Source organism: Halichoeres trimaculatus, unplaced genomic scaffold, assembly GCF_033239565.1.
Source record: "Halichoeres trimaculatus isolate MK-OKI-2021-1 unplaced genomic scaffold, fHalTri1.1 fHalTri1_scaffold_19, whole genome shotgun sequence".
NCBI lineage: Eukaryota > Metazoa > Chordata > Actinopteri > Labriformes > Labridae > Halichoeres > Halichoeres trimaculatus.
In genome coordinates this window covers 18,254,774-18,398,518 of record NW_027437197.1, presented here as the reverse complement: position 1 = coordinate 18,398,518, position 143,745 = coordinate 18,254,774, and the positions used below count along the sequence as shown (strand labels likewise).

Sequence of the window (143,745 nt, the reverse complement as noted above, 5' to 3'; positions counted from 1 at the left end):
AATTTGACTGTGCACTCTGGGGTAGGGTGTCTGTGTGGTTTCAGGTGAGCTGGAAGGTGATGTGGTGGAAGACTTTGTCACCTTTGACATGAAATCTGAGCTTGGACTTTCTGTTCTTCTGGAAGCTTTTAACTGCAACAGTTTTACTAATTTATGATTTAACATTCTAATTGTCCTGCAGCCTTGACGATACCAAAAGATGATTTTGCCCCCTCAGAGGGAGAGTGATGTTTGTAAGCTATGCTAATGGAGCAGGCCTCATGCCCCCGCAGCAGGGAGAGCAGTGGTAATGTCAGGAGGAGATAAGCAAATTGCATCTGCATCATATTGACTCGTCAAGGTTAAGCAGTGAGAGCAGGGGGAGGAGTAAGAGCTCTAAAAACTCTCCATCCTTCCTCGCTTCCTTTACGACTTAAAATATGAGTTGGAAGCCGGATCGTGGCTGGAAAAGTGAGCAAGAGAAAGGGGGTGGCTTATTTAACCTCCAAAGACAAGAGTCACTGTTGAAATAGCGATCACACAGAGCGAACAACAGGCTCACATTAGTGCAGGGAGGGTTTGGCTCTCTGCTCTCGTTTACGCTGATTTGATTTAGCTCCACAGGATCTAATTAAGCTCAGAGTCAAACCTCTTTGGAGTTTCAGCAGCCATATTCCGAATGCCAGGCTTTGAGAAATGGCCACGAGCGATCAAAACCTGTGCATGTGTTTTTTTACGAACACGCATCACAGAGGAAGAATAATGGCTGTCAATGGGACAAAAATGATAATAAAACATGACGATCATTATGCGTAAGGGGGACGTGTAAATTTTGATGACAGCGAATGCCATGTGTGTTAAAAACAATAACCAAACAGTAACTATTACAGCTGTGCCAAGTTGTCTTGCACAAAAGAAGAAAATTGTTGTGGAAAAAAAAAAAACCTTCACCAGCTCTGCCTGAGGTTGATCCCATGGTGATTGTCACAGAGCTCTAATTAGCTGGAGCAGTTTTGCTTGAATTCGGTGTATAATCCCCTGGATGGAGTGCAGTCAGCATCTTTTCCTTTTCCTAAAAGCACGAGAGGTGCAGTATCATCAACTCCATCTTTGCTCCAACACTGCCTCTGGATGATTTAATAAGGTTAAAAGACTAGTCAGCAATTACCCCCCGCTCAGAGGAGGAAAACTCTGAAACACAATCGCATTACAGCTGTAGACAAATGCCAGACGCTACAAACACAAGGAAAACAGCCAACTTTTCCTTTCCCTTTTCAAAAAACACTAATTAACTTCTCTTTTTGTGAGAAACTTCTTCTAAATTTTGATCTTCTGTGTGTCTTTGTGCCTGTTCCAGAGCTTTGTAATGGTCCAGGTTGAGGCAGTCCAGAGAGTGTCATAGAGTGACATTTACTGCCTCTGCTGTGGGGAAACAGGGTAAGCAGAGCACACCATCTACAAAGTAGTCCCCTTTGACACCAGCACTCTACAAATCAGGGCTGAAGGGCAGGCCAGGACGGGTTTGGGGGGGGCGCTGACACACAGAGGTCCTTTAGAGTACCAGCGTGGCCCAGGAATGTGGCAGAGCGAGCAGACGTCTGGGATTTGTCTGGCACCGTGTTTGATTTTTACTAACCTCAACATGAGACGACTCAAGGAGAGAGAAGTGTCTGGTCATGGCCTGTCCCGCTAAACTGACTCCATACCTGCTTTCTAGTGATAACAATTTAACCTTGAGAGCTGCTCGTGGGGGGTTTCCTCTGGATTGAAATTAGTCCTCCTTGTTGCAGTTATTAGATAATACTTCCTGTATTAGTGATAGGCGGCAGATTTACAGCTCTCTGTGGTGGGCAACTCACTTTAACATGAGCAGCGTTAACTCTGCTCATTAAACAGAGGATGTCATCACTCCACGCCACCACTGGATCTTACATGTCACACATATCCTCCATAGGCCAGCCTCTGTCCACCCTCCGTCCACAACATCCTCTAAATCTGTCATTGCCGCCTGAACCAGGGTCCCGCAATTTGACCACACCGCCCATACACGCAGCTCCATACGTGCATGTGGCGGACACATGTGTAGGGAGATACACAGGTGTTTGTGAGGACGGATGTGTGGGACAGCGGCATGGCCGTCCACATTGGGAGAGGTGTAGGCTCATTACAGACCTGGCTGTGTGTGTGTGTGTGTGTGTGTGTGTGTGTGTGTGTGTGTGTGTGTGTGTGTGTGTGTGTGTGTACTCAGAGCAGATAAGCAGAACAGGACAAGATAAGAGGGAGAGGCCGGCTGCAGCAAAGTGCAGCCTGATATCCTGATGCTACGACCAGATGAAACGCCACGCAACCTCACCCTGATCCTTTCCTCTGTTGTTCACCAAAGAAAGTACGTTTTCAACTAACAAGCCACCGTTTAACAAAAATCAATGCAGGGATTCTTTTGCAGGTGAAGCGGCAGGTGTTCCTCTCCAAGTAATTACTATGAAAAAAATAATCAAATTTAAAAAGTTACACAAAAATGTGCCTTGTTTTCTAATTTAAACATTATGATTATGCATAATTATATATTTCTATTAAAACAGTTTAGTACTCTACAAATATGTAGTCATGCACATGTCAAAGTCACACTCTGAAGATGCTCCTCAGTCTTTATGTTCTAAATATTTGCATGAGAAAAGAGTAAGGGTCTTTCAGATCAGGTTTGAACCTCATGCCAAAGGCTCCCTCCAAAGTTCTGACGAAGCATTGCATGCAATCCATTCATCAAAGCATCCACAAGGCTTTTGATAAATTAAAATCTGCCTGTGACTGATAAAATATATAAAATCATCCTGCATTTAACAAGTTTCTGATTGAGAGAAAAAAAACTGTTTCAACAAAGATAAACGTCAATACCATTAAAAAAAATAAAGTGAAAATTGGAGTCTTCCTTTGCAGTTTGCTTGAGCCCATGCAAACATTTAAGACTTTAGGATTTTTTTATTTTCTAATTTGCTCACTGGGAGTTGTTTGCAAATAGTAGCCACCAGAGAGGCTACCCAAATTACCGAAAAAGCACATTTCTGCTATCTTTATCCCTTGATTAGTGTTTTACTTCCTGAGATAAAGTCCTCGTGTGTTTTATGAGATGAAAACTGATCTCTATAAAGACCAAAATATGCATTAAATTGCACTGATAGTGATCATTTCTATAACTGGATAAAAGCCCGTTGAGGATTTGCTTAGGTCTTCTTGCAAAATGACCTGTGCCAGCACCGGCTATTATACTACATTAGTCACTGACTCCTGGGACCTCGCAGGCCTCACGCTTATTCTTCTTTAAATGGAATATCATCTTATACAAAACACTGCAGAAATGTGCTTATTTGACTGTCTGTGCGCTTTGAAATATGTTTCCATGTGTCTGTATAGCTATTCTTACTTTTTATGCTTTATAAGTCCATACGTGGGGTTATTTGTGTGTGTTTAAGTGTGTGTCTGTGTGTGTAAACCAATATTGGATCAGCAGGTGTGGAGGTCATAACTCAGCTGCCCCTTAGTGATGCAGATAGTGTTTACTGTATCCAAGTGGTGCCATTAGACATCATGTCTGCACAAATTTAGCCGTTGCCTCTCTTCCCATAGATTGCTCCTCTCATCATCAACAGAGCAATCATTCTCAGTGAGAGTAAAGCACAGGGGAGAGGAGAGGAGCCAGCCCGCCAAGATGGATGTGTGTTATTGTTTGTGGGATGACAGTGTGTTTCAATCAGCTCCTCTGTGCTCTAATCCCAGGTAGAGCTCTTGAAGTGCTGAGTCAGTTACTGCCTCATCGATCCATCACCGTGGGTTAGTAGTGGGCAGGTGTACTACCCGGCTCCCAGGAGAGTGAGGAAACACCTGCCCCGCACTGCTTGGGACTTCATCATCCCGCCATTCCTTTGTCTCGCTCTACCGGGAGCTCAACGTCGGGGCCTCAGAAAAACTGTTAAAGCAGCACTTTTGTGGTCGTTTGTTGCCCGTACACAAAAATTAGAAGACGGGGAGACAAGGTTTTCCCTCGCCTCTCACACCAACCCCACCTCCTTTGGTTTCCTCACCCAGGAAGAGAGGACACACTCTGAATGGACCGCACACAACACAACAGCCACCACAGCCTCACAGCGTTTAATAGAGAGCAGCCACGCAGGGTGAAGCACCAAAACGCAGTCCCCAAATCTTCATTTTATTAGACAATCTAAAATGAATACTCTTTTACAATAGCCGTAGAGGAGGGTGACTTTGTAAGTATATCGAGGGAAAGCGTGGTGGTTATTATTACATTTGAGAGCACGGGGTGAGAGTCTATGTTTCTCCTGCTGCAGGCAGTCAATTAGTGCCAGAGGGAAACACAGCACTCCTCTGTTGCTCTCCGCCAAGGAGCTGTAAATAAAGGTTTTTATTACACCCCGCTATCTGCGTCTCTTCTCTGGACATCAATAGGCCGATGCTTTGGACTGTTTCTGGGTTTAATCACCCCTCCCCTCTCTGTTTCACACTTGAAGCAGGAACCAAGGCCAGAGTCAAAGGCTTAAAAAGCTAAAAACAGCAAACACAGCTTTGGACTGGGGACTTTTCTTTTTCCTTTACACCACATCACACAGACACCTTGAATCCTGTTAACGCATCAGTTATTCCAAAAAGACTTAAACAACTAAACACTTAATGTCTCCCACAGAGCATCAGGAGAATGTTTATCTTTCCATTTTCAGGAGATAGAGAAAATTCTTCAAGACTCTTCTGATCTGCACAATTAAAGATACAAGGAACTTTCTTTCTATCAGTTCAGGAAGTCTCACAGACACAAAGCATTTTGTTTTCTGTTATTTAAAGACAATAACATATGAGAAACATAGTACAAATTCAGCTTAACCTGCACGTTTTGATATATTTTTCTTCAATTAATACATTTTTTCACCTCCATATTTCATCACTGGACACTATTAGCCATCTTATTAGAATAAATATCTGCTTTTGGGCTCTGAAAACCATTAATAACAAAATTCAGAAAGCATTGATTTGCTGTTCATTATTTAGTCTGACAACACAGCTAAGATACTTGTGTAAAGGTGTAAAGAATACAAACACCTCAGGTAAACAAATATCTATTTTCCTCTAGATATTGGGTTGTTCTGTTATTCTTTTTTGTTTTATGTCAAAAAAAAGTCTTTATGGCGTATGATCGTATCAATCTTTCTTGTTGTGCTTGATAAAAAAAACCCCCACATAAAATGTATTTGATGAATCCACAGCAGTGAAATGTCTGTGTGTGCTTCAGCTCTCACTGCAGATCCAGACACATTTCAGTGACAGAAAGCAGAAAACTCAAGGCCACTGTACCCAACTTTAGCTCCTGTAAATTGAATGCTGATTCTATTTATATTTGGTGTGATTTACACCCAATTTCCTCCATGCAAGTGAACAGGAAACAGATGCGGGGGAATTGTTCTTTCCCTAAATTCCTCAGAGAGAGATTCTCGTCAACACCGACGTGTGAGATTGGCTTTGTACTTGCATGCGAAAAGGTAGTAGACAGTGACTAAATTGACTCCCTGGTTTCCCTGCTCCGAATCTCCATTTCCTCACTGTTTCCACTTGCGTATGTCCGTCTGCATACACACACAAAAAAAAGCCCAGGTTAATGCAAGCAGGTTTCCCTAATGGAGGAATGGAGCCAAGTCTATGCTTTCTCAGGACAAGGTCAACCTTAATGGCCAGAAAGCACAGACGGTCAGGGTTAAAGTGTGAGAGGGGAGAGAGATTTGCTGGACATTAAAAAAAGGGGGGAATACATCTGCTGCAAACTAAGGATATAAAACTTTGAGTGACTCATCAGTCCTCCTAATAAACTTTGTCTGTGCTATGCCAAATCTAATAGCCAAATAATAAAAATGTGTTCCACATAATTACATTAATTAGGGGAAACAAATACGATTAAGATTTGGAGATGATTGCAGATAATCAAGTAGGGAGACATGTGACACAGGGGAAAAATAATAATTTAGTGCTGAGGAATATTGCTTGACATTTACAAGGTGATGTGATTTCAAAATAAGACGCCCATCTTTTCATGGACCATGGTGCCATCTAGAGGACGCAGAAAAAACGGGACAGATGAACAGTTGAGGTCGATGATACTGGAGGAGCTCTCATTTGCTTTGTGCACATTAAAACCCTGCATTAGAGAATTCATAGTGGGATTCCTCTTATAACACTAAAAATGGATTAAGTGAAAAGGGTATCCTGCAGATTCTATGTCAATCCTTCACACAGGGATTCTTTCAGTGCATTACTATGACATAGTGCCATCTACTGTTCATTTTATCCTTTGTAACAGTATTTAAAAACACTACCTGAGACACAATCCTACAGATATAATCAAATTAAAGTGATGCAAAGGTCATAATTACACAATTTGATAAGTGAGCATGCATGCACATGTGCCTTTGTGCCACCTGATAAGAATAAAAAGGGGGAAAGGTTACATTCATGTCATCCCTCACCACACAGATGATTTGCAGCCCCCTGGCTCCACCCTCACAAAGATTTACTGTACATGAAATTTTTGCTGACATGGTCTTCTCTCCGGCCGCTGCATCTCAGATATATGGGGAACCATAATTTGGAGGTGTAAAAATGGGTATAAAAGCTGTATTAATTATTTAATCGTGCTTCTAAGTGCTGCCTTTTAGTCCACACCACCATGTCATCCCCCTCTATTTCAGTGTCCGTTATATCACTCATTTGTCACAGAAAAATTACAATCAAGATTGGGATTGTGTAGTTTCATGGTAAATCAGAGAAGACCGAGACCTTTTTATGAGAGACTTTATGAATTTTTTACCCCATTTGATGTAAATGAGTTACTAATTGCATGTAAATCTCAGCTCTGCAACACAGGAAGTTACTGGTAGCATACAAAGCAGTGAGGATTCAATCAGAAGCTTGTACTCTTGCAGGTTAAGAGGACAAAGCAGACACACACACACATACAAGCGCAGAGGATAGAGAAGTCCCTGGCAGGTAGCAGTGTGTGGGACCTGTGATATATCTCTGTGTCAGGGGGCAGTTAGGTACAAAGACTGAGGGGTGTGATCAACAACCAAACAAACATGTTGTCCAGGCGTCGGGGCGAGGAGGTGTACACAGAGCATCCATCAAACCGCAGCTGTGAGAGGCTGATACTGTACGGTTCACATTCGACCCAGCTCCTCCCTGGGAATCTGAGATGTACTCTTCAATTATGAGATTATTTATCAGGCCTGGAGCGGTGATTGCTGAGTATTTGTGCATGGTGGGCAAAGGTCAGAGTGGGATGTGATAATGCTCAACATGTAACAAACTACAAAGTGCAACAACACCGAATGGCAAACTTTGCACATTCTTATTCCCAAGGGGTGTTTGCTAACAAGTGCAGGACTACAAAATGTATACAAATCATAATACGATCATTTACAATGTAGTTTGCATAATACAGGTCTTCATCTACTGACAGTAATTTGTTAAATGAGAGCTCTCTTAGCACTTGGTAACACACTGTGATTATATTCATGCAAGAATCAGGCAGTAACACACAAACATTGTGTTTCTGATCTATAACCACGGAAACATCACAAATACAACTGAGAGCAGAGGAAGTAATCAGGCCCACGACTACTGCAGAGATACCACTACCACATCTTTAACAAAGTACATTAAGATAATAAGCATGTTTCATTGTCATCATTATTGATACACCAACATTAGTGCAGTCTTTTGTTTTGCTTTCGCAGAGTATCTCAGAGTATATTAGCTGTTAGCTTGGTTGCCTTATAGCCAGGCAATGAATTTTCAATACATATAATGTATATAATTTGGATTTTTAACATTTCATTTGAGATGTAGTGATTGGAAGTTGGTAATATTATGACTGAAAAATCGAAAAACATCAGATTGGTGTTTGAAAAATAGAGATTTGAAAGTTTTGCAGGGCTGCATAAACTCAAGACAAAATCTCATACCCTAAGATATAAAGTTAGCCATAAAAAGGGGGAAAATTGTGGCTATTTTACTTTTTTTTTTGCCAATGCACTCCAAATGTATCAGCCTTTACTTCAGTCACGTTGGTCATTCAATAAGTAATAACGTCACCTCCTGCTATAAGGGACAGCTTTTTGTAGCATAAGCTGTTTTATAAATGTTGGTAGTTTTTCATAAAGATGAGTATTTTACAGCATTTACTCTCAATTTATAAAAGAAATTACAGGATGGATGCAGGGAAAAAAAAGCTCTTGAGTAGAAACATTTTTGTGAATGGATAGTCTGAACAACTTTAAACATAATACAAAAAGCAAATACTGTAACCACAGCAGAATCAAAGGCGCCAAACACTGACTGTCTGAAGAATTTGAACTATGGACGGATCATAAATACTCATCATTAATAGTGCCAGAAAAACATTACCCTTTTTATTGGGGCTGTATTTTCCTCACACACTACAATAAAGTTAATGACAGACATTGTCTAAACCATAAAACAGTCATATATTTGGAGATGCTGGTCAGCTTCAACAAGGCTCAGTAGCATCTGGCTCATAGATCATACTCACCCAATCAAGTATTCCTGTCAAAGAGATCTGTCTTGTTATATTTTTATCCATGCTATGAAGCCATATCGCCCGAGAAATTGCTGCTTAATCAGAAATGTTATATGAATATAGACTGCACTGAGTGGATTTGTTAAAGAAATGATTAAGAGACTATCCTATATTTTACCATGCATCTGCTCTCACCTTCAGACTCCACAGTTGACAGTACTAAAGCAAACACAGTATCTTTTTAAATGTCTTTCTACAAAGTATTTCACGCATGGTTGCATATTTCCTGTCTTAGGTGTGTTTTATTATACTTTTGAGTCTTTATCATCCGTTTTGTGATAGTCGCAAGCCTTATCTCAAGCATAAATAATTATTATTTTATGGACACAGGAGTAACCCTGATTTTTTTTAATTGCACTCCCTCTCAGTGAAAATCAGTGCTCATACTCTGTTTTGCATATCCAAAGAAAATGCACCATATGTTTCTCCCCAAAACATTAAGAAGTCAAAACTTTATAGAACAAATCATGCTTGTTGGGTTCTCATCGGTGGCCATAATAATAAATAAACTTGCACAGTAGCATTTCCCATTGCAGTCAGTCACCTAAGTCCAAAAGGAGCAAATCTTAATGAAATTCACAGTTATTTCCACAGTCTGGGATTTTTTATTCCTTTTTTACCATTCTAACTTTCATTGTGGCTTCCTAACATGCATTTAATAACAAATTTGATTAAGATAGATAAATAAAAACTTGGAAAAGGGCACACCCAACTCTCAATGAAGAATGAGAAACAACCGTGGCTTACCTTGTAGCACATGAAAGAGTAACATATTGCTTGCTGGACAAATTTGACCAATATATGCTCACATGGGGACTTTACAAAACTCGGCTGACTTTATCTGCAGCTTAGAGGTCAATTCTACCGCTAGATTCACTCTACTCAAGAGAATGACAGATATTTAGTCTAGGGGTAAACCGTTTGTTACTCTGTTTCTTTGTTTAATATTGCCTTCGTCTATGCTACCTCTTTTTTACAATATCTATAAAAACTTTTGAACTCAAAATACTTTGAAACTAGTATTGTTTGAGCAAAAGAACAAAGGTTGCTCAAAAAGTAATGTAAGCCTTTGTTCTTTCACATAATATAGATGATTAGTAGGCGCACAGTAGGTCTGGAATAACGAATTTCTCCTTAAAAAGGTTAATTCTGTCGAGTACAGTTTTATAGGCCAATGTCATTGCATGTATCGCAATAGATGAATCTGTTTTATGTTAAACAAAGCCTTACTGTTCCTTTTTTAAGGCGTTTATTATGTAGCAGGGTTACATTTCTTCACACCAGAAGATACCATTGTGGTATCATTGGTGGTTATCTTTTTTTTTAATCTTTGAATTCTAACTTGGGCTTTATCTTTTACAATTATATTCATGATGTCTGAAGCTGTGCAAGTGAACCATCCACAAGAGTGTCTTAACCAGCAGGTGGCGCAGTATCCTTTACTTATTACACGAAGCCAAGCATAAAATATTACATTTTATACCATAAAACATTTGAGAAGAGTAACGTCATCCTTTTGTTTTATCATAACGAGAAGCAATGGTGATTATAAGCCTTGACAGACTCAAGAAGACAGTGTAGTAACGCCAACACACCAGTGACATCCCCGTCACGTGACGTGCTCAGTTGTACGCCCGTGGACATCTGCAAAATGGAGGTAGGCACTCTGAAATGTATCAAATTAAATACGGTGATACGTGAAATGCAACATAGTTGCAATCTCATGTTGATAAAGGTTTATTAAATAGAGAAGACCGCACTGTGTTGTGTAGTAATGTGTTGCTTTTCTGTGGCTCATCATCCAGCGCTGTTTGCACAGGCACATACTGCAGCCTGGCTAATGGTGGTCAATACGATAAAAGGCTAACTTTTAGCATAGCACAGCCTTTTTGAATTGTTTCACGCTTGAGTTAATGTTAACTTGAATGCAAATTATAATGTTATCCGTAATAAACAGCCTCTTCAAGATGTTTTAAATCCGTAACACCATTAAAGCAAGGCACAAACTGCGGCGTTGCAGGTGTATGTAAGCGCTAGCCGCTAAAGCTAACGGTAGGCCTCGACCTGTCGCCTCAGTCTGTCAAATATCTACAAAGATACGACTATCAATATAATTCTTTCTCAGTTCATTTAGTGCATTGTCTTATTATCTTATCCATTTTAATGCACAGTTTCGTTTTACCAGGTAAAATGTTATTTTTACAAGGAGTCTGTTATTACGTTCTGACCGAGCTTGTCAGTGAGGTTTAGTTACAGATATTTGTGTAACAAGGCAAGATAAGTTAATTTTTATGGCACAGGGGAGTGAGAGCAATTCAAAGTGTTCTTAGGAGTGAAAACAAAATAGTGACAGCAGTTGCATTTTAAGAAAGCAAACAAGCATTAAAACATCTAATATGATACTAATGAAAAGTAATTGTTTGCATCTATCAGAGGGCAGAGTAAGCAGAATTAAAGAGGAATGTTTTTAGTCTGGACACAAAGGTGCACAGAGTTGAAGCTTGTTTGACATTGTCCGTGAGCTGCAGCTGTATTTGTGAAATTTCTTTTACAGCTGCAGTAATAATTGATTTCTTGGTATCTTTTTACAGGACCATGACCATGACCATGGCTCCAAAGAGCCCGAGCAGCTTCGAAAACTATTCATTGGGGGTTTGAGCTTTGAAACTACAGAGGAGAGTTTGCGGGCCCATTTTGAACAATGGGGCACTCTCACGGATTGTGTGGTGTGTGTCTTTCTAACCAATGGTCTTATAGAGTAATAATAAATAAATATGAAACTGGTTAGATATATAATGTACTGTATCATTTCATTGTTTCCAGGTAATGAGGGACCCCAACAGCAAGCGATCAAGGGGGTTTGGCTTTGTAACATACTCATCTGTAGGGGAAGTTGATGAGGCCATGAAATCAAGGCCTCACAAGGTAGACGGGCGAGTTGTTGAGCCGAAGAGGGCTGTGTCCAGAGAGGTAAACAAATCCCAGACCAGATGGCATATCCTACTGCAGTGTTATTGTTTGGTGTAAGCACAGTGATGTGTTCTGTTTCAGGACTCTAGTAAACCAGGCGCCCATCTAACAGTGAAGAAGATCTTTGTTGGTGGAATCAAAGAGGACACTGAGGAGTACCACATTAGGGAGTATTTCGAGAAATATGGAAAGATTGAATGCATTGACATCATGCAAGAGCGCTCCACCGGGAAGAAGAGAGGATTCTGCTTTGTGTCCTTTGATGACCACGATACCGTCGACAAAATTGTCGGTATGTGAACATGCAGACTTTCCGACTTAATCCTGTTGCTAATAAACATCAAGAAACAATTTGATTAATATCAATTTCTGTCCTGTTTTCCTTCCAGCCCAGAAATTCCACACTATCAACTTCCACAATTGTGAGGTCAGGAAAGCTCTCTCTAAACAGGAAATGAGTGCTATGTCCACCAGCAGGGGTAAGTACACCATCTCATGTAGAAAAAGTAGTACTTTTGTGCCATAGTCATACACTCTGTGCAACATCTAGGTCATAATTGTCTTAAACATCTGTTTCATGACATCTCTCTGCACTTTAGGCAGGGGGGGAGGATCTGGAAACTTCATGGGGAGGGGTGGTAATTTTGGAGGTGGTGGCAACTATGGCCGTGGTGAGATGTTTTTTATATTGTATACAAATTTAACATGTAAGAATAGTTTTTATGGGATTCATATAAAAGATTTAAAACTGTTGTATCTGTCTCACTTTTATTTTATTTTATTTGTTCAGAGGTATCAGAAACATTGTTTATCAGATGACACGTTCTCTTTACTGCACTGGTAAGCAAATACATTCAGTTTAATCTAATAATATGGCACCTTTGTTTTTCTAGGTGGCTACGGCGGAGGACGAGGTGGTTATGGGGATGATTTCGACAATGGTGAGCTGTTCTTAAATATATATAACAGTTTGCCACCACTAGTCACATGGGCTACTCCTGCGGCCATGTCATGGGTTTATTATTCCTGCTAGCTTGAACAACAACAGTTTTTGTGTCTTTAGAAAATGCCTTACAACTGTGCTACAAATACGGTTATGTAAGGTTGCCCCATTTTTCCCCTTTCACAGGTCCAGGAGGTAACTATGGTGGAGGACCAGGTTACGGAGGAGGCAGAGGTGGGGGCTATGGAGGTGGTGGTCCAGGGTATGGGAACCAGGGTGGGGGATTTGGTGGCAGCTGTGATGGAGGATATGGAGGAAATGGTGGAGGTAACAACTTTAGTGACTGCAGATATAAAAAGTCAAGTGTTAAAAGTCAAGCATTGAAAAGTTTGAGACACCTGAAATCAAGGCTTGGCTTAAAACCCACCCTAATGTCTCCAGGATATGGTGGGGGTGGAAATTACAACGACTTTGGAAATTATGGTGGACAGCAGTCCAACTTTGGGCCCATGAAGGGAAACAACTATGGTGGCAGAAACTCAGGGGGACCCTATGGCGGTAAGTTGTAGCCTCCAATGAAAGAAAGTGTTAAAAAATGATGAATCAAATGAAATAATGCACTGATATCTTTGACAGGAGGTGGATACAACTCTGGAGGAGGTGGTGGCGGCGGAGGAGGCTACGGCTCTCGACGATATTAAAAATTTCATGTTTTGGTAAGTTGCGTTCAGTTTTCCACCACCCTCAGAGCACAGTACAGAGTGAGCTCATGAAAGTGCAGAATAACTATTTGTTCTATCCTGTATCCATTCAACAGGCTTCAGTTCTTAGCAGCAGAGGCGAGGAGGTGAGCAAAGGAGTTGTCAGGAAAGCTGCAGGTTACTTTGAGGCAGTCATCTGAAAGCATTAGAGGAACACACGAGTCAGACTTTTACTGCAGCTAAATGGAAGAAGGACTGTAAACACAAGACATGAGTGCAGATGATACCCTTCCCTAATTGTGATAGATGTTTCCCTTTGAAGAAAAATTTCCTTTTGTGCGTCTGAAGTGTGTGTATTGTGCCTATGGTATCAGGGGTAAAGAGTAAATTGTTTTTTTTTTTATCTTAAGTCAGTTCTTAATATGTTTATTTTTCTTTTTTATATGGGTTAGTTTTGTGCTGGTCAATTAATATTTTGTCTTTTAACCCAGCTGTGTCATATAGGATAGTTACATCAGGCCCTCGGATGAACTAGAGTTACACATTTTTTTCTTTTTTGACATTATTATGATTGCTCAACTGCAAGTGTCAAATGTACTATGATTTTGTATGTTAAGCACAGTATGTAAATCCTTCATAGTACCAGTGTGAAAAGCTATAAGCCGCCTGGATAAAGAATTTAGGGAATCCCTCACTCTTCTTGTTCCCAGAAAAACAAACTCTAGATTGTTCCGAATATTTTGATTAGTCGAAAAAGACCGAATAAAATTGTGTAGTAAAGTAACATGAAGTTCAGTGCATCATTGGGTCAGAAAGAGATGAAATGAGTTATTTATTTATTCATTTATTTATTTATCTGTTGCCTGCTTTTTGTGAATGTGGAGTTAAGTAAATGACATAGTCCAAATTTTGGTCCTTATGGAGAATTTTAACATATCCTTGAGTGGAAATAGTGCATACACTTTACTCCTACCATTACAAGGGAGTTTTGTGTAGTCCTAGGCACAGGCCGAAACACCACATATGCCAGTTTTGAGCATTTAGGATTATTTCAGCCACAAGTTCCTGCAGTTTGGCCCTCAGCATCGCTAGTGTGGAAGATTGCAGATGACTGTCAGACAGGACGTCTTCAGCCCCAGCACAGTGGACCAGTCAGCATTTTGAGAGAGAAGGGAGAAGGCAGCAACGAGCACAACGCCATTGGAAGGAAGCTTGCAGTGTCGTTCCTGGTAGTGAGCGTCTATCTCTCTTTTCAAGGCTAGCTATACCCTCCAGCAGCTGGTGCTAGCGAAGAAAGACTAGTTCCTGGACACACTGGATACCCTGTTGAGTCAGAGATACTGCAGTTTTACCCGCAGATGCTAGATTTCAGACATTAACGAGGAAAGGGAGTGAGTATTTCACTGACAGCTGACTTGAGAAGATGGAGCAGGTAAGAGTAACCACTTTGCTTGATTTGCAGATGTGGAAAGAGGCATTCTCTTCTTGCTGAAAATCTGTAAAGACCTGATAACATGGAAGGTTCTGGATGGGTAAGACTTTTTCAAAATATTATACAAGGCTGCTTGTATTGTTAATCTAAAAGTGCACATGGTGATTATAGAAGATTCGTAGGTTCTTCAGAAGGTAAACCACTTCAACTTCAATTCACCTGAGTGTTTAGTACTCTGCGTCTTGAGGTGAAACATGTTGGGATATGTCACTTTTTACTACCTGTTGATGCACATGATTACCAGTCTGATCAAAGTGGGAACTAATCAGTCTTCAGTGAGAAAGTGAAGTGTGTAAGAGATGATTTAAACTATATTTAAAACATGTTTTTGTTTACACAATTCAGCTGGGTGACACTTTTTATGATTAAGTTTAGTTTGACAATGCCACCACTTCAAATGTGACCTTAATTTTTAAATAAAGTAGTGTTCTTATACAACAGATAATATCTAAAAATGGACAAAAGCCCAAAGTGCTTTAAAAGTTGAATTTGCAGCGGCATATCTGTTTTGGACTGTAAACAAGTCTGCAAGTTTTAGATGCTAATGCTAAGCTATCACTTAGCTCTTGAAGTTCTGAAATACATAAAGACTTGCTGGAAGTTTATTTTTTTATTATTATTACTTTTTATTTTTGAAAATTAGTCATTTAATGAGTAATAGTGTTAAATTTACACATGGTGTAGAAAAAGCTAGCGACTAGCAGCTCTGGAAGGGCAATTTCAAAGCCATGAATCAGGTAGCTACTAACATTCCTCAAAATGAAATGTACATTTTTTCCCAAAAAATATTTTATGTGACTGGCGGCCAAATGACAATAAGGAAAGTAAAGGCAATCTGACACATACAGAGCCACAAGTCAAACCCACTGACAAACCAATAGTGAGTCATACTAATGACTATATTTGGCGACGCTTTCCGTGAGTTGTCAACACGTATCATCTTTGACTGGAAAACCAAGAACTGACTTCAGAAGAAGCCTTCTAAGGAAAATTTTATTCTCACACCAAACTGTTACATTTCTTGTAGCTTGTAATAATTGTAACCAAGGATGAGTAAGTAATTTAATACATTAAGGTAGAACACAAACAGTACACACCTTCAGTATAAAGTTGAGAAATTACTCCAAGGCAAACAATGCAAGCTCTTATTCTTCCTTCAGATGAAGGATAGTGTTTCTACAGAGGAATGTGGATTGACCAACCTTGATATAAAAAAAAAAGGTCTGCTGGGTTGAAAGCACTCTAGTATTACCGAGCTATGCTGGCCACAAAGTGAATTTGTGTAAATGTATAATGTGACTTGTGCTCTTTAATAAAAACATTTCTCATGACTTGATTGGTCTATTTCTGAGAGGATAATTTGTGAAGTTGGAAATGTCTTTAATGTAAACAGCCCTCCATGTTAAAAGGTTTGTGTTTAATCTGTTTGATTCAGAGACCTCTTTGAGTGTTGCCTCTTTCTCTCCTCAGTGTAGTCTGCCATGAGAGCAGAAAACCGGCTCTGTGATCAAAGGCAGTGTTTGTATGTGAACGTGCAGATGGAGCACATACTCATTGCGTAGGGCTTTACTTTTTGTATATGCTTGCCTACTGGACCATTGTGGCGTTGTCATGCATGGTTTATACTGAGCATACTCCACAATTGTACTCTTTGTTGTGTAATATAATGAGTGCTGTGGGTGGGGTTTTCTTTTGCGACTGGAGGTTTACAGTATTAAAAGATTTGGGTTACTATACAAACAAGTGTGGTCCAATAAAAGACAAGCAGATTATAGAACGGTTAAGCCAATAACCCTCTTGTTTCGGTACAATATTCCTTTCATTTGCTCCTTTCAAGGCGCTTTCGCGTCAAGAACTGACTTGAACATGTGGTAGGTTATGTAATCGTTCCTTCGACTATACATCCATCTGGCATCAATCTGTTGCAGACCAGAGTACACCACATAATGTTCTGTTCTCAGAAAACAGGAGGCTGCATGTCTATACTTCGAATACTTTATTTAAAAGCAGAGAAGTCAAGATTTAAAAAAGAACTTGGGCAGCAAATCATACAGGGAAGTTATAAAATATGAGTAATAATGATTGAAACAATTGTTAAAATACAGAAATATGGTATATACAATATATATATATTTATATTTACACACATACAGTAACAGTGTCATCAATCTCAATAGCAAGTGATGTTTATATTTACAAACAATATTGTTTAAAGAATCTGTGACGATATCAGAGTACAAAAGTAAAATATCAAAAATATTACATTCAAAAGAAGTGCGCAAAAACTATACAATAGTTCTGCTAAGCGAGTAATGCTATAAAGCTGAGCGACTACAAAGTTATTGCATAGTATTACTATGAGTATGCAGTACCATTCTATTAAGGAGAAAAGAGTTTATCTTCACTCTTGATGAAAGTCTTTTTAACACGAGGAACGAGGAAGATGCTGCCGTTTGTGGACTGTTGGAGGGAGTAGTCAGACGGGGAGTATGAATCCCCCTTCTCATCTCTCAGCAGGCTGAAGACCTCCAGGTACAAGCTGTTGAGTTGCTGCTTCATTTCCTTCAGGTCTGCAGCGTTCTGGCTCTTCTCACTCAGCAGACGCTCCTTCTCCTCCTTCAGTGAGTCCAGGTCACCCTCCAGACCCACTATGTTCTCCATCTTGCGCTTGCGGCAGTTCTGGGCAGCTACTTTGTTCTTGCCGCGGCGGCGTATGTCTCGGACGAGAGCCAGCTGAGCCTCGTTCAACTGGTGCTTTGACATCAACTCATTGAAATCATCAACAGGCAGATTAATAATCATGGATACAGTGAAGGGGATTTTGAGGGCCTTGGCCCTCTGCTCGTCTCTGGAGAGACGCACATCCGATCGTTTTTTCACTTTGTCTTTAGTGAAGGGAGCGCTATTGTGGCTGCTCTCCTCTGCTGGATCTGTTTTGTGGTGTTTGGGTTTCTTCTCCTGCTGATGCTGTGACTGTCCTGTTGCAGCAGATTCAGAGAGTGGTGACTGCAGGTCGTCGGGTTGGAAGTTAATTGAGAACATCTCTGAATAGTCAGATTCTGCACTTCCAGGGTTATGATCCATCTCCTCCATATCTGAATCACTGTACAGAAAGGAGCCGTCTCCATAAACAGACTTGCCGGGTGAATATGAGTTTGGGCTTGTGTTTGAAGAGATTCCTGAATCTGAGTCCGGCAACTCTGCCGTCAAATTTTGTTTGCCTCTCTCGTATGCATCTCCAGGTGAGAGGCTGTACAGGTCCATTGGTGTCAGTGGAGGCTTGTTTTGAGTATCTGACATGGGGTTCATTTCATTTCCTTCCAGGCCACGCTGAACACTGCTCTCTTCCAAGATAGGGTTGGGGTAAAATATGTCACAGAAACTCTCTGTACTGAAGTTAGTATTTAACTCTGGAGCTTCTGCTTTCATCTGGCTGAGAGAGTCTGGTTGAGCCATACTTGGAACAGAGCTATCAAAAGTATTCAGGTACTCTGCTGGACAAACATTGACGCTGTTCGTCTTCACCTCTGTGAGATTCGTCATGGGGTAAAAAGCAAAGTTTGGATTCTGTATGTCTGGGCTGTTTGGAAGAGGGTACGTGGTGGTCTCCAGTGTGTCCTCCATTTGCATATTGAGGCATTGCTAAAAAATAAAAAGAGAGATATGTTAAAACAGATGCAGCAGATTCTGATCTTTATCAAAACTTTCTGTTTTTTTTGTGTTTTTAGTTAAACAACCACATAAGATGAAGTATAAACTGATGGTAGCATCCAAAACCAAATTTGAGGCACATTGTGATTCATGTCAAACTTGGGCAGCTTATTGACACTTTCAAAATGGTTATATCCAAATGGCATGCTCCTGGTTAGGAAACCCAAATGTTAAGTTGACAGTTACAGAATAAAAGAAATTCTTCTTTCTCCGGTTGAACAGAAGAAAGTATGTCCTTATCTGTGGTTGTCACAGAACAGGTTTGTGTTTGTGATGCCCGTATGTTTGGAAACAGTTGTTCCAACTCGATGATACTCAATGGAAAATGCTGGTAGTACGTGGTAGCATCCTGTCTCTTTAAGGACTACATGTCCAGTTGTTGAAATAGCTCATATCACTTCAGCCAATTTCCTAGCTTGCTAATGCTATAAATTTTTACCTTCGCTAAGTAGCTTAAAGAACTCTGAGAAGTATGAGTCTTATCTGAAGCCTGTCAGGGCAACTAATGACGCCCTGCTTAATGTTAAACTGTTTGGTTAGGCTACAGGTCCAGTCCACATTGACACAGAGTGAAAGTTCAAGGCTACAAATGCTACACAGCTCCACCCATCAAAGAATGCAAATATCAGCTGGCGTGGAACAAAACTGATAAGGCAGTGACAGAAAACTATGTACAAATGTCTACCTGCTGCCATAAGCAAAGGATTTGAGATAGCCACACCCTCGCTCAACGAGATTTCTTCTTAATCAGTTGGATTAAGTAGTTGGCTATTAATCATAAAAACTGAATCACATCGTGAATAATAACCTCTCTAACTCTCTGACAAAGTCTCAACAACGAAGCTCGCTCAGAAAATGAGACGGGTGTATCGGCCTCACATGCAGGAGACCCCGTTCTCATAAAGCAAACAAAAAGGTGTTTGTCCCTTTAATGCCGGGCTCCTGACGTTGATGCATTCTTTGGGTATTTGTTCCAACAAATACCAGCGCAGACCGCTGTGCCACTGAGGCGTTACAGTTCACCTATAATACCTGCAGCTCAGGGAGGGACAAAAGCTCCATCCAGGCCTGCTCCAGATCTGGGGACAGCCTCTGCTGAGGTGCTGGTGGTGGCGGTGGAGGGGAGAGAGTGGTGGGTGCAAGAGCCGGCTGCTCGGGGGACATCATGGGTGCTGAAACAACAACTGTGTCCAAGCAAACTGAAGAGTTCTGTAAAGCAAATGAGAATATGGTGGTTTGTGTTGAGCTAAAAGGCACGTTAAACTGCAAGCTGTGTTGTCACATGTGTGGTAATGATTTAATGTTCTTACCTCAGCTTCCTCTACAGGAAACGTCTCTGCCAGCAGCTGCAAGCACTCATCAAACGACATAGCATCCCCGGTGTCCTCTGTGAAGCTGACATTCTGCAAGAAAAGGTTCAAAAACGTCTTTAACATGACCAGCTAGTAGCACCTGTTTCGATATGGCTTCTTTTAAAAACGGCATTTCACATTAACATCGCTCAGCTCTCCGTGGAGCCATTTCGAAGGCACAATACACCAATGCAAAACTACAGACCCACCTGTGTGTCTGTAATTACACAGAAAGAGGTGGTTACCTAGCTACGACAAAGCCGCAGCCAATCGAAAGGTGTGGGAGTGGTCCTCCTCTGACATGAGTAATGATGGCCACGTGCACATACCTGTGTAACCTCCAGAGGCGTGACAGTCGTCTGCAGTGGGGCGCTGGTCGGCGGGCATGGTATGTACTCTCCCGTCTCCTCGTCGAGCTGTAGCTGTGCCAGCAGGGCCTTCTCCTGCTTGCGTAGCTGATCCAGCCTCTTCTCCTCCTCCAGCTCTCTCTGCCGCTGCAGCTCATGTTCCTTCTGACGGTGGTTGTAGTCAAACACCTCACGCCTGGCACCCAGATCGATGTCCTGCTTCCACAGTATGTCAATCAGGTTCATGTCCTGGAAAGACAACAGCAGATCAGTTTAGGGAGGTGTGAGCTGTGCTCATGCTTGTCCTGCAGTGAGTGAGGGAGCAGTGTTACAGTAAAGGAAGAGTGTCCCTGCTGTGAAGCGTGGCTGCTGCACCCGCCACACCCTGTCCCTCTCTATCTGCTCGCCGACAGCAACACTGGCACTAATGTCAAGAGGGAGAAGGGACATGAATAATTCATGGCCCTCTCTTTTTCGTGTTGGCACCATGCTCCAGCATGAGACACATATCAAGTTGATAGTCTTTCGACAGGTAGCGATCATTACCCATATAATTACATGGAGGTGTGAGTTTGTTTTTCTCAGCCAAACTGACGAATGAGCCGGCTCTCAAGCCAAGTTCATGCACAGGTGACCTTTTCTTTTTGCAAAGCCCCAAAAAAGAAAGTGTAGCTGATATAACTTTTTATCTACAGGGCTGTAAAATGAATCCAAACAGTAATGAAGTCTAAAAAGTAAAACTGTAGATCTGACTCTGTGGAATCACATGATCTGATCACATTGCCTTGTCTTCAAATAAATAACTTACAAAAGACAAACAGTCTTGGCATAATACGTCGCATTCTTGCTGAAATAACTTCTTGAACTATTTACTCTGTATAGCTGAGTCTTGCTGAAATTACAGGAGACACAGAGTACCAACAACTGCGAATATTTTAATAGACTTTCCTGTTGATTTCCTCTCACGGACCAAAGTTATAAACAAGAATGATTGAAGATAAACTGTGCTGCTCTCTTCCTTGGCTCTTTCACAGAACTTATTTACAGAAGGAAGCCATTTCACAAGGCCCAGGGAAGTTACATCAACCAAAGACACTGGTTCACGGAAACATGTCCAGGCATGTGACTTGTTTGTTCCCCAGATTCTGGTATAAACACGGCTTATAGAGTAACGTTTGCAAATTGGTCATATGGCCTGAGCGAGCATAGACAGGAGGAAGCAGAAAGAAAACTGAAGGGAAACATAAAATAAAGCAGAACAATCCATGATAAAGAGGATGTAAAACTAAGAAGAAAGCAGTCTCCTTAAAAAAATGTGGGTTAGGGGGAGCTTCCATAGTCTTGTGCTTAAAGCAGAAAAAAAAACGTTTGTAGTTAAGACATTGTTGACACATTTACTCCAGCAGAGGCACAGCAAAATAAGAACCCACTAACCCTCTTTGCATCAGCGTTGCATCAGAGGCATGACCACCGAAAGGATTATGCATTACCGAGGCTGCCTACTATAACTCACACTCACCAACTCAGATGTGTGCACACAAGCAGGCATTATGGCTCCTGTAGGAACGAGGAAGTGCCCTAAAATATCTAAGTGGGACGTCTGTACGCACTTCTTGAGGTCATTCATGTTTTCCAAACACAAAAAACCCACACTCTTGCCAGTTGGTCACACCTTATAAGCTCATCAGACAGGTCATACAGGTGCCTTAAAAACAAGCCTATGTCTAAATATGGTCTGTGTGCTGATGAAGGGAAAGTTCAATCGGCCCCTTCACTGTCACAGATTAATATCAGTGTTATATAACTCCCCCGAATCAAAGCCACATATTAAATGATAACTTTTGTTCTAGATTGGGGGCAAATAGATTGTGTAAATGTAGGTGTGAGATCGAGTTATCAGGATGGTATCAGAAGCAAGGCTGTCACCTGACCTGAATTGGCACGAGAACAAGGAAACTGGCTCATTAAATTTACTCCTTTTTCTAAACCTGTCTACCACACAATACACAGCAATGAACGACATACTGATGGTTTAAGATACACACTAAATAGACACCAGACCTCAATTTTACAAACATAAACAAGATAACAGGTAAAGGTTAATATGATTATCAAACTGTGTGATAAAGGAGTGATACTAGAGTGAGTGCCTTAAGTTTGGGTTGTTCATTTACCTCCCTCCAGAAAAAAACACAAGGGCCTCAAAGGGGAGCTGACTCCAGTGGTTTATTGTAGCTTCTCTGAGTGGACATGCACCCTTGACCATAGATGATGAAACACAGCCGCACATGCTCAAAAACAGCCCTGTTTTAAGGCCCTCATCATCACTCATGTGTGTGTACTTCCACTGACCCTGGGACACTGAAGATATAAGGCTCTGTCACGTGAAACACAGTCGTGTCCAGATCTCATCTAACTTTCCTTTCAGCACAAAAATAATATAGGAACGAGAGTATAGCCTCCACAGAAATGGTTCCTATTGGCTAAAAGCTAGTCTACATCAGATATGGTATCACATGCTTTGAGGAGAGAGGGGGCGGGGGGCAGTTACGGGAAAAGGCTCGAGAAGCTTCGTTATCTGTTTACCAAAGTGGACAGTATTATATAAAACATGTTATTTCACTGAATACTTCCTCAAAGCTTTAGGATAAACTTCAATTTCGTTGAAAGTTGATTTTATTTCCTGTAGAGGAAAAACGTCACAAGTGAATGACTTGCAGAACTGAAAGCAGTTCAGAGGGCAGCCTCAGTACATTCAGCATAGTTCCCCCTGTTATTCCTTTATTATAAGAACTATGACATTACCAAGCTGACATCTCCCCATAAACAAGTCATATCACCATATGAAACAATTCAAAAAAGTTATCCTCCCCCCTTGAAGGAAGTTCAGAACAAATGACAGTCGGCTTGTTCTGACTTCCATAAAATAATTTACCTGTTGACTGGAATGCATCACCTCCATGTCCATCATCGTGGAGATCTGTGACAGCGTAAAGAAACGCCTTATGATGGTTAAATGTGTGTGTTATTCCTCAAATGACGGGTAAAAATGGCGAACAGTCCGTCCCAAGCCGATGTAGTCCGTCACAGCAGCTGAACTGAAGCAAACATTGCTTCCTTAACATGTAATGATCATTACGGAAAAGCTGGCCCTGCCTACTGGATCGTCCCCCTCACGACGACCTATGAGGCGGGGAGGTGTTGTGCGTGCATGCGTGGAGAGACCAAACCGAAATAAATACCTTAATAATTAACAATATTGTATTTATAACAAATAGGTATATAAAAACAATAAACACATGTTGTTTATGTGCATCTGAAGGTCGTAGTGATTTTAAAAATTGCGCACACACGTGACTGATAAGAAATTAATCAAAAAGTATATTCAAAACGACCCCAAAACAGCAAAATGATAATTGTTAATTTTGCATTGTCAACAATTTTACTTTTCTGCCCCTTCTGTAGGCCAGTTCATGTTTTATTTTATTATTTTGTATCACTTTACCGTTTCTTTTCTAACTACGTCATCAGAAGGCTTTTGATTGGTGCACAGCTCCCCCTGCTGGTTACAGACCCTAAAGTGGAGCTGGGGGCCCTGGGGCCCTAATGTCCCCTTGTATGGTGGAACCACTCAAGATATGCTCTGGCTACCACAAAAAATACTACAGGAAAACTTTACTCATTGGTAGATAGAATAATATCCCGTCAATTATTAACTCATTCAAAGAGCACTTTAAACAAAGGTACGGAATCATAATGCATTTTAAGCTACTTTCACCCATTAAAATTCATCATGCATGTTATATTGATCACATTTTAAGATACAGGGATTGGCTGTCCAGGCTTTGACCTCAGAAAAGTAGGGTAGCAGAAGTGTTAAATAGTGTTTGAAAGGACTCCACAACAGCACTGAGGTGTAATGTATGAATATAAGTAAATATCTTTTATAACAGACTATGTAAAATCTATGTAGGGCTAGTTGTTTCTGACTCATAAAAAGTTAAGATGCTACCAAGAGAACAGAATCATGCACAAAACCCTTAAGTAATCTTTCACTTGAATATGACACTACTTTAAAACAATACACATTTGAAATTTTACGTTTGACTATCCAAACAACCTTTATTAGGCATCTTTGTTCTTTCTGTGCGCAAAACTCAAGTTTAGTTTGAAAAGCTGCACTCATGGAATAGTTTTTAAAGTTTTGTTATGCAACTAATAAGTATTACTTTGTCAAAGACTTAACAACCCAACAGAAAGCAGTCAGAATACCATAACTTTGTAAACCTACACTGAATGTATTAACCTCATAACAATCACTCTTTTAGTGGTGCATGTTTTACAAATCAATTTACTAAAAAGAAAATAGAGAAACAATTACATTCAAAGTGATGCTCTTTACACTTTAGAAGAGTGTTATTTTAGTGAGACATTATAACTTAACTTTAGTATAGTTTCTGTATGTTTTGTACCACAATTGCTATAACTAAACTGTTGGTTACTGGCTCCATGATATGAACTTAATTCAATTCTACTACAAAGTTAACTGATCACAATATTTTTAAGTAGCCTACAGATAACAGTCTAAAAATAAGTCTGAGGCTTATGATGGTGAGCCTGTCTAAAGCAGATCGTTGCTTTTCAATGGAGTCATTATCGTTTTTAAAATCCTTAAAGCTAATTACATTCGATTCATTCTGACACCTCAGCGTAAGGAAGCAGACAGATCTGGATGTAATTAAGTGGCTTCAGAAATATGTCAAGGTAATAAGACAGTCTCGGTCCTGGCTGTGGCACCTATCTGTGAAGAAGCTCACACTAAAGTGCAGCTCACTGTGCCACTGCGTGAAATTACACTAAAAAGCCTATTTTCCCCCCTCTCATGCGCGCTCATGAGCACGCGTTCACGTTTGGCAGCTCCACGTCGACATTCTTCCAGCTGCATATAGTGAAGTGCACAGGACTGGGGGAAGAAAAGGTAAAAGCGGCGACGGCCACCTTACGACCGGAGCGCTGCAAGTCCGCAGACGGACACCGACCGCAGTGAAAACTGGCGTTTGCAGAGTGAACCCGGCTTTGGCCTGCAAAGTGCTCACATCGCTTTCTGCTTTTGCATTTTGTGATCCAGACTACTTGCCCCCTCGTGTTGGATTGCAGCTGGTTGCTTTGCGTCTACCTACATCAGGTACAGTATGACTCCCAGAACTTTTCTCCCAACTCCATCATATTCCTTTTTGTGTAAATCATTACTTAAGTGATTTTAAATTAGACTATCTGTATTGGTGGGTGTTATTTTGCACTTTGGAAGTTGCTGCCACTTTACTGTATCTGAAGTGGCAAGTGTCACGCAGCGTCAAACTGACAAAATGTTATAATCCTTCAGCCTTTTGCACTTTATTCGGTCATCTCTTATATAACGTGATCATTTGTAATCAATAACTCATTCTCCAGGGCATTGTGTTTTTCAACAAAGTTGTAAAAGCTCAACAGGTAGAATCAATGACACATGGACACAAGAGTGAAGTCACCTCACTATAATTAAAGATACCACCTGGACTGGAAACTTCAAACATGTCAGCTGATTTAGTGACTGATTATTAATAAGGTTGTAAGCAAACAGATGGTCAAGTTTAAAAGGGTAAGTAAATAAGTTTTGGGATCAATTACTGGTGGAAAGAATGCATAAATCAGCCATGACACATTCCCTCAATATATTTGGTCATTTAGTCATTTCTGTGGAAAGCAGTCAAAGAGGAAAAGTCTCAATCTGACCTGCTTCAGTGGTGTGACTCCACTGACAACCGTCCACACAGCAAGCCTTTCCATGGACCCAGTGCTCAAAGTATACAAGTCATTCTTCTACGTCAGAATTGAACAGCTGTTTTGTCTTGGAGTTATATGTTTTGAGCTGAAATCAATGCAGTGAAAGAGATAATTAAAGAGGGTTCCCTGTTTTTTTTATTGCTTTTTTTGTGCAGGTTAAAGGAACACCCTGTCATGAGGAGGATACGGTCCTGCACAAGGACAAACCTATGAGGTGGCACTGTGGCTTTCTAAATAAAGTTCTGTGATACACTTAGACTCTAATTGCTCGCAGTCAGTGCATTACAGAACTTTGTTTTGGAAGTTAATACTTTAGCCTGTGGGAAATAAATCCTCTAACATCTGGACGTGAAATTTACTGCAGTGGTTGCACATGAACTGTTTTCTAAATAAAGTCTCTCTGTTTCAAGCATTATGTGAAGCCTCTGTCTTTTTTCAAATTAAACAATTGTTCATTTGTATTCTGAACTGATAGTGTAGCTGTTGTACTCTAACTTTGTGTTAAATCATTGCTTAAAGGGCACTGCAGTGTGCCATATGGAAACAGTAGTCATGCTGGTCAGGTGACTGAGTAGAGGTGAGGTAGACAGGTAAACAGAGAAGTCACGTTGGTTCAGGTTACTCTTAGATTTTAAAACCACACAAAAATCTCAATAGTCGAGGACTTCTGGTACATATTTGGTTTATTCTGATTTAATAAGTACTTTTGTTAATGTGGCAGACTGTGCAATCAAAGAAAAAAAGAGTAATTCATAGTCTAGAGACTTATTTTTAGATGCTAGCTTTGCTGTAGCCAACGGTATTACCATTTATATATGTTTGTCATACAGAAAGGAAACTTCTTAGCTCTTTGAGTAACACTATTTTTCTATTTTGCACTCATAGATTAATATACATCTATCTAAGTCTCCATTGCCTATGTGACCTTATGTTTGGATAGCTCTTAATCATTTAATGATTAAAGGCAGATACACCAAAAAGACAAGAAATATCACTGTTGTCCCTTCACCACTGTGCAAATGGACCTGAAATTCCAGTCTTAGCAGCCAATGGAGTGTATGTGGGCTTTGGTAACCAGTTGTATATCGCAGAGCATGCTGGGAAAATACATTAGATGGTGCGTTCAGGTGCACCAAGTTGACTTTTCACAGTGAATGTCTGTTTTCAAACTCTTGGAATTTCACTACTTTTTTTAAATTGTACTCCCTCGGTACAAACAATTATGAACAATTAAAAAAAAAAAAAGAGAATAAAAGATAATGACCAAAACTTAGAAAATTATTTTGTAATTAACTTTTTTGTTTGGGGTTTTTCTAATGAACAAACAAACCTAAGGTTGGGTGTTACATACACAGCACAGAAAAACTACAAAAAGAAAATAAAGAATTGAAAAAATTAATAGAATAGGATACACAGTAACACATATGCTCATATAAATTGCAGTTATGGTGCAATGCATAAAGACATCAAGACAACAGACAAACAGGCTGTAGTTGTGCATGAGTAGCAAAGTGGGTATTCTCCATGTAATATTTCCTTTCCTTGAATTTATTTTCATCCGTCCCAAAGGACAACAATCTAATTTCTGCCTTTTATGTCTTTTCTACAAACCTTTATTTTACAAATTTGTTGGGATCATTACCCTTGGCTGGCCTGGGAATGCCTTGGTCTGGTCCCCCCAGAGGAGCTGGTGGAAATGGGGCCACCGGTCGTTACTGGTGGCATTGCTGCCCCCACAACCCTGACACAGAAAAGTGGTGGAAGAAGAGATGAGACAAGGACAGAATTTTTCCTAAAAATCAAGAGGGATGTGGGTTTACAAGGAGTAAGTATTTTCAGTAAATTAGACTTGAAAAACGTGGAGAATAGTGGGCCACATGCCCGTGTTTGCCTTGAGACCCTAAATTGCTGAATCTTCCACTGTGATCCGTTTAACATACACAGCAATACACACACACACACACACACACACACACACATATATGATAAGGCTCGTAAAATGTAAAACTACAGTCATAAATTACCACTTAATTTCTAAACGTGACAGGAAAAGAAATCGCAGCATATTCCTGTTCTCAGAACTAACCCTGTTTGGGTTATTTGTGTGGCTGAGTATGATAATTCCGAGGGACTCTGAACGCACCAGACTTTCCCTGTGCTGACCTCTGACAGCCGGCCCGCTCATGGATCCTCTCCCTCCCTTCACAAACACGGAAGCAGCATGGCGTCCAACAGCAGCGGCGGCAGCTCCGACAGGCAGCAAATTGCACAGCAAAGACTGAGGATAATCGCCGGGCATTTACAGAGACCTGTGGACGATGACTCGACCATCCTCGCCACGGAGTGCAAAGGCCAAATAAACAAACCAGACGCTTCCAATGACGGGAAGACAGTGCCGAGGAGAAGGTACGAGGCTGTGATGGAGCGGTGGACTGGGGTCTGTCATCTCCTGCTTAGCCAGTTTTAAGTCAATCATGCGTGGACTAATTTCTTAACAAGAACTAATAGGATGACATGCATTGGCAGACTGATTCCCCCTTCTCATCCGAGCATTAGCAACGTATCTATAGACGGCTAAAGCAGATTTTAATTAGCCTGCTAGCTAACGATACTTGGCTAAGGAGTGGGTGCGGCTAGCTTCATTCTCAGGAGTTTGTCGTGGTGGTCGACTTTCTTAAAGTTAGTTATTCAACGCACATTCCCTGGCTTGTCATTGTTGGTTTCATTTGGCATTGAAAAATGTTTCCTGTGACTGTCTTGCTATTACAGCTGTGGAAGTATGGCTAATCTTCTAGCACTTTCCTGGAGATTCCCACTGCAGTTACTGTATTAAATTGGCGACATCTTAATCCCCCAACCAAGTATTGTAAACACATTTTTCCTTCACACAGTCGTTAAATACTGTTAAATTAATGACTTGCGTCTCACATGTGTCAACGTATTTACCTCCACAATTAGTCTTTTATTTTTATCTGCATAAGAGGTTAACTTCATTGGTCGGCTCATTGTTGGTAAATGGAATAAAGGAGGTCTTGTAATTGACTTTTACAATTTCCCAAACAGTAGTTTTAGCTAACATGACACCTTAAAGAAGCTCTCATTTCATCTAGCAAGCTTGGTAAAACTTATGTTGATCTGATTGGTTCAAACAAGTAGTGGCCTGACTTTCGACCTATTGGCAGCTTAGTTTCTTATGAGACATCACCATCACACTGTACTGACATCTAGTGTCAGCCTGAGTAAACAGCTGGAGCTGAACAAATCAACAAAGGAATCAGAATTTGGCCTTGTGAAATTCATCATGTACTGTTCTGGTCAAAATGACACTAAGATAAAATGTCATGGCTCATAGCCCAGACTGTGTTTTACTGTCTATAGTGTAGGAAGTTTTGAAAGAGAAAGTGGCACCAGGCATGTGCATCAATTATGTTGTAAAACAAAGCATTGTAACAAGTCAGCTTAAGAGCATTTTTTAATGGGCAATTGAAAATTTTAGCGTCAAGTTCAGAAGCAGGTGTGCTCAGGTGCCAAATGGCAGATTTGTGCATGGTATTTCTTTGACTGAACATTACTCCATACCCTGCTGCCACAGTGAAAATGGTCATTCTACCTTCCAAGAAGTAACGAAACACCTCCTCAGTTACATTTTTCGACTGTCTTCAGGAACTCTTAATGCAACCTTTCTGGTATGGGTGGTTAGTTGAGGTTTTCTGGGAAGAATCCCGATGTACAGGTTTTGTTAGGTTTCACTTCTATTGTTTCAAATTTAAGTTAAAAGAAGACCACAGCCCCTGCATTCATTTGCAAAGATACAATCACTTTTACCCCCTCTTGAATAAATTAGCATGTTAGTAAGGTACACTACAGTTTAAGTGATGCACTGTCATACTCCAGCTCTAGCATCATGAAGTAGATGAAAGTTAAAGATTCAGTTGCTTCTCATATGTGCTGTTTTGTCTTTCAGGCGAATCAGAAACATCATTCCATGAGTGATATTAGTGGACAGTGGGGCTGATATTTGACTGATTATCTGAATCTGCATTTAACTTTTCTGACTGCAGATACCATTAGTTCAAAAGTGCTCTGCTTTGGCTTGGCTGGTATGTCACACCACCCCGTCTCACTGTAATGTAGCCAACAACAACCGCCTCTTGTGGTTTGGGGAAGAATCCAAGCACTTGTACAACTGGTTATCAAAACATGATCTGTTAGAGGCGTCAACACATCTTGATCGCTACACATTTTCTGAACGTCAGGTCATTTAAATCTTTCAAGCAGTTGGGGAAACAAATTTAAGTATGGAAACTATTTGTTGGAACACCTAATTTTTAGGGATGCATGATATTATCGGCACAATATCGGTATCGGCTGATAAAAGCTTAAAAACACGTTTATCAATATCGGCAGATATGAAAATTTCTGCCGATAGTCACAGCCGATAAGGTGCTATTCAGTTAGGATTATTATTATTTTCCATCTGAAAAATAAGCTCCTTAAATAAAATGTAGCACTTCATTTATTTGCACTGCAGAGCTCTGTGTCTGTCACCAGGTTGTTACAGTAGCTCTAAAATAATCAAATGCAACTTGGTTATGTTTAAAAATGCATTGTACATTAAAAGTTCATGTGATCTAAAGGAATTATTTTTCTGTATTTCAATACTGAATGTCTTGAGTTTGAAAAAATAATACATTTCTTATTTATGGTAAAATCAAATGTTTTTTTGTCTTGTTTTACGTGTGTTTCTTAAACAAATAAGACCGTCACAATAAGAGTAACATATAAATTCCAGTACAGGATAGACTTAGCTTTCTTTACAGTGAAAAAAACAAACAAACTTGTGATTATCGATATCAGTATCGGCCAAAAGGGGTTTTGATATATTGGTATATCGGATATCGGCAAAAATCCAATATTGTGCATCCCTACTAATTTTTGTACTCAAAAAGGTATTATCCCTAACTACACCTTTTATACTGCTGTGTTAGAATCCCGACAGATGCTTTGCGGGAACATTGACTGACAAAGACTGCACAATCTTTTTTTGCGATGCTGTTGATTATGATGCTTATTACAGTAATAAGCCAAAACTTTAGACGACACCACACGTTTGGCCTCTATCACAAAAACCTGAAGCAGTATTGAAAGTCGTTTCGGATAAAAGTGCCTGCAGGGTGCAATAAATGTAAAACATTTGAATGTGTTGGATAGGAAATGGCTCACAGCAGAGGGAGTGTCCACTAGCTTCCTTTGTGCATTGATATCATGTTTGAATGGGATGCCTCTGTTTTGTATTACACTGTCAATGAGATGTGTATTTGTAGCTGTGCATAAAGGAAGGCAGACAACTAGGGAGTACTGTAGGTGTGCCGCTACATCCTCCTGTGTCGTATATCTCCTCTCATGGCCTGTTCTACCTTGTATACATGCAAATTTGCCAATGACTCACTGAAATAAGGATCTTAAGGGTGTGAAAATATCAATTTCAGTAATGACTCTCCCTCTATCAGAATAACTAAGTTAAAGGCCCTACAAGAAACACTGTCCTCTTTTTTGTAAGCTTCCTCCAATGGCGTCATGTCTTAGCATTACTTTTAGGTGTGTGTGTTGGTAACTGAACTGTTAATACTGTTTGTTTTCCCACAGGCAGGAGATTATGAAATGGAACGGCTGGGGCTACAGCGATTCAAGATTCCTTTTCAACAAGAAAGGGCAAGCAGAATTTACTGGCAAAAGGTACTGCATAATATCACAGCACATCACAGACAAACCTTTTGATTATTTAATAAAATCAGCCTCTTATCTTTCTCTATCACTGCTGTGACCAGCTCCAGCACTCATGACTTTAGATGTGATGAAGCCAGAGTTATATATTGATCATTCTCTCACCACACACCCTGAACCCAGCTTTTACATCCAAATGCCATCTCCCAGACTCACAGCAATGTGGTGCTACTGCCACCCAGTGGCTGGCATTTGAACTGTTCATAGTCACTTGAGAAGGTTAGTGTTTGTGATTTCCAGCACTCCCAAAGTCTGCAGCTCATTAACAGAAACCACTTTGCAGTCTGTTAAAAGTGGAACATATTGTGTTTATAATTATTGATGTGTCTCTGGAAAGTTGTGGGTAAATGGTAATTCACCGACAGTTGGAGAAAAAGGTTCAGTTTGAATTTTTAAGAGTGTCAGAAATAAAGCCAGTTGTCTATAAAATGAGTGAAAATGGCTTCAGCTAACAACAGAGTAATGCTCTCCCAGCTCCTCCATCCTTGTCTGCTATAACAAAGGAAGATGTATGGATGAGCTGTTTTATTGTAATCATGACGTATGCCTCTGGAAGAGACTTCTCTGCTTGTCCGACTGTACACACACAGAGGAATGTCACACAGAATATGAGGAAGTATTTTGAGTAATGAGTCGAGCTGAACAGGATGTTGCACAGCAAATGGTTTCCTCCTGTGTGAGCAGTTGCTTCGAAGCGCTCCGTGCCCGCCCGGCTGAAAAGCTACCTGGGCAGCGTACAGTGACTAAAGCTGCAGCACAGCTGAATGAATGTCTGAGATGTTATTCTCCTCCTCCGCGCTCACTGTGACAGAGGCTTTTTCATTACAGAGGGTGTTTCATGCTCTCTAGGACAAAGGCACAGCACAGCGCCCTGATGGGCTGGCCCAGGCCGTGCCAGCAGCTCAATTATGCAAGGGATGGCGAGGGCGGTCGCACAGACACCGCTGTCACTGCTGCTCCACTCGCCTAATAACCTTTCTGGACTCCAACCTCACACTCTGTTCTTATTAGACACAGATGTGGATTTCTGAATGAAAGCATTTAAATGTTTTCAATTGAGGGTTCTGACTTCCAGCACTTAACATCACTCCAACGTGAGGTTTCAAAATGTTTTTACACAATCTGTCTTCTTTTACACACATCTCAGGTATAAACTAAGTGGTATGATCATCCCCGCCCTGAAAGATTGGTTTGAAGGCACATTTGGAGCCAGTTTGCAGCATAAAACTCCAGCAACAGTGAGTCTCATTCGTATTTATTCAGCTGTTTTTTTGTAGTGAATAGCAAAGACGAGCACTTACTCACAGTAACCAACCTGAGCTGATAATTTTTGTTTTCCTTTCAGGCTGTTTTGACCAGCAGTGCTGTGCAGCCTCCCAATCTTAATGAGGCCTTTGTGGAGGATGTGAAATCCACAGGTATTCCCTTCTCTCATGACGCAGAGGACCGAGTGTTTCGCGCCCACGGTAAGGAGACTTTGGCCACTTCATAGAGTCTAGTTTGATTGTTTGGCATTATTTTTCAAACAGCTGTTGCTTTTATTGGTAACAGATTTTTTTTTCTGTCGTCTCATTGTATTGTTTGTCCTCCAGGCCATTGCTTACATGAGATCTTTGCTCTGCGAGAAGGGAAATTTGGACGTGTTCCTGATATGGTGGTATGGCCAAGTGAGTCCAGATCAATGTTTGTTTTGTTTGTTTTATTTTTAATCTGCCTCTTTTCCTCCTCCCACATAGCATCTCTGATCCTCCTACTGGCTTAGGTGATTTAAAGGGTTAATCTCTGCAGAGGCAGGGATATTAATATGTATGAGTGGAGGCTTAATAAGAAGCGTCAGGGGGAGGACGGTTGACACCCAATACTCCACGGTCTGGCCCAGCACAGTACACCCGTGAATTATGATTCTGAGATTGGTTTTCTCTTGTTATGACTGGCACTATTTTATCATGCAAATGAGTGTTGACTGATAGCTGAAACTTGATTAGCAGCCTCCCAAATGGGCAGCAAATCACAGAGCAACCTAAGGTATCGTTTCATCAAAACAGGCACAAAAATGTTATTTTCCTGCCCTCATTATTTTTTTCAGTGCTGTGCATCTGAGAGTTGTTTTGACCTGTGATTTGCATCCCTGCGGTGCCCAGAAATGGAGCCATGTTTTTTAAAAGTAGCTTTTATTTGTGGAGCTGTAACCTGATAGTGGTGTCTTTAATTGGATGGCAAAGCGTACCAGTTTGCAGGCATTTCTCACCGCCTCTGAAAGTACTTGAGGCCAGTCAAGCACATCCGTGTGGGTGGGTATTGCTTCTCCTCCCACCCGCTCACCACTCTCGTGTGAATGGATGTGGGCCCCATGATTGGCTAAAGCACGTTTGTATTGATCCAGCACATCCCGCCCCCAGAGAGTGTACCTTTGAGCAGTCAGGCTCCGCCTGAGGAAAGTCCCTGGCAGATCACAACCATCAGGCAAATCAAAAGCTGCCCCCCTCTGCTTGTCCCCCGGCTCTAATGGCTCTGGCCATATACATTTATTTATCGTCCCCTGTATACACAGTGTTATGTACCATATTTATTTCCTATGCAGTGTGTCCCTAGTTATTATCTGAGCTCTAAATTTATGAATGCAATAGAGAGCTGTAGATTAAAGCTTCTCCTTTATGATGGTCACTCATTTTTAAAAATACGTCCTGTGTCTTTACAGACTGCCACAATGATGTGGTGAAACTTGTTGAACTGGCGTGCAAACACAATGTTTGTGTGATGCCATATGGAGGTGAGTCATGCAACCAAAATACTTTATCACTGTATAATATTAAATGTATTGTTTCCTTCCGTCTGTATGTGAATAAATACGAAGCCTCAGTGCTGCAGGACTCCTGCTGAGCCGCTGCTCAAAGCCTGATGTGATCGCAGTACGTCAAGTTCTGCTGTGGTTTGAAACCTGTTTCATGTATAACCCATTTGTCTATCTTTAGGCAGTGTCTCATATAATCCTGTGGTGCATTTGAACGGTAATTTTCTCTGAGTCTTATTTTAACTCTTGTTTTCTTCTCTCAGGAGGGACGAGTGTCTCCAGTGCGCTAGAGTGCCCCCCAGAGGAAACTCGAACCATTGTTTCTCTGGATACCTCACAGATGGTACATAAACACAAACACTGTGTCCCAAGTGTCAAAGGAGGTGATCTGTCCTGAAGACAAGAAATCTGACACTTAAAAAAAAATACTATAACTGTAAAAGTACAGTTTATAAATGTGATTTTTTTAATCTGATTTTCTATTGTTAGGGCTGACATTAACAGCTTTTTTTTATTTGCTGTAAATGTCTGAGGATTGATATAAGAAAAAAGGTGAAGTCAGGTTTTCAGTAATTTGCTCTTTGAGATAAGTTCCTATTTTAACCAGCGTAGCCTTAGCAGCATCCAAATTACATGGTGTTGCAGTACAGGACAGACGTGTTCATGGAGTGTGGTAACTTTTCAATCAACTAAAAACTGTTTACATGTAAATTAAACACATTTAGATTTTTTATGTGTTAAATCAAGTTATTTAAGAGATTTTTTTACTAGAAATGTAAAAGCAGCACTTAACTCCCTTGTGTTGACTTTTAACATTTATTGTGTGTAAAATGACATAAGTTATCAGTTAGCGGTATCAACCATTATTTTTTAAACGAAAACCCAAGCATCTCACCTTGAACACCAGGGTGTTTTATTAGATAATTTAACAATAGATATAATATAAAATAATCATCTGCACAGTGCAGCTTCTTTGATCCAGTCTCACATAGAGGTGATATATAAGCTGTCCGGATGCTGCTAGCCCGCTGCTCATTGAGTTTGGTGCCACAGACACCAGTGCGCAGCGCTCTGTGTCAGGGGTCAGAGGTGGGTTTGGCTCCAATGAGAGCACATGAAAGGAGCAGTGTGGCTGTAACATAAAGTTTACTACCTCTGGAGAATAATTGATAGCAGGTGTGAAATGACCTCCTGCAGGTAGGGGTAGGCCACGTGCCCAGCGGCCCAAATAAGAGGCATATATTTGGAATTGGATGTTAAATTGAGTTTAACCTTGAGGAAAATGTCTCCGTCCTTTCGCCCCTCTGCGCACATTTATCCTCAGACATGTGACCGTCAGGCTAGAAGGACATATCAGTGCAAAAGTAGCAGTTTTGTAAGCTAAACAAAGAACAAGATATTTCAGGTCAAAGTAAGAAAGAATAGCAGTTTGTAACCTGCATGAAATGTGCAGCTTTTCATGTTTTTCACATAAAACAAACAGACTCAGAAAGAACTTTTTTCCATGCTGCATGGCATTAAGCCTTCACACAGAATGTTTTTATGACCTCTTCTGTTTTGTTTTCATTTTCAGAACCGCATTCTGTGGATCGACGAGAAGAATTTAACCGCCCATGTGGAAGCTGGCATCGTCGGTCAGGATTTGGAGAGATTGGTAAGTGTCCCTCATCCATCCATATTCGCCCACTGAAAGAGCTTACAACGCTGTAAAACCTGGTGCCAGCAATCAAGCCGTGTGACCGCTCACAGGTTGGCCATGCTCAGTCACCTTGGTGCTTTCTGCGCAGCAGATCCAGCAGGGTTTAGGAGGAGAGTGAGACGGGAGCAGAGTGCTGAAGGGGAGAGATTAGAGAGTGAGGCGGCGGTCATGAGCAGATGGCACCATCAAGCTAATTCAGAAAAATGGAGAAGGAGCGGGCGTTTGATGTAGAGGAATGCGTGAGCTGCATCTAAAGCAGACGCCAGCTCTGCGTTTAGACTGGGCCATTTTGATGGAGCAGATGGGTCTGCATTATAAACTGCCTTCCAGGGGAGAGTGGTGATAAAACAAGGCCTGACTCAACCCCCATCTCCAGCTTTGGGTGGGGGATGTTGTTGCACTTTAAGGTCCTTATTATTACTATTAAATGTTCTGCCTAAAGATGCGATCTTATATGTTGGGCTGCCTGGAGGAAAATGAGTGGGTTCCTGATGACCCAAACTTTCTCCTTAAAGCTGCACAGATAGCGAGTTTGATGAAGCTGCTCAGAAGGTTTTTTATGTTTGCATCGCGCTCTACAGCTACATGTTAGAGTTATTACACTCTTCCACAGCCACGTGGCAAGTAACTAAGAAGCCACTCAGTATTTTAAGAATAGGGAGGGGCTGTTGAAACAGAATGTGCTGCAGTTTTCCATCATTGCTGTTTGAAACAAAGGCGTTAAATCTCACAGATCAACTTAAACTTGTGAAAGTAAAGTTTGTTATATCAGTTACCAGCTCTAATATGAAAAGATGCCAGCATGACACCAGCTCACTACATCAGTGATCCACCAGAGCAGACGATTTTACCGCAGCACAAATAATACACTGATCTCTCTTTTTGGTCTTTTTGCTCTTTCCACTTAGTTTATTTTAAGCTGCAGTAAAAATCTATGATGCCATAAAACCTGAGTTTGTGGAATGCAGCAAAACAAGGGCAGTGAAATTCAGCAGTCGAGCTGCAATTATCTTTTTCCCTTTGCTTGCTCATTCTTTTTGCTTGTTATTAAAAAATTCTTGTGGGTTTACATCACTGTGCTCTAAACATTTTTGGCTGTATTTCATCTGCGTACTTTCTTTGTTTCCTGTCACAGCTTAATGAGAGCGGCTACTGTACGGGGCACGAGCCTGACTCCATGGAGTTCAGCTCCCTGGGGGGCTGGGTAGCAACCAGAGCATCAGGCATGAAGAAGAATATCTACGGCAACATCGAGGACCTGGTGAGCCACACACACACACACCTTTACCTTTCCTGCCTCCTGTATTAAAGCCTGGGCTCTGCAGTTACAGCACAGTAATCAGAAGGGAATTATTAGCAAAAGTTTTGTGAACTTTACCCTTTAGTAAAAAAACGCAGCAGTCACAGGATGAGCACATGATAACAAACAGACTGATTTATGTCACTGAAAATAAAGTGCTTCTGTTTGCTGCTTTAATGTTTTGAGAAAGTTAATTGTTTTTGTTTTCTGGCTGTTTAGGTTGTCCACATAAAGATGGTGACTCCTCGAGGGGTGATAGAGAAGAGCTGTCAGGGGCCACGCATGTCCACAGGGCCGGACGTTCACCACTTCATCATGGGCTCAGAAGGTAAGTCACCTCTCTTATGTGCTACGAGTGCACAGAAGCACGTGAGCAGGCGTGTAAGTGTTTAACAGAAGTTTCCGTGCATGAGTCTCAGATAAAACAGTAGCATCAGGCAGGTTCTCATGCTCTGAGCCTTTTACTCATTTACCAGCGCTGGTGGAGAGGTGATCTGAGGGGGTGTTAGTTAGGAGCCAGCAAGTGTCCTCCCCACCCCATCTGCTGTGCCCTGTCCTTGTGAATGCCCACAGAGAATACTGCCATATGCCAGGTTCCCCCCTACATAATGAGGAGGTTCAGACACTCTTGGCATCGCGATGTTTAACAGCTGTGGATGCAAACTTTATATTCACCCTACAAAGCTCAGCAATCTGCTCCCTGACTGCGCTGGGATCACTGCCGAGATCTCCATTTGTACTCATTAAAGGTGATTTCAATTTATGTAAAAGATCGAAATCATACCTGCCTAAAAATAGTGTCCAGGTTGATCATGTAGAATTTCCATTTTAGAGTTTCCCTTTGTTTAAAAGTTAAAAAGTGAACTCCCGCAGGGTAACAGGTTTGATCATAAGCGAGGTGATAGGGTCAATAAGAAAGAGGAAAGAAACCACCAGAACACATTTATTTTGCATCATAATTTAAACACACAAAAGTATAAAGTGTGGGATTATCTAAAGGTGAGTTTGCTTCTTTGGTCCGGTCTCTAAACCAGAGATGGGACAGGACCACACATCTTTGAGAGAACATCTCCTGCTGTGAGGTCCAACACTAGAACCGAGAGGTCACAGCACCACAGTCTCATTAAAATAATCTCCCTCATCACAACAGAAACCACAGCCTGACAGCCGCCCACGACACCAAAAACAACAACAAAGCACCACGCTAAAACCCTCAACTATGCCCTGCATGTTAAGTGGAACGCATCAATTTTATCAGAAATTACTCCTGGAACCTCGAGCTTCTCATTCACGGCACAACAAGCAAGTCTCCCTATCTCCCTGACCTTGGAGAAGCCTGAATGCTAAACACTTTTTTCATCCAGTGTAGCAAGCAAATAGAGCAGTCTACGACGACATTTCTTTTTCTTTTAACTTCCTCTTAACTGTAGGGAATGTAATTTATCTGTGCAGCCGAGCAGTGTTGGTTTGATAATCTCAGTCAGTCAGTTCTGTTTTTAAAGTGATTCAGAGTGGTTAGAGATGTCACCACAGGTTTTCTTTGTCTAGAAATGTAAATACCAAAGGCAAGGGGACTTCAAATAATTCCTCTCCTCAAAAAAAGGATTGAACAGGGAAAGAGGATTGTTTAAAGCAGCACTTCAGCATTTCATTGCACTGAATTTATCCTCGAGTGCTTTCCTGACCTTGCTGTCCTTATTACCTCCCTTTAATTCTCACTCACTCTCCTTTTCTCTTCTCAAGCTCCTCCCTCTAACTCCCCCATTCTCTTTCTCTCTCTGCTGCTCCTGCTCCTCCCCCTTTGCTCGCTCTGTGGCTCCTCCTGCGTGCACGCCGTCACGGGGGAGAGGCGTTCCTAGCAGAGGTCCAATAGAATCATGTTTTCCAGCGGGCCACTAGGGAGCAGCGTGTAGCATGTAGTGTCACCGTTAGAGGGCTCATTAAGAGCCATAACAGGCTGAGGACACCCTCTAATGGAACAGGGGGGATATATCCCTAAATGGACACAGTCTGCAGTGAAGCAGAACATTGATACCCTGGGGAGAGTCATGGCTTAGATCACACCACTAGAATCCAGGAATGTGTTTAGGTTTGTAACGTACAGTTAATTTCATTCTTTGTATTTGTTTAGACTCTTACCCCGAGTAAAACATGCTCACAACAAGAAGATCCTAATTTATTTAAAATATGATTGCTTTATTACACGCTGTGTAACATCATGCTGTACATAGGGATGGGTACCTTTCACATTTGAAACAATACGGTACCAATTTTTGGTACTTTTGTGTGTTTATGTTCTAAAAAATATCAATTTGCTTAATAATACAATTAGGGATGCACGGTATTGGATTTTTGCCAATATCCGATATGCTGATATATCGAAACCCCTTTTAGCCGATACCGATACCGATAATCACAAGTTTGTTTGTTTTTTCACTGTAAAGAATGCTAAGTCTATCCTGTACTGGAATTTATATGTTACTCTTATTGTGACGGTCTTATTTGTTTAAGAAACACACATAAAACAAGAAAAAAAACATTTGATTTTACCATGAATAAGAAATGTATTATTTTTTCAAACTCAAGACATTCAGTATTGAAATACAGAAAAATAATTTCTTTAGATCACATGAACTTTAAATGTACAATGCATTTTTAAACATAACCAAGTTGCATTTGATTATTTTAGAGCTACTGTAACAACCTGGTGACAAACACAGAGCTCTGCAGTGTAAATAAATGAAGTGCTACATTTTGTTTAAGGAGCTTATTTTTCAGATGGAAAATAATAATAATCCTAACTGAATAGCACCTTATCGGCTGTGACTATCGGCAGAAATTTTCATATCTGCCGATACCGATAAACATGTTTTTAAGCTTTTATCGGCTGATACTGATATTGTGCCGATAATATCGTGCATCCCTAAATACAATGTAAATTATTTCAATTTAACATTTATTCTTCAATTAATAACCTTGTAATGTTGTGTCCATGTCCAGCATGGAAAATCACCTACTCTTCCACTCCCTCACAGTCACAATGATGCATTTAGGTACCTGAACATGGCACCTTTTGGTTTTACGTGAATTGGTACCCGGTACTTCTGACATAAATTCAGTCTGTACCTTATTTGTTACCCATCCCTAGCTGTACCCAAACAGCAAGTTGCAAAGTAAAAGCAAGCACCATGGGATATTTAGAGCCAAAAATTTCAAGACACCTGTTGGTAGAGACCAAAAGGAGAGCTAAAAGAGGCTACATCGTAGACTCGTATTCACTAGCTGGTCAGAGACACAGCCTCAGATCAAAGACAGTTTTTACTCCATAATGTCTGGATGAGATAAAAAGTGAGGTTTTTTCAGGTTGGATCTCAAAGGAAATACAACACTGTTATTACTTCTAGCTATACACAGAGTCTGCAAGATAAGTAAACCTGCACGAATGAGGAAAGTGGCTCAGCACTTATGGGGAAATAACGGCTCAGTCGACTGAAAGTTTGTATGTTTTGGGTCGTCAGATAAAGATAAGGTATCTGTGTGGTCAACTAGGGATAAATTATTCATGTTTTTAACTTCATCATTGCACATTGAGATAAATACAAAAACAGTGTAATAAGCTGTCTCATTAGCAAACAGTTTCATAATCTCTCTACTTGTTCTACTGTTGGTTTTTGATAGAGCCCTGCTTTGTTTCCTCACACTCTAAAGTTGATTAATCCAAGTTGTCCCCTGGTGTGCGGTAGTAAACCAGATCTACCAGGTGAAATGTGAGACCCCCAAAGGCCCCACAGCTCAGTAAAAGGTCCCAAAGTTTGGTTGTATAAATTGTAGAAACTCTTTTACCACCTCTCTGTGATTTCCAACAGGAACCCTGGGCGTGGTCACTGAGGTGACGATGAAGATCCGTCCCGTGCCAGAGTATCAGAAATACGGCTCAGTGGTGTTTCCAAGTTTTGAGCAGGGAGTCGCCTGTCTCAGAGAGGTTGCCAAACAGGTAACTTGTCAAAGTGGTGCTTTGTATCTTTGGGTTCAGTTACTATCTTTCACCTGAAGCCCTGAGCTCAGGTACTGCTGAGTTTCTGCCGCAGCTGTTGCTGTAGTTTTTGTGGCATACTCAACTTCTGCGACTCATATGTCATGAGGTGCTTTTTTGATTACTGGCACTGGATTATGATTTCATGCAGTCTCCAAAAGTTGCACTAGATGTTGACAATGATAAATATTGGTTGAATTTGGTCTTTAATTACGCAAAACCTTTGTATCGCCTTTTATTTGTATTATTTTGTCATTTTGTTGTTGTGTTATAAAGAAAATAACACAAACCTACTTTTATTTCTCAGAGATGTGCCCCTGCCTCCATACGACTCATGGATAATGAGCAGTTTAAATTTGGTAAGTAATTAAAAACAGCTACAAGTCATGTTTGATTTGACCTGGAGCTCATTTTTTAAGATTTTGTTGTTGTTGTTGTTTTTGTTTTCATTTTGGCCCCTATTATTCAGAGCTTTGCTTTGTGCAATGTTTTTAATTAGCTGAATTAAAATGGTCATTTTTTCTACTGCTGAACGTTGTTTCCCACACTGTATATTTTGTCATTATGCTGGTTGGAGTTTCATTGATGTGCTGCTTACCTCTGAGAAAAGAACAATGAGTGGAAATGGTACAGCAAGCAATGATTTTACCTTCTGAGCCCAGCACTGCTAAATTGATTATCATTTTTGCAGCAGAATAGCTGCAAACACACACACACGCACACACACAGACTAAGAATTGAAGCAAGATGAAAAATGACCCAGGCTAAAATGAAGTAGTTGTTACATTGAAATTTTATGATGTTGTTTCTTCAGGTCGAGTGGAATGCATCTGGCATTGCCAGAGATCTCTGTAAAGTTCCCCAGTCTCCAGGGATCTCATTATCTTACCCATATTTCCACTTTTCACAGAGTAGGCACTTCTCAGCATTAAGCAGGCAAGATAGAGTGACCAGGTTTTCCACTAATAACTAAAACTCATGGCTCCATGATACCTTCTTGGGCTTATTAGTGGCTTGTCCTCACTTTTAATCATGTTGGCTGTAAGTAAGGAGAGCTGATCTATTCACAGGTTTCTTTCAGATTGGGACTATAGCACATTTTAGCTCTGCCTGTCCTGATACACCAGAGGAAGAGTGAGTGTGTTGTAGTCACAAGCATAAACAAAAAAAAAGAAACAAGGAGACTAAAAAGTAAAAGGATGCAAAGTGTTGTTGTAATTTTCCCTCTCTGGATGTTGAGTATTTAATTAACAAGTATGATGGCTGGGAGAGACCTAAAGACCTGCAATCAAATTTTGGAATGGAAACAATTAGGACACTAAGTGATGAAGAGACTCGAGCATGGGGGGAAATAAATGAACTGTTAAGTCTCGGCGACATCACCCGTGACTTCCCCGCTGTGATTGATAACCATCCCATTGGCCCCAGCCCCTCATTTTCGCGTGTCCACGGGCGCTTTTGTGCGTCCGATCAGGAATAAATCAAAAAATGTGGGTGAGGAAGACGGATATCGCTGTGTCAACCCCACTTCCCTTCGGAAACCCTCTGATTTATAGGCGCTGTCGCTGGCAGCCACTGGCCAGTTGTAAAGTTATTCAAATGTTACCATTTATTTTTTCCTGCTTTTGTTTGAAACCGCAAATAAATCTGACTCACTTTGCCCTCCCAGGACAGAGGGCTGTGACTAATGTGTGAAAAACATAATCTGTTTTCAGGTTCACTTCTTTGTGAACGGGTGGAGCTGACTTCTGTCTGATATTTTCACAGGTCATGCCCTGAAGCCTCAAGTCTCTTCAATTTTCACGTCCTTTTTAGATGGGTTGAAGACATTTTACATCACCAAGGTAAAAACATTAAAAATGAATGTGAGCATATCTGGCTGCTCTCGCTCAGTGGTTTTTATGAAAAATTAATCTGCTCTTTAATCATCAGTTCAAAGGGTTTGACCCAAACCGCTTGTGTGTGGCCACGCTCCTGTTTGAGGGAGACCGTGAGAAGGTCCTGCAGCATGAGAAACAGGTCTATGACATCGCTGCTAAATTTGGGTAAGCAGTCCTTTTTTCCTTTGTCTTATTAGGACTGTGTGACTCAGAGATAGGGCTGAACAATTAATCGAAATGAAACCGACATCGCAGTATAACAGAATGCAGTTTTCAAATCGCAAAGGCTGCACTTATAAAAAAAATCGTACACAAACTTGGAGGGAATATAGTAACTTTAACTTGTTCTTCCTTAAAACCAGCAAAAGTCAATATGCTGTTTTTTCTGGCAGGAATATTACACATCCACGAGGCTTGATGTTAAATCAATCTGTAAATGTTCAACTTTGATAATACTAGTTAAATAAAGATATGCTATTGGTATCAATTAATGCATGCATTCATCTCATTTAATCAAAACACATAGGCCTGGTCTACAGGATTGAAGTGTTTATTGCAGTAATTTATTGGTTGTGTTTACAGAACGATGCAGAAGACAAAAGCCCCTTCCACAAAAATCGCGATTAGACCGTTTTCCAAAATTGTCCAGCCCTACTCAGAGATCTGTTACACATCCAAACCACGTGGAGCAGAGGAATGACAAAGCTCCATTTGATGTGACTTTAAATGTGAATGTGGACCAACCTGAGGCTGTGATGTCTCTTCATTTAACTAACTCCTTTATAGTAGACGTTAAAAGACGGAGAGTCACAGTTACACACTTCAGACTTTGACCCTCTGCTCAGTAGTTTGTCTCTGTGTGGATTGATGGATCACCTGTGGATGTCCTCCTGTCAGGCCGGCCTTTATGTTAGAGTGGGTGTGGCGTGGGCGGTGATAGTAGGGCACAGCTCCCCTCAGGGTGAGAGGACACAGCCCGGTAGAGCTTGGCTGGCGTGATTGATCACTAAACGGATCGATGAGGAGTTTGGAGGAAATCAGTTACCTGTCAGCTTGAGAGGGATGCTTTCTCCATCCTGTGCCTGTTTTAAAACTCTAACAATAGTTTCAGGGATGAGTTCATCCTCAGAGATATTCGAAATCGGGCATAAATCTTTTGGCAATATTGTTGATGATTTTTTTGAACTAACTGACATTTTTACAGTGAAATTTTCCAACTCAAAAATGTTCATGTAAAGAGCCCACTCTGCTCTGCATTTTACAGTATTTCAACTCCTCAGTCACCAGTGGAAGCTCATTACAACACAGTATTAAACAGAACTAACCAGAGGTCTTAAGTCTTCTTGCACAGCGCTCATTGATTACATTTTACTTCACCCGTTTTGGCCCAATGCCCAGACTTGCAGGGAGCAGGAGCACTGCCCTGGTCATGGCCAGCAATTAAATCATAAGAAACTTGTCAGTTACACGCTGCATCCTCAGCTTTATTGCATTATTTCAAATAAATCGTGATCGCCCATCAGATCAAGTGCAGGTGATGGATTGAAGCAGTTCTGCGAGGAATATTTCCTTGCGGTGTAAGGGAACAGGAAGAAGGGTGAAAGAAATCGATATAGTGATTTTGTAATGAGCTTGGCCTGATTAGTTTGGGTGCTGGATGAAAATTTGATTACCCACTGCAGGTGATGGATGTGTGGCTGACCTGTGGCGATGCACAGAGCATGGCGGCATTGATCTGTACATTGTTGGATTGACAGGTTCCCAGGCAGCTGTTGTGAGGGGCGCGGCTCGAGCGACAAAGCTAAAAGAAAAGAGCTGTTAAATATAAACCCTGTTATCTGCTTCCAGGGGCCTGGCAGCTGGAGAGGACAATGGGCAGAGGGGCTACATGCTGACCTTCGTCATCGCTTACCTCCGGGTGGGTTTCTCCTCTGGCTTTTTTCTGCCCATCTGATGAGAAGGTGGGGCGGGCGGGGAGGACACAGAGTGACAGCAGATAGGATAGAGAGCAGAGCAGAATGTGACCTCCAGAGGTCTCTGATTTGATCTGCTCACCGTTGTTGTCAGGGTGTCTAACATTGAAGTGTCTGCCTCATGAGGAGGGCACAGTGGACATTGTCAAAACGACAATGGAGAGTTGTCATAGGTCGAGGCTGTCAGGGACCCTTTGATCACTTTGACACATAAACTAGCAGGGAGTTAAAATACAATTAATCCTTCGGTGAGGAGTATTTAGAAATGGTTATGAATTGATGTCCTTAATGACCTGTGGATGCAAACCATCAGCTGCTAGTTTCTCTCACAGCTGGTTGAAATGATTACTGGCCTTTTTTATGATATAAAAATTTGGAGAAACCATGTTCCCGCTCTAAATTTTCTCCTGTAGAAAGCTGATATACGTTGCACGTCTATGGGTAATTGGTTTTTAAATATATGCATGTGCATGACAGAGACTGCAGACTTGAAAATATCTCTGCTGCTCTCTAGTCACAGCATTAGAGGAAGAGCCTTACATGTAGTGATGCGTCATTAAATACAAAACACTGAAGTAATGACTCAGAACCAAACAACCCGCCAAGAACTGAAAATAAAAGTCTTAACATGACGAAACAACACGATTTCCAGCCTTAGTCTGCACCACTGACTCACTTTTCTACATGACATTTATGGCTTTAGAGTTCCTACCAAGTCAGCTCACTTTGGCTTTGAAGTTTGCTGTTGCTTGGAATTTAAAATATAAAACATTAAACTTTTAAAATCTTAGATGACTTCTTTGTATTTGACAGAAAGCAGTTGGTTAGCACCTGTAGTTTGATATCCCAGAGCATCCTGTAGCTGGTCTGGATTTAAATGAATGAGTTACTTTTCTGGCTGCTAACTAAAGCTCATATTTCATCGTAAACAGGACCTGGGGATGGACTACTATGTGATAGGGGAGTCCTTTGAAACCTCTGTGCCTTGGGACAGGTAAACGCACCGATACGAGCTCTGTGCTTCTTTCTGTTTGATTTAAATGGCTGTAAACATTTCTCTTTACTCTCCTCCCACACAGTCAGCCCTCAGAGAGTCCTCTGTCTCCCTCCTGCTCCTGTTTCCACTCCTTTCTTTTATTCCTCTTTGACTCTGTCTATGATTTTCACCTTCATGCTCCCCCTTCATTATCCTGCTGCTCTGCGTTGGCGGAAGCTTTTCTCCTTCTGCCTACAAACACGCCATTACACACACAAACACAAACACAAACACACACGCAGAGTAGAAGAGACCTATCTGAGTGTGTTCTGTATGAACCACATATTCATCTCACACCCTCATACGATGTGTTCTGCAGTTTCTTCTTGGTTTCATCAGTGTTTTCACACACACACGCACACACACAGACAGAACACACACAGCTCTGTGTTGTGTAACATGCCTGTCGGGAGAGACCAAGAGATCAGGCACTGAGGCGAGCATATGTGCCTGGCTCATTACCCACCCTCCTCCCCATCCTCCACTCTCCACACACGGCTGCACATGCTCAGGACTGGCGGCCACTTCCACACCGGTGGGAACTCTCCCACTGTGGTCGTCATGTTACCCTCTTCCCCCTCTTCCTCCTCTTTTCTGGACTTTGTCTTTCTTTCCAAATTCCTACAAATTAACATTTTTAATTGTTGCTTTATCACACCTAAAAATCACTGCACAGCTGTAAAACTCATTCTGTAATTTTGGAGTCTTTTACTTCGTGAAAATTGTACAAAAAAAGATTTGTTTATGTTTTTAGGGTGTTGGACATTTGTCGAAATGTGAAGGCACGCATTATTCGGGAGTGCAAAGAGAGAGGAGTGCAGTTTCCACCATTATCGACATGCAGGTAATGTTTAAAAGACACTTCTAATGGACTCCTTTAACCCCCCCACAGTCATCAAACACAGACATGGTGTCCTGGAAGACGAAAAGTGTAGAAACTTTGTCACAGTTTCAGATTTATTACTAATATACCAGGATAAAAACATTACTGTTGACACTTTTACCATCCACGGAGACAAATGTGGAAGGACTAAGCCCCAATATGAACCCAAAAAACCTCTTCTTTGTTTTGAGTTTATTTTGTGTCTGTGATTCTTGGTTCCACACAGTGCACTGTTTTTTTAAGTGCCACTGAAATGGTTGTCAATAATAGTAATAATTTGATAATAATGCATTGACCATGAGTATTATTTGTGGACAATAATGGACCTCAGTACTACAGACTTTAGATCCAGTTAATGCTGTAAGAAGGACAAGATTGCTTTGCAAGATTTCTTACTCTGTAAATTAATTCAAGCACTAAATTAGAAAAAAAATGAAATTTTATTAAGTATTTTTGTGTTATGTTTAGTAAAAAATGCTTTTTAAGACTAAATATGAGCCACATTTACCTAAGCAATCCAGAAAAATGTCTTATTTAAAGTTATTTAAAGGTATAAATGAGGTCTGAGTTGCTTGTAACAAGTAAATATAAACTGCTACTGGAACAAGAGTATTCAGACATTATTTTGGTTTTAACCAAGTTTTTCTTGTTCCATTGGCAGATTTTTTTTTTACTCCTTACAATTAATTCAGATCTAATTTTTGTCTTTAAATAACTCAAAATCAGGCATTCAACTGGAGTGGCCAGTTGAATGTGGCTTGTTTCAAGTATAACAAGATCATTTTTACTTAAAATAAGACAAAAACACTTGATAAGATTTCATTTTTTTGCAGTGTAGTAGTAAAAACTGAACCAAACTGTCATGGAGTAGTTTCTTTAGATTGCCTCGTTATAATATCAACTCAACTTTTTGCCTCAAAACAGCAAAACATTACAAACCTTATCCCTCCCTGACCCCTGTCAGTTCAGCGAGTCCCTCACACACACACACACAGACAGTCGTGCAGAAAATCACACAAACATGCAATGAGCTGCTTGAGGAGCACCAGGCTTCTGTTCTCCAGTTGCGGACAGATTAGGCCTCTGCCTGATTACACTCCAGCCATTCATTTCCCGGCTGCAGCCTGTCACATGATTGATTTGTCCGTTTAACCTCTAGGAGAGTCAGCGTGCCAGGTGATGGGCCATGTCAAATGAACGAGGGCTCTGCACCCTGCTTCTGCCTGAAACAGCCAGTAATCTGGAAGAAGGCATCAAAATGATAACTTCAGATGATGGGAAAAGAATTAAAACAAATGGTTAACATATTTTGTTCCATGTTCAACAACAAGCAGGAACATTTTCTGATCTGCGTTAGCGTTGAGTCATCCTGCTCCCTGCTGTACGAATGTGGCTCTGATGAGTCAGTAAAAGCATTTAATGTCTGATAATGTGTGTTATTAGAGGTGACAGTGCTGCATCGCTGAGCTGGCCGCCTCTGGAAAACATGAGTACACTTGAGATCAGAGGTTGACTGAGGAAAACACAACCGCCTACTTCACTTTGTCTTCCAATAACTGAGTAGCAAATGCAGTCATTGTATGAAAATGAGGCATTTCAACTAAAACCAACCACTGGGTCATGCAAAAGACGTTTTTAAGAAAGTTTCTTGCTTGTTTTAACACAACTCTCCCCTGTTTGTCTTAAAGGGTGACTCAGACGTATGACGCCGGTGCTTGCGTCTACTTTTACTTTGCCTTCAACTACAGAGGACTCAGTGATCCAGTACACGTGTATGAACAAGTGGAGGTAAGTTGACTGAAGTGTTCTCAACACCTAATGCTACATCCAAACAACCTAGAGTCTTTGGAGGAGTTTAATATTTGTTATATTTTTCTCTCCCAGCATGCAGCAAGAGACGAGATCCTTGCCAATGGGGGAAGCTTGTCACATCACCACGGAGGTATGCAAAGAATAAAACTAGAAAAGCACTCAGAGAGCGCAGATTTCCACCAAGCATATTATGATTGTCACCAACACTTGAGTCCTACTTTAATGTTATACTCCCTTTCAGCTGACTGTCTGCTACAATTTGGTGTTAGTTGCAGGTTTGTACGATAGTTTGTTTCTTGACAGTGTTGAAAATTATGATGACCCAGAACATATTTCATATTCCTGATCTTGAGATCTTAGATCTAGATTGTACTTTTACATCAGTCAGAAATTATGGTGACCTTGTCTTGTATTGTTTTGCAAAAAAATCCGACCATTTATGGTGGAGTTATATACACATATGGTGAAAACGGCCCTATCTCACAATGATAAAGAATCCTTTAAAAAAAGTCCTGGATCCAGACGGTGATCTGGATCACCTCCAAAATTTAATCACTTCTTTCTTATTCCATTTTGAACATTTTCTGAAAAATTCATCAAGATCCGTTCCTTGCTTTTTGAGTTATGTTATTCACAAACAGACAAACTCTCCCAAAAACATAACCACCTTGGTGGAGGTAATAATCCCACTTTATAAAGAGTTGAAAAATACCATTTGGTTGTTTCAAACATTATAACCTAGGTTCCATCAGTGGCAGGTTTCCCAGCATGCCCCACCATGCCAGCGAACCAGCAGTCAGTCGTGCCACAAATGTACATGTGGTCAGAAATGTTTCATTGCTTCCTTCACATGTCCAAAATCTGTTCCCCTGCTCAGATGAATTGCTCTGACTCGGCTATTTGTTCATTTCAGCAGTGACCAAATGAAACGTGAGGCGAGGAGGGGGGGTGTAACAACTCTGTGGGCCCCATCAGGGCTAACCGAACCGGCTGCCTTATCTATATTGCCATCCGCCTCGCTGTTTTCATACATCACTTCAGGCTATTCATCACACCTGTCAAAAACAGTATGCAGTGAATCAGCTGCGATATTAAATCACAATTTTTCCTGAAGGCGGGGACGGGTTCAAAATTAAAAGATTGCTAATAAAAAGGAGGCGGCAGGGGCGAGGGTAAATGATGCCGCCGTTATCGCTGGCTGTACGCTGACCTCCAAACGGTGGCCCGGCCACCCCGAGCAGCACAGGGAGGTGACGGTGGGGGTAGAGAGGAGGGGATATTGATGCAGCTCCTGCGTGCGAGGCCCACTCTGTAATTGTGATTAATAACAGTGGGGCTTTGCTATCTGGGCGCAGACAGGCCGGTTTGTCTGCCCACAATCAGCGTTTGACAAATGGAGCTAGTTTCTCTGGGTTTTGTGTATCAAACAAAACAGATGTAGTCAAGGATGGAGAGGTGGGAGGGCAGAGGAGGAAATATACATTTCTGTGGCCTTGTGTTTACAGCAGGTCAGTGTTGTGCTGCGTGGGCGTAGGTAAGGGAATCTGGGCGTGTAGAGCTCTCTACCTGTTCGTCTGTTGGACATAATACTCAGCCAGCACCACCACGCTGTGCACCACAGTAACAGACGATTTTAACTGCAGGAGGAGTCACATTTGTCACATTTTTAGGCGTAAAAATTCAGATACGCGTCGCATTATTCTTTGGTTCTTTGAGCCACAATATCTGAAGAAATGTCCTCTTTAACTGGGTCACCCTGTGCTGCAGCGCTGAAAAGTTGTTTAACATCCATCACCAGGAAGAGTCCATCCATCTATCAACCGGTACTCGACCATATCACACGAACACAGAGCCGCTACCGTACCCTGTCTTCATGTCCTGACCCCCATTTGTCAGAGAGGACGCAGGGAGAGTGAGAGCAGCATGTCGAGAGGTTGAGCCTCTGCTTGGCCTCTACTGTCTCCTTCCAACCAGGGACTCCCTGCATCTTCACCCAGATCTCTCCAACTCTGCTGACCTTAATGCCACATGAGCCGCTGCTTTTTGTGGACAGAAAATGACCTGTTTTAGAGAAGTTCCCTGAAAAAAAACCCACCCAAAAATCTGTCATTCCTGAAATAACTACCTGCACTTCTTTGCATGTCTCAGCTGCACAGACCGAGCCTGCTGAGATTGATTGCGATAGCGGGCAAGAAAGAGAGCATGTGACAAGATAGATGTGTAAATTATCACAGTGATGGAGGCAATGATGCAGTCCCAGCACCTTCTGTTTTCTCTCCATTTCCTGAGTGGAAGGAGGGACAAGGAGGGAGGCCTGGGGAGGAAGAGTAGGAGGAGGAGGAGGAGGAGGTGGTAGGGAGCAGGGGACTTTCTTAGTTATTGGGCAGCAGCTGATTGGTCCCTCTGTCACCATCTGGAGGTGCATGTGCTATCAGGGTCCCCTATGACCTCACTGTCTGCCCTGTTTTGTCAGGAGACGGGCCTCAGCAGCCTCCCAGCCGATCCCCATCTGGGTCTTCTGGCCGGACTCTGATAAACAGTACACTAACGTACCGGGCCACCTCCTCAACATGCCCTGTAAACACTGAACCCCCCTCAATGTGAGCGTGTGAACGCTCCCATCACACACCTTTGTGTTTGTCGTCTCTAATCTCATGTGATTACAGCGCTGCTTTAAGGTGTTTACTCTGCAGGCTGCACATGCTCTGAGCTGCTCTGTTCTCAGCTTTATCTTTCTGAATTTTAAAGGATAGATATGGAGTTTTTCTTTCAACTTGACATAACCTCCAAAAGTTAACATTTACCCAGCTCTGATCTGACATGTTTACCTGTTATGGCTCCTTACACCAACTTTTTAGGTCAGTTTAATTGTTTTTGCTACTTCTTTTTAAATTGTCATGCATCCAGCTTTATGCCCATTTGCTTTGTTTAGTTAATGACTTATAACTGTTGATTGGTCTGGAGATGGATCTGAAGTGTCACATGAAGAAAACCTCCAGATGCTCCTTTGACCTAGTGGTTTACATGGAGGAAATACAACATGACACTCAGGATGAAACTATTCTCCATATTTACCTCCGCCAAGGAGGTCATGTTTTTTGGAGAGTTTGTTTGTCTGTGAACAACATAACTCAAAAAGTAACAAACGGATCTGAATGAAATTTTCAGAAAATGTTCAAAATGAGATTAGAAAGAAGTGATTAAATTTTGGAGGTGATCTGGATCACCTTCTGGATGTAGGACTTTTTTAAAGGATTCTGTATCATTGTGAGATAGGGCCGTTTTCACTATATGTGTATATAACTCCATGATGAATGGTTGGATTGCTTTGCAAAACAATACAAGACAAGGTCACCATCATTTCTGACAGATGTAAAAGTACGATCCAGATCCTGGCAGTATTCTGGATACTAAGATCTGGAATATGAAATATGTACTGGATCATCATAATTTTCAACACTGTCAGGTAACAAATTATTGTACAAACCTGCAACTAACACCAAATTGTAGCAGACAGTCTGCTGAAAGGGAGTATAACATTAAAGTAGGACTAAAGTGTTGGTGACAATCACAATATTCTTGGTGGTGGTCTGCGCTCTCTGAGTGCTTTTCTAGTTACACAAATTCTTTTTTATTTTTCAGTCTCAAAAATGTTGTAAAAAAAAAAAAAAATTGACACCTGACTGAGTAAGGATATTTGTTGGGTTTTTCCACAGCGAATCAACATTTATTGTTATATCTCAACTTTAAGATGAAAGCAATTGATAAACAACACCCAAAGGACTCGTGCATGAACCCCCAGTCATCTGAAGATGTTGGATATTAAAGTTGATCCTCAGTGGTTTTTGGTTTTGCAGCACATCCAAATGTTTTGTTTTATTCTGAAGTTTAGTACCAGGAGTCTGACTCCTGCAGGAGTCACCAGACCTCTCGCTGGCTCCAGACTTTCTGCTAAGAACCTGTCGGCTACAGACGCCATGGAGTGTGTCGCTCTGGACAGCTGGTGAAGCAATAGGCACCCTCACTAGGCTTGGTGCCACAGCCGCTCTCCCTCCTCAGGTTGTGGGGTTTGGACAAGAAGAAGGAGGAGGAGGAGAGGCAGAGCGCCAAAGTCCTGCTGACAGAGCGCCATTGTGACTCGCTGTGTGGTTTGCTTTGGCACCCTTTGGGTGATCGGGCCGTAGGGCACAGATCAGAGTTGAGGGTACAGGCAGGCACACAACAGCCTCGTGGGTCAGCTGGAGGAGCGCGCTCGTGTGCACAATGAGACAGAAACACACCAGGAAAAAAAAAATAACGCCCAAGTGACTCTGGGAGGGGGAGAGGGAGGGGAACAACAGCTCAAAGAGCGAAGGGAGCTGGGGACGAAGCACTCCAGCCGCCAGCCGGCCCCTCCTTTGGGAACACACAGAGCCTAATGAGTTTGATAGTCTGCTGAGCTCCATAAATCATGCCATGCAAAACATTTCTCCTCTCTGAATAAAAGCATTTATCACCCTCTGTTTATTCACTCACTCTCACAAGATTGATTGGCTCCCAGCAGCCCGCTGAGCAATCAGCCGTGCCGATTCCTCTCTACCCCCCCTCCTCCCTCCTCGGTCCTCTTCTTTTTCGACTTGATTCATTTATTTATTTATTTTCTCTCCTCTTGTCATTCAGTGGGGAAACTTCGCAAGGAGTGGATGAGGGAGACTGTCTCCAACGTCGGCATGGGGATGCTCAAGTCCGTCAAGGACTACGTGGACCCCCAAAACATCTTTGGCAACAGGAACCTGCTCTAACTCCCCTGCTCCTGTCCATCTTTAGGTCACCTTTTTCTAAAACGCATTGTGTGCATTTTGGATTTAATAGATACTAAAATGTGAATTTAAAATGGACAGAGATGTTGTCTTTTTTCATGGAGAAGTGTCATATGGTGCCATTTATCTCTTCACCTGAACCTTTTGTTTCTTTTACATCGTATTGCACTCAACATGCTGTAACAATCAATCACGTTCATCTTGTTCGGAGCTACGGCCATGATGCAACTGAACCTTAATTTTTTTTTTCACATTTGTTTGTGTTAAACCTTTTCCTATATATCCTCGTCAGTTCTTTTGTTTTTTTCCTCTCCTCGTGTGGGTGGGTGTTGGTGTGTGTGCATGTGTGGGGCACACTCCTTTAGCGGTAAGTTCAAGATGAATGCGCTCTCTAAAGCTCCGTGCCTTTCTAAAGCTTCTGTCTGCCTTCCCCCTTCTCCTCTGACTCACTTTGTGGAGCAAAATTAACCCAGACATGAGCTTTTCTATGTCTCTAGTTTCCTTTCCTTCCCCTCCCTCCTTCGGTCATACTAACCTTTTGCCATAAGAGACTTTGGACTGATCATGTCCGACTAAACCTTCCTCCAATTTTAACAAAGAACCCTGTGTGATAACAAAGAAAGATATTTGTTGTGTGTTTCTTTTTTTTGTACTGAAAGCGTTAACCTTTCCTGATTTGTTACTGAGAAAGTGAAGCAGGAAAAAAAAGAAATTGTGGTTTTTACTTTTTTTTGTCATGAATGCTTCAAAGTGGCTGCAGTTTTGAGGCCTCTGGACTCCGGTGCTCATGTTGTACCAAAGACTCACAATGCATCACATCATGCAAACATACTGTAAACACGTTTGACTGTGTACACACATCTAGTACAGCTGAATGCACAGCTGAACTGTATTTTTTAATCTGCATATGCAAAGAGAAGCCCTCCCCTCCTGTGAGAGCTGTAAAAGGTGAAAGTTAGCTGTGACTGTTACATGTGCTAACCTTTGTTCAACACATCACATCCTCTGTTCCAGACACTGTATTAAATTATTTCTGTTTACCCTGATGTTCCTGCTGAACAGGCTCCCCATGTAAATGTTCTGTATGAAGGATTTTTGGATCTTATACTACAGTGTACTGCTATTTGATACCAGACTTTTACCACATCCTAGTTAACCAATCATGTTGAGGTAAAGCTTTAAGAAAGCTGTCGTGCTTAGCAATTTTCCCTTTTGCCTCTTCTGATCTACACATTTTCTGGACCATCCTCTCCTTTTATTCTTTTATTCAGTTCATAAAATCTCCAAATAATGACAAGGACTCATTAGGGACCCATTTTGTGACATTTTACCCTTGTGTCAAAAGAGGTTTTGAAGGTTATGGATGTACCTTTTTTTATTTTCCACTCCTCTAACCAATGTAGTAACATCCAAGTACATCTTTGTCAATGCTGTTTGTGCAATAAATTGAACTAAAACATCCCAGTTGTTGATTTTCTGTTCAGTGAGCAGAAACCTCCCGACCTCCCTCATACATCATTTCCAATTCAGCTCTTCCCTCGCAGCCTTTATTTGTGTTGTCAGTCGGAGCTCGGTGGGTCAGCCAGAGCAGCCTTTTTGTTTGCTCTTTCTCTACCTGTGACCACAATGAGCTCAAGGTGATCCAGCGCAGAGGATGTTAACAGAGTCAGTGTTTTGTTTCCTGACAGGAAGGATTTTCTTTTCTGCTCCACAGGCTCATTTGGGAGTCATCTTCACCCACACAGCCGCCCACATGCTGCCTGCTGACGTCACGGCCACCTATCAGCAGCAACACGGCTCAGCCTTAGACGATCAAAATGCACTGCAGTTATCCTGCTCTGCACAGTTTGATACAAATGATAATGAATGAATTCATCAGGTAGGAAAACAACAGGCTTTAGAGCTAATCCTGATCAAAGACTTTTAAAGCTTTGATTAATAATTCATGTTTGCAGCTTATTTTAGTCTCTTGTATTATCTTAAATTTGACAGTTTATATGTCTTTAAATGTATCTAAAAAAAAATGTGCATATGCCTGCAGTATTTTATTGATACAATTTATATGTAATGCTGCATTTGTCCACATGAGGTCAGCACTGCACCAAAAGAATCACAATAATGGTGGCAGTACTTGGTGTACTGTTTATAAGTGTATAAAAGTACTGCTAGTAGGAACAGTTCTTAAATCATACGACCTTAAATCTGTCAAATGAAGGGATCATGGAGTTAGAGTTGAGTTGGTGAGGGTGTGCATCTTTAAGAATTTTTGCACCTAAAAGTGTCTGCACTGTTTTTGTGAATGACTTTAATTGCTGGTAGCACAGTACTATCATACTATAATTACTGGGGTTGTGGCCATTTTTAAACCTTATAGCACTAGTTTTATTCATAATATGTTTCAATGTTTCATGTGTTCTGATCTGTGAACTTATCTGTCAATGAGACCCCACAATGCATCCTAATCACCTGTAGGAAGCAACAGTTTCAAAACTCTTATTTTCTTTTTATTTTGTGTGGAATTGTGTGTGTATTTGTATATAATTGTATATATTAAAATAGATACTTGTCGCTATAAAATAAATGGGCTGGAAAAAGAAAAGGAAAATAATAATAAAAATAATAATAAACCACAATGAACTTATTGACACAAACAGTGTGTTTAGAGTCCAAGAGTGTCCCAGGAGTGTTTCTTCAGCATTTAATATTTGGGGTTATTTGTCTATTTAATTTCGAAAACCTGCAAAAAAAAAAAAAAAAAAAAAAAAAAAGAAAAGAAAAGAAAAAAAGAAAAACCTAAGGGGTTAGCCCATGATTTTTTATATATATATTTTTTTGGAAGTTCGAAAAACATTCAAAAATGAATACTCAGGGCTTGATTTCTCCAAGGATGCCTTCATAAAAGTCCTAGGAGTGTCCCCAGTGTGTTTTTACATTATTTCATATTTTGGTCAGAATTCCTTAAAAACCTGTTAGCTTATTAAGTTTTTTTCTTTTTTTTTTTTTTCAAAAGTTTGAAAGACACTTGAAAATGCATTTCTTTTTTTTTTTTAAACTCCTGGAGTTTCTTTAATACAGCCCGGAGTTTACGAAGCGTGTGTTTTTTTTTTGTTTTTTTTTTGTGTCCAAACTAAACTCTGTATAAAATGCAAGGTTTAAGACCAATGTTTTTTTCTTTTTTTATTTATCTATTTTAATGAGACCACTGTAGGGAATTCTAACTAATAAAATACACAATAAAATCATAAAGGAGTATATTTTTATTCAAACTCTAAACAGAAACATTGCACATTTGCCTTTTCATGCCTTTGGGTTCTTTCCATTACTCCCACCATGAATAAACCTAGGAGTCCAAACTGGGAGAGGACAGGGGAAATACAAGAAGCACATTACATCGCAAAAAAGACGAGAAGAACTTGGCCTCAGCTGGTGACCTAATAGAAAAATAGAACAGCGGTATTCATAATTCACGTAACATGATGCAATAAAATTCAAATCATGCATTTCAGATGATGTAATGTGTTTACTGAGAAAGTTCAAAGTACGAGGTATTTGTTGGCTCACATGTTTTGCTACATCCTCAGCAGGGATTCAATACTGCATCAAACATGCAATTCAAAAAGTCTCTGGTTCAGTTCAGCTCTTTAACTAAAACACTGCAGAGCACACAGATCCATGCCACACACTGTGCACAGTCACATTTTTAACTCCAATTAACAAAGCTTCAACAAAGTCATACCCACCTAATAAAAAAATACCTAGAACATATCAAAATAATAGTTTGTGACCGCATGGGCTCTTCAGAAGCACAAGATTCAGTGTTTCAGCCTTGTCAGGAGGTTTATAAGCTGTTGAAGTAGCATTTGTGAGCTTTGAGGAGAGACAAAAACTTTGAGTAAAGCAAAAGTTTGACATGAAAGGAAATACTTGAATTGCTTTCTGGCATTAAGTATGATGAGAGGAAACAAGCGTAATTTTACAATGAAGAAACTTCAGCCTGTCCTGTTGGCTTAGCTTAGCTTAAATACAAGAAAGGCTGGGGTTCTTTATTACCTCCACTAAGGAGGTTATGGTTTTTTTTGAGAGTGTGTTTGTCTGTGAACAACATAACTCAAAAAGTAGCAAACGGATCTTGTCGAAATTTTTAGGAAATATTCAAAATAGGATAAGAAAGAAGTGATTACATTTTGGAGGTGATACGGATCACCGTCTGGATCCAGGATTTTTTTAAAGGATTCTTTATCATTGTGAGATAGGGCCATTTTCGCCATATGTGTATATAACTCCACCATAAATGGTCAGATTGCTTTGAAAAACAATACAAGACAAGGTCACCATAATTTCTGACAGAGGTAAAAGTACGATCCAGATCCTGGCAATATTCTGGATACTAAGATCTGGAAAATTATGTACATTATCATTATCAATTGTTGTACAAACCTGCAACTAACACCAAATTGTAGCAGACAGTCTGCTGAATGGGAGTATAACATTAAAGTAGGACTAAAGTGTTGGTGACAATCACAATATGCTTGGCGGAGGTCTGTGCTCTCTGAGTGTCTTTCTAGTGTTGTAAGTGTGATTTAAGCGAGATGACAAACATTTCTCACTCTGTGTCCAGAGCCACTTGTTTCTTGTATAGGAGACGCAACAAGTGTCAGTCTCAGAACTCATGTGGAAAACAGTCCTAAGTAGCCTGAAAAATAAATATTTGTAAAAGAAATCAAACTTTGTAGAAGTGAGCAAACTAGATTTTAACATCTATGGGGTGTTAAAATAGTCATTTAGTTATTTGTTGATTGCCTCAACGAAACGTTTGCTTTAAAACCCCCAAAACAGTGTAAGAAATGATCTCTCTGCCAGAAAACAAGTGTTATTTCCTAATGTGTCAAGCTGTCTTTCCTCTGTGAAGTGTAGTGAGGAAGTCGTATTACAATTCTAAACCAACAGTATCACAATAACTTCAAGGCACATAGTGTGTGTGTTTGTGACAAGTGAGACCTGGCGTTTATAAAGTTGGGCAAAATAGTTTTCTTTCTGTACTTTATGGTCATGTTTTGTGGCTTCCATGGGGTCAAGACAGAACTGCAGTCATTGGTTTTACAAATTATGGCAAAAATATTTCATGGTTCAACATGGATTTCCATACTATCGTAGTATCTCGGTGAGGAGGCCATGCATTTTTCATTAGGATCTCAAAACAAGGCACAGGAAGGGAGGGAGAGGAGCACTCAATTTGCATTGCAAGCATTGTCAAAGGTCCTGCTGTTCCTGCACCCCTTTATCCTTCAGAACTTTACAGCCACATAACAATCCAAAGCTTACGTAGTTTTCAAACAGCACTTTGAAATAACTCAACAGCCTATGTACAGATTTACAAAAAATATCTCTGTTACCCCGAACAAAATACAGGCAACGAGGAGGTACTGAGAGCACAAACAAACCACAGAAGAGACAAACATTCCTCTCCAATATACTCCATGCCTTTGTACTGAAAATGTGTGCAATGCCCAGAAACATTAGTGTTAGCTCACTGGTTGACAAGTTGACACAGTGGTTTGAGTTTCCTTTCTGACAAGGTGTCATCAGCTGATTTGTTGCTGCTCCAACAGGTTTGCCAAACTCAGCTCTGTCAGCCTTCAGCGCTAAGAAAACTGAAGGAAGCACAAAAACCTTTATTACAGCGCCACACTCAAGTCTAAAGCTCATCTCTCGAAGCAAAAGCGAAGAGGAGCAGAGCCCCATGAGCCTCCGCATGCACTGCACTGCCTCTGTCGCAGGCCGCACTCAAAGAGGAAGAAGCTAATGAGGTCAGCTGGCAGATAGCATCAGAAGCTAACTAACAGGTTTGGATAGTTTGCCGTCAGCATCACTGCTGCTGCTGCAGCATGGTGTGCTGCCTGTTTTGGCCACGCTGCAGCCGCTTTTATCTGTGCTGTCGCCGCTGCAGGGGCTCGGGGGGGCAGAGATGCTCTGGCCACGCTGTCTCTTCTTGTTCAGTTCCTCCCATTTGTCCCTGTTGGCTTCGATCATGTCAAGCATCGGCTGAAGTTTGGGATTCAATTTGACCAGGGTCTGGAGAGGGGAAAAGAAAAAGGGAGAATGTTGAGAGGGGAGTAAATAATAAAAAATAAACATTAAAGACTAAGAGGAAAAAAACTTTGGGCATTTAAGACCCCAGTTTGTAATTCTCTTATAACTAAGTGATTAAAAGAGGCTTTTATTTCTGGTGCTCTGTGGCTGAGGTGAGACTTCAGATTGTTTTCTGTTTTTGCTCCTTTTTAAGCTCATTCCTGTAACTTGAATTCAGCAGCATGTAACTTATCAAATCAGAGGAAAAAGCCATGTCACAATAAACGTCACATTCAGTGCAATTATAGTTACAGGAAATGAAATGAATGCACCATAAAGAATTAGAAGCACATGCATGTTTAAGATAACTGTAAGTGTCTGAGTCATCAAAGCTGTCACCCTGTATTTAAATAAATCCCCTGAGACATGAAAAACGTTGTATTGTATTTCCAGGAAAGTATATAATTAGCTACTCATGAACCCATTTCTATATGGAAATATAACGTGTGAATGAATCCCACATATTAAACAATGAAACGTTAATTTATCAACCCTTATTCAGGGGTGAACACACAGCCGTTATGAAATTAAATGAAGTAAAAGGCTTGTTGAGTAAGAACACCTACGTACACTCCGGATTGCACCTTGAATGGAAGAAAGGAAACCAGAGCTGTAGTTACACTCAGGGGAAAAAAAAAACAACAAAACTATATTTCAGCTGCCATTTCACTGAGCTTTAAAAGCAGACAGCAATTTGAGCTGCATTTACATTCAGAGGGGGTGTATTCACTAACTCATAAGAGCAATTAATGCACCTGTGTGGGCGGGGACTGAAACAAAGATTCATAAAGCCAAGTTCAAACATCAAGACTATTTTCTATGGTAAAAAAAATCAGTTCACATTAGGGATTCATTATAGGCTCTCAAAGGTGTTCTTAAAAGCTCTGCAACACTCAATAATTCATAATGTTGTAATTGCTTGAAAATATGTTTGGCTTATTGTAGAGTTGTTTACCTGCAATGCAGAGCAACATGTGAGCACCACATTGGTTTTCATTTTAGTGGTTTGAGATCAAAGGGGCTGTGAGGAGTTTGAAAGTGATCTTGAAAAAGTTTCCCTTCTAAATATATGCCTGATCATAATCCATACTTTAAAATTAGACTATCACCAATAGTCTATCAATACTACTAGTTACAGGTTATTTTGAACTTTTTAGCTTCCCGATCGAGTCAAGCAGGACTAGATTGATTTAATACACGTCTAGGTCTCTATGACAACTCCACGCCGGCTGACAAAGTTTAGTAGTGAGAAGAGAGATTTGTGTTTTTCTCTGCTGAAAATGATTTCTGTGACTAATTTTGTTGTGATGGTGGACACAGGAGTCTAACTGTCAGACAGAAAAAGGACAGAAGAGCAGAAGAAAGATAAACAGGAGAGTGATACAGTCTGCGCTACAGGCTAATCACTCCAACAAGGAGCTAAACTGTTTGTGATCATGTCCATTCCAACCCACAGTCAGTAGTTATTCTGCAGTGGTCTGTTCAAACTTGAGAGTCTATCAATAAAATGAAGAGTGAGGTTACGTTAGCTCTGATTGGTAGATGACTGGATAACCAGGATTTACTGACGTTACACATTACAGACATGTCTTAGAGCAGCAGACTGCCATCTGTGCTAAAAATAAACGGCTACTGAACTACTTACAAACTGACAGTGTTTACTTGTTGTCACGTTAGCCTACGGATTTGGTAACATATAGCCAGCTGCTACAACGTTTGCTTGATGTCACGTTTCAAACCGTAGAGCTACATAACTGTACTTATAAATACCTTACTTCAGCGCGTTGTATCTAGTTAAAAGTTGTCTTGTTAGAAGAAAATTTATTTTGATCCGAACTCCATTTATTTCCAAAACAAACACACCTCGCTAAAAGTGATTTATGGCAGTGTGCGGAGACTCCGGGCCACAAGGTGGCAAGACAGTTTAAATGAAACAGATCTTTAAGATCTTTATAGAATCTTTAAGTCAGATGCGTGCACAGACTTTTTGAATGACAGGGGAGAAAAGGAAAAAAAAAAGTTTTTGTCTCCCAAGAGGGCAGTTTATCATGTTCAACCAGCCAAGGGGCAGTTTTAGTATGTTTTGCCAACCAAGTGGGCCCTTCAGTGCCCATTTTGGCTCCAAAGTGGGCACTTAATCTGGATTTTGTGCATTTTTTTATTTGCTTCACTCTGACAGTGTCTGTAAAAATCAATATTTTTAATGACTTAGCAGAAACCTCTGGTGTTGCAAAATGGGGTCAATGCAAAAGTGCAAAACCCTGTAGTTTCTCAAGTGTCCACAAGAGGCTGACTCCCAAAGCCAAAGAAAAGTAAACATGTTTAAAAAAAAAGTGGTGCATGAACAGAGCAGGCCTTTTTAATTTATTTCTGCATTTGTAACTTGCATCTCCCTTTAACCCATCTAACCTCTTAAGACCCAGCGTCCACATATGTGGACATTACAGCTCTGCCTCTCGGACATGATACTTCATTTTTTAAACTTTGACCTATCAGCTAGGGCTATAGCGATACACTAATTCTATGATGCCATACATGATATTCAGCTCATGATATGATACATATTACAATACTCAGCCAATGATAGGTTTCGATACAATTCAATATTATTTGATACGATTTGATACACTTGCATCAGTTTCTGAAAGATTTTGAAGGAACAGTGTGATTTTGGTGACATCTTGTGACTGTTCCATTGACTTGTATTGATTTAACTGAACTGAAAACTAACTTCTTTGGTGTAAAGACGGTATCCAAGATAGGTAACAGCGACACCAGCGATTGGCTGTCCTAATCGCTCTTGCTGCAAAGTAAACAGGGTGAGGGTCAGAGGCAGTGAGCAGAATGCTGGGCGGAACAAGGACTTGAATGAGACTGAATGTATCGATAATTGCGGTTGAAAAATTGATACTTTTTGCGGTAATAAAATATTGATTTATATCGCAGAATCGATATAATAGCTCAGCCCTACTATTAGCAAAATATGGGGACACTGTCTGCATCATCTTTTAGTGATATCACAACATTACACCTGTTTTAGTAAAAAAAAAAAAAAAAAAAAAGACCAAGTTTAGTTATTATTCTTATTCTTATTATTCTTACTTATCCTAAATTTCAAGGTGAATTAAAAAATGCACCAGACTAAAGTTTGGGTCTTAAGAGGCTAGAGTTAAAAATGAGGGTGTATATTAAGAGGTGTTGTTTTATAGGTGTTTGCCAGGCAACAAGACTGCTTTTTTACATCATTTTTTCCTTTTGAGCGGTCTCATAACCAGTTAAATATGCCTAATATGAGCTTTTATCCAGATACCGTGCAATCACACGCACAGCTGAAAAAGGGGAAATTCCCCTGACTGTACTGTGGGACTCTGTAATTTGCACAGCGTCATTTATCCACAGAGGCAGAACCAGAAGCAAAAGCCGACAGAGGGAGACAGTCATATGGTGGGGTGCAAAGATGGAAGGTTATATAATGGGAGGATTAATATTCCACAAAGTAGTGAGCCACCACAAGGAGGAGGAGATCAGTGAGATCAAGAAGGAGAGCTCTCCCGCCCACAGATAAAAACCCAGCCGCCTCTGAACTCCTTCTGTTCTCCCCCCTACAAATTTAATTGGCAGCTGCATGATCGTGAGCTCCGTATCTGCATTCTCTAAACATCTGGTTACATCTGGTCAGACCTCCTACGCAGACTACACATACATACACACATATTCACACATAGACATTGCTTTGATGCTTTTTATCTCAACTACACGGACAGTGACAATAGTGAAAGCAGCACAGATCAGAGATCAGCCTGCTCCAGCTTTGATCGTTGATCCTGAGATAACTGCACAGAAGTAAAGATGATGTATTGTTTGTTTTTCCACTCATTATGGCAGAAAGTAAATCCTTTAAAGGTCCCATATTATTCAAAAATCACTTTATTAAGTCTTTTAGTGAAATTTGTGGGTCTTTGGCTTTCCTCCCAGCCCTAAAAATGTGATATTTAATGACAAAACCTGTACTTAGTAGTGCTTGTGAATGTAAAATCCTGACCTAAAATGAGCTGTTTGGATTTTGGGGATTTGCCGACGTCAGCAATTCCCTTTTTGACCAATCAGGAGCAAGTCTGACCTGATTGGTCCACCAGAGCAGATACCCCCAAAGCCCCTCCGCGCTGCTGGAGAGAAATCTCTCCAGCAGCGGGGAGGAGAATGCCAAAGTTGAAGAGCCATCACTGCTTTGTTTTTAGCTGTAAACAGCCACATAGCTCCATGCACAAGTTTCCCATCTCAGAAGAAGACAAGACCAAGTGGCTAGAGTTCATTTATCAAGGAAATGTGCCAGCTACACTCAGTAAAACTGTGCATGTGTGTGCTAGTCACTTCATGGCCGACTGCTTTTCCAACTTTGGACAGTACAACAGAGGGCTAGCGAATAGACTGGTCCTGAATCCAGGCGCGTTACCAATCATCCACCAACAAACCTCAGACCCTGGAAATGGAGTATTTTAAATGCTGTGTGCTGTGGAGCAGATGTAAGAGCTTTTCCTCAGTGTCCCCCCTGTCTCTGTGTTAGCTTCAGGATGCTAACTTTAGCTGTGGTTAGCCTGTTGTTTTAGCCTGTAATGTTACGGTAAACCAGCTTCGCTGTTTTCTAAACATTGTGCACTCGGAGCTCGTGGCGCAGCTCTCAGTGACGTGGAAGAGCGGGGCGGTACCAGTGGTGGCTCATTTACATATGAAGGTCACGCCCACTAAATCAGAGCGTTCTGAACAGAGGGGCTATGAGAGCCTGGAAACAATGCTGCTGTGCTTGATTTATTGGCTTTTTGGACCAGACATCAATGATCCATATTAAACTGCAGAAAATGAGCATAATATGGGACCTTTAATACACTGAAACTATAAAACAGAGGGAGGTCTTATGAGTTAATCTTTTCTCAATCTTCTGTTTTGTTCATTTTTGAGAATTCACCTCCACCACAGCTGTCTCCTAACAGGTGTGCCTTGTGAGTCGGCACACGCTGATCAGTCTCTTTTGACTTCATTCAGAAACACACATTCACCAGAATCTCTATACTCACCAGAACGCTTGACAGATTTCCATTGTTTCAACAACCAACCTTTGCTCTCTTCTGTTTTTTAGCAAACATCCTCAGAAGAGGAGTGTTGCAGTCAGGAGTCAGACCTTACTTTTTTCATTACTGTGCAGCAGAGCCTAAAGTACGCTGTCTGACTGAGAGGATTTAACCTGACGGCATCCAAGCTCTGTCCACACACTCAACTTCCTCTGAGCTCTCTGTGCCTTCAGAAAGAGCAAATTCATTTATTCAAGAACAGGATGCAACCTTGAAGTTGTTTGAGAGCTTTCATTACAAAGAAAAGTCCCTTTGTGAGAGGAAAATCAGTGGTTGCAAAGAAAAAGCTCTACACGACACTTGCTATTGCTGCTTGCGTCATTGCATGTTGGAATAGTTAAAGGACGGTGGGGACTGATGTCAGAGGCAGATGTGTGACTAATGTAACTTAAAGAAGGCCACAGAGCAGGAGGGCTTGTAGCTTCACCTTGTACAGTGGGGCGCAAATTCCATCAATCCACTCCAGCTGCAGCCCGGGTAGCTCGTCCTTCCTGTTTCGATCAAATATGGCCTGAAAAGACAAAAGTCAGGGTTCAGTTTCACACAGAAGAATCAGACAGAACTAGAGACGAAACGGTACAATTTAACTTAACAAAGGTACTTAAGCATTGATTTCTTCTCAGGAATGAGCCTTTAAAAACATTAGCTTTTAAAACTCTTGATGGATTGTTACCATCTTTCCTCTGTGTTTATACAGTCACCGGCCACTTTATTAGGCACACCTGTCCAACTGCTCGTAAATTTCTAATCAGCCAATCACATGGCAGCAACTCAATGCATTTAGTCATGTAGACATGGTCAAGATGATCTGCTGCAGATCAAACGAGCATCAGATTGGGGAAGAAAGGTGATTTAAGAGAGTTTGAACGTGGCGTGGTTGTTGGTACCAGACGGGCTGGTCTGAGTATTTCAGAAACTACTGATCTACTGGGGTTTTAACCCACAACCATCTCTAGGGTTTACAGAGAATGGTCCCAAAAAGAGAAAATATCCAGTGAGCGGCAGTTCTGTGGGACAAAATGCTTTGTTGATGCCAGAGGTCAGAGGAGAATGGACAGACTGGTTGGAGCTGATAGAAAGGCAACAGTAACTCAAATAACCACTGGTTAACCGAGGTCTGCAGAAGAGTATCACTGAACACACAACACGTCCAACCTTGAGGCAGATGGGCTACAGCAGCAGAAGACCACACCGGGTGACCCTCCTGTCAGCTGAGAACAGGAAACTGAGGCTACAATTCACACAGCAACACCAAAACTGGACAATAGCAGATTGGAAAAATGTTGCCTGGTCTGATGAGTCTGGATTTCTGCTCCACATTCAGATGGTAGGGTCAGAATTTGGCGTCAACAACATGAAAGCATGGATCCATTCTGCCTTGTATCAACGGTTCAGGCTGCTGCTGCTGGTGTAATGGTGTGGGGGATATTTTCTTGGCTCACTTTGGGCCCCTTAGTACCAACTGAGCATGGTTTAAAGTCCACAGCCTACCTGAGTATTGTTGCTGACCATGTCCATCCCTTTATGAGCACAGTGTACCCATCTTCTGATGACTACTTCCAGCAGGATAACGCTCCATGTCATAAAGCTGGAATCATCTCAGACTGGTTTCTTCAACATGACAATGAGTTCACTGTACTCAAATGTCCTCCACAGTCCCCAGATCTCAATCCAATAGAGCACCTTTGGGATGTGGTGGAACGGGAGATTCTCATCATGGATGTTCAGACGACAAATCTGCAGCTACTGCATGAAGCTATCATGTCAATATGGACCAAACTCTCTGAGGAATGTTTCCAGTACCAGATTAAGGCAGGTCTGAAGATAAAAGGGGTCCTATCCAGTAGTAGCAAGGTGGACCCGATAAAGTGGCCGGAGAGTGCATATTTCAGCTAGAGTGACACGGTCAGCCAATCAGCTTCTCCTGGATGTGCTTTAAACAGGATGATTGAGTCTTTGCAGGAGCTGCACCTCACATCTGTCACTCTGTCTTAAATTTGATATATTAAAGTCTGAAATTATCCAATAAGATTAATAAATATTTATTGATGGCAGCACCTTTAATGCATTCTTGTTTATGTTGGCTTTGATATTTCAGTAAACATTACTCGTATAACTCTGTTACTTGCAGCGTGGTATCGATACTCAAGCATTAATAAAGAATCAGTACACTCCTTCCAGCTCTGCTTAAGTGCTGCTGTTACAGCTTTAGTCCAACAAATTCTCTCTCAGCTCTCAAGACAATTGAGTTTGCCTCATGCACATTTTCTATCCCGCTTCGTTCTCATGCAACTCGAGCTGAAGAAGCGCACAAGGCTGTGCTTCAGAGATAGTCACCGGGCTACAACTTAGAAGTTAATATTTAATTTCCAACACCCACACACAGAGCGGTAAAGGTTTGACACAAGCTGCAGACCTGAGGCTGCTGCATTAGTTCTATCAGAGGGGAGACAATGTGGCCCGGCTCGATTAGTCCACAGCCATTAATTGCACGCGGAGAGCTGCTGGTTTTTCTCCCTTCAAGGAGTTGCAACATAGTTCAGCCTTCAAAGCTCCTCAATCAAACACAGAGGGCTCTTCTGTTGTGCTGCTGTAGCTTTAAGAAACGCATGAAAGGTTACATATTTACACAGCAATCTTCTTCTGCTGTTGTTATGAGGCTATTTTTACAGCTAAAATAGTAATTAAGGCTTGTAGGGCTCCCCAGCTCTAAGTTTTTTATATTAAAAGCTGAATGAGGAGAGAGGTCAATGTTTGCTCTGAATCCTGTGTAGGAGGATATATTTAAAGAATGGTTGTTACACAGTCTACAGTTCGCTCTTGGCATTGTGCAGCAAGGCAGCAGAGCGGTCACGCTGACAATTCACTTTTCTCGCACTACGAGACACAAGCGCTCATGTTTCCTACACAGTCAGTGTGTTTTTTTGGAGACTGCGGGGAAAATCTATCTTCAGCTTCATCGGCTTGCTGAGGTCACAGAGGTGAAACAAACTGCACAAAAGCACAAAAGCAGGAGGTGGTTGGATGTACTTACTGCGGGAGTGAGCTTCAGCTCCGATCTCTCTCTGTCCCCCTGCTCGAAGAACTCGCTGGTAACCAACTCGGCCACCTGGACAGAAAGAAACAAATCACCTAAGGCCTTGGAAAATGATCTATTTTAATTAAAAAAACAGCAAGTTATTTAGTTATTTAGTTTTATTGTTTAAAAAACTCAAGAAAATGTGAACATGAGTAGTCCAAATGTAATTTTAAAGAGGGGGTATTTTACTTTCCCATTATGAAGAAATCCCTGAATCTGTCTGTAACTGGTCAAATGATTGGTTCACAATAACTTCACAAAACTTCTTAAAATAATGTTATCACATAGGAAACATGACACGTTGAAGGAGTGTGCCTCAAATACTGAGGTCTGCTCATAGCTCTGCCCCCTCTACAGCTCTACAGGCCTCTAAAGGGCTGGCCAATCAGAGGGAAGGGGGTGTGTGGGGCAGTTGACTTTAAAGAGACACCAGCTCAAACAAAGCATTTCAAACAGGGGCTCAAAAAGAGGTTTTACAACGCCATTGTGAGAAAATAAATAAATAAATAAATTTTTGAGCTGTGAATTAAGTAAAGCTAGAGATGGTATAAAGCTAAAAAAAACTCATCTTACAGAATCTGGTCCAAATGGACGGAATATGTTAAACCTGTGAGGCTAGATTTGATCTGAGTAAAGGAGTAAAGATAAGGTCATTTTTTCCCCCTTTTGGCTTACTCTTGGTTTTCCTGTTGCAGTCTCTTCTACCTCAAAGATGGTATATTCCCATGTTTTGTTGCATCTTTTAAGTAACTTAAAAAAAAACTTTGAAGAGCTAAACAGTTGGAAAGTGTCCAGTATGTTTTCACTTCTATATTTGTTGAATTTGGCAGTAAAATATATTGTGACTGTAAAGTTATTGCTCTTCCTCAATAAAAAAAAGTATTTCAAAAAAGCTTAAAAATGCGAAATACCCCCTCTTTAAGGGTTAAAGGTGCCCGATATACCTGAAAAAAACCCTGAAGATATCCCATCAGCAATAATTTAAGAAAAACAAAACAGAAACAACAGCTCATAATACAAAAGCCTGAGGTTAGAAGTGTTAATTGTTTTTTTTAATTTCAAATAAAATTTGTCCAAATCATTGCTTTTATTTTTCTATGAACCCTTTGTTCATTATTTAACCATATGCAGAAACAGATAAATGGTTTGTTTATTTTTATTTATTTATTTATTTATTTACATTTCAGAGGGTTAATGCTCTGTTCTCACCTTGCGTGATATGTCCCAAGGTTTAGTGACAGCGCCGAGATCACACGCTGTCATCATCATGGATCTGAGAAACATTAGACAGATTTATTTCAGTTGAAATGATTTTCTATAACTTATAATCAGAACAAATTAGGTTCTTGGATATAATACCTGCACATGTCTCTATGACCCTTCACATTCCAGTTATACTCTCCGTTGCTGACCAGCTCAAAGAACATGTTTCTGTTCCTGCAGGAGGAGAACAGGCATCAAAATATGCAGATGTAATTTTCCTTAAACCCACAAGGGGGCGGTATGGACTAAAAATTTTTTCCAAATCAACAGAAAGCAGTGAACAGAAACAGAAATTGTAAAAAGAAGTTACTACACTCTGTGGATGCCTGACTGTGAGGAGATTTAACAGTTCAATAAGTGGTAGGAGCGTTTCATACTCAAAGTAAAGCGTGAGGTCTGTGGCCAGGATGGACTGTTTCAGCAGCTGCATGAGGTTACTGTACTCTGTGGACGAGAGGTTGGAGAAGATGTTGTGACCCTGGGGAGACAAATACAGAAGTGTTGAAAAACAGTTAAAAATCCATTGTATTACAAGTTTATGTATTAATTTTTAATATGGCAGAGAGTACAGACTTTATTGTTGTCCAATAATGTTCTCTTTTTTTGTAATATGTGCAAATATTTTATTACAAGTATTTGGATTTGACGTATACAGATTAAAAAAAAATAATAACACCCAATAGCGTGAATTCTGACCAGAAGTTAATGATTTAGTCTTTAAATGTGACACTCAGTCTTCTTTAATAAATGCAATTTAACATTTAAACATAAGTAAGTGAATTGAATCTTTTTGTTATTTCAAAAGCTGTTAATGTTATTGAATAAGGATTCTTGTTAAATAACCACTTACAATAGGTAAAAAAAAGAATCATGCAAATAAATAAAGATAATAAAGTTTTTTTTTTAATGAATGCTGTAAAAGTATTGTGATATACTGTACTGTTCAGATAGAAATACTGAAATTGTGTCACAATTACAGCTAATGTCAAAGCATGAATTCAGTCAGCTGTTAAATCTTGTTTTTTTTATGTTTACTTATTTTTTCTTATTTATCATTACATTTTTATTTATTTATTTATTTATTTATTTATCTATTTATTTATTTATTTATTTATTTATTTATTTATTTATTTATCCTTTAGTTCTTTTATTTATTCTTTTTTTTTTTTTTACAGAAGTGGCTCACAATATTTTAGCCAATTAATCCAAATAAACCTGTGACAGCAAAGAGCATCCTGTAATTAATCAGAAAGAGTCCATGTTCGTCAGATCTGGAGTGTTCCTTGAGGTTAGACACGGAAGAAAAGAGCAACTGAAGCAAGAAACCCCCTCATCGAAATGAGCCATCATACCATCAGAGAAGCTGCTTTAGTGTTAGTTAATAGGCCATTTACACACAAGACAGAACAGGTGTTACTAATGGCATTAACCATTAAGCACTGACAGAATAACAGTGAGTCAGCAGGAGCAACACAAGGGCTGTGTCAGAAAACAATCTACAATAAGGTGATCTGCACAATATTTACTGACCAGCTGTTTGCAGATTTTAGAAAAGTGTGACAGACTTTTTAAATTCCAAGAAATAAATAAAAAGAAGGCAGCAAATGCTTTTTTGCTAGGCTTTCTGATTACAATATCTTGTAACATCCCACTTCTGCTGTCCATCTCCAGATCTCCAGTAGCAGTAACCCTACTACGCTGTCTCACAGCCTATATTTACACAACTTTGAAGCTAACGCACAGGCAACAACAACACTGAATGAGTGTGCCGAGGAGGAGGGAACCCAGCAGCTGTCAATATGAAGCAACATCCCTCACTCGAGGCTCTCTATCATTAAACAGGCCTCTCCCCGTCATGTATTATACATTCAGCACTTAGGCAGCCTCCTCTAGAGGAGGGTTTGAACAGATGGATATGTCTGTCTGTGGAGAAAACACAAGATGTAATGGTGATAACAGAAAAGGATGACGAGTGAAGAGGCGATAATGACACACTTCTCTTATCCTGTCCAATCAGAGAAGATGAAGGAGTATAACAGGAAGTGACACAAACAAAAGAAACCCTGGAGAAACAGTGACTTTTTTCAACATTTGCATTCTTATTTTTCTGCCAAATCTACTTGAATTAGCTGCACGGTTTATTTATATGCTAATAGGACAGTGTTCGTTCAGCTCAGGATCAACACAGCCTATTATGATATTCCAAGCAAACATTTGTCAGCTTACTGTGTTGTCAGCACCCTGGTAATGAGGCCACTGGAACCCACCCTGCTAATCCTCGCCTCAGCTGCTCCCTCAAAACACCTTTAATCACAACTCCATGCAAACCAAGTCACCTGGTAAAATGTCCCTTTCAACCAATTACCAGCGAATCAATTGCCTCTGTGATCACATTGATTTGTCAGGCGCCGCAAGCTGTTTGTTTGCTCTCAGAGAGCCAACATCAAAGCATCTGGAGGCAGTGTGGGGGATAAAGTCCTTTTTTTCCTTTTATTTCATTTTTGTATTCATTAATTTCTTTTAACCCTTTAATGGTCGAACACATAGAGATGTTTATGAAAATTACTTAATTGCTGTTTTCTGCTGTATCTAGGCTATAATAACATACTTCCATGATTTTTTCCTTAATATGATCTTTATTTTTTATTTTACACTCTGTGTCACTGGGGATATATTTGTCCATACTATGTTATACTATACTATGTTATAATAAACTATACTATACTATACTATACTATACTATACTATACTATACTATACTATACTATACTACACTACACTATACTATACTTTAGTATACTAAACTATACTATACTATACTATACTATACTCTACTCTACTCTACTCTACTCTACTCTACTCTACTCTACTCTACTCTACTACACTATACTTTACTATACTATACTATACTATACTATACTATACTATACTATGGTGGACTGTACTGTAATGTACTATACTATACTATACTATACTCTACCCTGCTATACTATACTATACAATACTAAACTATACTATACTATACTATACTATACTATACTATACTATACTATACTATACTATACTATACTATACTATACTATACTTTCATATGCTTTACCATACTAAACTACACTGTACTATACTATTTTAATTAAATTTAAGCTGGTACAATGTCAGAACAAGTCACACACAATATTTAAGTCCCTGTGGTGGCTTTGGTTGAAGGAATGTTATATTTTTTTTCCATGTTGATTTTTATGGAGGACCAAAAGTACAAAAATAAGAAATTAATAAAAGTTAAAATAGTAACAACAAAATATATACATATACATAGGTAAGAAAATAAATAAACAAATAAATAAATAAAATTGAAAATGAATAATGAAAAAAATAAATACATGTAGAAATTGAATTGAAAATCAATAAATAAGGAAATAAAAGTGCTCTGCTTTCATATTTATTTATTTTTATATTTACATATTCATTTTTTAGGCAGACAATGCCTTTTTTACTTTTATTTATGTATTTACCTATGTCTATATTTTTTATTTTTGTTGTCTACATTTTTTTCATTTTGGCATTTTGGTCCTCCATAGATTTTGTCCTGTACATTTAGTTTTCTTGCCTTCTTTTAAAAACCACAAATGCCTCATTACTTCCATCAAGTTTGTAATGTTTACTTAATCTTGAAAATGTATTAGTCAGGGTATTGATGCAACAGTAGTTTTCAACCCTTGTGTATCAAAAGCAGCATGCTACATAACGGGAACACTCCTCTGTATAACATCCTTGTCGTATTGAGCTGTAATAGTTTGGAGTAAGCAGTAAGCTGCCCACTGAGCCGTAAGATCACTTCTCTTGGTGGCAACATGAAACAGGAGAGTAAACAACCTCAGATCTACGGGGTCTTGAGGTGAGTCAGAGTACAAAGCGTTTCAGGGGGGTTTTTCTGTTCAAACTTGCCGTTCGAACACGACATGCAGTGATAGCACAAGCACAACATTCATGGTAACTGCATTGCAGCAGATGTTGGAACAAAGTGCACCTCGCTCTGCAGGATCATAACAGCATGGTTGAAGTGGTGGTGCTCCAGAGTAGCAGAGGTCCCATAAAGCAGAGCAAGTGCTGAGCCCGTCCTGACACAAACACACACACAAACACACACAGACATAAAAGCACACACACAAACACATACAGGGATCAAGAAAAAGAATAACATAATCAAGATTCAACACATAGTAAAAAACAAAGTGTGCAGTTGAGTCCGTTGTAATTCCCTCACTGAGCCTCTCTGCACTCTGTCGCCAACTTATAGCCCTATAATAAAAGGAGCTGGAGAGCCATAAGCTAAACTGCAGCTGAAATTCAACAGTTAGACACTGAATACGATCATTTATTATGGGGAGGAAACACTCTGGAGGGCTGAGCCTGGTGCAGTTGAGGTGAGAACAGGCTTTCAATGTTGGACATATTTCAGTTTTAAGAATATCAAACTAGTGTTTCTAACTGTAAGTAAACTTTGGTTTATTGGTCTTTTTCAGCTTTAAATGAAGCAAAAGTATCTTTACTGTTTGTGGGAGGGAGGGACTGTGTTTGTGTGAGTGCAGCAGAAACAGCAAACACTCACTTGGCTTGAAAAGCGTTGTTGGTGCCCCTGTGGTCCAAGTCATGGCACACACAACCTACAATAAGCGCTAAGATCTCCACCTCCGTCAGAGTCTCCTGGAAACCTGCCGTCTGATTGGCAGAGAGGAGAGGAGGAGGTCAGTGAGAAAACAAACAAAAAACACACACAAACACACACAACCTCTGATCAGAGCAGCTCTTGTTCTCCCGTTCTACGAAATAGCAGCATTGTCCTAAAAAAAGACAGTTACTCCTGGGTCAGCCAGCGGGAATGCAGTAACACAGTCAAATGGATGAATGGCTTCTGGAGGCCATGAGCTGAATGAGTCACTGTAGGTCAGAGCGAGGATAGCAGCAGAGATAGCATGGCCCTCAGTCCTCTCATTAAAACACGTAACAGGAGAGAGGAGGGCCACAAAACAGCTTACACACTGCGATTTCATTTCTCCATGCCAATAATCAATTCCAATGGGGCACCATACGTTTGATGCTCCACTTGATTAAATGAACTGCTCTGTGGTGTTTGTATAACAGTGTGTGTGTGTGTGTGTGTGTGTGTGTGTGTGTGTGTGTGTGTGTGTGTGTGTGTGTGTGTGTATGTGTGTGTGTGTGTGTCTGTGTGTGTGTGTGTCTGTGTGTCTGTGTGTCTGTGTGTGTCTGTGTGTGTGTGTGTGAGTGTGAGTGTGTGTGTTGTCCCAGGAGACCTGATAAAGTAGGGGCCTGATGAAGTCGTTCTCTTGGGTATTTCTGTTTAAACAAACGTCACTGCTGTGACTCTGAATGGGATTGGCTGTTTCAGTATAAAGTAATGCAGAGTGTGATTCAAACCTCTGTGATGCACAAAATTTAGATCTCACTTGAAATAAGACATTTTCCTGGACTAAACCGGAAATAAGACAAAAACACTAAGTAAGATTTCAGTTTTTGCAATGAATAAAAGAGCTGTTTGGAACAGGAGCCAGTTTTTCCAAAAAAGGATCCAGATAAGATTGATTTAGATTTGAAAATCTACTTTTTAGGCACCAAGGGTCTGGGGATCTGACACTGTTCTCTCATTTTCTCTGAGGAAAGAAAAAATATAGTACAGGCAAAGAAAGAAAAAAAGAAAGAAAAAAAGAAAGGAAGGAAGACATTAAAAAGAAAGAAAGAAAAAAGAAAGAAAAAGGAAAGAAAGAAGAAAAAAAAGAAAGACAGAAAGAGAGAAAGAAAGAAATACAAAGAAAGAAAGAAAGAAAGAAAGAAAGAAAGAAAGAAAATTTGATTGATGAAAGGAAAGAAGACAGTATGAAAGAAATGAAGAAATCTAGAAAAGAAGCAGATTTTTTTGTTTTTTGAAAAGCTGTTTTCCCCACACAACTTCAAAGTAACTTTTGAACAATGTCAGGATTCAATGTAAATATAACAAAAGAAAACAAAACCTCTCTACTCCGGTCTATTCTACTTTCAGCTCTGACTAAACCAAATCACTTCTGGTTGATGTGAAACAGACAATGTTGGAGAAGTTACTTTTTAAAAGTAGTGTTTGCTCGTTACACGTTACTTCTTGAAAAAGTAGTCCCTTACTTTACTTAGTTTCCCTCTATGGAAAGAAACTTTTTACATTACTCGTTACTTTTACGTTACTTTTATGGTGCCCGACTTTGGGTATAACCCCCTCTCATTTCCTAAATGTGTACAGGCCTACATGAAGTTCTACTATGGAGGACATAACTGGTAGTTCTCTTGTGCTCTCTATTTTAAAAAAATGCCACAGAGCACTTGACAAGAAAAACAATACTTCCATGATGACTGACTGCTCTCTGCATGCTACTGGGAGTACCAGCCTCAGTGAGAGGAGGTGACTATTGCTCAAGCCCTCAGCTGAGGCAGTGTTGTGGTCAAATCGGTCCCTGGGAAAAGTAATGTTGTGCCCAACTGAAAAAGGAACTATATTTCATTATCATAATTTCAGTCGTAACATGTATCACTACTTTTTACCCCAAAAAGTAGTTACGTTACTGTAACGCGTTACTTTGTAACTTGTTACACCCAACACTGGAAACAGAGTTTCCACTGGACTTATATAATAATGAAAACACAGACAGCAGACCCAGAAACCACAGGACACCATGATGAAACCAAGAGAGGTCTTACTGGAGGTTTCTGACACTTGGTCTAGGACATTTATCAGTAAAAGTCGTGATAAATCAGCTTAAAAGTATTCTGTCATAAGTCAAGGTTCTTTATTTAAAGCCGTATCTGTTGTGACCGTGCCTGAAAGGTAAACGAAGCATCAAATATGATGTTTCAGAGCACCAGAACAAAGCTCAACACTTTAAAAGTGTTCTCACATCTCTGCTGCTTTGTGAATTATTGAGTGATTTCATCTCTTTGATGCTCCAAAAGATCGAGTGGAACTGCAAAACAAAATCTAACCTCTAAATGAACTTCATCTCAGAGTGAATCTACTCATCACCTTCTTGTGTGAGTTTAAGCAGAGAGGAAGAGGTTTCTTTTTCAGATCTACCTCTAAAAAAATCAAAGGTTCACAACATTTCCATCAACAGTCAGTTTCTTCATTTTGTGTATGTGTCTGTAAGTGATCCTCTGATCCTCAGCAGCTTGATATTTACCGTCAGCATGGCGAACATGCACTGGCAGACATTGAAGGCATGTCTCCAGTTGTGGTACAGAACCATTCTGTAGTTTTTCCTGACAGTCAGCAGCCATCTGCACAGTGTCTGCATGGAAACACACAGAGAGGAATGAGCACACAGGTCAGCGGTCTCCATGAGGACAAGCTAAGCTCCCAACAGAACATCCAGTCAGAAATGAGAGGAATACTGAGACACAAAAAATGAGTGTCCTCACCTCGTAGTCAATCTTGAATTTCTGCACCATTCCCAGCTCCATGAACATCCTCAGAGCAGCCGTTATCATGGCATCAACGTCCAGGGAGAAATCGTCAAAGGAGAGCTTATCAATACCCAGCTCACAGACCTGGGGGATGTTGGCCGCCTGTTTCAGGAAGGTGGGAGAAAACGTTAATTAAAGGAAGAGAATATGAGGTCAGAGAGCAGAGGAGGAGGGAGAGGTCAGGGGATGGTGTGCAGTTTTCAGATGATACATAAAAATATGGAGACATGGTAATTAAGACTCTGAGGACCCATTGGGAGAGGGTTAAGATTAATGAAGGAGCTTAGAGGAGGATTTGACTGTTGTTTACTTTCAGAGCTCATTGACAAACCTAGCTGTGCCGTAGTGATCATCAATAGCTTCAAACAAATATGAGGAAGACATACGTAATTCCAATTAGCCAAATTCATCCTGAGGCCTCTGTGCTCAATGTGCTCTAATGAGAACTATGAAAACACGTCTCTCCTGCCTCTAGTTGGCGTTAATAATTTCTGCTTTCTAAACTGCGTCTCCTTCCAAGGAGTCAAAGCTCTCCCACAGATCTGTGTCAGTGTTTCTCCCTCCTCTCCAACAGCCATCACACAGCACCGTGTTTGCACGTCAGGTCGGCATGGTGCTCGGCGCTCTCTTAATTCACAGCCCCGGGTTACGAAATGTCAGCCAGGTTTGTTTGCTGCCGCTGCCATTTGCACTCAGGTTGAATCCCAGTCAAGTGTCCTCCATCGGGCTGCATATGTGGAGCAGTTATGAAAGAAAGTGGAGGGGGGAAAAGGGAGGCAGAGGGCTGTGAGGCTGACAGATCACATGAGCTCAGTGGAAAGCGGGGTTCTTACTCCGCTGTAACGGCCACAGGGGAAAATCCCACACATGAAAGTGCAGGAAAATAGGTCATATCTATATTTCAGAAATGTCACGCCAATTAAAAATGTAGATATTTTGATTTTTTCAGCTTTATTAATAATGCATTAAGAATAATTGCCTATTGATTGGAATAAATTATTCCAAATACCACTATTAGCTTATTTTCTTTGGGGAATTCTCAGCCTGTGTTTACACGACCACGGTTCCACGGGAGGAACTGGGAAATGAAATCTGGCAGAAAGGCTGCCAATAACTGCTCCCTCTTGCCACTGACTTCTTTTCTCATGAAACCTGATCCATCGTTACTTCATTAGAAAAGGCGTCTTTATTAAAGAGGTAATGAGCAAAACAAATGCATCATGAGCTGAATCTAAAGATTTTTACCTTCATTTAGGACATCAGAGAAATTAAAGGTTGTTTTATCGCTGGTGCTGTGCATCATCATTTTTTTTTTAAATGGAGGGTTTTTACAGAACCTTAATGGGCCTTTAATATCTTTGTTTTCCTCTAATATGTCTTAATTGAGCTCAGTATAAAGCTTGTGCATTAAGGATTGCTTCTACAGAGGTAGAAAACAATAAAATTTTATGACGGCAATTACATGCACCATCAGAGCAAACGTGATGATCACAAATCGAGGGTGTTATTGCGCTGCAGAACAACAAGAGCAGACTTTCATCAGTGGATACGATCAGGAATCTTCAGCCTTTTTGACAGACAACGAGACGAATAAGTGTGTCTTTGGCTTAAAAAAGTGACTTAGCTATTCCAGATAGGCGCGTGAAAGGGCAGAGAGCTCTCAGAACTTATAACTGATCTTATCCATGGCATGTTGTTGTGGGCTTTTTGATCCCTGTATTTCCAGAACGAGAGTTTGGTTCATATTGCCAAACTTGTCAAACAAAAAAAAGATCATGTATACAAGCGACTGATTGAGCTTTCACCAGGACGCCTTCCTCACAAGGTGAGGTGTTTTGGGCTCTCTTACACTTCAAAAAACTGTAATCTTATCAAGTGTTTTTGTCTTATTTTAAGTAAAAATGGTCTTGTTGTACTTGATATGAGCCACATTCAACTGATCAGTCCAAAAATGTCTTGTTTTAAGTTATTTAAAGACAGAAATAAGGCCTGAATTAATTGTAACAAAAAAAAAATATATCTGCAAATGGAACAAGAAAAATTTGCTCGAAAATTTGCTAAAAGAATTTCTTTAAATAACTTAGAATAAGATATTTTTCAGGGGAACGTGGCTCATATTAAGTCTAAAAAAGGTATTTTCTACTTAAATTAAGAAAAAAACACTTGATAAGATTTCAGTTTTCCAGTCCAGTTAACCTGGAAACACCTCAGTTTCCCCCCAGAGGAGCTGGCAGAAGTGGCTGGAGACAAGGGGCAACTGGTCTTGGCTGGTGACACTGCTGCCCCCGCAACACGTAAGATGGATGGATGGTGTCTTATTTTTGTATCATGAAGATTTTCTACAAAATCAACCTTGCAAAATAAAATGAACATTTTAGTTTTGTGCATGGCTGTTGTACATATTTGCATACCTCTACTTCTGCTTATATGTAAGTGTATCTGACTGTAAAACAGCTGTCTAATAAAAACAGGGGATCACCGTACGGGACATGGAATGTGTCAAGTGAGCTGTAAATCTGAGATTTGAACTTTAATGACAAGGTCAGATTGTAAAAACTATTGAATTCCCTCTCCATTTGTAGCTGCTAAAACATGTTACCTTGAATTTGTCCACTTCAGTCTTGGAACAGGTGGCGTGGTATGACAGGACCTGGAAAAATAATGACACAATGTCACACAAGGTGTTCTTCGAATCATTAAAACTAACCTGTGAGTCTCTGGTAGCGACATAAACTTGGATACAGCGAGCTGTACACAACCTCTGCAGCGTTGCGTTGGCTCCTCTTTATGAGGAAGTCAACGCTCACCTCTAGATCAGTCTACAAGAGCAGCGGTGTCAGCCCTGATTCCATCCCCATGTTCCCTTCATTTCCTGAGAGAAATCCCTCGCACAGACCTGCAGCTGCTTATTTGATCATAAGTGCTCATGTTTATTCAGCGCTGCCAGAAGCAATGCATCTACATATTAGTTCATCTGTGCCTCTGCTTTAAATGCTCTCTCCCTCTGTTCTCTGCTTCCACTATTGTTTAAAAACAGAGCGCTGCTAACTACTATAATACACCTGAAAGATCCCTATTGTAATCTAAGGACATACTGTAAAGGCTGGCTTCTGCTGAATGGCTGCATACTGCAGGGCAGATGAGGGATTGCTTTTCACTGCCTCTCATTAATTTTCAATAAAACCTTTGTGAGAAGGTTATCTACAAAGAGAGATCAGCACTTTTTTTCATGCCTGCATTCCTGTGGAAATATGAGACCAAAAAAAAGGAGCCAAGCACAAAGGGCCCTGAGAGAGAAGTAAGAGGAGGGTTTATATCAGCTGTGCAGCAGCAGTAGGTTCCCTTGACTTCTGGGTAAGTATTTCCAACTACAATAAATGTTGATCACAAATGAAAATTAAGAGTTACAGTTAAAGAGAAGAGAAAGAAGATAGACCCACAGAGGGAAATCATCTGAAGGTAACGTTGACACAATGAGCATTTAAAGATGCTGTGAAGAGGATCTGTTTTAATTGCACTCCCTTGCCACCTTCTGGCCCGCACACTTGTAAATCACCTTTAGCGAGACATGTGTTTGTTTTGTAATTAAATGGAGATTGGATCGAAACAAATTTTCTTCGTTCACAACAACTTTTTACTGGATACAACGTGCTGAGGTAAGGTATTAATCAGTACAGTTACGTAGTGCTATGGTTTGAAACATTGTAGCAGTCGGTTATATGTAGCGCTATCGGCAGCCCGATGCTCAACGACTCTGTAGGCTAACATGACAACAAGTAAATACTATCGTTTTGTAAGTAGTTTAGGATCCGTTTATATTTGGCACAGCTGACAGTCCAGTGCCCTTAAACATAATGTGTAACGTTATTGAATCCCGGTGAACTATGTCCTGCCAGTCATCTACCAATCAGAGCTAACGTAACCTCACTCTTCATTTTATGGATAGACTCTCAAGTTTGAACAGACCACTGCAGAATAACTGCTGACTGTGGGTTGGAATCAACATAAGCATTAACAGTTTAGCCCCTGTGTTATAGAGTGATATAGCCTAAGGCTAATTAGGCTTTAGCTCGGGCCGTATCATTCTCCTTTTTATCTTTCTTCTGCTCTTCTGTCCTTTTTCTGTCTGACAGTTTGGCTCCAGTATCTACTATCACTACAAAATTAGTCACAGAAATTGTTTTCAGCAGAGAAAGACACAGATCTTTGTGTTTTATCCATAGACTGTATAAAACATGGATGTGGTCTCCGCAACGTCACCCGTCTGTTCCTGAAACTGTGAAATGTAACCAATCCGTGGACACAGCCACATTCGCTATGACGCCAGCTGTGAGTTTTTCTTTGACTAGCTACAGGGCACCCGGCGGTCATGTGACCCGAGCTGTGTCTCTGATGGACAATCAAATGATCCTAATAACTTCTTAACCCCAGAGATAGAAAAAAATTCACTCACTGTTCAGTGTGTGCTGATAGTGAAATCAGAGTTTGAGACCCAAGCTGTTTTTTGAATCAGGCTGTAAATATGCTTTTTAATGCCGTAATAGTCCGTTTTTATGGCCGAATGTGTATGTGACTCCTGGCTTTTCTGCAACCAGCCTGAAGTGGATTCCTCACGAACAGTGACGTTTAGCACTTCCACATAGGCTTTATTTTTACTAACCAGATGTTTCCCCTTGGTTTTATATCTTCTCACTACTAAACTTCATCATCTAGCGTGGTGTTGTCATAGAGACCTGGACGACCCGAACTGAAAGCTAAGAAGTAGCCATTTAAAATAACCTGTAACCAGCAACGTTGATGCGGAAAATCTCGGTGTGGAATACGATCAGGCATATATCTAGAAGAGAGACTTTTTCAAGATCACTAAGAAACCCCTCACAGACCCTTTAAAGGCATAATGAAGCAGGAAATCAAATGTTGCATCCTTACATCCAAAGCCACAGACTGCTTGGCCCAGGACTTCTTCACCTGATCGTACATGATGGTGTTATTGATGCCGAGCCCACAGAAGATCACAAATGCCTAAAAAAGAAACAAAAAAGACACTAACTCCACCGACACACATAAAGGCTTCACAGTGTTTGAGAGGTAAAGAACCAGGTACAACACCTCAAACAGACGTTGGTCTGCATCGTCAAACGGTTTCCCATCGAGTCGGTTCAGCACTTGTGCAACACCTGCCGCACAGTTAAAAAAAAAAAAAAAAGCCATCAGTGAAGTGATGCTTTAGGTTTGTTATTAATAAGGCTCTATGTAACCTGCCTGCAATTAAAAGAGGATCAAAACCCACACACTACACGTCATTTCCAAGCATTCATTAGGAATGTAAATTAAGCGGAGGCACAATATCCTCTCACACAAATATCCTATCACATATTTCAATTCACTGAGTAAATGAAAAGAGTTTATTGTAAACACACTTAGTTATACAAAATGACTCAAAACTACTCCACTGGTGGAAATTACTTTGAATTATTCCCATCTTATCCATTAAATGTCCAGAAGGACTGACGTGTAGTAGTCAGTATTGCCCGTTTAAATGCTTCACTCATCATGTAATTAAAAAACCCATCCAGGCTTCGTTGATAATGTGCAGATATTTAATTGACAGAGACTGACCTTATGTCGCTCACACATTATGTTAAAGGTAATTAAACAACACGTCACTGTGCAGAATTATCTCTTAGAGGTTAAAAAAAGAAGCACCCAAGTGGTTATTTAATTTTATTAAGTGTGAAAATCAGCAGAGGTAAACAACTAAAATTAATTTTCATGTAAGTTTTATTAAATTATAATTAATCTTCTCAGCTCTATGATGTTATCATGTACTTTTAACTCAAATTTGAATTGAATAAACTGATTGAATTTCCATCCACATCAACATTTTCTAAAAGGATGAAATCATCGTATAGGTTGGCAACCAACTGCTATATGAAAAAAATACATTTTTAGTGCATTGATGGAGGATGTTTTGTTGTTGAATGTCTTTTACTGTTGTTGGCACACCATCGTTTATCAGGCTGCGTTTTGAAGCAGCTGTCTGTAACCTTGGCAGATGACAAAAGGATATTCACTCTAACTTAATGTGTCCTCGACCTGAGAATTTCATCTCCCGCTGCTTTGTTTGTATAATGTTTTCTCACACTTGATCCTCAGGTGCCGCCCACGCACACTGCATTTCTTTCTCCCCTCACTCTTTCTGTTACTCTTCTTCCCTCCCTGACAAATGCACTTACACCCACACAAAAAATAAATAAATAAGCAGCGCACACACACACAGAAGCAAACACAGGTCTGAACGGACCATCTCCAGCAGAAATGCTGATCACTTTGCACTGGGATAAAAGTAATGACTTCCTGCTTTAGATCTCAGCGGACCAAGCGGAGTTGCTATCATTGCTCCTCCCTGCAATATCCAGCACTAAAACCAAAGCGCAGATCAATGATTTATCAGAGTGTCAGTGTGGTGTTGAGGCCTGGGGCTGATTCACAAACACAGAGAATACAGCCAGAAACAGGGAAGTCCATGTCTAAGTGTGGAGTGATGGTGCAGCGTGGAGCAGATCACACAGATGCCGCCTCAGCTCTCCTCTCCTGTACTGACCAGAATGCAGCAAAGGAAATTGGAGACCTACATTCTGAGTGCATATGAGAGCCACACGATGAATACTTAAACATGATCAGTCTGTATGTAAGCTCATGAGCAAAACTGCCCTATGGTCTGGTTCCACTTTTCATTGGTTACACTTGTGATATTTGTTTCAGCAGAGGTTGTCAACTTGTGTTATTGTATCTTGGGGGAAAATGTACTGAACAGCACAGAGGCTGACCTTCACGTCCAACATCTTTAAAGTGTAACACTAAGCCTGAGCAAAGGTTTATCACCAAACATCAGTCCCTCTCTGAATGGGATATGATCTCACCTCTGGGAAAGCCATCGAAGCACGGTTAACAAGAACATTTAATCAAAAGAACACCCCATTTTTTAAACATTTCTAGGAGACGTTAAACAAATAAGAAGACCAAATGAAGCTCCATTGGTCAACTTACCGATGATTTGGTGGTTGCTGTTCCAGATGGGAACACAAAGGACCGAACGGATGTGGAAGTCCGAGAACTGGTCCGCCTAAAAAGAGTCACAGTGAAAGTATGATGTCCGTACCAAACATTTCTTTAAATAATTTAATCTCTTTGATCAAATTTATTGATTAGATAAACTTTCCCAGAATAATTCTCAAAAAAGTACTGAGAAATGGTGCTGCATTAGAAGTTCAAAAGAAAATCTACAAGTTACAAATTATGTAAAGTTAGAGTTAATCTAAAATTAAAGCCTTAAGATTAGCAGTAAAAGGCTTGAACAGGTAAAAAGAAAGTAAATGGCTATTTTTTTTTTTTTTTATAAAGTCACTTTGGTTGTGCAGTTCCCCAAATATCCACTTGAGGCTGCCCCAAAAAGTGAGGGAAACCTTATTAAAGCCTATTCAACTGTTTCTTTTTTTCAACAAATAACCATATGTACAGCCTGGTGCAAAAATGAATTTCACTTAATTTATCTCTTCAATTTACACAAAATCAGGCAACAACGGTGTGGCTGACTATGCTGACAGGTGGGTTGATTGTAGTTATTGTGCCTGGTAGCTAAAGGCCTTTTACCTCTACCTCTTTGCTGGTATCCATTCAGTTGGGGTATTAATCAAATAAGGATTTTTGGTATGTCCCAGGCCACTTTTGATCGCCAAATGCATATTTTAGACACCAATGGGTGACATATTTTATATAGTCACACTGTTAAATGTAACTTGTTGTTTCAACATAAAAATATGATGTAAAGGGCTGCCTCAAAATGTTATTTTTTTGTGCTCTAACACAACAGAAGTTGTCTTGGTTAAATAAGATGTCTTGTTTCAAACCTGTACTAAGTTGATCTATTTCGACTTGTTAGTTAACGCTACTTCTTTAGGTAGTTGTTTGAAATAATTAATTATTTCAACTCAACTGAAGGTTTTAGTTGTTTAAACCTTTCATTTTTGTAAATGTAAATTTTATTTGCTAGTTACCTTAACTTCTTCAGAACATTTGACATGTATATATTTCCTAGACAACCAGGTCTGTATTATGTGGTTCAAAAGTCAGGTTTGTACCATGAGGCACAGACACCTGTTCCCTTACACTGAGGGTTGACAATACACCTTTTGCCAGGCTCACACAGTCTGAAATCACACGTTAAACTGTTCATTGTGCAGTAGAGTTTTATATCCATAGTGTACCCTCCTTACTTGCGGTGACAAAAAAAAATGTAATTCATAAACACATTCATATATGTGTTTATGAATGTGATTTGTTTTGGAAGTGGAACTTCTAAGAACCAGTAATTCGCCACACCTTTGAATGAATGGACGGGTGGATGAGTGAGGGGGTGAGTGGGGGGAGGGTTTTGAGTACCGAACATATTTTGGTTAATATAGAGGGAGAGTAGGTGGGGGTAAGACATGAAAAGCTTGCTTCTTCCTACTCCTTTTCGGACACGTTGAATTCTTTATTTAGTATTTATGAGCAACTGTGGTATGATGATGTACCCTTAAATTGACTGTTTTTGTTTTTAACTGTTTTCTTTGTCCAAAATAAACTGAAACTGAAACATCCAGGAAATTAACTTGAAGGTTGTAGCTTCACAAAACAGTTTGAGGCTCTCATATCCACTGCACTCCGATCTCACTCATGGTGACAACAACTTTTAGACCACAACTCACAAAAGCATTCTGGGTGATAACTTTTTAATCCCATGCCCACCTGAATTCTTTGATTGTCAAGTCGAAATCCATTTCTGATTTATTTGGACATAGATTTTCAAGTTGAAATGTATTTTGTAGTTGACGTAATGCTAACTTATTATTAAGGGTTATCACAACAACTTCAGTAATCTTTTGTCATATTGACATAAAATAATACCCTGGAGTAATAAATATGAAAAATCACATTTTATGGTGCAGCGGCTGTAATCTAACTGAGATCAGGTAACAGATAGTAGGATTTTAAACAAGGCAGTTAAAGCTGCTGATTTGGGAACAAAACGTTTACCTCAAAATATCTCATCAAATATATCAATCAGTGTGAATATTTGCTTCAAAGATATTAAATCAAAACAAATCTGTAAGCGTGTTTGTTACTTGATCTGAGACCAACCAGCTGCTACAGGCTTTAAAAGTTACAACTCAAACATTTCAATCATGTTGCTGATGATCCTTTAAGTATCACTACTTGTTCCAAAGTCAGCTAAAAAAAAATCCCCACAGTGGCTTTAAGGATTGAATTTCATTAATTCAGACAAAAGTGTCGGGAAATCATCTTGAACAGTTACACAAACTGGAAAACAGCTCAGGGATGGATGTTAAAGTCACATATTCAGCTTTATGTCAACCTTTCTGTGTGCTCATCAGAATATTTCCATGTTAAATATCATCCTAACATCACTCCCCAGGCACTTTCACAGCCTTTAATGAACCCCATGAGACCTCATCGACTCGCATGTGACATTACAGTGTGAGCATCCAGCAGAGGTTGAACTGACCACCACTCTGCACCAAGCAGAAGACATTATTTTTCTTACTCCTGTTTTTCTGTAATGCTGTGGCTGAAAGGCGAGCTGTTGTGTGTTTACCTCAGCATCAAAGCGAGGATCCTGATAGGCATCGCTGATGTTCACGGGTAGTCCTGTGGAAGCAACGAGCTCTGCGATGCTGTTGTTGATGAGCCAGTCTGAGTAGGATGATTTCTCCATACTGTCTTTGAAACTAGGGGTTAGAAAAAAAAGAAGATAAAAGAAACAGAAAAAAAAGCATTGAACCTAATTTATCCGCTCGTATTTTCTCAGGGGAGGTTTGAGTCTTAAACAAATCAAACATGGCTCTGATTGAAAATCTTTTTATGAAGATATTTCTTTATTACTCAAGTAAAAGCAGTTTTATTTTCTTTCACACCTGAACGAGAAGCTTTTATACCTCCTTTCTGACCCTGTTTTTACACTGACTTGAATTTAATGAACTTCTCATACAGTTTGTGTCAGTAAGCTTTTCCTGCAGCTTATGAAACAATGAAAAGTTAATTGTGCGATTGTCTTCCTCGTCGCCAAACGCCCCCTCACTGTACCACAGAAACACCTGCATCACTGCACAGACTCCAAACTTGCTGCAGGAATCTGCTGCTTACTTTTTTTACTTTCTAATGTAGAAAGAAAGGTAAACGCTTGCTGCAGCTCGCTTTGTCTTTCAAGATTTGAACAAAGACAGGGAGAAACTGGAGTCAGATGTTGTGAATCCCTTTGATCTGGTGATGCAGCCGCGTGTGTGGATGTGAAACCCACGGCGTGATGGGGAATAAACTTCATGGGTGTGATGATTAGCTGCGTTACTCCCTTTTTTACCTTCTTGTTTCTTTTCTCATTTCAGTCGTATTTCTGCATCTGAGACACCAGCAGCACTGTGCACTCCCTCAACGTTCTCCTCTCATTTGTGGGCAGCTGGGGATTGTGAGGCTCACAAGAGATCTGACAGTGTGCTCGCCTTTTGACACAGAATTTATTCACTTATTAAACCCATAAATCATGCACAGCGGCCCTGGTTATTCTGATGTAAACCTTTGGTTGACAATGTGATCATATGGATTCTGTATATTTGTTTTTAGAGGAAATTCATTATTGAAATCACAAGCTGGCTTTTTATTTTTGAAGTACAACTCCATTTCTTTCATTAATACTTATAACCTACTTGTTATGTTTTATTCTGTTGCTGGTTTTGCAAGTGACCTTATCAGTTAGGAGAAGTGCAGGACTCAGGGATAATTTTCCTTCCTTTCAGTGTTGGTTTTCATCCATAAACATCCCACACAATATTAAGCCTCTGTTTCTCCACTCAGCCAAGCCCAGCAGTAGAGAGAAGCAGCAAAACCCAATTAAGCAGAGCTCCTACAGTATGTCTTTTATTCACAACCCATATTACTCCCACCGCACTACAGAATACTCTTTCTTTTTTTGCACTCCTCTCACTTTTTGTCCTTGATGGAAGCTTTACAACTCAAACAAGTCGCTGTGCAGAATGTAAAGGTGCTGTGGAGCCAAAGGCAAACAGCTCTGATAGGCCTGTTTAGTGAAAAAGCTGCTAGAATGAGAGATGCTGAAAAAGGAAATGTTTTTTGTCATGTTATTGAGGACGTGAGTAGATTGACAGAAACACTTTTACATACCTGCTTTCAGTGTCTGCACTACATTTAGGGGACAGAAGCTCAAAGGATTTGGTGAACTTCACCACCTGAGTGAGTTGAACAGGAAAGAAGTCAGTAAAACTTTCATGGAGATCACGCCGGTAAAAAATATCAGAGAGAGATAGAGAGAACACCATGCACATACAGAAACGTTCAAACAGACAGCGATGAGAGAAAAAGAAACAGTACCGGTGACTCAATGTCCTCCAGCAGCTGAACAGAGCAGCGCTCGCACTTTAGTAATGTCTGGGCACGGTGCATGATCTTCCTAACAATCTTCTCCAGGTCAGTCTGCTCCTCAAACAGGTCATTGACTACCTCCAAAAGCGCCTGAACACCAGCCACAGAAAAAGACACCACTTAGCAACCTGAGCTGAAATCTGTCTGCAGGTAATACAGAGATTCTTTCAATAACGATGCTTTGCTTTGCCTTGCTCAGCGGTTAGAGCTCGATTTTCACAATTATCCTTAACCCATAAAGCACCAGGACGATATAACATGATTAGTTTCTCCAATAAAAGTTAATTAGGCTCTTTATCTTAGGTGCTGCCAATCCAATTTAATACACAAACACATAAAAATCATACGGTGTAAAGGGAGCTCTGCTCATTCCTCTCATCTATTCACTCAGCTGTGTTCTCATTATGTTCTCTTCCATCACAGATCAATGTGTGACATGAATTAGTGCATCTCTAAACATTCCCTGGGAGATTTAGAACCCGGGCCAGGTCCCACAGTGAGGAAACAGGCCCATCCCCCCTCCTCAGAAAACATCCAGAGAAGTGTCCATGCAGGGCTGCATGCTGCTCTGTGATCCCCACTGCAGTGGCAGCAAGTGGGCTGCTGCTGATCGATACTCAGCCTCCATGTCAGCACCAGGGGGGAGGAAGTAATGCTGATCCCAGGCATGGGTAGGTGGGGGTTATAATCCTGGCCTTACCCGACTCCTGTCGTACTCCTTCCTAGAGGCAGCGAAGAGTTGGGCGTTGGAGATGGCGATACCACAGAAAGGCAGGTACATTTGCAGCACCTGTGGACAGTAAACAACAACGATGTCTGCACTGTTTTGTTACAACAAACCTGTCTCCAAAAAGAAAAGAAAAGAAAACCTGACACTTTTTTCAGAGATCTGTTTTGTTGAGTTTCATCAAACACTGCCCCGTCAATAGGCTCATCCATAGACTGTGTCAAAACATGGACAGCACAACAGCACCCCCAAAATGAAGCCAAAATACTTAAAGCTATTGACCATCTGCAGTAAAGGTTACAAAGCCTGCCTCCTCCATTTTGGCCAAAGAAGAACATTAAGTAACATCTCAAATAGTTTTGATGTTCTCAAAGGGGTGTGACATGATGTTGACAAACATAAAGTCCTGAAGTGTTTGTTACTGAATTAGCAGAGCAAAAAAGAAACCGAGGGGAAAGGTGAGACAACAAACACAGAAGTGAAGTGTTTTCTTCACCAAGAATAGACAATCATGTTCAGCTGGACCAGCCTGAGGAAACTTTGTTGTTTCAACAGGAAAGTAAATGTGTGTTTAAATTAGACGAAGAGGAGTGACATTAATCTCAATTAACCACGTAACTTGTTTACATATCTTGGCTCCAAAGTTGAACCAGCACAAATGTCAGAGTATTTTGGTTTCATTTTTTAACAGTGGGAAAAGAAGGAGGTGCGTCATTCATATGAAAATGACTCAGTTGTTTGACCCAATTCTACTCATGTACATGTGGAGGAAGTGTACAAAGAAGGATGGAAAGAACCAGAAAAGGTGGTTAAGTGTAGAAGAAGACTTCACACTTAAGGAAAAAAAGCAGCTTTTGGAGAACAAAACATATTTTGTTTCAACTGAAAAAAACAAAACAAAAACATTTTATCATGTAGAGGAAAACTTGTCTTTTTAATTGGGACAAGTAAGAAATAGTCTCTTATGGCGTCATTACTCGCTACAACAAATAAATCAGTTCTACTGACGTTTTGCCGTTTGACTGATAGTGTAACATACTCTGCCTTGGGCTGATGGTATCAGTTCCTTTTTCACTCATATTTTCTTCACATTAATAATGTAATCACTTGATGTGGCCAAACGACTGGAGCTGATATGTATCCTGAAATTGAATCAACCTCTTACTGGTGTGTTAATCAAAGTACTTTTTTTCCTCCTTTGCCCAGTTGATTCATAATGAACATCACTAGGCAAGAAGAGAGAGGGCTGCTCCAGACACCTGGGACGTAAATACACAGGCTGAATTCTATATGACTCCAACCACCAAACATCGCAGCCTTATCTGAAAGACACTCAGCCCCCATAACGTGGAATCAATAGAATTTAGGTTTAATGCTTCCTCCCGCCGCCTCTTTGTTTAGTTATCTATCTTTAGCATCTGGCTGCTGTGTAAACAACACAATCAGTACAACAAACCCACTAATATTTACCATCCTTCAGGGTGACCTGAGGGTAGGGACACTACAACAATACATGAATGGGAAGTTACTCAGCTGTGGACGTTGATACAGGGATATCTGTTTCACCTTTCAGAAAAGATAATGTATCAGTTACTCATCAGTCCCAAATGAACATACCACAAACACAATCCTTTGGCACTGCGAGGATAAGAGGAAAGGTTGGTAACTAAAATATAAGAGTAGGCTATCTGGGCAAGGCTAAGAGAAGAGACCCCGGTACCATCAAACTAATAGAAATATGCTGACTATTCACATTTGATTCATACTTCTATCAGACAAAGAGTTGGAAATACGCTAATGTTTCAGTGTATTGTAATTATAGAGGAACTAATAACTCACTTCACAGCTGACAGCTCTAATAGTGGGGCTGATGATAACCGTAGACCTAAAAATGGCATCACTGAAAGGAAAGTGTCAAGAAACCCTGTTCTAATTACTACAATTCCGCTCAACCATCAAGCTAGGCAACAGGGTTAGCTACTCGGCTTTTATTGCTAAGGTAGCACGGCCATCAGAACTCAAAGAGGGACGAATGAGGAAGTACATTTAGAGAACAGCGGTGTGGGAAAGTGTACATGTTTATAAGTATAAAAAAGAAAAAGAGACTGGTTTAGCATGTTTTTCTCAGTGGATGTGGTTAAAGTGACATCACTCATTGGTTTCTAAATTAGCAGCCCATTGGCAGTCACTGTATTTAAAAAAATAAGATAAATTTGAGTTAAATGGAGTTAAGGTAAGCCTTGTGAGCTTATACCCACCTGTCAAACGAATAGACGACCTGAGACACTTCACATCCATATTTCCCATGCATCATTCACAATTCTCAATGAGCTGACTCTCCTCCCAGTTGAGCTTCAGGATTTTCAGTTTAAACCTGCCCTGCACCAGTGCTGTGCTTACACTTGCAGCCCTACCACCTCTGAATATTTCCACTCCTACCCCTACAATCAACATTATACTACAGTAACTGCCTTAAACATCAAGATAAGTCTATTATCATTGATGTGAAGTAGGGCTGAACAATTAATCAAATTGAAACCAACATTGCAATGTCACAGAACGAAACTGTCAGATTGTAAATACTGCAATTAAAAATAAATAGTTTCATGTACATGGAGGAAATTAAATAGTAGCTTGTACTTGTTCTTCCTTATAAAACCAGCAAATGCCAATATGCTGTTTTTATGGTACAAACGTTACACATCTGCAAGGTTTGAAGTTAAATCAGTCAGTCAGTATTGTAATGTGATTGAAAAAGTTAAGTAAAGATATGTTATTAGTATCAATTCATACATCAGTTTATCTCATATCATCATAACATGTAGGCCTGGCCTACAATACAGAATTTTTTATTTGTTGAAAGTATCATATATTTAGCTTGTGTTAAGTGAATAATGGAAAAGACCCCCCCCCCCCCCAAAAAAAAAAAAAAAAAAATATATATATATATATACATCCAAAAAAAACGGTAATTACATTATTTTCCAAAATCGTTCAGCCCTTATTTGAAGTTCCTGAAATTACTACATATATGCTCTTCATGCTGCTCCAAAGATGGGAATTTTTGAAGGGGTATTAAAGGGACCTTCTAGGCTTCTGAGGCCAGCCTCAAGTGGACACTTAAAGAACTGCAACTTTTTCTGTGCTGGATTCATTTTTCAACATCAGAAGCTGGCACAACTTAATTTTCAGTCAGTGTAGAAACAGGCAAGAGGGGGAGATGAAGTGTGCTTTCAGCATCTCTATGCAAACTTCTGTCAAACTCTTGGCCTTAATTTAGCATTAACAGATTGTTAATTACAAAAATAACCCAAGTACAGCATGGAGGAATATTGTTACAAGCTACAGAAAAAAAAACAAGTTTTCTTTGTACCAGGCTGTAAACATGTTTAACACTGCTGTAAAACTTGACATCTGGCTTTTGCAAACAGCCTGAAGTGGACACTCATGTAACAGCGGTTTCTCACACGCTCACACACAATTAGAGGTAGACCAGGATTCTGTTATTTGCAAAATAAAACCAACAAACATCACAAAGACAGAGTCATGCTTTGCCATATCATTTAGTATCACACCAAGGGCCTCTCTACTCATTACGTGATATGAAATATGACTCTGTTGCACTAATAAGCAAATTAACTTAATGCACTCCATCCAATCATCACACATAATCAAGCACCTCATGCGCTCGTTTCCACAGACCTCAAACAGACAATGCTCATGCATGATGCTATTTCAGCTGTCCTCTGGAATTCTCTAATAATTGTCTCCCAGAAAGACAGCGGCCATCAATAGCCCAGCAGGAGCAGATTCATTAGCGAGTAGGACTTCAGGGATCTGGCTATGGATCTGCCTGTGGAACTCAGGAAAAGCACTGCTCTCTCTAATTACATTCTGTCAGGGAGGCCATTACAAGAGGTTGCATTACAAACAAGACGTTTTTGCCGAGAGACCTGTGGACTGACCAGTAAAGAGTGGTTTAATAACACAACTAAGTGGCCGAGGCCGAAGGGACAGACTGTTTCTACAACCTCTGTGACTTCCTTTTCTACGACTGGAATGTCATAAGAGGCAAGCCAAAGAAAATCACAGCCCCAATCCTTTCTGCCCTCACTTATCTGTGTTCACTCAACATGTATGGCTTGGCGAGGCCATTGTTTTGCTTTGTTCCTCCTCATTTTCTCTGATCCTCGTATCCCAGCTTGTGTCAGCAAAACACACAGTAATTTTCAAAATACAATTAGCAATAATTGTTTCTCTTGAAAGTGACATCAATTATTCATGCAACAGCAATCCACACCTTAACAAATCCTATAAAACAAGTATCTGTTGTTGATGATTGAACAGTGTTTGATGAAATATGCATCACAAACGATTCAAACATTATTGAACTACTTGATGTTTGTGTTTTCATAAAATTCTTTTATCTCTGACTTAAAATCTTCAATTTAAGCCGCCAATACACCTGCTGTAATTTATACCCACTGATACATCCCAGCTAATAAACCCAATAGCCCACCAGGAGTGTTGTTCAATAGCTATTACCCATGAATAATTAAACGGTTCTACATTCACATTGCAGGTACCTGGAAAAATCTAGGAGCAGAGGGAGGTCCAACTAAACAGGTGCAGCAACATCAAGACAGGTCAAGTCCTTGTAAGCTTTTATTGTTCCTCGGGTGAATATAAGGGTTTATCGTGGTAAACATTTGAGGAGTAAACATGAAATCTTTATGAAGTCACAGGGACTCTTTCAACAAAGAGAGCTGGAAGATAAACCAGAACACGAGTCCATGGTGTTTTCATTTTGAGGGGAAAAAATATGACTTCATGCAACCAACCAACTAAACTTCTTCTTATCCAGCTTCCTCTGTTGTTGCTCTTAAAAGGTTTGTGTTTAATTTTTCCTCTGAGTTCTTCTCCACATTTGAAAATGTATAACGCTATGCATTAAATTCCACCCTTGGAATCCCCCAGGGAGCCGTTTTAGGTCCTCTTCATGTTCTAACCCTGAAAAGCCTGACCCATAAAAAATATCCAGAAAATTATTTTAAAAAATTGAAAATGAGATTTTTATTAATCCTTTTTACAAAATTCACAAAAATTGTCACTATATCACTTTGTTTATTATATGTTTTTGTGTCACATTTGATAAACAAATTGGGTGCTTTTGGCAACTTTTTTATTTAAGTTTTTAGTGAATATGCATTCTTTGCAGAAAACACTTGATTTAAAAAATGCCTCACAAATTTAATGTTCTTAATGCAAATTCTTGAAAATTAGTAACGTACATTTTTTCTCTGATATACTTTCGTCGGTATAGGGTTAACTTCGCTGAGATAGAAATGCAAATACCACAGTCAACCCCACAGTTGTGATGCTTCCTGCCTGCCCTAGACTTAATTATCTATTCTAACCTGAAGCTCCTTAAAACAACACTGTATCATAAACTTCTTGCTAAATATCATACTCTGCTCCCCCCTTTTTTTCCAACTCTTTCCATCATTCTTAACACTGGTACACAAATAAATAAAAGTGGTTTGTACTGAACTTAACACCCTCTAACGTGTTTGCTTTGAGTAACATGGCAGCTAAGTCTGCTTTCATCAAGTCCTCACTGTAGAGATATGTCATCACCTCTCTTGCATTCTTTATTCACATGTTGCAGTGATGTTTGTTGAAAATCCTGATTCTATCATTCTTTTTTAAAGTGTCTTAATGACTGTGAAACTGTATTTAAGTGGCTGTAACAGTATTGCTGGGTTTGGCCGACAGAATGCTACTTGACAATGCACTCTCAGATGTGTTGGACTGCATTGTGTGACTGAGATCTACAAAGAGGAAGATGCATTTTATTCTAAAATTATCCTTAAAAACCATTACCTGAAGAATTCATCTTGTGCAAAACTGTATTTAAATGTTTTGACATGAGAATGATAATAAAGCAAGGTTTAGCTACAAAGCAGAGTATACTAAATTCAGTCTATGGCAATAACTTCATAGATGGTAATGAGATAACGCAATTATATATGAGTGAACCATTATCAAAGCTCCCCAAAGGAATCCAAACTTACAGGGAGGCAACACGACACGTTAAAGGCTGCGTGGGATTCAAAGAGAGACGTATAATGTGCTTTAATATCCTTTAAGGCTTTATACATAGGGAACGACATTTGTTGTAATAAGTCTGTAATGACTGCTGCTGGCGTATCACTCAGTGCTTGAAAAGTGTGATCTCTTTCTTATTGCAAGGTCTTCTATGAAAGCAGAGCTGCAGCTGTGCTGTGCAGAGAGCGTACTGTGTTCTCTCTGATGCTAGCATTGCATTTCATTACTAATTCAGCTGTAGCCATCCCAGGCACTAGTGTGATGTTAATGCAATGTGAAACGTACTGAAAACGTGGGAAAGAAAAAAAAGGAACCTCCAATCTGCATCTATCATGAGCGATGGATGGAGTGTGCAGATGTCATTTATGGAGAAAATCATTCTCTGAACAAAAAACTGCAGCTTCTTTCCACCATAATACAATAAAACTGTATAATAACAGCGATTTGCTTTCATGTCCCATCTTTTTTCATCTTTAAAAATGTAACACCCCCACCTACTGTTTTGACATATTATAGTAGTTTATCACATTCATTCCTTTTCATGTGAAAGCCAACTTGACTGATCCATCTACAGGCTGAGCTGAGGCAGAAGCAGCTGAAAGCAGCCACAAAGCTCATGTCCTTGTGGATCATATGTCTGATCAATAATAGAATAACCCTGGAAAAGAAATGCATTGAAATCTTTATTTTATTTACTTGCATTGTCCCACGCCCACAACTAGGAGCTGCCTACGTGTTGAATCTGATTATCTTTGCTGGAAGAGAGGGGAATCCCAAAACTCCACCAGATGAAACATTTTGCTGATGTCAGACACCAGTAAAAAAAAGAAAAAAGAAACTCAGTTTCTCACAGATTGGAGAATGTGTTGCATTTGTTGTTGTTGTTAGTCTTGGTGGCATTACAGCAGAGATCTGAGGAAGTTTCTGACCTTGAAAATGTCAAAAATGCTTAAAGAGGAGCAAGAAACCAGAAGAACTGAGACTCAACTGGGGGAGGGGGTGCTACACTAAGCTTAGGGGCATCTTTAGACAACAAATATTAGTCATTACTTTGAAAATAAAGGATGTGAAAGGAGAAGACATGGGCAAGGATTTAACTGTATTACATACAAAAACAAAGGTTGTCTGGATGGCACCACAGATAAGAGGGATGCAAAAGCTACCAAGAGCATCCAAACTTACTTGAGCTCTTAATAAGTACATATATTGCATGATATATGGTATAAGTAATGTCACAAAAAATTAAAAACAACATAATCAGGCCATTTTTACTTGAAAGATACAGGTTTTCACTGCTATGCATGCTTACTCGACTATATTAAGTAAACAATATACCTTAACAAATGATCCTAAAGTTGGTACAGCTGCAACTGTGAAAAAGTGAATGTATTGTTTTGTTGGTCAACAGCAATATGCTTATTACACCGTCCTTACTAGCTCTCTATTATATTGATGCTGAAAAAAAAAGAAAAAGAAAAAAAACAACAACACAACTGTCTTGATAATTGAAAAATAATTATTTTGACATCACAAAGAATCTGCTTTAGAATAATATCTGAAATGTCTGGATCTTAAAACTTGAGGAAAGAACAGTCAGCTGAGTTTCAGACCACTGAAATCGTAGATCTCACTGTTTGTTTCACTGTGTGAATGTTTTACTGATGTTTCATACTTATAGGCCATGATATAAACCACTTTTTATAAAAAAGGACAAAAGAAAAGAATTCCTTCTTTGCATCCTTTAAAATCCATTTTTTGAACAACAGAATCGGCCTGTGTGGCAGTGAAAAGTGAAAAATTCAAAAGCCACTCTTTAAACTTTACCACATCATTACTCTTAGGCGCTAACATCAGAATCAAAGCATGTCTCATGTGACATCATTGCTATCTTTGTGGTTAGCAGGTGATATTCAGTTTTTTTAAGTTGGTTATCATGTTTATATTATACAACTAGATCTCAACCTGTTGATGCATTCAAGAAAAAGAAAAAGTTCAGAGACATTAAAACAAACTTTCTGACTGGTTCAGCCATGATGGATAGAATAAGACAGTCACTGAGCAGTCCGTTTATACTCACACTCACACACACATGCACATATAAACTAAAGCAATGGGATTACCTTTTCATCATCTTCAGTGAAGAGTTCTCCAGTTGAAGACTTGTTGATGGCCTGAGCAACTCCAATGATCTCCCCATCACTGTTGCGGATGGGCATGCACAGGAGCGACTTGGTTTTATACCCTGTCAGCTTGTCAATTTCATCACTGAAGCGGCGGTCCTGCAATCCAGAAGAAGAAACAGCATTAAAAGAGTGAATTCATGAAACACTTGTTGCAAAAAAAAAAATGCAGTTTAACACTTTTACTTTTAGAGAGCTGCAGTGTGTAGTGTAACTAATCTGTGCAAAAAAACAAACAAGTGTCCCATTGCAATGCAAATTACACATGTGCCCTTAACTTTGGCAAATGTGTTTCATGAGGAGGGGATGCTGTGCTAAGACAAGTGTGATGCCAGTTTTTACTTTCTAATGAGAATGTTTGATCAGCCAGTTTAACTTCTAAACAACAGAATGATTCATGTTTGAGTGAACATGGTGTTTGACACATGCTCTGCTCAGCACACCGTTGGTGTTAGTTTTCCTGCTCTGGGCTCTGTTCCAGCCTTTGATTGATCAATCACCTGTGACAGATTAAATGACAGACTGAAAGAAATTATCTGTCTCCCTGCATGTCTGGGTTCCCCCCCTCCTTCTCTCCCTCTCTTCTTCAGTGACTCATGCAAATGCACACAAGCATGCATGCACAAAAAGGAGCAGGCACCTGATAAGCGTCAGGAATGTTCACTGTCTCTCCGTGCTCAGCTACATATCCAATGATCCCTTTACCCCACGGCACTTGCACTTCATCTGAATTCATTGAAGGTAAAACTGTGGTGCCCGCGTGCACATCAAAGAATTTGGACACAAGTGTCTTCTTGTTGCCGGTTCCCTCCACTAAAAACAAGGAGCACCGGTCTGCATCGACCATAATACAAACAAACACAAGGATTTTGTAGCTCAGACTCGTTAGATCCAAGTCGTTAGATATGTCTTTCACAAGCTCCAGGAAAAAAGCTCTTTCGTTGTGTTCTTTGAGGTAATATTTAAAATCCACTGCCGTGGACGGGTACTGGGGGATGTTGACTCTGGATTCCAGCAGTGCGCTCAGTATGTGCGCAGTGGTCGGGGGCAATGAGCTCGCTTTCCTCAGCAGAGCTCTCCTCCTCATGCTGGTCAGGGGCTCCTGGGCCCTGGAGTTAACATGTTCGTCATATGTCCTGTTGGCATTGATAGCCTTTGATCTGGCGAAAGTTTTGCGCAGCTCCCTCTGCGAGGCTCTCCTCTGCAGACCGTCACATTTGCTCGCCCAGCTGTCCTTGCACGCGTTGCTCTTCTCCTCTCTCGGCTCGGCGGGAGCTGCAGCCGCCGGACTTTTGCACGCTTGGTGATTCTTGAGCCATTTCTCCACCATGCCATGGTTCCCCTTTCTGTTGAGGTAGTCCTCGAATAACTCGGGATGCGAGTCCAGAAAAGTTTCCACGTCAGAGAACAGCATTTTTGGCACTGCCATGTCTGTCCCTCAGATGGTCCAAATCCATAAAGTCGCGCAGGGAAATATCATCTGAGAGGCTTTACTTGAGATCAAACTGAAGAACAATTCAGAAACTTCCAAGTTACATTATACTGGAAACACCCCTGGAGCCCTGGCTTCATAATCAGTTTCCACTCTGTAAGGAGAGGGATGGAGACTCCCTTTGCGCACCAGCATATTTCCTCTCAGCATCTGCACACCGTTCACTTCATTTAAGAACATTAAAGCACATCAAAGCAGCGTAGTCCGGATGAAAACAGAGGCTAACGCACACTACAACAGACACTAGAAATCTCATCAAGAGCCACTATCGAGCATCACCGTCGTTTGGGTCTTCTTGTTAGCAAATGACGCTGTTTGTGGTTGGCTCCATCCCTCTGACGTTCACTTCGTCATACAGACGGGAGCTCCGGGTTGTTCAGCAGTCAGCTCTCTGGACATTTAAACCTCACAGAGGCTCTCAGTATGATGATGATGATGATGTTATGAGAGATGACGAAGATGTAACCATAAATCATCGCACCACAAATAATACACTTTATATGGAACATAAAGATGTTAAATGGAGTGCCACGGAATTCATCACTTTCAGCAATAATTCAGTGCATCGGGAGATTTGTTAGACTTCATTTCAGGCAAAATGTCGCTATGAGTAGAGATGTGTATGGGAAGAATATGCTTCAGAAGCGCCAATAATCTAGTGTATTCAACGCTTTTGATGGTACCACTAAATGCTGTCACGATTTATCAAAGAGAAAACAGAAAAAAAAATATGTGCCAAAGTATATCCGACAGATTCTGCAAACCCTCTTAACTTTGGCTTTTGAAGTAGTTGGCCTATATTGTTTCATTATGCAACAGCGACTTTCATTGGCAGAGGGATGCCAGGAAACCAAATTCCTTTATATTATGGGTAAGTGTGTGCAAGTGGGACATTTGAACGCTAGAGGGAGTCATAGTCCACATATTGCAATGAAGATGAACCAGTTGATGTGACGTCTATTCAAAGTCTGTCACATGTTGAGCTGGATGCCCTCCAGGTTGGACACCTTCAGTATTGAATATATTGTATTCTGTCAATAGCAGTGCTGTATTGCCAACTTTTCCCCCTGCAAAATAACACTCTCACAACTGAGGCCTAGCTGCATAAGAGTATCACCAGTGTTCTAAAAAATTATGCACAATATGCATTGTTAACATCTACCTAAGTACTTCAGATTCACTCTTTATGACTACAATGTCAAATCTCTTCAACTATTTGAAGACAACTCTCCTCTGATAATCTGTCACACTGTTACTTTGAACCACTGGCACTAAACAGCCATTGCACTGGTTGAACGAGGTTATTTATCAACTGAGAAATTCTTTGCTGAGTATGCTAATGCATCAAAAAAGAAGAAGACAGAATTATAAAATCATAGCTATTTATCTTCGACTGATGTCAAACATCCTGTTTTAGCTAAAATTATACAAAACATTCAGTGAACACATTTATATTTTTCAGAAAATAGAAAACAAACAAAAATATTTTAGTGTCAAATTTATTTTACTTCAGGACTTGATAAATGACGCATTAAAAGGCTGATGAGGTATTAAACTCGAAAGCAGAAAAGGCATATTCATTATTTGAACAATTATTAAGACATCTTGATGATCAGAACAACTGAGAAAAAACACTGGATGATACTCAACAAAACAACACACAGCTTTCAGTCTCTACATTCTGAATACACAGTATATGGTTTAATAATTTATCTTAGAAAAGTAACCTGTTAAAACCAGGGGATATCATTTACTCCATCAATAGGAGGATCACATCAGAAACAGAGAAACAGCTGTGACAAAAATATCATGCCAACATCACTCAGATTGCTTGCCTTTCTGCCTGATTTTGAAAGAAGGACGAGTCGTGGTCTCAAGCAGTTTGTCAGGACAAAAAAATTGGCAAAAGAGAGAAAAAAAAGCACAGGTGAAATGTTCTATGAAGTTGCAGACTTGAGATAAGCTATAAGGTCAGTTCTTTCATTCTTCTTCTTGATGCCAGCGAAGATCATCTTTGTTCCTGGAATGTATTTCTTGGGGTTTTCCAGATAAACCATCAGGGTGTCCTCATTCCAGATGATGCCTGGAATTTAAGTTAGCACAAACAGTAAATATGATATCTACAACACAGGAAAACTAATTTGACTGTTAAAACTGTAAATAAATGTGTCAAATCCTTACCTTTGCTTTTGTTTGCATCAGTATAGGAGTAGCCCTCCGCCTGGCCAGTTTTACGTCCAAATAGACCCCAAAGGTTAGGCCCAACCTTGTGTTTTCCACCATCCTCCACAGTATGGCACTGGGCACACTTCTGGACGAAGGCTTTCTTTCCCTTTGCAATATCTCCAGGCATGGTTTCTCTGGAAGGAAAACACACGGAGCAATTATAAGTTAGAAATTTACAGTTAAGTGCTTTAACAACTTTAAATCTATGAGAGTGGGTCTCAACTTTCTTTCTACTGCTCTGGTCTAACATGTTTAATATTTCTATTACCTCATTCAGCCACTAGAGGGAGTTCACTTTGGTGTTGCGCAACCATAATGGCACCGGCATTGTTACATACCTGACTAACGGTAGTTTTACCCATTACATAATACTTTACTATGATAAAAAATAAAAATTGGTGCCTTGACACTTTACATTTCCCGGTTATGACATGAATTTAACTTTGAAATCGTCAAATTCGGTTTCTTTGGCAGGCCTAATGCCGACTGGCGTAACGTGCCTGACCAAGAGAAGAAAAACGGTCCACATGTGATACCTACAAGCGTAAAAAATAAGTTACATTAGAGTATTTTTTAAAGTTTAAAAAATTGTTTGGTCTTTTAAGCTTAAAAAGTGGTACGTCCGGAAACTGAACACCAGCACCGGACCACGTTGCGTTCAGGGAACCAGCCGGCACAGACATGTACTTTAAGCCGTATGGGGAGATAAAACCCTCTGATTTATACACAAAAACACTTAATTTCAACTAAATAGTGCCTCACCTTTTTCTTGATGAGCCTTCCACAGACTTCACGAGACTTTATTCCTCCTCTTTCGACCTCTCGCCGGCTCGGTCACACTGAATGTGCTTCCTTCCCGAGAATTTACTCCCAATCAACGTCATCGGTCAGCTGACCTGTTTCATCATCCCGTTACGACAGAAACCTGTTCAATGACTTCTGTTACCAAATTGTGCAATGTTTGCTCAGATACTCACTTTTTTTCTGATAACTATACCACAGAAATTATACATTTATTAACAATTTATGTAGTGGTCAAAATGAGTAGAGACTAAAATTGATCAATATCTTTTAAGCAAAGGCTGAATGAAAACTGACTGAAAATTAGATTTTATTAACAAAAAAATAAATAAATGAGAGTGGAGTTACACTATAGTTATGGCTGTTACACTGTATAGCTGTGCTTGTCTGTGAATATCTTGGAGAAAGAATAACAGCAAAGTATAAGTTTGTAGAAAGAATAAAGTGACCTTCAGAATTGTAGCCTATAGGTTTATAACACATAACTTCTATATTGATTCTTTAAACTTATCAAAAGAAATCTTCTGTAGTGTTTATGCAATCCACTCAATGTACAGCAATGATAAAGGCTGGAAGTGACTCCTTTAATCATTACAAAGTCTCAAGGTCACAGGTTTGCTCTGGCAATGACAAGTTATGAGGATGAGGAAAAGTTTAAATTAGGGCATGTCAGAGATCAGGTTGGGTGAACCAGCAATGAAATCTGATACCCAACCTTTTTAGGACTGAGACAGACAGATGAGAAGAGTTTTTGGTGATCCTCGCTCTCAGGCTGTCTCATGTTACTTTGTAAACATAGCAGGTGACAGGGTGACCCAGGTATCAATGAAAGCATCATACTCATATTTGCTGCTGTGTTGAATAGAAACAGGCAGACCAGAAGTCTGATAGGGTCCAGTTACATTTAATGCCTGAATAGGCTCAGTTATGTTTTGTGTGTCGGTTTGCTCATTAGTGTGGGCCTCAGTGCCATGGTATCTTAGATACTGGTGCACTCCTGGGGTTTTCACACACAGTGGGGATTATGAAGATTAATTTAGCTCTGAACTAAAGTAGCTTGATAAGGAGTTTGTGGTCTCTCTACAGCTGCTGCCACCTCATCAACCTTTAAGTGCCACATCATTCCTCTGGTCTTTATTAAACTTTGTCCAAACTGTTGCGATATTGATGTATATTGATAGTTGACCTCAGTGCCGACCTTGCTCAGTTTACAGGAAATTAAAGGGAAAAAAAGGCCATGGTGGTGCACGATTGATTCTGATTATGTAAAGGCTACGCCAGAGGACACCACTATCTAAAACAAATTCTAACCACAATGGCTTTATGCTACAGAGTATGTAACTAAAATAGAACAGTTTTTTGGATTGTGATGAGGTTTTTTTTAATCAGCCTCTATAATGTGAATTTGATTATTTACTATTTGAAACTTGCTGCAGTACTACTGGGTTCTATCTTGTTGGGAAAAGGGGGAAGGTGCAGTTATCAGCACCAAACTGATCAAGATGGCGCACAGTGTGAAGATTTGGCTTTCTTGGATCTTCACGTTCCTCATATGGTGCAAGTACCACATTAAGCTATGTTGATATAGCCTGTATGCTCCCAATTTCCTCGCTTACGGCCATACCACCCTGAACACGCCCGATCTCGTCCGATCTCGGAAGCTAAGCAGGGTCGGGCCTGGTTAGTACTTGGATGGGAGACCGCCTGGGAATACCAGGTGCTGTAAGCTTTTGCACTTCTTCGGACAAAGGACAAGAGGGCTAAACCACGGGGCCCCTAAAGGGACGTAGGCAGAAAAAAAATGTTTCTGGTGTTCTGGTGTGCACGAGAAAGTTTCGCATGCGCAGTAGATGGCAGGTGCACAACAGAAACCGGCCAGTCTTAGCCTTCTTTAGTCGTGTGATGGACATTACAGGACCTAGTTGAGCTACTTTTTGTCCTTGGACTTAATCAAAAAGTACATAACTGCTTTGCTTGCGCGCCGCCACTGTTATATTGTCTCAGATAATCATTTAAAACGAGTTTTAAAGTCTTGTAATCTGATTCAGCGCAAGGGGTACACCTGTATCCATCGGGTAATAGCTCAGAAAGAAAGTCTGCAGCGCTCAGCCAGCAGAGGACGGCCACATCCAGCTTCAGTTAAACTCTGTGCATTGAAAACTTCTGGATATGCAGAATAAATTTAATTTTCTTAAAACTTAAAAGCTACCATGAATAAGATCAGTTATTATTAAGTCCTACCCCCAAATTTAACCAATAAAAATGTTGATTTGGGCGTGCCTTGCGCAACGCAACACTAACTGAAGCGCTGTGATCCCACTCTGAATCTACAGTCTCCAATAATGAAACGTCGCTCACCGGCATTACCAAAATGTGAACGCTCTGTTAGCTCTACAGAGGCCATGAACTTTTTTGTGTGTGTTCGTGCCAACCTGTTACACACGGACACTTAAAATCATATTTTAGAATTTGTGTTTTTAGACCTCTTGGATGATGGAGTTGTGTACGTATTTGACTGTGGTATGTTTCATCTCTGTTTGACATGCTTGTGTTGGTCATATGGTGAGTGACTTATCACTAGTGACGTTCGTTTTTTTCTATTGTTCTATTAATGCCTATTAATGGCGGTCGGAATGGATTAGTAGCCTATCTATCAGAGGACTTTTGTGTGTCTCAAAATACGGTCATTGATTCGTCCTGGAATTTTTACTTAACACATTACAGACATAGTCGATTCACATGTGATTAAACACACAGGCGTCCTCCGCAATAACTACAAATATGGCTGAAGTCTTCATTGGCTTCCGTTGTGTACTTGATGTCTCGCGCGCACGTTAAACTCTCGTGCTCGATGAGAGACAGTTTAAATTTGCCAAATCAATGTTTGGATCCGGATCCATATTTTTTGTGATTCCGCCGCCGTGTTTTGCGCGCAGCCGCCACGGTTTTGATCCAGTCCTGCTATTTGTTCCCGCTCAAACCCGATCTTGCTGCAGGGAGGAGCGAGCAGAGTGCAGTTGAGCTGAGCTGAGCATCACAGTCCGCATTCAAGGAAACAGGCAAACACAGCACTTTTTAATTTGACTTTCCATAATGTTGTAGCCCCCTCACAGCTCTCCTACCCAAAAAGAAGAAACCATATATTCCATGTGGACCCTTTAATGGAGGCCGTTTGTCTTTGAGGAGCTGGGAATCTCTGCCCAGTGAAGGGAGACCCCCTCAATTGTTTCTGCGCCAAGAACTGTAAAGACATGGTCATTTCATTGCATCTGTGGTAAGTCATTCCGCTTTTGACTGTCTTTTAATCATGGTGTCAGTCTCATTACAGGGAGAACACCACCGTGTCATTTTAACGCTATGTTTATATAAGCTTGCTTTAGTGCTGTGTGCACACGAAGTCCCCAGCATCCCATCCTTTTGTATTTGCATCCTGAGTGAATCACCGAGGACCAGTCAGACATTTCCACATAGACACCGCTGATGTAGCTAGCCGCTGCTAACCTGACACCTGACACACACTTTAAACACACAAGTCCCAACATCATAGAGGAAAATATGATGATACAGGACATCTCAGAACATGGATGCCCTAGTGGAGTACTAAAAACAGCCACGCAGCCAACTCTGAAACTGACTTTGGTGATGTAAACGTAATGCGTCACTGACATTTTCACCTTTTTAAAAGAGCTCAGTCTCTTCTTCTGGGGTCACATCCTGCTGCTGGCCCTCTGTCTATTCAAGTGTTATTAATGAGGATGAGCTTCACTTATTACAGTTTATATCTCACTTATTATCCCGCTAGTGTTGAGGCACTAATTGAAAGTTAGCCAACTTCTCTCACTCAACAGAGTCAGCCTCCTGTTAACTGAAGGTCAGCCTGTGACTTTGCAGTTATTTAAAATACACAAAGAGCACATAAATTAAAGAAGAGCAGAGGAGGGATCCAGGATTTGTTGTTGTCTCTGGCATGCTTTCTTGAAAGGATGCAGCTTTGATCAGCAGTGCTGATTGATTATTGGGATACCACTTTTTGGCCTGGCCTGAAGCTGCTGAAGGTGTCCTATATAGTCACACTCCAATGAAGCATTTCCAGAGCTTATTAAGCTTTTACAGATAGGGATGCTCAAAATATAGGATTATCAGACTGTATTCTTTGCACTATCATTACCATTAACACTGAGACGTAAAGCTGATAATTGCGCTTCCATATCATTTAATTAGCTCAGAGATTTAATCACAAATTTCACTACAAATTAAACCTCAGACTAAACTGTGTTTTGTAGGATTATGACTCATGTAGTGCAAGTTTTATTAAAAACCAGGGGGGGTTATATGTTACACTACAAAGTTAAGGAACTATGTCTCGCTCTAGGTAGTAGCTGACGGGATCTGAAACAAGTATTCAGAGCCAACTTTCAGCTCTTGACAGGGCCCAATATGGGCACAAGACAGTGAGAGCTGAAAAAGTATTGCAGTGTGATACCCAGCTCTACCTAGATGATGTAATATGTGCAGCGCGGGATAAACTGGCTCTGTCCAGTTTGTGTTGTTGGAATAAAAAAAAAAAAGGGAGAAAAAAAAAGGGCCTACTTTTAAGAGATGTACCGCTCTGCGCTCACAGATGTCACACAGGCTCCACATTCATCCATTCAGCCTGGTAAAGTGTCACTACACTGCCGTGCTGATCGATGTGCATTATGAGCCAGTTGTAAATTCAGACTATTGTTGTCCTTGAAGACCCTGTAATATAATCTTGGGACAACATGAGTCTGCTTTTGTTGGGCCCCCTTTAATTATGCAACAGAGAGGGGAGAACAGAAAACCTGGTTCGAGAGTGCTGGTCGATAATGTGATGTTGTGGGTAGTTGGATGTGGAGACAACGTAAACATCTTTCCTCCCCTATGAAGGCAGAGTTACCACGATGCTTATTATGTTACAGGACTTTGCTGAGTGATGCGCACAAGCAGCCTCTTATATTGACATATTAAGTCATGAGTCATGATAAATTCGACGTATTATCGCCATTGGTTTGTTTGCTCTCTGTTTGACATATTGGGTGTCTAAATCTCTGCTTTATTCCCTCCATGCCTCTCAGATCTCACAGAGCAGCGTGCACAGATAGAGGGATTACTGCGGTCCTTTGGACAGCTCTGTGCTGCTCTTCCTTGACCCATGTCAGGACGGATGATAGTCACTGCTTCATTCGTGATGCTCTATTGATCCCTGAGGGAGAAATTTGACTTTTCATTGGCCGCGGCCGCCTGAGGCCACAGCATATACTCTTCTCCATAAAGCCTCAAAGTCTGGTGGAAATTAAGCATCTTGTAAAGAGACATTTCAGCCGAGCAGATTGTTCTCATTACAGGTGACTGAAGCTGAAGCATGTGGCTGGTTCTGTGCCAGAAAAAGGTCCTGCATCCTTTTAAAGAAGCAGGAATCGTAAAGGTTTGATAACTCACTGCAACTTTCACAAGAGCATCAAAAGTGCTCAAAAGTAGATCAAAAGTACTAGATTTCTTTATCAATCTGAGGATTATTACCTCCACCAAGGAGATTATGTTTTTGGAGGAGTTTGTCTGTTAACAACATAGCTCAAAAAGTAACAAATGGATCTTGATGAAATTGTCAGGAAATGTTCAAAATGGGATAAAGAAGAAGTGATTCAATTTTGGAGGTGATCCAGATCACCGTCTAGGTCTAGGAATATTCTAAAGGATTCATTATCATTGTGAGATAGGGCTGTTTTCACCATATGTGTATATAACTCCACCATAAATGGTTGGATTGCTTTGCAAAACAATACAAGACAAGGTCACCATAATTTCTGACAGATGTAAAAGTACGATCCAGATCCTGGCAATATTCTGGATACTAAGATCTGGAATATGAAATATGAACTGGGTCATCACAATTTTCAAACCTGCAACCTACACCAAATTGTAGCAGACAGTCTGCTGAAAGGGAGTATAACATTAAAGTCGGACCAAACTGTTGGTGACAGTCTCAATATGCTTGGAGGGGTCTGCGCTCTCTGAGTGCTTTTCTAGTGTTTGGTTTGTGCTCTAAAAACATTAAAAATATGGAAGAACCACCTTTAATAATTATTTTTCTGAAGATGTATCAATGTCCAACAATTAGAGATCATGTAGTAATACGCAGTGGGGCTGTAAGTGATGTTTTTCACTCGTTCAATTGACGCTCTGAACTAAAGGAAGACTTATGCTTTTCACTCAACAGCAGAATCAATAAACTGCCAGCAAATAACAAAGAGAGTCATTTCAGTCTAAAGCCACAGCCACAGAGTTTCTCTAACCTAAGGCATGTTGTAGCTTAAGGTGAAAAATGTCGACTACAGCCTCATTCAGATTGATGTTTTGATACAAGTGTTTTTTATTGAACATTAATCCGAAAAACGAAAACGTTCAGTCGACTTTCATAACATGATTACATCAGCAGGCCTTCACAGAACTGTAAGCTTTAAATGGTTAAGAGGAAATGAAGCGGCAGTTGAGCTTAAACTTCCATGTTATGGCTCGCTAGTTTTATAAAGTAATTGTTTCTAATCAGCTCAATTAAGCTGTTACTGGATTTACTGCGACTGGAAGTATCTCAACTGTATCTTAACAGAAAAATTCATTTTGTTTCAACAAAACCAGAAAATTCTCAAGTAACAAAATCTGCTGTTTGTGTCTAAAGACATGTTTTTACTCTGTTTTAAAGAAATGTCCCAAGTCTGGTTAAAATGAACATGTGCTATTAAAAAATCATCTCAGAAGTTCATTTCAAAGTATGAGAATCAGCTCGGACTGTTTTTCTTAGCTAAAATGTCTCTTTGATAGTTTTTATCAGAACTTAGATTCAGTTAGAAACCCTGTCCTCAAATACTGTTACTTTTCTGGAGCATGAAATCACTCCGACACAGCCCGTGTTGTTTGTGTGATTAAGCTGAGGGTGCATTTTAGGGTGAGCGTGAGGGATGGCGAAGGGAACTGAAAGTGTTTTTTTATGCTTATGCGAACATTTTTATGAACATGGAATTGTTGTGAGGAAATTAAGCTGAGGGTCCACGAGGGATTCTGGGTAACATGAAAATGCAGAATGGGCTGCATGTTAAAGATACAGTGGGCATGTTTGCTTCAGTTCCACAGTTTGTTTTAACATACCACACTTCCCCTTAATGTCTATATATCTGTGACAGTCTTGACTGGGGTTAAACTGACAATAGAGAAGTGTTAACAACAACAGAAGATGTTTCATTATTCAGCTGTGTCTGAAGAGAGCTGCTCATCTTGTTGATTTATTGGCAGGTCTAAATTGAAATTCAATCCTATCTGTATCAAGAGATCTGATCTAAATTGTTTAGAGGCTCATATCAGATGGCAGGTATCATACAAATAGACGCATTCGGTTTCAGGCAGCTATAGGCTTGGGAGTGTGTTCAAGTCAGTAAGGTTTTTGACATTCTACTCCAACTTGTGGCATTAAAGGAATGTCTGAAGAATGGCCATTTCCTCTGACTTTTACAGACTACTGCCTTTGTGCAGCTGAAGGCTCCTCTTTGTTGGGTTGGATCTTGAATCATTTCCTCCCACATTCACAGTGTGAGGACCTCAGACATTCAGAAAAGTTCATCAACAGAAAATACCTATTTATCATGTTCTATACATTCTAAGATTTACTCTCTTTCACTTTGTATTAAGCAAAGCAAACAGAATCCTTAATCATCCAGCTGTGTCAAAAAGCTCCCTGTGGAGGCTCATGGGAAATGCTGCAAAATTGGAGTACTGGAAGAATGGGGAAAAAGTAATCATGTATAAGAGTAGGTTTTTAATGTTGTCTGCATTGTCACTAATCCCACCTCCTTTCATTGTAATCTAAATGTATGATGGTTTAAATTAGGGCTGCAGCTATCAAATATTTTAGTATTTGAGTATTCTACTGAAAATCCCATCGATTAATCGAGTAATCGGATAAAATACATTTTTGTTTAGTTAAAGAGCAGTTATTTTTCAAATGAATTTTTTTCTCTTTAAGAAATAGACTTTTCTGATACAGCATGCCAATAAGAGCACTTGCTTTGGTAGCTCCAAAATTTGTAAACACACTTTGACACATTTTTTGTGCCTTGGACATCTCATCAAATGATGTGGACCCAAATGGCACCCGTTTTGTAGAAAGACCCATTAGTCTCCAAACTCCAGAAAAGAAGCTAGATTTGTTGCTAGTTGCTATTTTGTATAAGAGGTAGCTTGAGGGGTTTGAAAACTCTCTTAATATGTCCTCAGCTCTATTTGAAATACCACTCTTTGATCTTTTTGAAAATTAAACGATTCCTCGAGGCGGAGAAAATTACTCGAGTATTTTTTGAAATCGAGTACCTCGAATCATTCAAGGAATCTTTTCAGCTCTAGTTTAAATTAAGCTAAGTCACAGTCCTTACTGCATTATTACAGTATTATTATCATAATACAGATGTAATCATAATTTTTTGGACTGAAGGTGTTGACCAGGTGTTAAAGAAGTGTATCTGTAGCGCACACATGGCAGCACCTGTCCCCTGCTTAAAGGGCCATAATCACAGTGACAGGATTTAGGAGATTAAGCTTATGACTAATCAGATCCTGATCAGACGTTCCTCAACACGGTAACAAGTAGCAGTAAGTAGCAGTTCAACAAACACTTTCATTTTCCTCATTCATGAGGAACTTACTGGGTTTAGCTTTGCTTGGTGGTACCACCAAAACCTCTTCCTCAGTTAGCTTCCACTTCAGAAGCTCTGTGCAAACAAGAGTTGGACCAGTCTGAAATGAAGTATTCAAACATGCAAAAGGGCTGTATGCAATTTTACACTGGAGATGTATTACTCAGTGAAGTCACTCTTGGACTTAAGGATTTTATGATGCCAATTATTCAAAATCTGTTCTGATGCATGCACAGGGGAACAGCTTGTCATTTGTTTTGACGGTTGTAGGCCACACTGTTGCGCAAGTTTCACTTCACTTTAACAAAAAAGCAGCTTCAAATTTTCTATCCGTCCTCTCTTTATGAACGAAACCAGGCTGATTATGTCATATTGACAGAAGATATTACAGAGGAGATGCCAAATTATGTCTTAATAATTTGACTGAACGGTGCATGAAAATGTTCAAGATTGCACTTAGAGCCCTTCACCTCCTCTGCTTCCTTATTAGGTCAAGGAGGACAAATCTATTAAATGTGCTGAGAGAGGACGACTCTATCTGAATGGACTTAGCTCCTCGTCTCACAGTAGCTTGGGCAGTGGCTGGTTTAAGGCAGGGCAGGGATGATGACGTTGTACAAGGAACTGAATTATAGATTATTGTGTGTGAGTGTGCTGAAGGTTTGGCATGTGAGGGTGCACACTGCTGAAGCGTGCAGAGCTGCACAGGGGACGGGGAGTTTCCCTGACACAGAGGGGAGCCTCAGAGACATCCTGTAGCGTAAACCACAAGGTGCACCATGGCTGTAAACTGCAGGGGGAGAAAAGCAGTTTGTGACAGGTTCTTTAAATAACCGTGATGTACTTCCTCTTTTTACCACAGTGGTTCTACAGGAACTGTTTATTATACTACACTCAAATACGACTGAGTATTATTGTCAATGTTTTATACTAGAGATGCAGATATTATCAGTTATTAAAAACAATCTTTATCCCTTAATATGAGTGTGACACTGAGGATTTTGTTTTGGCAACTTCAGGCTTTTCTTACTGGAGTAGATGAGTCCTATGGATTTGTCCTTTGCCACTTTTGTTCAGTCTAGTTTTTTAAGCCTGTATTGGACCAATACATGGTACCAGGATTAGGGATGAACCAATCCAACTTTTCTAGTCCCGATACTGTTACCTGGGCTTTAGGTATCGACCGATACTGATCCTGATCAGTTTCCAGTAGAGATGCACGATATTATCGGCACAATAATGGTATCGGCTGATTAAAGCTTTAAAACGAATTTTCAGATATGAAAATTTCTGCCGATATGCACAGCCGATAAGGTGCTATTCAGTTAGGATTATTATTATTTTCCATCTGAAAAATAAGCTCCTTAAATAAAATGTAGCACTTCATTTATTTGCACTGCAGAGCTCTGTGTCTGTCACCAGGTTGTTACAGTAGCTCTAAAATAATCAAATGCAACTTGGTTATGTTTAAAAATGCATTGTACATTTAAAGTTCATGTGATCTAAAGAAATTATTTTTCTGTATTTCAATACTGAATGTCTTGAGTTTGGAAAAATAATACATTTCTTATTTATGGTAAAAATGAAATGTTTTTTGTCCTGTTTTATGTGTGTTTCTTAAACAAATAAGACCGTCACAATAAGAGTAACATATAAATTCCAGTACAGGATAGACTTTGCTTTCTTTGCAGTGAAAAAAACAAACAAACTTGTGATTATCGGTATCGGCCAAAAGGGGTTTCGATATATCGGCATATCGGATATCGGCAAAAATCCAATATCGTGCATCCCTACTAAGTGTTTAAATTGTTAACAGCAGTTTGGTTAAAAATGCTTCATAACTTACAGAAATAACTATTTGATTGTAAAATTTTATACCTTGTAGATTAAATCATAGTTTAGCCTTAGTGTCCAGTTTGGATCGTTCCTTTCCCACTGATACCCGATCCAGCTTTGAGGAGCTGGATTGGCGCCGATACCCAATACCAGGATTGGATCGGTGCATCCCTAACCAGGATCTAGGGGTGGGTATCGAAAGATTGGAAATGGTTCGATCCACCGACAGTATTGACCTTTATGCTTAACGATTCTCCTATTGATTCTTTACGCTACGCCGGAGTGGTCGGACCTCAGTGCCACCTGATGTGCCACATGTCGATCACGCCTGTCAGTCAGCAGCAGTTTCCAGGACAATGGCTGAGAGAAGGGAGTGATGGAAAGCTTTGTTTCACTTTACTAAAAAGGATGCTAACAGTGCAAAAAGATTATTCTATTTCAGGTATTTATGTCCAGAGATCTAGGATCGGGTGACCAATTTCATGTCATTTCATTTATTTACATATAAACTCCATAAATTTTTGTTGACACAGAAAACCTGTGAAGCCTCCTTTTTGTACAGAGGAAATTCACAGGAGGAACTGATCGATAAAGAAATCGGATCAATAGGCAGAATTGATCATGGCACTGGTATCAATAAAATCTTATCACTACCCACCCCCACCAGGATCAGATCAACACATTCCTTTTTTAAACATCCTGTTCTCTTTTTATTGGTTGATCAAAAGTGACGTTTCTGTTACCATCTATGACTTGTTTTGAAGCTGTTGCATAAAAAGTTAATTTTCAGTGGTTGAGACTCCAACACAGGCAATCAGTCTTTTTTACTCTGCATGTGTCCATAGGAGCTGCACTTTCTGGATAAAAACAAAAAGGTTTTGCTCCCTGCTCCTGTGAAGACCCAGCAACATCCTTGGTATCTCGCCGTATATCTACGTTTATGAATTGACGCGGTTTGTTTATCACTTTGTTTTTCCGCTATCCTCCAATCGATGCATGCTTTATCAGTGCTGAGACCTCTCCTTTCCCTCAGACGATTACGCAGCACAACTGCAGGCGGGATAATGGGTGTCAGCACAGAGCGCAGAGCACAACACTGCCATGACCAATCACAGAAACTCTCCACTTTCTATCTGAACATAAGGTTAACAAGATATTTCAGAGCTGGGTCCATTTATTCCAGATTCAGCTCTGAAAACACTTTGATGGTAAAAATCTGAGAGTTTTAGCTCGTGTGTGTGGACTGCAGCAGAGCTGTAGATGTCTGTCATATTGATTCAGCGTCCTCGTTCAATTACCATCATGGAGCTAATTAGATGTTTCAGTATACAGCAGTTCTGTGGCAGTGACTGCATTTATATTGACATGTTGTCTCCCACATTTCCGAATCTTGAAGCGAGTCAAGACCCTTTTGAAAGAAGAAGCTTGTGACTGATTGAGTTATGAAACAGCTATTTCTGAGAAATTGAACGGCCTCACTGGGGAAAAAAGCACCGCCATGTGCTGTAAAAACAAAGTAGACATCAGCTAATGTCTGAAACAACTTTTCACCAAACATAGGGTGTGGAAAAGAGCCGTTTGTCACATTTATGAAGCCCACACCAACAAGTGTTTCCTTTATTTACTTCTCTCAATCTCTTCGTCGCAGCTTTACCAAAATAAAGTGTTGGCAGTTCAACTGCAAAAGGAAGGAGCAGAGTAAATACAGGTGAATAATCACTCTTGTTGTTGATCTTGTTTCCGAAATTGGAGCCTGCTGATGTGCTTATTCAGCGAAGCACACAAAATAAGAGGAATCTTAAACACCGCTGCTTCAAAGAAAAGCTCGGGTGTCTAGACTGAGCATCTTGAGTTCGATTAACACATTGAAGTTGATGGAAGATAATTTTAAGGCCTGGGAGAGCGCCAGATGCTCATTTCTTCAGGAAATAAACAGAATTAAGGGTTGTTTGATCAATGACAGCGTCTCTCTGTGTCTGCAGCTCTGTCTAGAATGAGACATTCAGAGAAGGTGACGTTAACTTCCTGATGCTTCTTTTTCAGATGAGCATCAAGCTGCGAGTGTGAGAGTCTCAGAGGATGAACCTGATCTGCAAGGCCCAGTGCTGAGGGAGGTCCACAGAGCCCACCATGTCTCACCACCAACACTACCAACGAGGCCCCCACGGCCGCACCATGAGCTCTGAGGAGAGGAGCTCCACGCCGAGCAACAAGACCTCCACACCGGTTCACAAGAGCGCCTCCTCCTCCTCGTCCTCCCAGAGAGACAGCCGGCAGGTAAATGAGCAGCTGCTGGATAAAACCTTATCTGAGTAGTTTCCTGATGCAGCCTGGGTGTAATGAATGCCACTTCAGCCGAGGTTATATTCAGAAATATTATTCAGGGTTTTTACAATTTACTGTCAGTTATCTCATTTTAGGAGAAAATATTTAAAAAACAGGCATGAAAATTGGCCTGTCAGGAAACATCAAATCATAAGAAATAAATTCAGCATCTTCAGCGTTCATCAAAAACAGTCAGAACAATTATGTGGTGACCTTGTCAGTTGTTATGAAATCATTTGCCAGAGCAGACATCATTCTGCATCACCGTCAGGTCCCAAATAACTTCTTTTCTACTTCAAAATGTAGAAATGACAATATCCTCCATCATCTCTCAAAAGCAGCAAGCGAACAAGTCACTTCTCTCTACAAATCTTTCTTTATACCAGACCAGCTAAAAACCAATCTGTTTCTTTGAGTTCCATTAGAAAAAAGAAACAGCCTTCCAAGACATTATCAGCCAATTAGACGACCCATCAGCAGAGATAGAGCTTCCCTAATCCCCTGGTTAGTAAGTAAAACCGTACAGAAGCTTCGTTAACAATGAGAGAAGCTCTAATTTCACAGTTCACACCACGAGTGCTTAAAGTTAACCCAGCAGTAATCCACCTGAAGCCCCCAGTCCTCTCTGCCCCACTGAGCTGCTGTGTCACCCTGGCCCGCGCAGGAACAGGACACTGGAATCTGTGACATCACAGCTTTTCCGTCGGCATCGCCTGATGAATATTTCATGAGGGCCAGGCGGAGGCTTGGTGCTCCACTGAACATGTGGCACGCTCTGGTATGCTGTGTGGGAGCACAGCTTGTGATGGCGCTCTGAAGAGTCCAAAAAAAAAAAAAAAAAAAGGAGGGAGGGAGGGTGTTTGAAAAAACGAGGCCTGTTTGAAAGCGCACAGCAGCTGGATGAGGCAGACGGTTAACTCTTTCAGGACTCGTGTTCATTGTCCCCAATCTTTCGTGTCAGCTCCTGATAAGAAGGCCTTCATGGGTGAAAGGGTACAGTTTTTAATTTCCCAGACGATCCATTATCTTTAAAGCCAGCTTAACTGAGGGGGAGGTTATCTATTAGGGCTCCTTTTGTTATTTCTGTCTTTAAATGTGTTGAATGACTTCAGGTTCTCGTCTAAGAGGCAAACACTGAGACAACTGAAAATGTCCTCGTTAGTAGTTTTCATTTTTGTTAACTCACCTTATAAAACCTCATGACTTAAAGAATCGTAAAACTAAACATGAAGTAGTTCTTAACTGTTATCTGTTACAAGAACAAATTTGCTGGATTGGCAAAATGAGGTGGGGTTTTCTTACCTTAGATTTGCATAGTTTGTTTATTCCTCCTTCATTCAATCAGAATGAGGATTAAACAGATAAATAACATTGAAAGACTTTGATAAATTCTAACTATACAATATATTATACATTGACATAAGATTTGGAAACAATGCTGAGTAATCTGTGAGGATTTCTTCACGAGTGTATTTTGTTGGTAGAATAGAATAGAATAGAATAGAAAATACGTTATTTATTCCAGAGGGGAAATTCAGGATTCACAGCAGCAACAAGAAAACAAAAGTAAGAAAGCGTAAAGAAAGTGCAAAAAAGTCCATAAGAAAATAGATGCTGACAGCTTGTCCATCATTCTCCAGTCAGCCAGCCTCCACCTCCACAGGGTCCAGGACTGAGCTTCTTCAGCAGTCTGTTCAGTCTCTGTCTCCTGGATCCTGTCTGCTCACAGCAGTAAAGTTTTTTCAATGTGGCGTTGGTGTCCAGTGTTAGCTCCATTAGCCATGTCTGTGAATAGCATGATGCTACTCTGCCCTCTGCTATTCCCTCTGTTGTTGGGTTAGCACAACTAGCTCGTCCATCTTAATGGAGATAGATCCCACGTTCCCAATAACGATGGATGGAAGGACAGGTCCATGTCGTCACTTCTTAGCTCACACCTGAGAACCAGCACGTCGTCCTCACCTCCTTCTCCTCACCTTGTGGGGAAACATCAGGACTTGCACCAGTTAGCATTGACATGCTACAGGCTGCTAACAGCTGATTTCACATGTAAACAATGCAGCCATGGTTACATGTAGGATCTCCAGACAAACACAGGAGAAAAAGTAGTAAAATATCACTGAAGCCACAAAAAGTTTGGAGTCCATGACCAACAAATGAGCCATACAAAGTAATGATCCACTCCAAATGCAAAAATGACGAAAATGAGATGAAAGAATGACAAGAAACGGACAAAGAAGAGAGAACTGCTGCAACAGGCAGCCACAACAGGGTGGCGCCAAGCAACAAAAGAACAAACAAAATGAAAAAAATTAGTGAGCTTCATTGGTATTACAAGAACTTGCATGTTTGCTGCCTACAGCATCAGTTTTCTGTTTTAGTTTCTGCTAAGCATGTTGTTTAAAGTATGCTAATGCTAATATCACATCTGCGCTGAAAAAGGCAGCAGTGCAGTGTCTATTTCCAGAGAGGTCCCAAGGGAGAAGAGAAAGAACACACTGAGATCAGGGCAGTTTGTTGGGGGAAAACCTTAATGAGATCTAGCCCCTGGATTTTTAGATCGATACGTGCCACTTTTCCCTCCGCTGACGTCTACTGTCCACTGCGGAGACCCCTCGTAAGAGCAATTAGAGGCACCACCTGCAGAGAGCACTGAATCGCCCCACTCTCGGTCTCTTTCATCTCACAAACACACGCTCTTACCTTCTCACACACACAAAAATACACAAGTTGATTCAGGATGGGGCTGCTGTATCAGTTTTTCTTGGTTATTTCCTGTTCAGATAAGACGCTTTCAGCCAAGATATCCAAGAAGGAGTAGATATAATCACGCTTTGTGGTCATTGCTAAGGTCTCCTTTGATATCGGATAAATCAATGGTCAAATAATCAGATCCAACAAGCCTGACAGCGACTGTTTTTCATGGTAATGACCAGAAAAAACTGATGATGCCATCAGTGAAAGAATGAAGAATGAAGAAACCCCTCCTTTGATAACGAAAACGCTATTATTTATGCTGCGGGCAGGTTATTACAGTATCTGATGATCTAATTTTACCTTATTGCTTTATATGAATAAGTTTGGACTTACTGCCTGACATTTAGTCAGAGATATCAGGGAAACTGGATTGGCTGGTTGGCTTTCACTCCAATGATGAAATGAGTCTCTACAGGTGACAATATTTATTAACTGAGACCATAAATATTTTTTAATGTATTAAAAAAAGAGACTTATTTAAATACAAAAAAAGATAGTGTTCATTTCCTTTTGAAAATGTTTCTCCAATGGTTTTTGTTTGAGAATTAAAGTTATGATTCAACTTTTCAGGCCAGTTTTACTCTTGGGGATCAGGTTGGAAAGTTTATACACAGGTCAAGTTTTGAACATCTCTTCCCTCAGATGTTTAAAGAAGTTAAATCATTTCATTATTGCCAAACGTATTATCCTTGACAAAACTCAGCCGTTCACACACATGGACTGCAGGTCTCTCACTGCCTCTGTGGTGTTTACACAGACCATGAGGCTCCCTGCCTTTCGAGGTGTTAACTTCTCATCCATGTGGCAGCCCTCCCTCCGCTCCAAGCTTTACAGCCAAGCAGTGAGATCCATCTTTACAACACTCACAACACTTCCTCTGTGGTTATTAGCCTCGAGAATATCAGTGTCAGTGGTGGATGTGAGAGACGAGATGGGGATATATTACAGCTACTCTATCAGGAAGCACATTTTCACGGGGCAGTATCTTTCAAATAAATCTAAAAGTATATTTACTCACAAAAGGAATCATAACACTGGACTTGTTTTATAGTTATTTGGTATTTTGTAGCTGGCTTTGTAAAATAGCTTTTACCTTAGAAATAACATGCATTCAAGATACAGAAATATCGTCAAACCCTATATCCAACCAAAATACATCAATCTGCTTCTCCTACCACCTACAGCTCTCCTCTACCCATCCCCACAACATCCTCTTTTCTCTGAGGGAATTACTCTTTTCTGTTTCCTTAATGCTCTCCTGAGACAACAGCCTGTTAAAAATTGCAACCTGAGCGTCTTCTTATGAATTTAAATACCTCTTATCTTGAGATTACAAGATAAGATCAAGTTACAGCTGTTCTTTGATTTCATAGATGTCCTTTTTTATCTGGGAATTAATGTTGCCTTAAAGACAATTTGCATTTTGGTTGATCAGATAAGAGGAGTTTGGATTTAAACTATTTAAAGATTTTGAACTCTTTTTATTACATCATTGTGTTTTAAGTACTTTGGAAAACAAGTCTTTCTTTGTTTTACTCATCGGGCAGCATGTAGACGACCACTGCCTGCTGGAGAAGCAGCTCTGAAAAAGTTATTAGCAGGCGTGGGCTGTCTGTCTGATATTTATGGTGCTGATTTAGCCTAAGGTGTCCCCAAGGAGTGTTTGTCCTTTCTACCACTCAGGGAGACCTTAACTGTAATGGTATGATTCATCGCTGCTTTGAAAACTCCTCTGTGCTGCCGTGTCAGAGCTGGTTGTGGATAGCGAATGAGTTGGAATACAATACTGAAAGGTTTGCTCTCTAACAAGACGTACCCCCTCTTCTGTAATCTGCTCAGTTTTAAAGGTATTACTCTGTATCTAACCATGCTTTCTTTGCAAAAGAGGTTAAAGGAAGTAAAATACCAAAGCAAAAAGCCTAACTCAAATCTAAATCACCCAGTATTAAACTAATAAGCTCATGGGAGAACCTTTTTAACCTTTAACAAAGTAAATCACCACTTCCTGAGTCTGCCTCGAGATCCCTCATTAAAGAGGCAAACTCACTGAAGGTCCACCTCATTCAGCTTGAAATTATTCTGCAGTGAGATCAATGAATGTGAGCAGAGTGCAGGAAATCACTTTGGCTTAATTCACTTCTGTTTCCAGGGTCACATAACAAAAGCTCATTTTCTGACTGTGGCAATAATTTCCCTATGAACCACAAGCTGGCACTCACTTTGGTTTTTACTGGAGGCTGGGTTGACTGCTCCACATCAGGGATTTCTCAATGATGGTTCGGATCCTGAAACGATTGCCAAGGAAAGTGCATTGAATGGCAATATTAGCTGGGTGGGCCGTTCTTTATTTAGTGCTGTATTGATTTATCAATGGAGAGCCATTTGATGGTCTGTTTGTAATCCTGCAGATAACACAGGAAGTTGGTCTGGAGGTTGTTATTGCCTGTCAGGGATGTTTCTTGTCAATTGTTAGACAGCTTTGTTCTACCACAACGCCAAAGCTGTTTTATTTGAGCTGGATTGATGTTGGTCTGTAAGCTTTGTGCATCATGAGTGGATCACTAATTTTGGGGGTGTGGCTGCTTTTAAATTGGGTCAAGTTTCCCTGATAAGGTGAAGCTTTTTAAAGGGGGTCACTGAGATAATTGGGCTGGTATTAGGGCTACAAAGGGATGAAAAATTTCCAGAAACGTTCAATAGGAAGTTAAACTTGGGAAATTTGGAAATATTCTGAATAGTTTTCTAAAATTACTTGACTTTTGAATAAATTTGACCCCAAAGCACAAGATGTAGTCACAACACTAGGGATGGGTACCTTTCACATTTGAAATGATACGGTACCAACGACCGACTGGCAATTGGTACCAGTACTCAACGGTACCAATTTTTGGTACTTTTTTGTGTTTATGTGGTAAAAATATGTTTTTTAAAGGTCCCATATTCTGCTCCTTTTCTGCTGTTTAATATGGATCATTGATGTCTTCATGAAATGGTAGTAACATGTTTTGGTCCAAAAAGCCAATAAATCAAGCACAGCAGCATTGTTTCCAGGCTCCCATAGCCCCTCTGTTCAGAACGGTCTGATTTAGTGGGCGTGACCTTCATATGTAAATGAGCCACCGCTGATACCGCCCCGCTCTTCCGCGTCACTGAGAGCGGCGCCATGTAAACATGACTAACAAGCTCTGAGCGCACAATGTTTAGAAAACAGCAAAGCTCGTTTACTGTAACATTACAGACTAAAACAACAGGTTAACTGCAGCTAAAGTTAGCATCCTGAAGCTAACAGAGACAGGGGGGACACTGAGGAAAAGCTCTTACATCTGCTCCACAGCACACAGCATTTAAAATACTCACATTTCCAGGGTTTGAGGTTTGTTGGCAGATGGTTGGTAATGTGCCTGGATTCAGGACCAGTCTATTCACTAGCTCCAAAGTTGGAAAATTTTACGTAAATCAGTACTCGACAGATCTTGACAGTACTTGACAGAATTCGGTTGGTTCCAATAAAAGTGCCTAATTCGGTGCCCATCCCTATACAACACACACCCAACATGCTGCTCTGAAGGTCCCAGCATCACTGTGTGTGATAAACAAAGCCATGGGCTGCTATTTAGTGGGTTTTTACTTCATAGGAGTGACAACTACTAACTCAAATACGAAGGTAAAAACCTGACCTACTTAACCAGAATAACCACTTCCTTAGCCGCCAAAAAATATTCAACCACATGAGATAACGCCCTTATATAGAGTCTGCTTCCTGACTAAGGCAGATAAATATGAAACATGCTGTTTCCTGAATGAGTAGAAGATGATTTTTGGGGCGTTATTTTCAACATTTGGCTCTTTGTGCTTGTAAGAGAAGCAAGTGATTGACAACTACGTCTACGACCCACCAGCTGTTAATAACCACACTAAAGTATGTTGTAAAAATCATTGATAGCATCACAAAAACACATTTTAAATGCTGAATATGATGGACTTTTATGGTAAACCCAGACAATAAAATTTGTTTTAGTTCACAAAGGCAATACTTAATATTCTTTTTATTTCTTATGATAACAAAAACCAATCAAGATTAAATTTAAGTCCAACCACTGCGAGGTCAACTAACATTTCAAACATTTCAAAGACAAAAGAAAAATATTCAAAGATATTGACTAAATCACAAGCTTGACATTTTGCGGATGTCATGACGACCAGGATCCCCCCAAGTGGGACGACCCACTGATGTCTCACCTGTCCCTGTCTGACCCTGCTGCCCCTCTACTCCAAGGCATCACTTTGATTTACACACCCAGCGGCAGCAGCGTGAGCACAGTCAGGAGGAGCTAATGGAGTGAAAACGCTGAGAGAGCAGCGGGGATCTGAATGGAGCCGTATTTCTTTAAATGTGTTCTGTATGGGAAAAGCATAAAATAGGTGCACTCCTGTTGTACTCTCCGTCACACTGAGCATGACAGGAGAATATTTTCTTTTTATTACAACAAATGTATCTCCTGTTTTCTCCTGAGGCTTTCGTCTGACGCAGCACTATTTTTTTTTTTTCATTCTTCGCTAGGAGGCAGACAGCTGGGAAATCATTGAGGGGCTGAAAATCGGTCAGAGCAACGTCCAAAGGCCTGATAAGCATGAGGGGTTTATGTTGAAGAAGCGGAAATGGCCCCTGAAAGGCTGGCACAAGGTAAGATACACTGGCTAAGAGATAAACATGAGCTTTTGTTGCTGAAGAAGAAGGAATTCAAGTACACCTGCTTCTTGAATGTTAAGCAGTTTTCTGTCAGGTACAAACAAATCATTTCGTCATGCAGCTTGCTCTACTTTCTCTAAGCCTTGTAAAGTCAACGTCTCTTATTCATTTCTAGTGAAGTCTGGTTTCTTTGATAAATTTGTTATACTGGCAGTTTAATGTGATCAATATCTAACATGATCCGGCCTTCCTTCCTGTTAAATTCCTTTTTTTCCCTTTGTTCATCCTCTCTGCAGCGTTTTTTTGTTCTGGACAACGGTATCCTGAAGTACTCAAAGTCCCCCATTGATGTAAGTAACCCTGACTATATCCACAGGCAGAAACAGGGCAGCCCGGCCTGACATCAGCTTGGCTCGGGAATGAGTCAGCAAAAAACATCTGCAACACGGGTCAGGATGCTCGATGTTAGTCAGCACGCCATGTCACTTTGCTCCCAAGTCAGTTTTACAGACAGATAGGAAAAATATGGTGTGGCTGTGAGGATTCTCAAATCCTGCACAAGCTTTTAACAACAACAAATGTTTTTGAATTTTTGAATTTACTCAACAGTTGTAATTATTCCAATACAGAACTGACTGTAAACTTATCTTTGCTTCAGATCCAAAAAGGCAAACTACATGGTAGCATCGACGTCGGCCTCTCTGTCATGTCCATCAAGAAGCGGGCGCGCCGCATTGACCTGGACACCGAGGAGCACATCTATCACCTGAAGGTAACACTGAGGCTAAAAGAGCTGCAAAGTCTCTGAAGCAGCAATAAACATGAGAGTGAAAAGGTGATAAATGGTAAAGCCGTGTGTGCTCTTTCTCCTCAGGTCAAATCTCAAGATATCTTCGACGCCTGGGTGTGCAAGCTGCGTCACCACCGGCTGTACCGACAGAACGAGATTGTGCGATCTCCTCGAGAGGCCACCATGCGAACGTTTCCTCCCCCGGCTGCGATGGAGTCGCCACAACCTGCCTCGAGTGTGGTGCGTGAAGCAAAGGTGAGTCTTCCACTCGACTCCCACGCAAGATACTCAATTTTTAATCATATTCGATAGTGGAAAGCTGCAAATCTGAGCATTTAAGATTCTGGAAAAAGACATTATTTGATCGTGAGATGTCATCAATTATTCATGTTTCTGTCTCATCAATGGTTTATGATTTCCTCAGAGAAACTTGTAAATGTGACCTCACTGATTTAATCCTGTAACAGACATTTCCAATCAAAGCATCCTGGCTTATCTTTTGTGAGTCAGATTTAAAACAGACTTCGAATGATCCAAGCTGAGAGTGATTACTTATTCAGGAAGAGTATACCGTAGGGAAAGAGTAATTTCCTGATTCTTTTTGTGGTGGAAACTGGGATAGAGTAGAAAATGTTATGGTAATACGAAAGGAGGAAGTAAAAACCACTCAGCATCCTCAAGAATACTTCATGGTCAGTCTGCTCCTGTGATCACCTACAAGATGTGACTGAATGCTTCTCACTTTATGCAACCACATTTATCACAGGAAAAAACTTGCAATAATTGTTAGTTGCTGCTCAAATCTTGAATAATCTCTCCTGCAAAATGTCAGTGAAACACCTTGAACTTCAGCTGAAAGTTGCGTAACACTCCAGTTGACTCTGTCATGGAGTTTGGGACTGAACAACCTCATTTCTGCGGGTGTCTATTCCTGTCTCCAGCAGGCTAAACCCAGCAGTTTGCCCTGGCAGCCGGTTGCCCCAAGCAGCAGCAGCAACAACAGCCTCCCTGCCTCCTACAGCAACGGACAGAGCAAGGTGGCTGCATGGCTGCAGGAATCAGAGGAGATGGACAAGTGTGCAGAGGGTAAGTGCTGCTCTTTTCTCTGTATCAAATCTGATCTCACACGGAAGATTTAATCTTGCTTTTGGCCTTTGGATAAGTCACCTGAACCTTGAGAGGAAAACTTATAACTATTGTCTGACACATTGAACTGTGTGTGTGTATGTGTGTGTGTGTGTTCTTATTTGGATTGTGAATTTGATTTCCAGAGCTTGCACGGTGCCAGTCCAGCCTGACCGAGCTGAGTCGGTTACTGCAAAGTCTGGAGATCCTACAGAGGACACAATCAGCGCCCAACTTTACAGATATGCAGGTAGAAGAGAAACACAGTCACATTCACAGATACAGAGGGCAGGGGGAAGCAATTTAAAGAGTTCTGTTTCAAAGATTTGTGTCTGTGTGGAGCTGTACGGGAGCCCGTATAACTCAGGTAATGATGTCTCTGCAAAGGTAGTTTTATAACCACAGGAAGCACTATCATCATCCAGCTGGGCTCAGACACACGAAGCTCCTGCAGGCTTTCATTATCCTATCTGCACTGACAAAATCTGAACTTTTATTTTATGGATTCCTCCAAAAAAAAACCTGTTTGCTTGAGTGTTTAATTTGCATCTCATTCGTCTTTTGTTGTCATTTCACTGCAATCAATCTGTGTGCTAACTTTTGCTTTGAATGTGATGTGCTTTGTCCCGTGAACCACGCTTTGCATATTTGGATCCATGTGTTGCTGCACAGACCAATTGTGTAGAATTGTCAAAGAAAGAAAAGCGCTTGAACAGAAGATGGAGAACAAAAAGTGTCGGCAAAGATGCAAAATTCCAACTTCAGGTATCTCTTTTTTTTTACTTGCTCAGGAACACCTGAATTTTGATGTTTAAATTAGCTTTACTACTATTTTATTGGAATTTATTTGTTTTTATTATTTTACATGTTTGTCTATCATTTTCCTTTTTTGTCAAACCCTTTTTCTAATTTATGAGTCCTTCCTGTTTTCTTAATTTTAAAATGACTTGTTTTAAATCATATTGGATTGGACTCTGGTCACACTGAAAGGTGTGTTCTGGTTTGTTTGTTCAAAAAACAAAACAAAACAGGGTAACATTTATTGGTAAAATTTTGTAATACAACAGAAAATCCCCCCAAAAATACAAAAAAATAAAAAATTGCTCAACTCTGACACACGTACATTTACATACTCTTTGTATAACAGGATCAGGGTTCCTGCGGATCCTTGAAAAGTCTTAAAAGGCATTGAATTCATAATTCTAAAAATAAGGCCTGAATTGGCATTAAAGTCTTAAATCCAAATTTCTAAAGCCTTAAAAATTTGAACACAGTGGTAAGGTTTATGTTAGTTTGAAGTAAAAAAAATTAAGTAACATTTATCTGTTTTTCTAAATAATTTCCTGATTTACTCTTGTGGCAACATCGCATAATCACAATAGCGGAACTAACAAAACGGTGATGTGGTTGCACCAGGAACTCTTAAAGCAGACACATGTCTTGGTTCTACCTAGGGTGCCTGGAGAGAGAAAAAAATGAGGAAAAATTGGCAAAAAAATCCAAAAGTGGCTTAGGAAAATTGATAATGGCAGCAAAATTGAGAATTACATTGGAAATTAATTTTCAAAAACCATGTAAAAATTCCAAAAATGGTTTTGAAAGTGGCCAAAAAAGATGAATGGGGGCAAAATAGGCATAAAGTTGTAAAAATGGGGTTAAAAAAAAAGTAAAAAGTGATGTTTAATGTAAAATAAACATTGGGTTAAAATTGCCTCTAACCCAGGTAATTCATGTGGTGTTTTTGTTTGTTAGTTTTGTTTGTTTCAAATGTAGTTTGTTGTCGACTTGTTTTTAAACTTGATTTCCAACGTCATTAAAAAAGTCTTAAAAAGTCTTAAATTTAACTTGCCTTGAGCTGTAGGAACCCAGAGGATTGTAGTTAGTTTGAATGCTTAATGCTCTCTTAACAGCCATTGTAAAAAGCAGATGAGTTCATTCCTGCAGGTGTAGTTGAAGCTTTGTTAGAAAAGTGTGTAATATTTACTCAGCTACAGATTCCAATCTGTGTTTTTTTTTAATCTGTCGTTGTCTAAGTTTTTACTTTCCCATGTGCTGTGACATGGATTCAGCTCCTCTTCTAGTTTCTCCTTATCCTGTTTATTTGTGCATCATGTGCAAACACCATGTGCTTTCAAGCTTTTTTTTTTTTAAACCAGCCTTTTAAAAAGAGATGTTTTGTTCCCACACAGCTCAAATCGTCCTCAGTTGCCTCCTCTAAAGAGTCTAAATGTGAAAGGCAAACTAATTAGGCCTGACAAATCTCTAGAACAAAGAGCACAAAGCGGTAAAAGCAAAGTTAACTGTGTTAAACTGAACTGAAGTTCTGTTCCTTATTGTATCATTGCATCTCTCAGCTCGGTGACACTTGTCCTCCCTGCTCCCCGTCCCTCTCTAGGTCCCTCTGTCTGCCAGCATGTCTCCCGTCCGCCTCCACTCGTCCAACCCAAACCTCTGTGCGGAGCTGGTTGACTTCCAGCCTCCCGTCTCCCGGCTGGCGGACAGCGTAGAGTGCGCCAGTGATTACATCAAGCTTCAGGAGGATTTCTGCACTATTGCACAGAAAGGTACTCAAACTGTATATGTATATGTATATGTATATGTATATGTATATGTATATGTATATGTATATGTATATGTACAGTGTTTCCCATTAATTAATGAGACTGTGGCGGCCCGCCACAGTCTAATTTGGCTCCGCCACAGTCTCATATGGAGACAAAAAATACGATCCGTCACTCTGTCAGACCATCACACAGCTGTAATTTCCTACCGTACGTAAACAAGCGAGAACAAGAGTGCGCGCGCACTGGTCACACTCATAGACGTCGCTCTTTACCTGTTACGTTTGGCGCAAACCAGATTCCAGCGACGTTAGAGCGGGGCGTCTGACTCTGAGGTACGTGCAACATCTTTTTTGGGCATTAGCGGCCATGCTAACTGCGGCCGTGGACACAGTATCTCATTGCGCTGTCTGCCCACCTCTCGGGAAGAGGAACGGCTGCACCGCGCACGTCTCGGTTCCAGAGTTTTATTATCACCGCGCATTCAGAGTCAGAGCAGGCACACAGTACAATTACCTGTACAATACCAACGAGCTGACGCGGCTTATTATTTCATATTCTCCTCTCCTGGGGCCTACATTTATTACAGCGTGTAAAAGTCCTCTTAAGTTTCACTTACGACGAAAAGGCAAAACGTGCATACGACTAACATTCTTTTCAGATCTATCAGACTCTGCGTAGACACAGCTGCACGCTATTCCCCCTGATAAACCACACCGCGCCGAGAAAAGCGTGAATGTGGTGAGCACGCCTCCTTTCCCGCCTTCAGCACGCCCGAACATAACTATATATGGTCAATGCAAATCAGTACGTGCATATTAAGTAGCCATGTGCGCTGTGGGATTTTATAGTGACGTCATCGTAAAACGGTGAACACAACATACGGAGAGAGCATGGAAGAAGCTGAATTTCTCTCAAAGCCAGATACACAGCAATATCAGGAAATATCAGTCAGAAAATTATCTTACATTGATTTAGGCTACATTTTGTGATGAAGTGGGCTGCAGCAAATTTAGGAATCTTTATTTATTTTGACTATTTTCTGCAGTCACTGTAGAAAAAAAAACAGAATGAAAACACACACTCCCAAATCCAAATAAGGGAGCAGGGAGAAGAAGAATCGTAATCTGACCCTTAATCCCAAAAAATATTTTTTTAAGATGTTAAAACAATATAAAGGGTTTCCACTTTGCTTCCCTTCCACCTACTCACATCCTGGTGCTCTCTTTTCTTCATCAGCTTCAAACACACGCCTCTTTAACTCAGGTGAGAGAATAACGGTAGGCTACAGTCTCAGTAGCCTAATAACGGATCACAGATCACGGGAAATAGTGTAAATAACCTGTTGTTGAAATGTTGTTCAGTAAATTGTTCAAATTATTGTGAGAGAGTGAGTTTTTGGTTTTGTTTCTGAATCAAATTTAAAATATTTCTGATATGCCTTTGTAAGTTCTTATTTATCAGCGTACGTTCATGTCCATGGTCCCAAACTGCACTTACTGTAAGGGCGATACATCGCGCTTAAAAACCTACACACACATTAAAAACGCCGATGGTCAGAGACTCCCCCACCACAGTCTCCTAAAATCCTGTGGGAAACACTGATGTATATGTATATGTATATGTATATGTATATGCAGTTGCTGCTACAACACAAAATCTCTGCCATCATTCTCTCAGAGGATGTGGTTATCTCTGAAGAGGTAACACCCATCATATAATAAAAGTTTATTTCCTGTCTTGAAACAACTTCTACTCCTCTTATCAGCTCTCTGAGGCTTCAAGCAACACGTTAGCCTCCCTAAAGCAGAGTACTGAAACACAAACATACTGTAAATTGTTTCTTTTTTTCCGTTATTTGAACCAACCAGTTCAGGTGGTTGTGTGTTCTGAGAGTTAAGGGTTTCCTTTTAGCTTTTGGTTATCCAAAAATTCAAGTGGAACCAATGGGGCTTGCTTTTTTTTTTTTTTTTTTTTGCAGAAGACACTAACCTCTTAAAGGGATAGTTCGGATTTTTTGACATGAACCTGTATGGCATCCTCATCTATAGTTATGTACATCAGTGCTGTCTTACCCCTGTCAGCATCCTGTGACCCGAGATCTGGTGCGGTTTTGGTCAAGACGAAAGTAGTCCGGCAACGTGGCTGGGGTCACGAAAAATAATGCGTTTTTCCTCTCAAAACTAATTGTGTTCAAAAGAGTGATAAATTTGCATCACAAAACTGCAAACCGGAAAAAAGTCAGACTCCATTATCGATTAGCACTACTTTCTGGTGCGTATCACTGCGCCGCGCGGTGCATCCAGCTGCCCGGCGCGCGTTGGCACCGTCAATACAACTTAAAAAAGTTAACGATAAAATGTCTGACTACGACACTGATGAAGATGACATTACATTTAGCACAGAGCCAAGGGGATTTATTTATGAACCCGGATGTACTGATGCTGAAATTCGTCAGATGAAGAACGGGTGGAGAGAGAGACGATCACAGTCATGTCGCTCCTGGAGCCACAGCTGGAGCCGTGAAAGAGAGAGAGGGTGACAGACAAATGATGGTGCACTTGTCAGAAGTATGAAGTCATGCCGAAAGAGGATGCCTTACAGGTTTGTGTCAAAAAATCCAAACTATCCCTTTAAGACCTGGCTTTTGTCTGGTGTGCAATTTTTATTCACCTTGCTTTTGGGATAAGTAAGACCTAATGAGTATAACTAAACCTGGTCTTTATACAGAAAGTTTAAATATTTGTGTTATGAGTTCTCTGTTAGTAGTTTGTTAGCAGTGTTATTCTACTTAAATAGGTTGTTTTTTTGCTCTAAAATGGGTGTAATGTTGTGATTTCACCAAAAGATGATATTGGCAGTGTCCCTAAATGTGGCTAATTTTCAGTCAATGTTTTAAAAAATGAAGTATCATGGGTCTGAGGACGCTGGAACATAAGAGGTTAATATTTTGCACATTAGCTGCAAATAAATAAATAAGTAGATAAATATACCCCAGAAAAACACAAATAAAGGGATCAGATTTTCCAGTTTAATGTTTGAGGCTAACTTAAGACATCCCTGCCTTAACCGATGCTAAGTGTTTGTAAATGTGAAGGTGACATGAAATCTATGGTATTCATTAGAACCATTTTAAAGTTTTCAATATGCTCCAGAAGAAAAATGAGAGACCAAAGAAAACTAAAACAGAAGCAGGGATGAAAAGAATCACAGGATGTTTTTGCTTTCTGTTCCATCATTCAAAGGTTTAACTTTAGATTTTGAAGGTTTGAAATATCTCTGTTTGTGTCTCGGTGCAGTCCACTCTCTACTGAAGTCGGCGTTCAACACCGTGGCCATCGAGAAAGAAAAGATCAAACAAATTCTATCAGACCAGGAGCAGACCGACCAATCCGTACAGATCAACTCTCTCAGGAAGTCTCTGTCACAGGTAATGAGCCGCTTTCACACATTACCCATGATGCAGCTCTCTGTTTGGGTTGCATTTTGCTACATCACATTAGCAGTGTTAACTATGATGATGCATTAAGATGCAATTACCGGGGGTGATTCAGACATTACTCGGGAAATCACCGCCGTCATTTTAGCGATGCGTCTTTTAAGTCAAACCAATTTTGTAGCTGTCATGTTACGAGACGTGCTTATGATGACAGCCTGTCAGCTAAACCACACAGGCTGCAGTTCATGCCAAGCGGTCGTGCTAATCCCGATGAAAAAGTATGATGTGTGGGGATAAGAGCGCAGGCTAGTGAGTAGTGAAAGTTCAATCATATTTTCCCATATTAATTGGTTGAGAGAGAAATGTGCGGTGCAGTTCATTAACTCGGCTCCTCAGGGCTGTCTCTCTACTCCAGTGATTTAATTGGACTGTTCCTCTGCTAACAGTTGACATCATTTCAGTTAAATGTTTCTGCTGCTTTATCTCCGCTTTGTTCCTAATTGGAGGCTTGTGTGACAATGTTGTCGCAGGCTGGAGGTCAGGCTTTAACGGCACGGCTCTGTGGGATGTCTGCTGGCTGGGGTAATTGTTGTCACACAGACAGCTGCATAGGTCAACTATTCAATTTTTTGTTAAGATTACAACTGTTTTTTTTCTGTAGTTTCACCTTTTTTAAGTCAAAGAGGGGGAATTTTTTATTTTTTTGGTCTTAAATCTGTCCCTGTTGTCCCTATAGTAGCTTTACTTGAGTTATAGCTCAAAAAAAGTCCAATTTTTTCTCAGAAAACCTTTATTTAACCCTTTGTTTGTAACACTTCGTTAAAGCTGCTGTCTCTTTAAGGCTCCCTGCTCCTCAAACTAGGGATGTCCTGATACTAGGGGTGCACAGATCACAATTTTCTGGCTGATCAACGATCGCTGATCTTTGAAAAGCCTGACCTGCTGATATTTTCAGCGCGTTACTTTCACACAAAAAACACCGCTAAATAAGGCTCTAGCTCTCATCTTGTCGTAAAACAGGGCTACCTCCGCTGCAGAGCCACAGCTGGCTACGAGGCGCTCGCTGCTTAGTGTATCAGTCCGCAGTCCGCGCCAGATATGAACAAACGCAGGTAGTCTGCCAGGACGAAGAGACACGATGAGAACTAGAGCCTTATTTAGCGGTGTTTTTTTGTGTGAAAGTAACACGCTGAAAATTCTCTAAAACAGCGTGAATGTAGACCGATATCAGATTTTTTCGGTGGGAGTCCGTTTATTTGTGTTTTTGGTCAACTTGTTCCATCCCGGAGTTTCACTTTAATGTTCCAGTCTTATTTCATTGAAAATCATTGAACAATCTCTGTCAAACAATAAAATCTTTATGTTTTAACTTAAACAACCAATAAAGTGTCCTGAGTTTTAGGTCACGGAGCAAAAAGCAACAGTGAAAAGATCAGTTTCATATGTAAGGATGGGTAGATCACTGACCCCCCAAAATTAAGGAAATCGGCACCAATTGATCGACTGACTGATCGACTGGTGCATGTCGTCCTGATACGACCTCCGATCCGATTTCTTCAGGACATGTTTTGCCGACCCGATACTAAACCAATACCTTGCTTTGATAAATCCCATGCTGCATTGGGTGATTCTGGTGTAAATGATGAGTCATATCTGTTGTATTAAGGTGAGCCCTGTTGGTAACTCTTCGAGGAACACTTACTCTACAAATGTTGCAAGAGGCTGTTTAACTATCATTGTTTTCCAAAGAGAAGTAGTCCCATAAAGCCGACGTGTTTGCAACGTGGTCACGTCAAGAGTGAAGATGCTGAAAACCTGTGAAAACTGGATCAGTCCCGATCACATAATGAAACCGATGCTTCCCAATCCTCCAAAAATAGCCATATTGGCCACCAATACGGATCAGTGTATCGTATCGAGGACATCCCTACCACAAACCCCCTTCTTTCTGATTGGCCAGCCCTCAGGAACTACTGTAAACACTCTATGTCTTTAAGGGCTGGGTATTGCTAAGAGCATCACGATTCAATTTTGATTCTTTAGCCTGTGATTTGATTGGATATCGATTCAATTCAATATTGATTTAAATGCTTTGACTATCGATTTTCATGCCCCATGTGAACATATGAGGTCACTTCATGTTTTAGAGCCTTAAAACAACCCAAACGTCAGACTCTAAAGCTGAAGGATCTGGCTTTATTCTGCTGCTGTTGCTGCTTTGGCTGACATTTTTTTATTGTTTGGTCTCTCGTGGCCCTCGTCCATACAACACTTAATTTAATATCAAGTCAGAGGATTTGCTAAATTGATATTGAATTGGATGAGGAAATATTTCGATGCATCGATTCATCAATACTTTTACCCACCCCTCATATCTTTCATTCTTCAGGCCCTGTCCCAGAATTCAGAGCTTCGTACCCGACTGAACCGCATCCACTCTGAATCCGTCCTGAACGAACAAGTCGTCAGTGTTAACATCATTTCCACGCCTGATGAGGTGGGTCACTGCGGTCACTGTGTTACTGGACAAACTCACTTTTGACTCCTGTATTAATAAAACAACGTAGCTTCCAAGGCTGAGCAGTTTTAGTGTTTGCCTCCTGCGTTTGTCAATTGTGTTATTGATCCCTGCCCTTACATATTGATGGTGTTACCACGAGCCCTGACAGGTAAGCTTAACAGATCTTTATTCTCTGCACAAACTGACACCAAGGTTAATGGAAAAAATGACTAATTAGAAACGGATGGAGGCTTGCCCTTTCGGCAAGGATACACCTGCTGCTCGATTAGCTCTGTATCATCTTCTGACGCTGTTTGTGTTTGCTCAGGTCAGTTTTGGTTCTTGAACGTGTCGTCACGGGCAGTCGACGGGCAGTGATCGTCTCGTGTGTTTGCATGTGTTTGCCTGCAGGAAGGGGAACAGATGGGGATCCCTCTGACGCAGCAGGCCTCTAATGAAAGCCGACTCTCCATGTCGGAGTCCGTCTCGGAGTTCTTTGACGCCCAGGAAGTGCTTCTGTCAGCCAGCTCATCGGAGAATGAGGTACAACAGAGGGCATTTGAGAAACAGCTTCTTACAAATGACAGCAGAAGAAGTGAGGAGTGAGACTGGGGATGGAAAAGGCATGGGGTTTAACTTGCCTGATCATCTTTGTGATGGCTCTATGTGGAGCTGGGATTAGTCAGCAGTTAATGAGGGCAGCATCGAAAGCAGAGGTAGTGTAAGATGAGATCAAAAACGCAGAATCATGGCTCGTCTCCAAAAAGCTCCAAGGCTCAGGAGTGTCTCAGCCAAACACCCCCTCTGCCTGGTCCTCCTGATTTGTAGCTTGTAGCCTGGTTAAAAAAGCACTTTGGTGCATCACTTGAAGTCCTTCGCTCTTCTTTTTAAGCTCCGTGAACACCCACTCAAAATGTATGTGGTCTCTTAAGAGCCATTAAGCATTGTAGCTCCCCAGGCACGCATTGAGCTCCGCTGAAGGATTACTCACAGAGGAAATTCATCAACCACCTGTCCTTTGGCTCCAACAGCAGGTCCATTCAGACCTGTGTCACACTGTTAGTCAACACTTCAGCAGCAGCAGCAGCAGGTGACTGGATCCAGGCTTCCAAAGCTGCAATTTGCCTCCTTTTGGCTCAATGGCCTCTTTGTGTTGGCTAAATATAAAGCATGAAAGTGCTGCAGTGTGTCATCCTGTGATTGCTGCAGTGGGACAGATAGCAGACCCATGCTGCAGTTTGTTAGCCACTGGCAAACTGCAGGAATGGCGTGCGTGTGTGTGTGTGTTTATGTGTGTATGTGTGTCAGATCCTGATCAGCATCTGTTTCGTACTCTTCCTGCTCTGACTCATTTCACTCTGTACCTGTCCCCCCTCGCAGGGCTCAGACGATGAGTCATACGTCAGCGATGTGAGCGATAACATTTCCGAGGACAACGCCAGCGTGACCGATAACGTTTCCCGACAAAGTAGGTCCAATTCTGCTCCATCACGAGCCAAGCATCCGTAGTTCCTCTTCTATGAAAGGAAGGGAAAATAACACAGAGAGGGGATCCCACGATGTGGATGCCTCCTCTCAAACATCCACACACACACACCCCCACACACACACACAGACACTGGAGCAGGCTCATTTATCAGCGGGACTGAGGCAGATGACTTTGCAGGGTTGCTTCATGCCCAAGGGCTTCTCCCCGACTCTATGAAAGCTATTTGTACGTGGAAGGATGGGATCTCCCTTTTCAATCTCAACCGTCTGAAGCCAGTGGTGTAAAAAATCTCAAACTTATAAAATAACACCACTTTTCAAAGAATTAAGATTAGAAGAAATGTTTAAATCCAGTCCTTATGAAAGCTTAAGCAGTATTTCTGGAGTTTTAAACCTTTTCAGATAAATGGTTTTTTAATATCTTTGTATTCTTGGTTATATTAATGTTACTGCAAGGCTGTTTCTCCAACATTTCACATCAAAACAAAGAGATACAAGCATGATTTGAAGAACATTTGATAACCTTTGTACTGTCAGCTTTTTTAGACAAGCAACGAGCAAAGCATTCACCTTGGTGGCCTCGAAGCAATGACATCTAAAAAAGAGAAATAAAACAAAGAGCAAGCTCATGGATGCAAAAAAACAAAACAAAAATCCTGCTCAGCTCCTGACTAGTTTACTTGTTAAAGTCAGATAAAGTCTCAGCCCTGTCAAATCTTTTCTTTCAGGCTTTGAGGAAAATTGACGACCTACTGTTACTGTGTCACAAGTCACCACAGCTCACCATCAGGGCTGTGTGTCTAACCAAAACAAAGAAACACAACCACATCCCTCCTCCTTCTTACAGTTTGATTCAAGACTAATTCATCTTTAGAGACTTTCCTGCACCGTACTGATAACTAGAGGGGACAGATTGTCTGCAGCGATTTTCTCGGAGCGCATAAATGATCAGAGCTTAATCAAATCCACTTTTTTAAATCTTTTCTTAAAACATTTCCTCATTGGATAGGGCGACCTGATCTGACTCCAATTGTCTCCACATTGAATTAATTTGGCGTAACTTGATTTTACTGCCCTGAATTTATTCATGTCCATTTTTTTCCTGCTGTTTAACGCTCCATCGAGGAGTTTTAAACCACCAGTGAAACAGGCTGATGCTAAAACTGATGCCTCTTTACGGCCTACAAAAGTAAACGAGACCATCAGAGAGACAGTTAGACCAGTGCAGATAATTTATACGCATATCTCCTCTCCCATCGGGTGTTTATCAGTCAAGCTGATTACGTTCTACCTCGAGAGACTATTTGTCTGCAGAAAAGCACATTTACAGTCAAAAGTGGCAACTTGAATGTCTGGTTTCATCATTTTTCTGTCAAACTAGAAATAAACAGCTGTAGCTTTTGGAGTGATCAGTTTTCAAAGACAGATTTTCTGGCAGTTTAAAAGCTTATTGTTGAACTTGTGAGTACTTAGAACTGTTCCTGTAAGCATGGCTGTAAGGGAAACTCCTCTTTGGAGAGTGTGAATCTCAGATAATCTTGTATTAGGTGTGGATTGCTAACGAGAGCTCTTTCCTCAGTGGCAAACGGAGACTTCGCCGGCAGCGCCTTCCGTAACGGACGTCGCATCTGCCTGCCAGCCCCGTGTCCCGACACCAGCAACATCAACCTCTGGAACATCCTGAGAAACAACATCGGCAAGGACCTGTCCAAAGTGTCCATGCCTGTGGAGCTCAACGAGCCCCTCAACACCCTGCAGCGCATGTGCGAAGAGCTGGAGTACAGCGAGCTGCTGGACAAAGCCGCTGAGACCGAGGATCCGTTTGAGCGAATGGTACTGAAGCTGTCAGACACAAACACGCTGTCATATCACATTTATCAGCTCAGGTGTTTGATTCAGTCTGTTGTTTCCTTTGCTGCAGAAAATCTCTCTGTAGTCACTCTGTAACTTTCAGACACTTTAAACCCCTGCTTGTGTTTTTGTGTCTATCATACTCCTCTGTTAATATATGAGGTGACATTGCCAGTCACATAAATAGTCTCAAATAGAGGCAGTGTCTGTGACGCTCCGATGCAGCCGTCGACCTTGAATCCTCCTATTTTTATCTGCCTGCTCTCCTCTTTTGATAGTGTCCAATGCATACTAATGTTTGGCTTATTCCTCACAAAGCTGTCTGCTAAAATGAACCCGTTAATCCTTTCTCTTTGTGTCTGCCGTGTTGTTTGGACTCTGACAGGTTCTCGTCGCTGCTTTCGCCGTCTCGGGTTACTCGTCCACGTACTACAGAGCAGGAAGTAAGCCATTCAACCCGCTACTTGGAGAGACTTATGAATGTATCCGGGAAGACAAGGGCTTCTGTTTTTTCTCTGAGCAGGTAAGTCTTCGCAAGGATGCGTTCAAAACAGGAGCATCATGTTGGATACAGACGTATTTTCTCGATGTTTGAAGAGTTTAAAGAGTCCGAGTGTAAAACGGTGCTTCTAAATGGATTTGGCTTGTGATTACTCAAAAGCAATCTGTACACGTAATGCCTTCAAGACCATTTGTCCTCCACCTAACTGGATTTTATTTCCTACATTTCAAAAAAGAGCTGGAAACTTTAATATTCTTCTCATTTTTCCTGGAAAAACTGAAGCTTTCTTTTAAAATGGACTACTTCATCACTCACAAACAACCCAGCACACTAAGACTCGTATTTCTGCTCCAAACGAGCACTCAAGCGCTTGATTTACCCAAACAAATCACTGCACACAGACTCTAATTTGCATCAGATTTGCACAGCTCTCCTCACATTTCACTGAAGGCTTGATCGCTATAATATGTAAACTACGGCTGCAGGAAAACAATAACAGATTGATGGCTGTGCTGATTATTTTCATAACTAGTTGATTATTTGTTGGGTGGTTGAAAATGTCAGAACATAGACAATGATTGGGCCTTAAAGCGCAATATTCTGTAAGAAATCTGGATAAAGGAAGAATATAAGCAGTGGCTCAGAGCTGAGCTGTTTGAAATCTGTCACAGTATAAGATGATGCATGTGATGTATAGTTTCAGCAGATGTCAGGTGACTGTTTTTGATCTCTTCTCTCGAAGGTGAGCCACCACCCGCCTGTCTCCGCTTGCCACTGTGAGTCAAAGAACTTCACCTTCTGGCAAGGTGGGTGACAAACCTCATTAGTGAGGGCTGCGTCTCATGAGAGCTCAGCCGAGTCTGTCGGCCTCATTAAGCCTCTTTCATAAAATATAACTGATTAAAAATAACTCTATATTTCTTTGTTACTCCTATGTTTTTTTTTTTTGCTTTTTCAGATGTGAGATGGAAAAACAAGTTTTGGGGAAAATCGATGGAGATTCTACCAATTGGGACTGTTAATCTCATGATTCCCAGGTAACTCTGATGCTATTAGTGGTGATTAAGCTCAAATTGACGGAGAAGAAAGTGGTCCAGAGGGGCGCCTAGTGGCTAGGTCACAAGCCACATGAGGTCAGCCTGAGTTCAAACCCAGCCTGTGGCCTCTTTCCTGCATGTCATCCTCGCTCTGTTTCCTGTCCTCTCTGCATCAGGGCAGAAAACACTTATAAAGAATACAATTACAGTTGAATTGCTATTGAAATAATTATACTTTCTGACTTCTAAAATGTACAATATTTAGTGAAGCAGGCTTGTGGTATTTGTATTTCATAAAAATGTAAATAGTGTCTTTTATCTCGTAAAAAATAAATGAATGAAAGAAATTTATTTTGGTTCTCTTTTACAAATTCTGTAATGAATTTTTGGAATTTTAGAATTCCCAAGAGAAACTGAAAGGGTGTGGGTTGAAGCCAAAACTTATTGAGACCTTCCCCCTTTTATCTCATAAGACAAAGAAAAAAAATCACAAGGTAATTTGATAGTAAAACGATATAAATGGATGTTATTGCCAATAACAATTGGGACTAAGTGTATAATAAAACAAACCTATTAATTAGTATTTCCATTATGTAATATTTTACAATTTCTTGCCAGCTCAGTCATTGCACACTGCAAAAAAACTGAAATCTTATCAAGTGTTTTTCTCATTTTAAGGAAAAATTGTCATGTTAAAGTTGATATGAGCCACATTCAACTGATCAGTCCTAAAAATCTCTTGTTTTAAGTAATTTAAAGACAGATATGAGATCTCAATTAATTGCGACAAGTAAAAAAATCTGCCAATGAAACAAGAAAAATTATCTTGAAAATTTGATTAAAACTACAACAATGTCTTAATACAAGTAACTTCTCTCTTGTTTTATTGGAAGATTTTTTTAACCTGTTATCAGCAATTCATTCCTCATTTTGTCTTAAAATAACCTGAAATTGGACATTTTACTGAACTGGTCAGGTGAATGTAGCTCAAATTAGGCCTAAAAAAAGGCATTTTCTACTTTAATTAAGACAAAAACACTTGATTAGATTTCAGTTTTTTTCAGTGCATCTTTTGACACACTGCAAAAACTGAAATCTAATCAAGTGTTTTTGTCTTATTTTCAGTAGAAAATTCCTTTTTAGACTCAATATGAGCTAAATTCACATGACCAATCCAGAAGGACAAAAATTAGGTCTGAATTGCTTGTAACCAGTAAAAAAAAATCTGCCAATGGAACAAGAGAAAAGTTACTTGTATTAAGACATTGTTCTAGTCTCAAGGAAATTTTCAGTTGTGTTGATGTTCCATTGGCAGATTTTTTTTACTGGTTACAAGCGATTCAAACCTCATTTTTGTACTTTGATAACTTGAAACAAGACATTTTTCTGGATTAATAAGTTGAAAGTGGCTCATATCGAGTATAATAAGACAATTTTTACTTAAAAAAAGACAAAAACACTTGATAAGATTTCAGTTTTTTGCAGTGCATGAGGACTGGATGAATCTAAAAGGATTTTTTAAGTATTGACAGCCCTATTTTCTTCCGGTTAAGATGTCTCGTGACAGAAGATGAAGCTCATTTGTCAAATCCATTATGAGATACTAGGCTGATCGGCTGTTGTTGTGTATTTCTAGGTTTGGAGATCACTATGAATGGAACAAAGTCACCACATGCGTACACAACATCCTCAGTGGACGGCGGTGGATCGAACACTACGGAGAGATTACCATCAGGAACATGAAGAGCAGCACCTGCCTCTGCAAACTCACCTTCATCAAGGTGCAACAACAACAATAACATCACAAAAATCCTGTCATTATTTCCTTAAAATGAGAAAAGATGGGCTGAATTTGAGTGTCAGAGATAACCTCAGGGTGTTTACCTTTCAGGGAAACTACTGGAGCTCAAATGTGAATGAGGTTCAAGGATTTGTGATGGACCAAGAAGGGAAAGTGATCCACAGGCTGTTTGGGAAGTGGCACGAGGGTCTCTACTGCGGAGTACCTCCATCTGCTAAATGTGTCTGGAGACCAGGTAGGGAAAAGTTCCTTTTCCTAAGGAACTTTAAGGGACTCTGAGGAAGATGTTCAGTTTATAAAACACACATTGATGAGTGTTTTTCTCCCCTCCAGGCTCCATGCCCACAGACTACGAGCTGTACTACGGCTTCACCAGATTCGCCATTGAACTGAATGAGCTCTGCCCAGAGTTAAAAGATGTTCTCCCTCGAACAGACGCCAGATTCAGACCTGATCAGAGGTATGGGCCCAGCAGGAACCAGATGTGACTGATTCCTCACATAAAGTAGCACAACAGCAGTTTACTACTGTAAAAATAAATTGTGTTTTTTTACGCAGGCATTTAGAGGAGGGTAACTTAGAGATGGCAGCATCAGAGAAGCAGCGTATCGAGGATCTGCAGAGGACCAGGAGGAAGTGGAAAGAGGAGAACGACATCAAACAGGAACCTCGCTTTTTCAAGTAAGCAGATCATCCGTTGTCAGCAATTACCAACCCAGCAAATATCAGATCCAGTCAGTCACTGTTACTTCTTCTCACCCCCTCCTGCAGGAAAGTGGTCGATGCCAACCACCGGGAGAGGTGGGTCTCCAACAACATGTACTGGGAGCTCCGTAAAAACCCTGGTTTCATCAACATGGAACTGACAGTGAACCTGTGGTAGCACATGGGGAACGCCATGTCCGTCGCACCATCATATCAAAAAAGAAGCAGTTAACCTATGCACAACAAGGTGTTGGGAGACACAGGTTAAAGAAAAGACATCTGTGTGCATGGACGCAGAGCTGCAGGATGGACACACACCCAGCGACACCGTCAAGGCTTTGTAGCACTGCTACAAGATCATCCATTCTTGGAAACATCCGGGAGGATCACCTTCATTGTGTTTGTGGAAGCTGGGTTGTCAGGGCAACGATGGTACCACTCCTCTGTAGATCTCTCCTCAGCTCCTTTGACTTTCGATTATGTCCTTGCCTTAAAAAGACGCCAGAACAAGTCACACGATTTAGCGCTTTTTAGTCGAAGCCATTTGATTTGTAATAGCAGTTTGGGTTAGATTAGTCTCTAAACGTAGACTTTTGATTACCTATGATATCATGCATGTTTAGAGAGCAGCTTTCACCGGCATCAAGCCACATTTACAATACCATTAATTATTGTAGAGAGAAAAAAAGATATTTTTATAAAATATCCTGGAATTTAGTGAAATAGCATTATGTGAATTGGCAGATTATATTTATTTTTGCCTTTTAATACTCTTGGATCTACGTGTTAGCAGTGCTCTCTTTGAAAACCACTCATTCAAAATTAATCCAGGCTGCAGCAAAGGAAGTACGCTGTCCATAGATGGAATTTTTAATGAACGCTCTGAAGCTTTCAGAGCAGTTCATGTGGCAAAGCGAGAGGTGGGATTAAAATGAGAGTCCTACTCTGGTGTTTTGGACATGTGATCGGGACACACCCACTTCATTTTTTTCCTCACGGATGAGTCACGGGGCTCAGTGGAATAATGTGTAAATAGAGGAGACCCTCACCAGCCCTGCCCACTGTCTAATTTTAAACATTGTTACACGAAACCCACTCCTGTGACTCACACGGTACATAAATACACACAACTCCCTCCATATACAGCGGGCACACACACACTCACTAACACACACACACACACAGTCTGTCTGACTGAAGCAGAAAACAGCTTTTGTTTCAGTGAAGTTATGATTTGTCACAAGAATTGGACTCGGTTGACGGTCTAAGAAAAGATTGTTTGTTGGAGTGATTGTAAAACTTACTGGGATGTAACTTTGAAAATAAGACTTTGGTGGGACAACGAGGCGTGAGGAAACGTCATATTTACATTTTGAGGCTAAATATTAAATTGTGTGTATCAAACTACCCAAGTCAAAATCTAGATATGCAATCCTGTCGAGCAGCAGAAATTCACTGATTTTTATTTATTTTCTGTCTGAAATAATTACTTTTACACTGAAAAGCCTGAAGCAGCGTAATCTTATTTATTTGTTCTCATAATTAAAAAATCAGAATACATCATGAAAGGGAACAGTGAAAATTAATTATTCTTATTCATGAAAATTTTCCCAACATCTGTTTTTATTTTTTTATTCATAAATCACTGACTATTAATCAACTTTAGAAATAATGAAATCCTGTTTTTTATATAAATCATGAGTTGTTTCTATTAGCTGTTCAATGAGTCACACAGTCACAGTCATTCTGAAACATAAGAGCCACCTACAGGTTGTAATGTGTAATTGCAGTGTCTGGATCAGCTGTAAAACATGAAAGCCAAACAAGCTTGTGCAGTAAAATTTAACTGCGCTCATATTTTAATGATTCCTCAGAGAAATTACTGCAAAGCACTGGTTACTTCCTGCAGTTTGTGTAATTAGTGCAAAGCAGATAGCTTTAATGTTTTTAAACCAGATTTAAAGAAAAAAAAAAAACAAGGGGCTTTGATCAAATAACCTCGATCAAACTTTCAATTCCTTTCGTTCATTCAGGACTGCAGAGCGAGGAAACAAAGGGAGAAAAAAGTGAATATAAATATCCATCCTGTGTGTACTGTTTGTATGGTACTGTAGATTACAAACCAAAAAAAAGGTAGAACAGCTCGCATTCATCTGCTTTTTTTAAATAGTGCTTTGAATCTATCTCCATCAAAGCTCACTCAAAGCTTCAACTCGTCAGTTTCACTTGCTGTGCCTTAACGCATTTATCAATGCCTCACAGAAACACTACTGAGAAGAAAAAACACGTCTTCAACACGGCGAAAACATTATCCAGTCTCCACCTGCTTAAACTACAGTGAAAGAAAGAGTTTAGCGACAAAAAAGTCTGAGCTCAAGTTTTTACAGAAAATATCTGACATCAGAAGAGGGACTGTAAAACGCTCGCAGGGTGAAAAGATGTTCTGCACCGCTCTGCTTCTCCAAACATCACTGTAAATACAGCACATTTAAAGATGGGTCACTACAACAGAGGCTGATTCCTTCTCTTCCTCCTACATCACTCTAACAAGCCTGAATCACAGCGGCTGTGTGTGGAGGTTGGGGCGATGCTTTGTTTGATCTAAGAGTCAGACTGTAGTGGAAAAAAAAATACAAACCTCCTCATGCTTTCTTCATCTATCATTCTGCCTGCATGTCTAGACAACTTAGCCTGCCAATGAATGTTGCAGATGCCTTACAAAAAAAAGTTTCTTTTCTCAATCTGGGCTCTCATGTTTTTGTTTTTTTGTGTATGGACTGACATGTTTCACTCAGCACTGTGTCAGCTCTGTTACTTTCAAATCAATTTCCTGATGGAGACCTTCTAAAGTGCAATTTTAACAAAGTACATATCTTTCCATGAACACAGTACACTGCTGCTATATAGTGCTTGTTCTAATAAAACTGTAAAACTCAACTGATTACCTGTGTGCTTATTATGTAATAGATAGGCCATAAAGCTAATCAGTGCCACATTGGACTACACACTGAAAGGCTGTCAAGTGAACTTTAGGTCTATAAAACATAATGAAAGTGGGAAAAGTCGATCTTCAGGGTCAGGTCGTAATCATTTAGCTTGTACACAATCATAGTCCGGATCCAAAGACTTCTGTGAAGATCTTTGAAAGCACTTTTTTACCTTATTTTTACAACTTTTGTGCCTGTATTACACAGGAAAGTGAATTAAGTGGGAAACTGAGAGCAGGCTGCTTGCTTCAAGGTCTTAAGTGATTCAACCACAAGGCAGAACGAGGGCTCCTCTTTGGCGGCACTTCAGATGATTAGCTGAAAGTGATAGGGCTGCCTTATCTAATGTAGCTACGTCTAAGGTCAGGGAGTACTTCAGAGTCGAGAGGAAGCAGGAGGAGTTAGTCTGCCAGAATACTACACCACCATGATGCATGATCAGGACAGGATTGGGAATACAGGGTGGGCCAGAAAGATTTACACCATCGTTTTTTCTGCACTATTCAAAAACGCTTGCAGACAAACAAACATTGAACACAGTTTCTATACTTTATTCTC

General features: G+C 40.5%; 6 protein-coding genes and 1 non-coding gene across 12 annotated transcripts; 4 read left to right on the top strand and 3 right to left on the bottom strand.

The window, feature by feature from the left end:
* The first annotated feature begins 10,133 nt into the window (after positions 1-10,133).
* On the top strand, positions 10,134-14,030 carry hnrnpa3 (heterogeneous nuclear ribonucleoprotein A3). 3 transcript variants are annotated; one of them, XM_074694373.1, is made up of 11 exons: positions 10,134-10,289; positions 11,224-11,358; positions 11,456-11,602; positions 11,684-11,894; positions 11,992-12,081; positions 12,202-12,273; positions 12,496-12,543; positions 12,732-12,779; positions 12,987-13,103; positions 13,182-13,261; positions 13,363-14,030. In XM_074694373.1, exons 1-10 carry the CDS (start codon positions 10,284-10,286, stop codon positions 13,244-13,246), a joined length of 939 nt encoding a protein of 312 aa, XP_074550474.1. In that variant the 5' UTR covers positions 10,134-10,283; the 3' UTR covers positions 13,247-13,261; positions 13,363-14,030. The 3 variants fall into 3 exon arrangements, with proteins under 3 accessions (XP_074550474.1, XP_074550472.1, XP_074550473.1); XM_074694371.1 differs by having other exon boundaries at positions 12,732-12,872; XM_074694372.1 differs by lacking the exon at positions 12,202-12,273 and having other exon boundaries at positions 12,732-12,872.
* Positions 14,031-16,784: 2,754 nt separating this feature from the next.
* Positions 16,785-23,134, bottom strand: nfe2l2a (nfe2 like bZIP transcription factor 2a). Its single transcript, XM_074694369.1, has 5 exons — positions 23,084-23,134; positions 20,131-20,397; positions 19,760-19,852; positions 19,482-19,658; positions 16,785-18,380 (listed from the first exon to the last, which is right to left on the bottom strand). Exons 1-5 carry the CDS (start codon positions 23,117-23,119, stop codon positions 17,118-17,120), a joined length of 1,836 nt encoding a protein of 611 aa, XP_074550470.1. The 5' UTR covers positions 23,120-23,134; the 3' UTR covers positions 16,785-17,117.
* Positions 23,135-28,136: 5,002 nt separating this feature from the next.
* On the top strand, positions 28,137-55,407 carry agps (alkylglycerone phosphate synthase). Its single transcript, XM_074695427.1, has 20 exons — positions 28,137-28,377; positions 31,618-31,707; positions 32,903-32,993; positions 33,101-33,221; positions 33,348-33,422; positions 34,454-34,525; positions 34,810-34,889; positions 36,120-36,200; positions 37,381-37,506; positions 37,765-37,873; positions 41,412-41,539; positions 41,886-41,937; positions 43,346-43,422; positions 43,511-43,623; positions 45,307-45,376; positions 46,364-46,425; positions 47,222-47,311; positions 49,039-49,138; positions 49,235-49,292; positions 53,822-55,407. The coding sequence occupies exons 1-20, from the start codon at positions 28,193-28,195 to the stop codon at positions 53,941-53,943; spliced, it is 1,902 nt and encodes a 633-aa protein (XP_074551528.1). The 5' UTR covers positions 28,137-28,192; the 3' UTR covers positions 53,944-55,407.
* Positions 55,408-57,260: 1,853 nt separating this feature from the next.
* Positions 57,261-99,279, bottom strand: pde11a (phosphodiesterase 11a). Its single transcript, XM_074695288.1, has 20 exons — positions 98,213-99,279; positions 97,513-97,671; positions 89,258-89,347; positions 88,507-88,647; positions 88,300-88,364; positions 86,720-86,852; positions 84,112-84,187; positions 82,171-82,238; positions 81,991-82,083; positions 79,661-79,711; positions 77,017-77,163; positions 76,779-76,886; positions 74,168-74,277; positions 73,586-73,676; positions 69,936-70,036; positions 69,655-69,732; positions 69,505-69,568; positions 68,251-68,325; positions 65,644-65,727; positions 57,261-60,033 (listed from the first exon to the last, which is right to left on the bottom strand). The coding sequence occupies exons 1-20, from the start codon at positions 98,999-99,001 to the stop codon at positions 59,794-59,796; spliced, it is 2,763 nt and encodes a 920-aa protein (XP_074551389.1). The 5' UTR covers positions 99,002-99,279; the 3' UTR covers positions 57,261-59,793.
* A 1,278-nt stretch (positions 99,280-100,557) lies between these two features.
* Positions 100,558-102,201, bottom strand: LOC141808621 (cytochrome c-b). Its single transcript, XM_074695289.1, has 3 exons — positions 102,053-102,201; positions 101,246-101,424; positions 100,558-101,147 (listed from the first exon to the last, which is right to left on the bottom strand). The coding sequence occupies exons 2-3, from the start codon at positions 101,415-101,417 to the stop codon at positions 101,002-101,004; spliced, it is 318 nt and encodes a 105-aa protein (XP_074551390.1). The 5' UTR covers positions 101,418-101,424; positions 102,053-102,201; the 3' UTR covers positions 100,558-101,001.
* Positions 102,202-103,701: 1,500 nt separating this feature from the next.
* On the top strand, positions 103,702-103,820 carry LOC141808925 (5S ribosomal RNA). Its single transcript, XR_012599940.1, has one exon. It is a non-coding gene; the product is annotated as a 5S ribosomal RNA (ribosomal RNA).
* Positions 103,821-105,092: 1,272 nt separating this feature from the next.
* osbpl6 (oxysterol binding protein-like 6) lies at positions 105,093-143,113 on the top strand. Of its 4 annotated transcripts, none has more exons than XM_074694199.1 (23): positions 105,093-105,365; positions 114,673-114,906; positions 122,273-122,395; positions 122,698-122,751; positions 123,060-123,173; positions 123,276-123,446; positions 124,136-124,277; positions 124,463-124,566; positions 124,989-125,081; positions 126,712-126,880; positions 130,177-130,307; positions 132,706-132,813; positions 133,228-133,359; positions 134,197-134,284; positions 135,884-136,137; positions 136,541-136,678; positions 137,400-137,463; positions 137,616-137,694; positions 139,331-139,475; positions 139,586-139,730; positions 139,829-139,955; positions 140,054-140,176; positions 140,267-143,113. In XM_074694199.1, the coding sequence occupies exons 2-23, from the start codon at positions 114,760-114,762 to the stop codon at positions 140,376-140,378; spliced, it is 2,763 nt and encodes a 920-aa protein (XP_074550300.1). In that variant the 5' UTR covers positions 105,093-105,365; positions 114,673-114,759; the 3' UTR covers positions 140,379-143,113. The 4 variants fall into 4 exon arrangements, with proteins under 4 accessions (XP_074550300.1, XP_074550299.1, XP_074550302.1 ...); XM_074694198.1 differs by having other exon boundaries at positions 124,133-124,277; XM_074694201.1 differs by lacking the exon at positions 124,989-125,081.
* The last annotated feature ends 632 nt before the right edge of the window (positions 143,114-143,745 follow it).

Bases quoted from the DNA above. Each gene is read 5' to 3' on its own strand.
- nfe2l2a (XM_074694369.1), bottom strand. From the start codon at position 23,119: ATGATGGACATGGAGGTGATGCATTCCAGTCAACAG. The intron at 19,659-19,759 runs GTAAGAACATTA...TTTGCTTTACAG, and splicing joins TTCCTGTAGAGGAAGCTGAG to AACTCTTCAGTTTGCTTGGA. The intron at 18,381-19,481 runs GTATTATAGGTG...TTTATTTTTTAG, and splicing joins TGTCCCTCCCTGAGCTGCAG to CAATGCCTCAATATGCAAAT.
- agps (XM_074695427.1), top strand. From the start codon at position 28,193: ATGGCGTCCAACAGCAGCGGCGGCAGCTCCGACAGGCAGCAAATTGCA. The intron at 28,378-31,617 runs GTACGAGGCTGT...GTTTTCCCACAG, and splicing joins AAGACAGTGCCGAGGAGAAG to GCAGGAGATTATGAAATGGA. The intron at 47,312-49,038 runs GTAATGTTTAAA...TTTGTCTTAAAG, and splicing joins CCACCATTATCGACATGCAG to GGTGACTCAGACGTATGACG.
- osbpl6 (XM_074694198.1), top strand. From the start codon at position 114,760: ATGTCTCACCACCAACACTACCAACGAGGCCCCCACGGCCGCACCATG. The intron at 126,881-130,176 runs GTACTCAAACTG...GTCTCGGTGCAG, and splicing joins CTGCACTATTGCACAGAAAG to TCCACTCTCTACTGAAGTCG. The intron at 137,464-137,615 runs GTGGGTGACAAA...TTGCTTTTTCAG, and splicing joins GAACTTCACCTTCTGGCAAG to ATGTGAGATGGAAAAACAAG.
- hnrnpa3 (XM_074694371.1), top strand. The intron at 11,603-11,683 runs GTAAACAAATCC...GTTCTGTTTCAG, and splicing joins AGAGGGCTGTGTCCAGAGAG to GACTCTAGTAAACCAGGCGC. The intron at 12,274-12,495 runs GTGAGATGTTTT...TTGTTTTTCTAG, and splicing joins TGGTGGCAACTATGGCCGTG to GTGGCTACGGCGGAGGACGA.
- LOC141808621 (XM_074695289.1), bottom strand. From the start codon at position 101,417: ATGCCTGGAGATATTGCAAAGGGAAAGAAAGCCTTCGTCCAGAAGTGT. The intron at 101,148-101,245 runs GTAAGGATTTGA...CTTAAATTCCAG, and splicing joins TGATGCAAACAAAAGCAAAG to GCATCATCTGGAATGAGGAC.
- pde11a (XM_074695288.1), bottom strand. From the start codon at position 99,001: ATGGCAGTGCCAAAAATGCTGTTCTCTGACGTGGAAACTTTTCTGGAC. The intron at 97,672-98,212 runs GTGCCTGCTCCT...TCTGGATTGCAG, and splicing joins ACATTCCTGACGCTTATCAG to GACCGCCGCTTCAGTGATGA. The intron at 89,348-97,512 runs GTAATCCCATTG...TACTGTCCACAG, and splicing joins TCACTGAAGATGATGAAAAG to GTGCTGCAAATGTACCTGCC.